Source organism: Microtus oregoni, unplaced genomic scaffold, assembly GCF_018167655.1.
Source record: "Microtus oregoni isolate MIOR12 unplaced genomic scaffold, Mior012 000012F_ref0000307, whole genome shotgun sequence".
NCBI classification, from domain to species: Eukaryota; Metazoa; Chordata; class Mammalia; order Rodentia; family Cricetidae; genus Microtus; species Microtus oregoni.
The window spans coordinates 19,700,003-19,825,192 of NW_024543071.1; the positions used below are offsets into that span (position 1 = coordinate 19,700,003).

The 125,190-nt window shown below is 46.4% G+C and overlaps 1 protein-coding gene across 1 annotated transcript; it reads left to right on the forward strand.

The window, feature by feature from the left end:
* The first annotated feature begins 5,544 nt into the window (after positions 1-5,544).
* Pik3ap1 (phosphoinositide-3-kinase adaptor protein 1) lies at positions 5,545-121,684 on the forward strand. The gene is made up of 17 exons (XM_041661832.1): positions 5,545-5,631; positions 14,911-15,330; positions 58,069-58,205; positions 62,839-62,983; positions 63,857-63,999; positions 64,116-64,248; positions 66,568-66,764; positions 69,440-69,629; positions 88,064-88,159; positions 93,540-93,734; positions 97,813-97,878; positions 99,346-99,551; positions 102,246-102,318; positions 108,399-108,554; positions 113,426-113,496; positions 114,533-114,651; positions 121,151-121,684. The coding sequence occupies exons 1-17, from the start codon at positions 5,619-5,621 to the stop codon at positions 121,206-121,208; spliced, it is 2,418 nt and encodes an 805-aa protein (XP_041517766.1). The 5' UTR covers positions 5,545-5,618; the 3' UTR covers positions 121,209-121,684.
* Positions 121,685-125,190: the final 3,506 nt, after the last annotated feature.

A 125,190-nucleotide genomic window follows, 5' to 3' on the forward strand; every position in this document is an offset into this window, starting at 1 on the left:
CATAATTCAAGAAGGCTACTTGACTTTTAACTATCCCAGACAAGAGATAAAAGAATGGCAGAAAAGAAAAAAAAACAATCTAGCAAAGTTAAAGTTCTTGTAGAGAACTTTCCTAGATCCCACTGAATGGTGTTTATTTATCTTTTCAGCTTCTGCTAGTTTGCAGGAGGTGCCAGAGAACATAATCTTTTTTTTGGTTTTGTTTTTTGGTTTTTTTTTTTGAGGTTGAATGTTTATTCAGGGGGTTATGGAGGAGGAAGGGTGAAGGGGGGGACAGAGAGAGAAAGAGAGAGAGAGAGAGAGAAGAGGAGAAAGAGACAGAGAAGGGGGGAAGCAGAGAAGTGGGGAGGGAGGCAGAAGCGAAGCTGCCTCTCCGAGAGGAAGATGGAAAAAAGAGCAGAACATAATCTTTTAATTGGGTACATTGCTACTCTCCACTGGAGCCAAGGAGCAGATTCTGTCACTAAGAACCAAAGCATGCTGGTTAGTTCTTACTGCCACAATTTGATGCAACCAAGAATTACCTGTGAAGAGGGAACTTCAGCTGAAGAACTGTCTTGGTCAGATTGGCCTGTGAGGATGCAGATGGAGATTTCCTTGATTATCAATTGATGTAGGGCGCCCAGTGCACAGTGGGCAGCACCATCTCATGGCAGGCGGGTCTGCAAAGTATAAGAAAGCAAGTTGAGCATCAGTCAGAGAATGAGACACTCAGCAGCTTTCCTCCTTTGTTCCGCCTTGAGTTTCTGCCCTGACTTCCCTTTGTGATTAATTGTGATCTGGTGGTGTAAAGTAAGTAAACCCTTTCCTCCCCAAGTTGCTTTTGGTCAGTGTTTTCTTTATCACAGCAACGGAACAGAATAAGAAGACAATGAAAGAATGGATACTGGGTGACGACCCACAGTCTCTGTGACATTCCCTTTCCACATTCCTAAAGCCAGTTTTGGTTGGAGATTGTGGCACTACCACAGGACAGCTGGTGGGCTTCTGAATCACAACATGGGGCAAGGCAAACAGCTCTTGAGCAACGAAGAGGATTCAAAACGGCAGTAGTTCAGAAAATTACCTTGCTGAAGCCAAAGAGCAGATGTCTAGAATTCTGTGTCTTTGAACGTGGGTCCCAGGCCTGCAATTAGCATTGCTGTGGTAGAGAACATTCAGGGAGAGGGGTCACAATGGTGGATAGACAAGAAGGGCCACATTATTGTGAGAAGGTAAGGCTTTTGTCTTTTGTGAAGCTGTATGTTCTTCAAGTGTCACAATAGTCCCCACTTGCCTGCTTCTCACAGGTTGCCCTGTTGGGTCAGGTTGAAACTGATTCTAATGGTCTCTATCGATCCAGCAACTTTACTAGGCAAAGCCAGGCACCTCTTCTGCAACCCCACCGTCACAGTTCAACCTACCAGTCCCTTTAATCCTGTCTTCACACTCTCCACCCTGATGGTATGTATATACAGGCTCCAGTGTCCTGGGACTCTGGGACAAGGTGGAGACCAAGCTTCCTATATGAAGTGGTGCGACCCGAGGCAGATCACTTAGCCTGCACATTAGAAGCTAAACCAAATGGCTTGTACTTGGTGATATAAAAACAGCTGTGTGCTGAGTCCCCTGGTAGGCATTGAAGGAGGGGATAAGGAATAAGAAGCTTGCCTCCAATGGGCTGCCAAGCTCAGAGCATGGATGGGGAGGAAGGCTTACTAGGTGAGCTCCCACCCCTAACTCCTTTCTTGGGAGAGTTGGCCAGTCTAGGTAGAGCAGAGGAAGCCCACATGTGACAGGACTTCTGCCATTCCCAGTTGTCATGGAAATGATGCTAGCAGAGGCTTCTGGCGACTTAAGGAGACCTTCAGGCCATAGCAGAATCTGCCATGCATTTTACTTGATCAAGTGCATTGGTTCTGGAGCCAGAGCTGGGTTCAAACAATTTTGCAATTGCTGGTGTGCGCCCTTGGGCAGCGGTTATTCACCTCTTGATCTGCAGAGGTATGCTACCAGTGCTACTCATACGGGAAAGCTAGGAGAAGGAGGATGGATTAAGATTGCCCACAGAACATGCTCCTTCACTTCTGCCTTATGTCCCAGAAAGCACCGGTCCTCAGGCCTGCACTTTCAAAATAATTTCTTGGAATTAAGAAATAGGACTTTCTTTCCCTCTCTGTTTCCTGTTCCACTTTTTGGCTCCTCCTGTTTGCCAGTATCAAACATGACTGTAATACAGCAGTCAGATCTGATTTCCCCTCCCCACTCCATCCACTTGTGGGCCTTCTAGATGCAGAGACACGCGTCTTCCAATCATCATTCTGCAGTATTGGAGATGCAAAACTGGAGACGCTATTTCCCCTAACCTGGTCCTTTCCATTGAACAGAGAATCATATGGACTGCATTTAAAATTAGTAATGCCCTTTCAGCCAAGGTGTATCAGTCTCTGGGTTCTCCCCCCCAGCCAACTTCCAAGAGTCAGAGCTGCTCTACAATGTGAGAAATAAGGCAGCAGACTCTTGCCTGCGGCGGACAGATGACCTCTAGCAGCTAGAGATGGTGCAGGAATATTTAGGTTAGAAGTTGTCCGGATCATCCCGGTTAGGAGGCAGGAGAGGGCCCTGACTTCCTAGAACCTGCAGACAGAAAAGGGAGCTTGCTTTTGAAGTGAGGATGCTGGGGACTTGGCCTCAAAGACAGGCTAATTATAAAGTAACTGTAACAGGGAACATGGATCAGCCAGGTCTGGTGACTCATGAGGCTTCAGGGAGGCTTCAGGCCAAGGAAGGATCTGGAAGGTTAGTGTCTGAACCCAGTATTTTATGACTTGGGATTCCCTCACTGCCCACACTGGGAGAGCTGAGAGTTCTCAGGGTCACAGCTTTCTGAGGATCCATAGTTGTGAGTGGAGGACTGGGATAAGAATTCAGGGTCCAGATTTCTGTCCCTGCTCCAAGCTTTGGTCCTACCACCTACCTCTCTTCTCTGTTCATATTCCACTGCTCCAGCCTGGTCTCCTGCCTATTGATAACGGTGCCCGCAGTGGCTTATTCTTATGCCTTGTGACATTCTCCCAGAGCCTCACAGTGATCCTCAAATACTGCTGACAACCTTGTCTGCAAGGCCCTCCTTCCTGGGCCTTCTAACATTGGTTTCCAGTTCTTATTCAATCTTCTCTTCAGAGATGCTGTCTGTGGTCCCTGGGCATGGGCCTTCTCCATGGTTCTGTCAATGCTCTGTCTGTGATACCTGGGCAGGGGCCTTCTCCATGGTTCTGCCCATATTCTGTCTGTGGTCCCTGGGCATGGGCCTTCTCCATGGTTCTGCCCATGTTCTGTCTGTGATACCTGGGCATGGGCCTTCTCTATGGTTCTACCTACGCTCTGTCTGTGGTCCCTGGGCATGGGCCTTCTCCATGGTTCTGCCCATGCTCTTTCTGTGGTCCCTGGGCATGGGCCTTCTCCATGGTTCTGCCCATATTCTGTCTGTGGTCCCTGGGCATGGGCCTTCTCCATGGTGATGCCCATATTCTGCCTGTGGTTCTGGGCATGGGCCTTCTCCATGGTTCTGCCCATGTTCTGTCTGTGGTCCCTAGGCATTGGCCTTCTCCATGGTTCTGCCCATATTCTGTCTGTGGTCCCTGGGCATGGGCCTTCTCCATGGTTCTGCCCATGTTCTGTCTGTGGTCCCTGGGCATGGGTCTTCTCCATGGTTCTGCCCTTGCTCTTTTTGTGGTCCCTAGGCATTGGCCTTCTCCATGGTTCTGCCCATGCTCTTTCTGTGGTCCCTGGGCATGGGCCCTTCTCCATGGTTCTGCCCTTGCTCTTTTTGTGGTCCCTTTTCCACGGTTTTCTCCATGCTCTGTCTGTGGTCCCTGGGCATGGGCCTTCTTCATGGTTCTGCCCATGCTCTGGTTCTGGCTTTTTATCTCCTCTCCTCACCCACTGGTGCTTCTTCAGCTCCAAGGGTGACATCCTTGGCAAGGCTCTAAGTACCACCCCCTTGTGCCACGACAGAACTCCCCAGGCCATTGCACAGGTACTTCAAGCTCAGTATCTGTAAACTTAGCCCCCCTCCAATTATCACTGCTTCCTGATAGCTGAGATAACACGTGGCCCAACTTTGGCAATTGATAGTTCCTTCCTCTCAGTTTAATGATTCCCAAGTTTTCAGTGTCTGAAAAGTCCCCTCTGTCCCCGGATCTCAGGTGTAAGGATTTCCTGGTCATAGGCGTTCATGCACACATTCCACAAATAGTTTCCGAGCATATTTTTCTGGCCCGAGTTGGCCCCAGCAACTCCATAGCAAAAAAGACTGGGCTAACTCTGAGGGACTTAGATGGAACATAGGACGCATCAGTTAAAGCCATTCTGAAAATAAAGAATCTATAATCTGAAAGAACTTTAATAGTGTGGGATGGCTATCACTGTGCGTCAGAACGGGGCGGAGGCCAAGGATATCCTAAACAGAGAGAACGGCAGGCAGCATGCTCATCTGTGCTTTAGGAATTCCTGTGTGTGCCTGTGTTAGGCAGAGTAACCATGCCCAAAGATGCCAGGACCCAAATCTCTAGATCTGTGAATTTGCTACTTTATAGGACAAAGAACTGAAGTTGTAGATGTATTGAGGCGACCACCATCAGGGAACCATTAGACAGGTTTTCCTGGATGGTCACTTGGGATCCTTAGAAGTGGAAGGGGTGCTGGTGAGATGGCTCTGGGTAAGGGTGCCTGCTGCCTAGCGTCAAGCCGGTTTGATTCCATAATGGAAGGAGAGAAGAGACTCCCACAAGTTATCTTCTGACCTCTCAATGTGATCTGCAACCCGTGCAAGCATACTCTCACGCAAGCAACAAAACAAATAAATAAAAATAAAACAAACAAATAAAAATGCATTTTTTTTTTTAAGTGGAGGGAGATAGAAGAAAGCCAGAGAAAGCTCTGGTAATGGAAGCAAAGCAATAGTGTGGAAGACCCTTGGCGGTGATAACGTCCATATATCAAAAATTATAGTTAACACCCGTGTGCCCTCAGAGGACCAGATCCAAGAAAATGCAGAAGGGTCACAGGAGGGCACCCAAGGGCAACGCCAAGACCCCAAGGCCAGGTGCTCCTCCTTCCTCTTCCTGCAGACCCCCCTTCTTCTTGGGGGCAGCGTCTCAAGGACAAGCCCCAAGGGACAAGGTGGTTGGGACAGCTGTGCTATGCATCCCCACCTCAGGTCCCCTAGACCAGCCAGCCCTGTCCCCTCTGCTTTCGCTCCCCCAGTTCCCAGATCTGAGGCTGTTCTTTGGCGGCCGCCGAGGTTGCTGCCTGCTTTCCTGAGGCACGGGCCACACGTGGCACGAGCAGGGGTCAGCGCCGGGAGCTGGTGGCTGGTCCTGTGGGCTTCTCACTTCCCTTCCCCAACCGCCGCGCGTGCAGGTGCCCAGCTGAGCCCAGCGGGCGGGGCGGACCCTATGGACACGCCCCCGCGTGAGTCCCTGATGCCCCGCGGGAGGAAGCGGCAGAGTCGCCACTGTCCTGAGCGCAGCCGAGCTCCACTCCCTCCCAGTGCCAGCGACATCGCCCACTGCGGCTGCGGGCACCGGATACCGTGCTCCAGGCTGGCCGGGGATGCGAGCTGCTCCCGCGACGGCATGGCAGCCTCAGGTGGGTAGCAGGCACGGTGCTCCCTGGCTCCCGGGTCCCGGCTCGCGCCCCGCCGCTGGTCCCTGAGCCTCTTTGGCGCCACCCACACGGCCTGACTAGCTTTTCTCTCACTTCTTTAGACCTTAGTGCTGGGATCTTGTGTTCTTACTGATGTTTTCTCAGGTCTTCGGTAGCAAACTTCCCCTCCCAACTTTCTCACGTTTTGCCTGTGCGCGATTCTCTCCAGTTTCTGCCCGAACTTCGCGCCATCCCAGTTTCTAAGTTTCCTTTTCTCTCTCTAGTTCTGGTCCAAGTAGCCCTAGGGTTTCTTTCTCAGTTGTAACTTTTTGAGTATTGGGACCAGTTGAAAGGAGATTAAGGGCCTGCTTCTCTAAAAGGCCAAATCTTAGAGTCTTATCTGATCAATAGGGGGCGCTCAGGCGTCCTAGGTGGTCCTGGGAGATCAGAGGTGGTCCTGGGGCAGCTTACGAGATCCCCTTCATCCACCGGGCTTATATTTTTTCCTCTGGAAATGTGCTGAAACCCGAGGCCGCTGCCATTTTAAAGCTCCTCTTACTGGTTCTCCGTGGGACTTTAAGGTCCAGGGCAAATTGGAAATTGGTGGGCAAATGTACCCGTCAGAGGGTGCCAGCGTTTCTTCTGGCTGGTCTTGGGTTCTTTTCTGGATCAAGAGTGTATATACTTGGCAAGTCCTCAGCTCACTGAGGTCTAGGACAAACCACACAAGGATAATGTTGAAAGACGATTAATGGCCCCTGCCTATGCACCTCAGTGGACATTAGACATATTATGTTCTTGGTGATGAAGGGCAGGCCTGGTCTCTCTTCACCACAGGGTTTTGGTGGTTGGTGTGAAAGAAAACAGTGAGTAAATAGGGAATTGCTAGGTGAGAAGAGAGAGTTGCCTGCTTTTGGTTTGGTTTACTTGTGTTTACCCAGCCCAAGGCTGTTGTTTTTAGCGAGGCAGTGCCTGAAAACAGGATGAAAGAAGTGTAGCGGGCTGGGGAAGTCACCGCTTTGAAAGGAAGGGAGCATCTGCTGGACAGAAGAACCAGCTCTCTCCAGATCTGCAAAGGCCTAGCCTGAGGTCATGGTACTCTGGAACCAGGGTGCAAAGGGCCGTGATGGACAGGCTCATTACTAAAGATGGTGGGAGTGGTTCTTCTCTGCCTGTCGCTCCCTAGTCAGGCTCTATGGGTTAGAAGAATCAGTGATGGAGGTAAGGGTTCTATACAGGGGTTCATTCACTGGGCAGACATTGATGTCATGATTGTGGTTTTCCAGGCATGGTGCTAGGTGTTCAGGAAACCAGAAGATAAAAGCCATGTAACCGTGAAGACAGGGAAGGCAATGACTCATTTAGTAAGACAGTACTTGGCATGGTATGGGCAATGGGAAAACAGACGGGAGTGAGGGGGTTTGAGTTAGACTTTTAAATGGAATGGTTAGGTGAAGTCGCAGAACAAGGGAAGTTAGGCAAGACCCAAAGGAGGGGGAGATAGAGGGCCCCGGGGAGGTGAGCACTCCAAGAAGGAGGGCTGTGCCATGTGTTCAAGATACAGGGAACAACTATCACGGCTGGGTGGATGGAGGGGTTAGGAAGAGAAGAAAATAACTGGCTATGCTCTACTTCCTTTCCTGGCTAGAACAGGCAAACAGCAAACTGGCGAGACTTGAGCAAAGGAGGCCAAGCAACCTGCTTTCCCTGTCTTGTGTCTAGAAGGCTGACTCCAAGGGGTGTAGCTGAAGGGGCTAACCTCGACAGGTGGACTAGGGTTCAGATGAGGACTCCAGCCCAGCAACCAAACCTGGTGCACTCTTTGGATTGGTGAATAAAGTTATTCAAACCTCTTGCTGTCATTGCCTCTGTGGTGAGACACCGTGCCAGGTGGTGGGAGTGAGACTGGGTCCCCCTGGGCTCCCTACGGTCTATAGCTACAAGTCCTTGAGAGGGCAGGTCACAGTGGAAGGAAGTCTTGTTTCACTGCTAACATGCCATAGGCTCGAGAGTCATCTAGGCCAACCTTCTGTATGGTTTTCTTATTTTTAAAATAATATTATAATATGTTTACCCCAAATGCTCTGTGTCTAACCTTTTGACATCGTGGCATGACATCATCTCAAAATGAGTTGAGTCACATTCATAGCTATGCTGGGATATGTTCGACTCATGGGCTACTGATTGGACGTGCCTGAAGAGTGCAGTGAAGGGTTTCTAGTGTCTTCACAAGCACGTGACCTTGAGAGGGATGTCATCCCCTCAAAGAGAGGTGTTGCCTCCTTTCCAGTACACCCATCTACCTCACCTCTGGAATGCTCTGCTCTGAGCTGGATAATGAATGCGATCGTGTGGTCTGTGGCTTTAGTGACTGACTTCTTGCTGCGTAATTCGTTCAAGGTCCACTCAGCTGTAGCTTAATCCTCTGGCCTGCTTAAATACCCTGCCATCGGAGGGTGAAAGTCAGTCTTTCCTGAAAGATGTGTTTGCTTCGTTTGCTTGAAATCGCGAAGAATCTTGGCCTCTTGGCCTCAGAAGAACCTTGAGTAGTGAGGTGAAATGTGAGCACAATGTGCTGGAATAATTTCCCTTATTTATGAGGGAGGGAGGGAGAGAGAGAGAGAGAGAGAGAGAGAGAGAGAGAGAGAGAGAGAGAGAAGAGCCTGGGGCTTCCCCAAAGGTACCAAGTCTGCAGCTGGTGAAGACCAGAGTCCTCCCTTCCAGGCTGTGGCCTCCAAGAACCTGAGGAAAGAGCTCAGATCTTGTCCTGCCCCCTCCTCCCAGGTTCCTCTTGAGCTCCTCCTGCCATTCCTGGATGTATAGGGTCACAGACTTGTAGTGCTTGTCACCAAACCTGATGACTTGAATTTGATCACCTAGGACTCACATGGGAGCCCCCCCCCGGGAGAGGGAGTACTGGATCCTGCAAGTTGTTCCTGGACCTGCACATGTATGCTGTGGTTTCATGAACACACGCACAGCATGCACATGCACAGACAACAATAAGTGAATGAATGAACGAAGAGTGGTGCTCTGGCTCGAACATGGCTCCAGGTCAAATAGACAGGGTCCCAGGGGCAGTGTCAGTCATTGTGTGTTGGTCCCCCCTCCCCGCCCCCGTGTCCCACCCATCCCACTACTGTGACTCTCTCCCATCCGTGGTCAGCCAGCCCCTTCCCGGACTCAGTCCATTCCTGGCGCCTGAAGCCAAACCTGTTCTTTGCGGTCCACGAGAACAAAGCCCTTTCCTCTGTTCTGCCACGGTTTGTGGGCTCCTGGTTGGCTCACGCATTGTTTCTCTTACTGAATAGGAAAAAGAAGTGGTTGAGAATGGGGAGCAATGACTTGGGGCTGAAGGAAGGGAATTGTTGTGGAAGAAAGGGGCATTCCCCCACACAGGGAGAGTTGCTGACAAAGCTGATAGCCCTGGGCTGCTCCCTCGGGGAGGAACTTGAACTTCCACTTTGGACTTTTTTACAACTTCCCCAGCTTTTTATTTCAGCAGCCCTGAAGGAGTCAGGAGGATGGTAAATTGAGTTGCAGTTATTTACAGTGAGGGCAGATTTGCCTCCGTTTATGATATTGGTTGAAGTCAAACTGCAGTAAACACAAACACACACGTGTGCACGTGTGCGCGCACACACAGATATACACAGTCACAGAGGTTGTGATATTAATTTGACCGAGGCACTAGCCACTTTCTTCTCAAATATTCTTTTAATTTATTATTAAATTATTGTTCTTATGCATTGGTATTATGGCTGCATGTATATCTAGGTGAGTATGTTGGATTCCCTGGAACTGGAGTTATAGACAGTTGTGAGCTGCCATGTGGGAGAGGGGAATTGAACCCAGGTCCTTTGGAAGAGTCACCAGTGTTCTTAACCACTGAGCCATCTTGCTAGTCCCTGGACAATCTAGGACTTTTTGTTTTGTATTATTTTGCTTTGTATTTTCAAGACAAGGTTTCTCTGTGTAATCCTGGCTGTCCTAGAACTAGCTCTGTAGACCAGGCTAGCCTTAAACTCACAGAGATCCACCTGCCTCTGCCTCTTGAGTGCTGGGATTAAGGGTGTGGGCCTTCCTAAATACTCTTGCCCAATGGAGATTGGGTTCAAACCTTGAGTCCCAGGAACAAGCCACTTTGGGCTGCTTTCCATATTCAATTGGATTTTTAATAAAGTTATTTTGGAACAGATTTAGATTTCCAGGAAAATGACAAAAACTTTGTAGAGTTCCCATGTATTCTAATCCCCTTTCTTATTGGCAATTTACATTAATGTGATACACTTACTGAAATACCTAAACCAGTATTGCGAACTATTATTTTTGGAGGGTGCCTTTTTTTTTTTTCGAGACAGGGTTTCTCTGTAGCTTTGGTGCCGGTCCCGGAACTAGCTCTTGTAGACCAGGCTGGCCTTGAACTCCCAGAGATCCGCCTGCCTCTGCCTCCCGAGTGCTGGGATTAAAGGCGTATGCCATCACTGCCTGGCTATTGGAGGGTGTCTTTTAAGATAAGATATCAGCAATAGCTTGGAACTCACTGTGTGTCCCAGGTTGGACTCTATAATTCTTGCTTCTGCTGCTTCGGCTTCCCACATTCTGGGTGGTCAGTTAGTTTTTAGCCTATGCTTTTTTTCAAGTCTCCTTAATTTGTACACAATGTCCCTGCTTTCCATTCAAGATACCACACTTCATTTCCCAGTGATATCTCCTTAGGTGCCTCTCAGCTGGGATTTTATCATATTTTCCTAGATCTTGATAACCCTTGCCAATCCTTTTTTAAAGGAAGATTTTATGAGTACCAGTGTTTTGCCCGCGTGTATGTATGTGCACCACATAAATGCCTGATGCCCAAGGAGCTCAGAAGAGGGCATCAGCTTTCTTGGAACTGGAATTACAGAAAGTGTGAGCCATCATGTAGATGCTGGGCACCGGATCCCAGACCTCTGCAAGAGCAACAAATGCTCGTAATTGCTGAGCTTAATCTCAAAACCCTTGGCAGTCCTTTAGAAGTGCAGTATTTTTACTGATCATTTGAGAATTCATATGTGTGTACAGTGTGTTTAGTTTATGCTCACCCCCCCCCACACACACACACAGCTTGTCCTGGACCCCTTACTTTTTCCTCCTGACCTCACCTCTCACTTTGAAAATCTTGAGAAGCGCTAGTCAGGGATTTTGTGGGTTTTATTCGAAGAGCACAGGCTTTTAACACATCTCCTGGTTGTTGATAGTGATCTTGGTCATTGGGTGGAGACGGTATTTGCTGAATTTGTGCACTCTGAAGTGACTGTCTCTGTCTTTCCATACTGGACTCTTTGGAAAGAAATCACTGGGCACAACCCACATTTAGGAAGAGCCGTGTTGAGTTTCCCTGAGGGTTGGGTTACCTACAGAAATTATCTGGGATTTGTATGCATAAGAAATTTGTATTTTTCTTCAGCGTTTTTTTTTGGGAGGGGGGGTTGGTTTTTTGAGACACGGTTTTTTCTGCACGGTTTTTTCTGCTTAGCCCTCGCTGTCCTGGAACTCACTCTGTAGACTAGGCTGGCCTTGAACTCCCAGAGAGTTCCTACCTGCTCCTGCTTCCTGAGTGCTGGGATTAAAGGCTTACACCACCACTGCCTGGATTTTTGTTTTGTTTTTCGAGACAGGGTCTCTCTGTAGCTTTGGAGCCTGTCCTGGAACTCGCTCTATAGACCAGGCTGGCCTCAAACTCACAGAGATCTATTTGTACAAGAGCCTTTGCCTGATCAGCCATCTAGTCGGCCTCATTATGAACATCCATCCCCCTGCCTCAACCTGTCAGGTACTAGGATGGCTAGCCTCACTTTCTTCTTCCTCTTTTTAAAAATAATTTATTTGTTTTTATTTTATGAGAATTGATAGGTGTTTTGCCTGTATACATGTCTGTGTGAGGGTGTCAGATTCTCTAGAATTGAAGTTACAGACGGTTGTAAGCTGTCATGTGGGTGCTGGGAATTGAACCCTGCTCCTCTAGAAGAGTAGCCAGTGATCTTAACCGCTGAGCTATGTCTCCAGCCCATTCCTCCTTCTCTTTCATTTTTATAATATTAATCTTAATTTTTTAAATTATATTTTCATGCATTTATATGTGCATGTCTGTGTCTGCCAGTGTCAGCAGGGGCCAGGAGAAGGCGTTGGATCCACTGAAGCTGAATCTATAGGCAGTTGTGAGCTGCCTGACGTGGATGCTGGGACTTCAGCCTTCATCCTCTGGAAGAACAAGTGCTCCTAACCACTAGCCTTACTTTCTTTTTTTTTTTCCTTTTTATTGAGCTCTACATTTTTCTCTGCTCTCCTCCCTGCCTCTCCCTTCTCCCCTTCTGCCCTCCCCCAAGGTCCCCAGGCTCCCAATTTACTCAGGAGATTTTGTCTTTTTCTACTTCCCATGTAGATTAGATCTATGTAAGTCTCTCTTAGTGTCCTCATTGTTGTCTATGTTCTCTGGGATTGTGGTTTGTAGGCTGGCTTTCTTTGCTTTATGTTTAAAAAATACCCGTGAGTGAGTACATGTAATAATTGTCTTTCTGTGTCTGGGTAACCTCACTCAAAATAATGCTTTCTAGCTCCATCCATTTTCTTGCAAAATTTAAGATGTTGTTATTTTTTCTGCTGTGTAGGACTCCATTGTGTCAATGTACCACATTTTCCTTATCCATTCTTTGATAGAGGGGAATTTAGGTTGTTTCCAGGTTCTGGCTATGACAAACAAAGCTACTATGAATATAGTTGAGCACATGTCTTTGTGGCATGATTGAGCATCCTTTGGATATATACCCAAAAGTGGTATTACTGGGTCTTGAGGAAGGTTGTTTTCTAATTTTCTGAGAAATGACCACACTGATATCCAAAGGGGCTGTACCAGCTTGCATTCCCACCAGCAATGCAGAAGTGTTCCCTTTTCCCTACAACCTCTCCAGCATAAGTTGTCACCAGTGTTTTTGATCTTGGCCATTCTTCCAGGTGTAAGATGGAGTCTCAGAGTTGTTTAGATTTGCATTTCTCTGATGACTAAGGATGTTGAACATTTCCTTAAGTGTCTCTCAACCATTTTAGATTCCTCTGTTGAGAGTTCTCTGTTTAGGTCTGTACTCCCTTTTTGTATTGGATTATGTGTTCTTTTGGTGTCCAATTTCTTGAGTTCTTTGTATATTTTGAAGATTAGACCTCTGTCTGATGTGGGGTTAGTGAAGATCTTTTCCCATTCTGTAGGCTGTCGTTTTGTCTTGTTGACCGTCTCCTTTGCTAATTTACAGAAGCTTTTCACTTTCAGGAGGTCCCATTTATTAATTGTTGCTCTCAGTATCTGTGCTACTGGAGTTATATTTAGGAAGTGGTCTCCTGTGCCAATGCATTCAAGTGTATTTCCCACTTTCTCTTCTATAAGGTTCAGTGTGGCTGGCTTTATGTTGAGGTCTTGGATCCATTTGGACTTGAGTTTTGTGCATGGTGATAGATATGGGTCTATTTTCATTCTTCTACATGTTGATATCCAGTTATGCCAGCACCACTTGTTACACTTGTTAAATATGCTTTTTTCCATTTGATATTTTTTTGCTTCTTTGTCAAAAATCAGGTGTTCAAAGATGTGTGGATTGATATCCGGGTCTTCTGTTCAGTTCCATTGGTCCTCCTGTCTGTTCTTATGTCATAGCCATACTTTCTTAGTGATGCTTCTTATGTTCACGACATCCTCTTCTCCTTTACTTTTTTGTTCACTTGTTAACCTTTCAGAAGACATTGCCATTGGCTTGGCATGGTGGCACATACCTCTAAACCCTGGCCCTTGGGAAGTGGAGCCAGGAGGGTCTAGATTCAAGTTAGCTACCCAGGTAGATGGTCAGAAAAAAGAATTTTTTTCCTATGGTCTTTTTTGATCTTAGAGTCCCAGTGACTTACTCTGATCCTGTTTCTGAGCTTACCTGGAACCGCTCAGTGATATATGGATCTGAGATGCCATTTCTTTATTTTTATCATGCGTGCATACGTGCTGTGTGTACATGTGTACCATGGCATGTGTGTGGAGGTCAGAGGACAACTTTGCGGCATTGATTCTGTCATTTTATCTTCTGGAAACTGCACTCAGGTGACCAAGCACCTTTACGTCCTGAGCTACCTCAACACTCCCAGGGCTGACATTTCATTGTGAAAACCTACGACTTAGGTCACTGTTTCAGGAAGGGTCCCCTGCCCTTCCCCCAGCCTGCTTCATCATAGGATGCTTGTAACTTTGTGTTCATCCATGCCACATTATTTCCAGACTAGGATGTCAAAGCCACGGTGTGATAGGAGGAAGTAGAGGTTGGGACAAAGGACTGGACTGAGAACCACCATGAGTGTTGGTCCTGGCTCTACTGTTAACTCACTGATTGTGAATCTGAGTAAGCCCCTTCATCTTCTCAGACAATGTGTTTCTTTCACCTGTAAGTGAAGGATAAGGACTAAGTGACTCCATCCCTGCCCTCTTGGCCTGTTTGTTTCTGCCCTTCTGTGCTTCCTTAGGAGAAGAAAGCTCCTGTCACAGACCAACGGTGGGGGAGAGAAGGTCAAAGCATCAACTCACAATGATGCACGGTCAATGAGAGGATCATGACACCAGTCTCCACCTCCCGAGGGTTCTTTTTCTACTCCAAGCTCTTTGCTGAGCACTTGACCTGAGATCCACATAAAAACTGCCATGCTGTTTCTACTTCCAGACAAGGAAACTAAGGCCCAGAAGATTTTAGTAATTTTTCCTGGAGTTGTGTGGCTAGTTGGCAGAACCAGAATTCTGACCCTCACAGTCTGATCTCACTGCTATGTTCCTGACCACTGTATTTGAAACAGAACTATGTTTCAGGGTCAGATCAGCTACTGGCTACATCTGTGAGCCCTGGCTAAGTAACTCAATGTGCTACATTGAGCACCAACGGCAAGGGTCTGTTGGCGGCCTGCTCTGATCACCCAAGAGAGCTGTGAACCTCTCCCTCAGCTTTTACTCTCTGTCTTTGGCAGACAAGACCACGCCCTAGGGCTTGCTGTCCCAAAAGTCATTGGCTAAATGTATTGAAACCCTACCACAGGCACATGTTTGGGTGATGAGTGTGGCGTATCTGGCACATTGGTGGACTGCAAGAAGGGAAAAGGGCTAGACAAATGGATTAGGTATTCCTGGGAAGTTGTAGGTACCAGGCCCTGTTGGACAGTGTGTCTCCCTAGTTTCAGATTGCCTCCAAGAAGGAGCAGGCATTAACGAGCTTCCCTGTCTCCTTGCAGGGTGGGGCCGAGGATGCGACATTCTCATCTTCTACAGCCAAGATGCGGAGGAATGGTGCCAGTACTTACAGGACCTTTTCATATCCTGCCATCAGGTCCGCAGCCAGAAGATGCGGACATACCGGCTGGGTCCGGATACCTCCTTCTCTGCCCAGGACCTGTGGGTGTTCCGGGATGCACGGTGCATGCTGGTGCTACTGTCTGCGGGGCTGGTGGAATGTTTCTGCCAGCCAGGACTGCTGCCGGTGCTGCAGCGCGCCTTCCACCCTCCGCAGCGGGTGGTGCGGCTGCTGTGCGGAGTGCAGTCAGAGGATGAGGACTTTGAGACCTTCTTTCCGGAGTGGGCGCATTGGCAGGAGCTCACCTGTGATGATGAGCCGGAGACCTACCTGGCGGCTGTGAGAAAAGTCATTTCTGAAGGTAAGGAAGAGAGGCGCGCTCAAGCGGAATCACGTAGAGCGGCATTCTAGATCCAGGCGAAGTATCTTTATCTGATACTTGTTGGTTATTTGTGTTAGAAAATGAGGAAAACTCTCCTCGGAGCCGGTGTCCCCCGAGGCTCTAGCTCAGGGAGAGAGTACTTCCTACCACGTGCAAGGCCCTGGAGTCAATCCTCCAGAGATTTAGGCAGTTCTTGGTTTAGAGCAGCCAGATTTCTAAGATGGGATAGGTTGAACCTTCTTTCTAGAATTTTCTATGCTTCGGACGACACAGAATCCAGGTTCCCTACTACAAGCAGGATAGGAAGGAGAGACTTTGATGATTATGGTGTGACTGGCTCGCCCACCAGCCCTTATCACTGCAGCCCTCCCTGCGTGCCTTCCGCTTCCACTCTCTTCTTTGCAGTGATCTTGATAGCACTGTTGAAATGTCAATTAAAAAGAACCCATTTATGGAGCAATAACCCTCTTTTTTTCTCATCGGCCCACCTTCTGTCGTTCTCACTGCTTCTCCTTTCAAACTGGTAACTTTCCAGTCCTTTCTGCAGGGCTGATGACTTCCCTGGGGCCAGGATATGACACATACTCTGATTAACAGAAGCAGAAGATGAGCCCTGGGATGGTTGCAGGTCACAGCTTTTCTTCCCCTTTTGGCTTTTCTTTTTGGCCTTCGTGCAAGCCGTGAGCAGGCTGTGCGTCTGCCTTCTGTTTCCTTGCCATTTGAGAGCTTACATACTTGGCGCCAGCCAAGAAAGCTGGACAATTACAGGCCCAATTCCCTTTGCCTCGGTAGTTCCAGGTGTAACGTGCGCATTAAGGTAGCTCATCCATCCCCTCTTCCATTTCCTGATCCAAAGCCAGAATTTACCAACTCTAAGATGGGCCTGGTGGTTCCTACAGGCTTGAAATCCCAGCTCTTTGAGAGACAGTAGCAGGAAGATCCAAAGTTCAAGGTCGGCCTGGGCTACACACAGTAAGTTCAAGGCCAGACTCTGTTTTAGGGTGGGGTGGACGAAGGTGCGGAGAGGGCTGAGAATGTAGCTCCATTCTGAAATACTTCCTCGGCCCTAGTGTGTGCAAGGATGGAGGTTCAATCCCCAGGACTGAAGCAAGAACAGCAACTCTGTGTCCTGGTTTGCGTTCTGGTGCTGTGATAACGCATGCGGACCAAAGATCATCTGGGGGAGGAAGGGATTTATCCCAGCTTCCATGTTTTAGTTTGTCACCAAGGAAAGCTAAAGCAGGGACTTCAGGCAGGAGCTCCAGTCAGAATCCAATGGATGAATGCTGCTTACTGGCTTACTCCCTAAGGCTTGCTCAGCTTGCATTCTTACACAGACTAGAACCACCAACCCACAGGAAAGCCCTTCCCAGACAATTGCTCATCAAACAAATGCTCCAAAGACATGCTCGCAGGTCAGTCTGATGATGGCAATTCTTCAGCTGAGGTTTCCTGCTTCCTGGGTGATATAACCTGTGAGTATGACCAGGTCTCAGCATAGTAGAGTCGTGTTCACTTTGTAATACAAATAACAGGTGTTTTTTGTTTTTTTGAGACACGGTTTCTCTGTAGCTTTGGAGCCTGTTCTGGAACTAGCTCTTATAGACCAGGCTGTGAACTCACAGAGATCCTCCTGCCTCTGCCTCCCGAGTGCTGGGATTAAAGCAAGTACTGGTGTTAATGCAAGAGATGACTCACTTGAAGTGCTTGGGACCCTGTTAACAATTTTCTAGAGTTCGCTCATTTTGACTTTGAAATGACAGGAAAAGCACACCATTCACATGTACATGATCATGTTTCATTGCTTTTTGGGAGCTGTGTGCCATGCAAACTTACAAAGAACCCAGACACACTAGTTGCTCCTCCCCAAGGGTGACTTCATTGCAGTGGCTCATGCAGCGTCATTGCTGGCCACCGTGATCTGCCAATCAATTATTCAGAGCTCCCTAGAAGGATTGCCATTTCACAATATGTACTCATCATTAGTCTCTTAAACAGGATTGTGCCGATATTTTAAAAATTTAAAGGGAGTAAATCGGGAGCATGGAGACCATGGGAGAGGGTAGAAGGGGAGGCGAGAGAATGGGAGGGGAGTGGAGAAAAATAAAGAGCTCAATAAAAACAATAAAAAAATATAAAAAATTAAAAAAAATCAAACAAAAATATCGGCTATAATCCTACAGCATAAAGATAACAGCTAATATTTTGGTATGCTTCAAGGTAATCTTAATGATAGATTTAAAAATATATAATGTATACTTACACAACTGAAGGAAAGTTTTACAACCTAAAAAAAAATTAAGGCAGTGGTGGTACATGCCTTTAATCCCAGTACTCAGGAGGCAGAGGCAGACAGATCTCTGTGAGTTTGGGGCCAGCCCAATTTACAAGAGCTAGTTCCAGGACAGGCTAGAAAGCTACAGAGAAACCCTGTCTCAAAATAAATAAATAAATAAATAAATAAATAAAAGTTTGAGAAGAAGTACATTGAGAAAGTGCTTGCTTAACATATGTTAGGTCCCAGATAGGGTGCTGGAGGCAAAGAACTTGTACTGCTCTAGCAGAGAACCTGAGTTTGGTTCCTAGTACCCAGGTCAGGTGGCTCTCAGCTCCTCTGGGAGCTGTGGGTTCCTAGGGTATCTATACCCACATGCACATACATGCACACAAACACACACGTGCACATATAACTAAAAGTAGGATAAAAAAAATCAACCTTAAAAAGTACAAGGGGATACTTTTAATAAGATTTGGGAACATCCAGTGGTGAGACATCTACCTACATCCATCTCCTCTGGTAGCTTATGATTTGCTCTATTTTACTCTGGACTACGACGACGCCGTGCTCTGTGAGGCTTCACCTCCCAGTGCTTCAGAAAGGTGAATTCCTTCACAGTAGTCCTTTTGTTCCAAGGACAAACAACCTATTGTCGGAACGAGGTTATTTCAATAAGCAATGAAAATAAGCTGCTTCGTGGGAAATCTGCCGTTCAGAATCAATGGGACATATAGAATTATGAAATAGTGGGGGATGGAAACTCAGAGTGCTGGTGGTCACACACAGTCAGACTCGAATTTGAGTAAATGCTTCTCAAATTTTCATGTGCAAAGAAGAACTTGTGGACATTATTAGTAGCATGTGTTGACTGAAGGCTGGGTGGAACTCAGGAGCCTGCATTTCTCTTTTTAAAAATTTATTTATTTATTCTTCTCTCATACATTACACCCCAACTGCAGTTCCCCGCTCCACTCTTTCCAGTCCCTCCCTCCCAACTTCCGACTCCCACAGATCCACTCCTCTTCCTTTCCCTTCAGAAAAGAGCAGGAATCCCAGGGATATCAAACTGGCCTAACAAGTTACAGTAAGACTAAGCACAGACCCTTATATCAAGGCTGGATGAGGCCACTCAGTAAAAGGAAAAGGGTCCCAAGAGCAGGCAAAAGAGCCAGAGACACTCCTACTCCCACTGTTAGGAGTCCCACAGGAACACCCAGCTACACAACCATAATATAGCTTTTAAGACCTAAGTCAGAGCCATAGAGGGTCCCTGATTGTCACCCTGGTGTCTGTGAGACCCTGTGAGCTCTGGTTAGTTGAAGAATCTACATTTCTAGCAAGCTCCTATGCTGTTGCCAGTGTGGCCCAGGGTCCACCACCTTCAGGTCACTGGTCACAGCGCCATTGTGCCTGAGCCATTTTCTCAAAGCCTCAGTTCTCTGGAAACCAGGGCAGCTCCTGTAAACTGGCTGGTCTAGGTATAAAGTTAGACCAGTGTTTGATGGTTAAACTGTTAGTTTTCAACATGGAGCCCCAGTGTTCTCTTCTACTTACAAAGTCTGTGTGTTCACTCTGGCAGGTTTTAATTGTTCAGTTCTCTACATAAAAATGCTTCTGACTTTCAGATGGGGTCCTACACTACTTTAATCTGTTCTTTCTTCACTTAATAATTGATAATTATTTCTATCTCATGAAAAAATATTTTGGAGGTTTTACAATATCTCTAAGTTTGGCAATCTCCTTAAAATTGAACATATGTTTTAATTAGAGTCTGCAGTGTGTTGGAGTTTATCTTCCTAGTTCTTCATCTGTAAAATGATGGGGTTGGACTAGATGATGTGGAAGGTTCTTCCAGTCTCCTGGGCTGTAGTATATCATGAAGCACTTACTGCAACTTTTCAGTGGACCCAGTTCAGTTCCCGGAAAGAATGCTTGGCAGTATAGGAGGCTGTCCCGTTGTTCTGGATTCTTTGCTGGACTTGCTGGGTGATTGTTTTCAAATAAGGAAGTGAGAAAACCCGAGGTATAGCACAGCAATTATTTCCTCTTTTTACCGAAGCTCTATTCTTTGCTGCAAGTCTCACTGGAATACAAAAATAGATTCTGTGAGACTATGTGGGAAAGAACTCGCTGGTGGGTGATACTGAGTTTGCTTCAGAGGCTCTTCTGTGTGTGTGTTTGCTCAGATGCCCATATGCATGCTTGCTCACATGCTGAGAGTGGAGAGAGGCACGAAAGCTTTTGTTTAGCATTGCAGCAGTGATAGTATCTGCTTTTGAAATTGATTGTTTATTGTCTATGTGTGTTCAGGTGTGCAGAGGCCAGAGATTGACCTTTGGTGTCTTCCTCTATTGCTGTCCACCTTGTTTTTCAAGATAGGTTCTCTCACTGAACCTGGAACTTACAGATTGGCTAGACTGACTGCTCCCCCCACCCCCACTGTCATTTCTCCAGCCCTAAGACTACAGACAAGCCCCAACATGTCTAACTTTTAGGTGGATGTTGGGGTTTGAACTCAGGTCCTTAGGCTTGTGCACAGTGTACCGTACCAACTGAGAACCCAGCCCTTGTCTGCTTTCTTCATTTGCATTATCCTCTACCTGCTTCCCCTGCCTCACCACACCTTCTATGTTTCAGGAGGTCTCATGGTATCCAAAATTATATATAATGTGTTTCCCCTTTGGTTCTTATGGGAAACTGTGAGAAGGTTATGTCTATATCTGGTTTTCTTTGTGGACATTAGCATTCCATTGGTTTTTACTTCCCAGTTTTATTGAAGTATAATTGACAAATAAAATTAAAAGTACTCTAAGTACAAAAATAAGGATTTATAATACATACATAGTGTAAAAATAATTAGCACGGTCAAATTAGTTAACATATCTCCTTTGCCCGTGGTGTTGTTGTGTGTGTGCGTGTGTGTGTGTGTGTGTGTGTGTGTGAGCGTGTGCATGTGTTGAGAACTCTTTGCAAGCTTCGAGTAAACACTATGGTATTATTAACTCTAACTTCTGTTTTGCACAAAAGACTCCCAGAGCTTACTCATTTCCAGACTGCAGTGTGAACCTTTGGATGGAGTGCCATCCCCAGCCTCCATCCCCTCCCAGCCCTGACCACCATGGGCTAACCTACTTCTGTGAGTCTGACTTCTTCAGATTCTGTGTGTAAGGGAGCTCATGCAGTATTCGTCTTTCTGAATCTGGCTGGCGACCCTTATCATAATGTCCTCTTGGCTCGTTCACAGTGCAAATGACAGGATTTTCTACTGTTTTGTGGCTGAGGAATATTCCTTTTTGCAGTTTGTCAAACAAGAAGGGATATTTTCCCCAAAAGTTACATATGCTTATCACAATGCATAAAAATGTTTTTAAAAATTATTTTCCCTTTTCACAAATAAATGATGAGAATATTCACATGCTTCATGGCTAATTTTGTGAATCTCTGTTGATTTCTTCCCTCTCGTATTCCTCTACTGCTCCCATAGACAGAGTGGAGCACCTGCACCGAGTGTCCCTGCGTCCCATGGACTTGACCCTCAGCCTTACGGTGGGTTTGGTTGTTGAACCTTATCTATCAAAGGTTTCCCTTTGTGTCCCAGTTTAGTCTGATATATGAAACAGCTAGTAATAAGTTAAAAGCTTGAATGTGCATGGGTGTGTGGTGTTTGTGTGTGTGTGTGCGCGTGCAGGTGCTTGTGTCTGTGCATTTGCTCACAGAGGCCAGAGGAGGATGTTGGGTATCCTGATTAATTGCCTTCTGCTTTGCTCATTTGCAATAGGATATCTTACTGAACCTGGAGCTAAACTGACAGCCAGCAAGCTGCCAGTCCTGGCTCCCGTCTCTGTCTCCTTTCCATAGCACTAAGATTCTGGGCACACACAGCTGCGCATGGCTTTAAAAACATTTATTTTTTTGGTATATAATAGAATGGGTGCTGGGATACTAGCTTGGGTCCTCATGCTTGTGCAGCCAGTGCTCTTACCCACTGAACATCTCTAGCCTGGGCGAGTTTCTTGGTTTTCGACAGTGACTCAGTAAAATGCATTGAACATCCTATGTGCTTTTATCCCTGCACAAGTGTAGATGGGCAGATGGTCTTACTGCCACTGTACATCTGGGGAAACTGAGGCTCAGGAGATTCAATGCCCATGTGAAGAACAAGCAGCTCACTTCAGCACCGAAGGTTTTTTGGGCTTTAGAATATCCCCCTCTTTGCCTTGCATTTTCCTGTCTCCCTTCCCCACCTTCCTCTTTCTTGTTCAGACTAGAAATGAAATAAGGGGAAAGAGCAGAGGAAACTGAGGCCTCTGTCAGCTCTCGAAACCACAGATTCCCAGACCGGGCAGAGCCCTGACAGTGCTTGTATGCAGGACTCCACCTCTGAGTCACTGAACCCAAGTCTCTGGGGTCAGCCCTGGGAATATGAATTTTAAAATGCTTCAGGGGCAGTTTACTCGGCAGCTCTGGGCTCTGTCTGGGGCCTGGTGTTCCACCATTCAATTCTTCTGGTCAGAAGAGGCAGCAAACCGAGGGCTGTTCCGGGAAGTCACGGGGCAGCAGTCCCAGGGGCTCAGAGTTTGGTTGTAACTTATTGGCACAGGCCCTCAGAGAAGTCAGACCCTCTCAGAGAAGGGGAAGTTGCTGTGCTCGCTCTGTGTGGTGGCATCGTGGATGGTAAGTTATGGATAACTTTTGGGCTTCCTTGAGGCGGAGGGGTTGGAGCTGGCTTGAGATCTGTTGGACTGGACACGTTTTGTCCTGTGTGGCTGTGGACTTTCGATCTCGATCTTTCTGGGCCGTGGTTTAGATGACTCTGCAGCCAGCTCCTTGTCATAGCCTCACACCCCACCCCCCACAGGTGCTTTCTTCATACTTTCCCCTTTGAAATGATCTGTGCTTTGGGGAAGGAGGTGCCCTGGCTGGGAGAGTGAAATCTTTCTGGGGCCATCACAAAGCTACAGTCTGTCCGAATGTCATTATGACAAGGCCCCTGACGGTCCTCTGAAACCAGGGCCACTGTTTGCTCTCCAAACTACGCGACTTACTGCCAAGCATACCTGGAACAGTTAATAAAGACTCATGCCCAAGGAAAGGCCAGTGCCCGAGGAATTTCCACGCCCCTTGGAACTACAGATTTCCCCCACAAAGTTGTGTGCTCCAGGGGCAGGGGGTGGTAAGGGTGACCTCCCCACCCCCACACATTGCTCTACAAGCTAGCTGCACAACAGACTTCACCCTTCACCTCTCCCTTCACTCAGATGTCTGTGCTCTTTCAGAGAGAGCTTCTGTGTGCCCTTCGGTTGAGAGCGATTGGTGGGCTGCTGTGAGAAGGTAGTGTGGGGTTCCTGAAGGCCTCTGGGGCAGGAATCTCAAGCTTCCACCTGTCTGTGTAAATTAATGTCGGTGGGAATGGTGTCATCAGACAGGGATTTTGTTTGTTTATTTGTTTGCTTGCTTGCGTTGTGGAGAGGGTCTCAACTATATAGACCTGGTCGGTCTACAACTCAATATCTAGACCAGGCCGGTCTCCAGTCCACAGAGATCTGCCTGCTTTTGCATCCCAAGTGCTTAGATTAAAGGTCGGCGCCACTACACTCTGCTTAGATGTAGGCATTTTACCCACCCATCTCTTCCTATGTTGTTTCAGTATGTTTTTTGATTCTTGTCTCCCCTGGGACCATTGTTCGTAGAACTCAGAAGGGGTCCACAGTCTCTTATTCCTGAGATGCTCTGCTCTAGACATTACTTCGTTTGATCCCTGTGATTTCTCTCTGAGGCAATGCTGATATCATCTTCATCTTCAAGATGGCAGAAGCAAGGTCCCAGAAACGCCATGCCTTGCTCAAGGTCACAGCTTTTTCATCTGTAGAAGATCAGGGCCAGGGATGTCTGATCTGCAGTCTGGTGTCTAGCTTCTTTCTTTCTTTCTTTCTTTCCTTCCTTCCTTCCTTCCTTCCTCCCTCCCTCCCTCCCTTTCTTTTTTTTCTTTTGGGTTTTTGAGACAGGGTTTCTCTGCAGCTTTGGAGCCTGTCCTGTCCTGGAACTCACTCTGTAGACTAAGCTGGTCTCGAACTCACAGAGATCTGCCTGCCTCTGCCTCTTGAGTTCTGTGATTAGAGGTGTGTACCGCTACTGTCCGGCATCTAGCTACTTCTTTATCCAGCTGGCAGGGTCAATCTTTCCTCTGATGGTGCTTGTTAGGCTGTTCCCAGAGCCCCACGCTGGGGTCAGGTGAGATCTGCTGCCCCGTGTCTACATCCCAGCACGGTCTAAGATACACACAGTGCATGTTGCGTGGGCAATGGGAAATTTTCTAGTAGTTGCTGTTAGAAAAAAAAATTGCTGTAAAAAGATAGGCAAAATTAATCTTCGGATTTATTTAGCTCAGTCTATTTTTATTTTAATAGACATTAAGTATAAGAGCTACTTAGGGAGCAGGAGAGATGAGTCACATGGCATGTGCTTTAAAACACGTCTACCGTAGCTCCTTCAATTATTTATCAGTGCAGTCAGTCACTGAGGAGTTTTTGATGAGTATCTGCCAGCTGCTGTCCTGTTGTATGGTTCTCCTCTTCATCCTCTTCTTCTCTCTCTGGTCTCTTTTCTTGTGTGTGTGTTCTTTCTCAGTAACCCCCCCCATTTTTGAAACTTCCTGTATTTTCAAAATAATTTTAAATGATGTGTATTATTTCTGTGTCTGTGTATGTGCATGTGAGTGTAGTGTGTGAGGAGGCCAGAAGAGGGCACTGGATCCCTGGAAGCTGTTGTGAGCGGACAGACTTGGGTGCTGGGACTGAGCTGAGGTCCTTTGGAAGAGCTCTATACACTCTTACCCATCTCTGTGCTCAAATTTTCTGTGTTTTATCACCTGCTTTGCTGTGTTCCCAAGATCTAGAAGTTCAGTGTTAACACAAATTGTGTCTGCTGAACAATAGGGCTTCTGCCTTTGCTAATGACCAGTCACCACCTGAAGTGGTGAGACGGAGCTCCTGGCAGCCTTTGTGAAGACTGAATCACACTGGGGCACTTGATTGCCCTTCAGGAAATCATGCTTGGGTCGGGTCCTGGCCGAGTAGGTTATTGTCTGTCAGTGAGGTAGACTGCCGCAGACTCCAAGACCCGGACAGCTCTCTTCATGCTGACATGGAAACCAATAAAACTGATTAAAGGGGAGAAACAAGAGACAGAAAAGTGTGCCTCTATAATCTTAGTTAGACATTTAAAAGGAGTACTTATCCACGCTGATAGGCGTATCTATGAGGATATGCTCTTAGTTTCTTTCTAGAAAGAGACACAAGAAACTGTCCCAGAAGGGTACTCTTGGGTAGATGGAAGGCATTTTGAACTATTGCTGTAGATGTTTCCCCAATGTTTTATTTTTTCTATGTTTATGATTTCCTTTCAGTTAGGGACCTTCGAGAAAACAATGATGGGGATTTTGTATATGTAGAGGAAGGTGTTGGGTTTTTGTCCTCTGTTCCAAGTAGGCTGAACTGAAGATTGAGTTCCTTGTGAAAACCCTTTGGCCTTTTCCCCCCGAGACAGGTCTTCTGGTAAGAGGAAGTGACGTAGCGTTGGTTTGCGCCATTGCTGCCAAGTCTACACAGTCGCTCACCTGGTGTGGCCCACGCCTGTGAAGAGTGAACTGCTGTTTCTAAGAGAGATTCACTCTCTTAGAATTTAGGATTTGACTCTTGTTAGGTTTGTACTGAGGACCTGTTGCTGCAGTCTGTGGGGACTCCTAAAGTGCACAGATGGACATTAGCTGCAGCTGGCAAGTCGCTTGGCCACTCTGGACCTCTTCCTGTCCTCTTTAAAATTCTAGGGTGGGGGTGGTATAGAGATATGAGTTGGCACCTCAGACGCTTATAGCCATGAAATCCCATGATTTTGGTTCCATAGCTTTTTACATACTTTCTCTTCCATTGCTGTGTCTCAAAGTGAGACTTTCCTAAACGTCATCAAGTATATTTACAGTGCATTCATTTCGGCTCAGAAGTCTTTACAGCAGGGCTTAAGCAAAGCCTGAAGTGCCTTCTCAGTGGTTGCTTTCAGTTTATGGACATTAGCGGCTCGATCTTAGACGGTAGCATCACACCTTCATCCTATGGGATGGTAGGGCTTGTGCAGCTAACATTTTTCTTTTTTTCCTATGTTCTGCAGGAAGATACACACATGTGGGTTCTTAGGATGATGATGGGGACAGGGGAAATGAGGGCAGGTGAGCATGACAGAGCAGTTCTGTTAATTTCCCCCCATTACCGGTTTTCACAGCTTCTCGATTTAGTTTCCACCAGTCAGTCACATGACCAAGAGTATGGCTGAGAGGCCCCCAAGTAGGATGGTTTAATACTGTGAATGACTCTTGACTTTCCTATTTAGAGAAAATCACTACAGCCACATTTAAGCTTGTCATATGGACTTTTGGGCCGAAAACTATCTGTTTTAACAATTTCCAAAATGTAAACTTGAACAAAAGGCAGCTTGCATACAAGACACAGAAAAATGAATATAGTCAGTAATTGAGGAAAATAGCTTCTTTTGTGTTGAGGAAGAAAGACAGACGGGGACTTTCTGGTTTTACTTTTTCATGCTTAATAAAAATTAATAATCTCCACAGATGATGTTTTATACATGTATGTGCCTGACAAGTGGTGGAAGGACCGATGGCTAGCTGGGTTGGTAAAAACCAGTATGGGGCTGTTTGTGGTACACTTGTTCTCATTTTGAGCATCCCAGTTGACGAGGAAGATTTCCCCATGTGCATCCTACCGCGGGGCCCACATTGCTGGTGGCTTTTGCATTGTTGACCATTGCTGTGGAGTGATTTGTCTTGGGACACACAATCCAGATGTTTATAACAGTTTATTCAAAGGTCTGTAGAGTACATTCATTTTATCTTGTGCATATATTTAAGCATGTAGAACTGCTTATCCCATAAAAGAACCGAGGAAAACAGCCTGAGGTCCACTGGGATGTATGCAGATCCATAAGTAGTCGAGATGAAATTGTGCCTTTTGTTTTTCAAGAAAAGGGATCATGAAAGTGAAGGTATCTGTAATTTGGAAGAAACTTCTAGAACTGGTTTAATTTTGTTTTTGGAATTTGTCATCTGAATGTGTGTGACCTTCCCATTACCTTTCCACAGTTATAGTTGTATCCAAATCTTATATAAAATAATGGGGGAGAGGCTGCACATTTTGTCCAACAAGGTGCTAGTTTCACAAGCAGCCTGTGGGCTCTTTCGTGAACATCTGATAACACAGGAAACAGAGAAGGAGGCCTATGATGAAATGAAAGTGCTCTACTTTAAATTAGACTAAAATAACTTTCCACCTACATGGAGAGCTAATGGTGGAAACTGTCTGTAGTAAAATAGGATATGCATTAACAATAACGATGCATGTATAGGATGTTGATTTTTTTTTTGAGATAAGGTTTCTCTGTGTAGTTCTGGCTGTCCTGGACTCACTCTCTAGACAAGGCTGGCCTCGAACTCAGAGATCTGCCTGCCTCTGCCTCCAAAATTCTGGGATTAAAGGCATGTGCCACCACTGATCAGCTGTTGATATGATTTTTTGATCATATAAAATGTGGTAAAACATTTATGTTCTAGGATATTTCCACCTGATATCCCCAGACTAGCCAACTTGTTACTTGTTCTGACCCACCCCCCTTTCATGTTCTGACGCATTTGTCAAAGCCTTGGTTTGTTTCCAGAGGTCTCCAGATGTGGTTTATACTTTTGTGAGATGTCTTTTAGGAAACATGCAGTACTGAAACTATTGTACCACAATCCAGCAGTCTAAAGGTTTATTTTTGTTTTGAAGTCATTTGGAATTCTGAGTCCTCGTGGATTATATAAATCCTAAATGTTACATTGCTCCAGTCCTCCCTGTGGTCAAGGTTGTTTGGGTAACTAGACATTGCCCATACTCCGGAAGCCATCAAACTTTAGAGTTTCTGGTGGGAAAACTGAGAAGTAGAGCAAGCAAGGTGGAAAGACAGAATATGAACGACAGAGAAGAAATCTTTTAGAGTCGCCTGTCCCACTTCTTTGAGCAAAGTAGATGCAGATGGCTTAGATTCCTTTACTCTTAGGATGCGGGGGCAGAAAGGAGACAGTTTGTATTTCTATCCAAAAGATATCATTGAACTTTATGGAATGACTCTCATGGGTGAGGCATCACATAAGATCCAAAAGAAACTTGCTCAAAGAGTGAGATTCAAATCCTATCCTAATGAAGTTCATGTGTCATACCAGGAGAAGGGCATTCAACAGCCACTGACACACTAACCAACCGCCAAGAGAAGCCAGAAGGCTCCCTTTAACTCATGTGTTCCAACATTCCTGGAAATCCTTTTAGAATAGTTACTTGCATCATCTTTTAAGGGAAGGATGTGTGCCTTGAGCATCCATCCTGAAAAAAGAGAATGGGCTTGCCTTATATTTACAGCAGATGTTCTGCCCGGGGTCGTTAGTGGCAACCCAGAGTTAATCACAGCTCTCAGGGTAATCATTTTCTCAGAATAGTGATTAGAACAGTATAACAGCAGAGTAGCATTCCTCAGGCACTCTGTTTTAAGCTAGTATCTTGCTTGTTTCTAGACTGCAGGGATGCTACTATGTGCATACTGACATAGTCCCACAGCTTGAAAAATCTCTAGTTTATCTACATGTGTGCTGTTTGGAAAAATGGACCAAAGATTAAGTAGAAAATTAATGCATACAAAAGGAAAATCAATTAGAGTCAATGTAAAAATCCAAGAGAAATGATGGGACCGTTAAAAATAAGGGTCTGTTTCCCGACCTGGTGGTTTTAGCTGAAGGCAAGCTAAGCAAAAGCCCAGAGGAGAAAGTTCAAAAACAAGCCCATGCAGGCTCACAACAGATATTTTCACATCAGAGAAGAGACTATTCCGCCCTTAACTGTTTTACTTAACTGAAAAACTGTTTGCCATTTTAGTGGGAGGCAAAGGAGCAAGACTAAGTATAGTTATTCATCCCGCCACCTAGTCATTCAGTCACTCAGCCAGCCTTCTAGCCTTCCTGCCACCTAGCTGTCCATCCATTCAGCCATTCACCCAACTACCTACCCATTTTGTCACCTAAACATCCACCTACCTAGACATCCATCTACCCACTCATCTGTCTACTCATACACCCATCCATTCACTCTCTATCTACCCATTCACCCATCTACCCACTCATCCATCCATCTTCCCACACCACCCAGCTGCCATCCATCAATCCACTCATCCATCCATCCATTTATCCATCCACACATCCACCAATCCATCCATCCGTCCATCGTCCATCCATCCAGCATCTATCTAACCATCCACAATCCATTCGTCATCTATCCATCCACCCATCCATCCATCCACCCACTCATCCACCCATCCATCCATCCACCCATTCATCCATCCACCCATCCATTCATCCACTCATCCATCCATCCATCCATCCATCCATCCATCCATCTATTCATTCATTCATTCATTCATTCATTCTTACGTCTATTCATTATAACGTTTGTTTTTAGTTTCTGTACTATTTATTAAGTAAATCTCAGGAGAGCCAGGGCTTAGTTCACTAACTCCAAGAGGTCAAACAGTCCTTGCCACATTGCAAGCCCCCCATACATTGTTGAGCTACTGAATGGAATGACTGGGGAATTTCAAGTTCTGTCAGACGAGACGTTACTAGTGGATATGACTTTGTCATGGCGAACGCTGTTTCTCAAACATGAGATCTATCTTGAGATTTTTGAAGGCCTGCATTGGAACAGTCAGAAGGGCAGAACCTTTTCTTTGTTTCCACAGGAGACCGGACAGGGGGTGTGGCTAAATCTACAGTGGTGGCAGCAATACCAGCTTGGGGGCACTCAATCAGAAGCCAGCTGGAGAGTGGGTAGCTAAAAGGCGTGTACTTAAATTTCACGGGAAAGGCTTGATTCCATAGAAGGAATATTTTCTGATATGTGTAAGGCCCTTGATTTAACCTTTAGAACCAGGGAAAAAAAAGATAAAATTGCAGTGTGTTTCCTGGGTATGGCACAGGCCTGTAGAAGCCCCAGGACCTAGAAGGCTGAAGTAAGAGGATTGAGAATCCGAGGTCAGCTTGGGCTATATGGTGAGTTACAGACCAGACTGAGCTATATAATGAGACCCTCTCTCAAAAATCCAATAAACAAACAAAAAGTAGTAAATTTGAAAATGTTTGATTCGGGTTGGAGCTGGTGAGACAGCTGAGAGGTAAAGGTGCCTGCTGATGGGAGGAAGGCAGATACTGAAAGTTGTCCTCTGATATCTACACATATTTGACAAACATGAGTGTACACACACACACACACACACACACACTAAAAAGAATTTGATCAAGACTTTCATTTTTAAAAGGAAACCAAAAAGTCAAAATTGACTTAATCTTAGTTGTGTAGAGCTGCACCGAGACTGAACCAGCTGTTTGCTGTGCCTCATGCAGGGGGTTTGGATATATCTTTCTGAATTTTTCTGGTACAGTTTTATGCTAGAACAATATGTTTTTCTTCAGATTAAATTTACTTTTTAGAATAACTGATGAAATATAATTCACAGCATGTTCAACTTCCTCAGTCTTTTCCAACGCCTCATCTCTATCGTTGTGCATTCTCGTCATTTGTTTATTTTGAGACAGCTTTGCTTAACAGTCCAAGCAGGTCCTGAACTCTTAACCCTCCTGCCTCAGCCTGCTAACAGTGGGAATCCAAGGCATGTACCACTGTGTTCAGTTCTGGTCACCATTAGAATGTGTTCCTATTAGTTTTGGTTTGTTCAGAAGGTACAGTCTTCAATGACAGTGCTTTAGTGTCACTTCTGTGTGTGCGTTTGTGTGTGTGTGTGCAAGAAGGTTTCTATGTAGTCCATACTGGTCTTGAACTCATTATGTAGGAAAGAATAACTTTGAACTCTTGGTCCTCTTGCCTCCATCTGTGTAGAATTGGAATGATAGGCATGCACCACCACTCCTGGTTAGATCCAGCAGTTTCCAAACACCACTTCCATCAGCTTTATACTTCCATCTGCTTCTTTTGCAACATCTGGAATTTCTTGTAAAATCAGGCTTTGCATTTATACTTTATTGTGGAAAAAATTCTTAAGTCTGATAGAGAGAAAGCATTAAAATTGTTACATGCATGTGCATTGGGAGTGACCAAGCAGAGCTGCTGGGGTTGCTCAGCACATGAAGATGCATCAGAAGTGACCAAGTAGAGCTGCTGGGGTTGTTCAGCACATGAAGATGCATCAGAAGTGACCAAGTAGAGCTACCGGGGCTGCTCAGCGCATGAAGATGCTTGCCATCAAACCTTTCATCTTGTGTTCCTTCCCTGGAACCCCCGTGGTAGAAGGAGAGAACCAACTCATTTAGGTTGTCCTCTGACCTCTTTGTGCATGCCTCAGTATGTGTGCCATACCCCACTCCCCAAATAAGGAAAGGAATGATAAATTTTTAAAAATGGGCTAATATATGAGAGGTATTTAAGTAGGGACCAATTCTGAAAATGAGTTGATTTTGTTAGTAAAATATTTTATGTTGTAAAAAGGTGGCTTCTTAATGCCATGCTGACTACAGGGCATTGGAATAGAGATATTTAAGAAATAGCAAGGTTGCCAGAGTTGAAAGCCAGAATGTTGTATGGCTCAGAACACCAAACTTCATTTCGTTAAGCAAAAGAACTAAGGGACTGAACATCCTAACACATGGGCAGTTCATTCCACTCGAGAGATTGGTTGGGAAATTCTGCCACTGTAGATGGAGTTCTGAAGAGAAACAGTTTCAACAGGTTGAAACAGTGTCCCCAGGCCAACAGTTGAGCTCCCAGGCTTCCTCAGACACTGCACGGAAAACTCCTGAACAAACCCACTGCACCACTGTGGTCTGACAAAGGGCAAGGCTGGCTTCCAGGGACTACGTGAAGAAGATCTGGAGGCCCGAAGTGACCACAAGCTCAATGTTCCTCGGCAAGGGGGTGTACTGTGTGAAGAAGTCTCCAGTCACTCTTCAGAACAGTGGCCAGATGCTAAAACCGGCCTCACTAATAATATATACAGACTCCGACTGTAATCTATCTAGAGTGGCCATTCCCAGGAGAGGAGGAGTGGGGAGATAGATGGGCAGAAGCCAGGCCCTCCACCCTGAGTTCAGCCCTACAGGCTACACTTTGCTGTCCTCATAGAGAGGAGCTCAAGAAGACAGAACTCCCAAAGCATCTGCAGGAGCTAATGGAGGAGCAGGCATCATGTTGTCGGGCCAGCCTCCCAGGGCAGGTTAGGAGTTAGAATCAGGGGTAGCTGAAGACAGCGTTCTGGGAGGGTAAAGGAAGAACACTTGTGGAGTTGTTGTTGTTGTTTTGATTTTAATAAAGCATTGGGTTTAGACCAAGATGGTATTTGGAGGAACTGTCAGCTAGAGGACTAGCCCATGGCCTTTCATTCAAGATTAACTGCAGGTAGAGAACTGAATGGTTACACATCCTACTTAAATGAGAGATGGTTAGGGTGGTACATGTGCTATTAACTTGATCTAATCCTTCCACAATACATTCATATTTCTGAACAACATATTGGGTATGATAATAAGAAGAAATTTTGTCTATTTATTTAAAAATAAATGGAATCCATATCAGATTTTATGGTGCGATAGTACAGTATTTTCCATGGGTGCATGCATGCTTTATGACAATACCATCAGCTGCTGAGTTCCTCTGACATCTTCTAGCCCTTTGATTGTTATCAGCAACCCCTCTCTGATCAGTGCTGATGAACCATGAAGGGGTGTTTACGGCCGCCTCATCTCCAGTGTGGGTGAGAAAGAGGCCAGTTAGAGGGAGCAAAAGCTCTTGACAGGCAGGGTTGGTCCTACAGTGCACAGTGTCAACGCCATGAAGTGTTCGTGGGACAGGCGGCAGCGTTGTGCGTCCCTCAACTAGCAACATCTTCCTGGCAGTAAACAAAGAGAAAACAATGTATGTGATCCTGCAAGGTTTCTTCCAGCAAATTCTTATCCCTGATCTACTCCTGTTTTCTCATAATGTCTATTCCAAACAGCTCTCACTAGCCTCCCAACCATTGCCTACCAAGATGCCTCTCCAGGCTCATGTTTCTGCATAAAGCATTGATGGGATGAAGCAAGGGATGATGGGTAGATTCAAGGTGTGGTTTAGAAAGGGAGATGGAACAGATGATGAGATGGTTTTGCTGGTAAAGGCACCAACTGCCAAGCCTGATAACTTGAGTTCCTACCATGTGGTAGAAGGAGAGAATTTACTCTTGTGAGTTGTGTACACACACACACACACACACACTCACACACACACACACACACACTTACTTTAAATAAATAAATGTAATACAAATTTTAAAAAAAAATAGGAAAGAATGGCTAAGAGGGCAAGAATGGGCCTGCCTTTCACAAAGGAATAACAGCCCTTAGCTTGACTAGATGACCATGCATCGCAAAGCAACGAATGTAAGGACTAGATTTGGCCCTGGTCAGGCAGCCAAGCTGTGCTGCGGGTGGTGGGATGAATAGTATGAAAACTGTGGGTACTTTTACAGACGATGACAAATGGTACCATGTTGCCAAGATGCTGGGGAGATCGCTCAGCACTTGAGTACTTCCTGCTCTTTAGGGGACCTGAATTCAGTACCAAGAACACGTGTGGTATGGCTCACAACTACCTGTAATTCCAAAACCAGGGGATCCTATGATCTGCACACACGCACGCACGCACGCATGCACGCACGCACGCACGCGCTTACACATGTAAAACATAAATCGGGAAAGAAAAGAGGGTGGGGAAATTTGTATCTTTTTTGTTTTAATTCTGCTCTTTACTATATATCCTAAAACCTTCTGTTTTTTTTTAAGTTACTGCTACTGCTAATATTTGTGGTTTGGGTGATCAAAGCCAGACTCTTGCACATGCTAGGCAAACATTCCACTGCCAAGCCGCCTCCCTAGCCCTACTCCACATTCTCCTACCCGTGGGTTTTCTTTTTCTGACTTCCTATAGACCTCAAGAGTGGGCATCCTCACGGAACATCCACTCACACGGAACTCCAGTTTGGTTCTCCAGCCAGACTGTATGCTCTGGAGGAGCAGGGCCGGTATGTTATCCCATGGGCTTCTCTGTTGTGCCTAGCTCAGTGTGAGCACTTGGCGCTCCTAGGAAATACAGTTTGGTTAGCATACAGATTCATAGTTACTTTCAGTCAAAGCTGCTTCCGAGCAGAATGATTAAATTACTCTCTCCTCAGGGTTACAGTCATTATCTGTCACACATTTACACCAACAGCCGACACCTCAACTTACTGAGAAAAGAAATACCCTGGGAACACTCACAATCTAAATAAAGAATCAGAAGCAGCTTCAGATGTGCTCCCGTGATCCTGCTGCCCTCTCGTTAATATATATTTATTATATAACGCCCACTCAGAGAGCCCAGTAGAGATGTGTGCAGTACGGTGCTGCAGAGGGATGGCAGATTCCTCAGCAAGCACAGCAGTTGCTGTCAGGAATCCTCAGAGCTGGGTTGGAGAGATGGATAGATAATCTTGCAGAGGACATGGGTTTGGATCACAGCACCCACATGGCTGCTCACACACAACCATCTATAACTCTAGTTCTAGGGGATCCAATGTCCCTGCATATACATGCACATACACATACATACATAAACTTAAGTAAATAAATACTTTTAAAAAAGTCTTCCTAGAGCTAAGTTAGCATTCGGGCACATTTGTGCTTTAGCACTGGTTCAGCAATGGGCACGCATCTCACATGCTACCCTGTGTTGTGTGGACTAGATATGACAGTTCTGTCTGTGATGGGGACAAAAGGAGATGCTGTCATTTTCAGTGCAGAAGACCATCATTTGCTGCCAGCTCAGCTACAGAGGTGGCACCAGGGCAACTTGGCATCAGACCCGAGGAACAGATGTGGTGGTCACCGCCCTTTCTACCTGGGTGGGCCTGACCGCAAGCCCGCCCTCAGAATTAGGGGAGGGCCGAGGAGTGCCTTCTCTTTACTCAGTTCACATCCTGTGATCGGTTTGTGTTGCTCTAATTGGATGACCACCGGAATGACCAACCAGAGAGCACGTGGGCCTTGTTTGAGATTTGACCCTGGTCATCTAAGAAACTCCGAGAAAAAGCAAGATGTAAGTAACTTGCAAGCTGGCTTTTGTGGCTTTTGTGGATATATTTATTTATGTTTTTTCAAAAGCAGTAAGCCTTCAGCTCTAAGATGCTCAATATGACATTCTTTGCTCCTTTTGACCACAAAAGCCACACATCCGCATCACTGTCAGGAGGCTACGGCAGAAGGCTGTGATCTTCCTACAACCTCTGCTAAAAGAAAAGCAAAGAGTGGAGGCGAAATCTCCAGTGTAGGCTGCAGTGTGTACATTGTTCAGACGCTGTAGCTCTTAGAAAAGGATTTTTGCCTCATCCTTGGATTGGCTTCTTCATTGGCTAAGTGGTATGTCCAGTCACATGACCATGACCATTTCCCCCCTCTTTTATGTGTCTTGGTGCGTTTTTCCCAATATGGAATGTTTTGGAATGGGTCTCACCTCTCACAGTTACTTAGAAGGCAATTGCTTTGTCTTGAATTTTTCCTGCTGTTCTCAGAGCCCTTAAGATTGTTGGCACAGGTTCTTTGAGAGCACTGGCATTTTCTCTCCAATCACTAATATGCATCCTTCTCAGTAGCTCCTTGGCACACAGGTTACCCTTGGCCCCAGCCGTGGTCTAGACTCTCTTGTATGGTGGACACACTGTATGGGACAGTCTGCTTGTGCCAGGTCAGATTTCATTAATGAATCAAGGTATCTTTTCTTACTGAGCTGAGACTTAGCCTTGGCTCTGACCCCCGACAGGTGCAGGGGATCCACTACTATGGACCCCTAAGAGGAAAGACCATACACTGCTTACACACACTGGATGTAATGAATATGCTTTCTCATGTCTAGGCATATCAGATATTTTGGCAGACATCTGGAAACAAGGCCCTTCTTGCTCACATTGTCTAACTAGTCAGCTTTTGTACGAAGAGAGTGAGCCTCTTTAATAACTGCCCTCTTGGGTTTCACAGTCTCTGACTGTCGGGTTTTTGAGGGTGGGATTCAGTTGTTTTCTCCAAAGTGGTGAAGTTTCAGTGAAGGGCGTTTTCAGAAACCTCCAGTGTCTTCTGCAAAGGTCTATTACATCTGATGAATTACCAGCTTCTAGGTTTGTTCTGGTGTCTAGGCTGAGGTCATAAAAATGAATGGCACAGCATTGTGACTGGCATTATCTCCTATGTAGACAGGAAACCTTGAATATTTATTCAGAGAAAATGTGTTAAACTTTCTGTGACATTTTAGTGCAAAACACATGCCATATGATGAGTTAGAAGAAGTCTTTACTGAAATCTCTTCTTTGCATTAGACGCAGGTCTAGAGGCCCCCAGTGCTCTTTAAATATCAAACGAATGAATATCTGGGCTGTTAGAGAACACTGCCTTCTAGTTTGTAAGTAAGATCAAGTTGCTTGGCTTCGGAAAAATGACTGAGTTTCATTGTCTTAATTTTCGGACAGCAGTAGGGAGCTAGGCGATGAGATGGGTGGGTGGCCATTCCTTTACTAGTGGTGCTAGTGTTGGTAGAAGTATGTTTTTATTGGTCATGGGGATATTTCCGAGAGGTACCTTTGCTGATCTTCTTCTACTTAGTGCATATATATTCCTAGTATCTGTAAATATCTGTGTCTTTCTTCTACTCACTGACGAGAGAGTAGGATTTCTTGGGTGGTCTTGCATGTTCCCACCAAGGCTTGCGCTGTATGAGCAGTGGAATAGCCCCTCTTCTGTGAGCAGGTGAGTCCTAGAGATTTCAAGGCATTTCCCTATTACACACTGATGGTCAAACCGAACCTTTTTTTTTTTTTTTTTTTTTTTTGGTTTTTCGAGACAGGGTTTCTCTGTGGTTTTGGAGCCTGTCCTGGAACTAGCTCTTGTAGACCAGGCTGGTCTCGAACTCACAGAGATCCGCCTGCCTCTGCCTCCCGAGTGCTGGGATTAAAGGCGCGCGCCACCACTGCCCGGCCAAACCGAATCTTTTGTTTGCTTTTGTTTCAACATGGTAAACGCAGTCGGAGTCCTGCCTTGGGGGCACCTTAGGGAGGACAGTTGTCACACTTGTGAGTCTGGCCTCCTTTGATCTCAGCAATTTCTACAGTGAGGCCAGATATTCTAAACTTTCACAGTGTACCTTCTCCAGCCCAAGGAACTAAGGACTGGTGCAGAGGGCTTAGAAACCAAATATAGCTTTTAAACCTCATTACCATCTATTTAAGTGTTTTTTTTTTCTAAATAGGTTTTTGCTATCTTTTGAATAGCTTGGATTTGTCATTAAAATGAATGCAATTTTTTTTCTTTTCAGAAATAGATTATATTAGAGGGGGAATGTTGTATCTAATTCTGTGTGATGGTTGCTATGGTGATGATTGAATGTAAATGTCAGTTTATGTATGTAAAACCGGTGCTCGGGTTTTGATTAGAGACCAGAGGCAAGGCTTGGTGTCAGCTTGTGAAATAGCTAGAGAACATGTATTAATGGAGAAAACTTTTTTAAAAGAACAAAAGGGCCATTGAGACCCCTGCCCACCTGTGTAACTCAGCGTAGAATAACTAATTAGGTGTGGCAGTAAGAAAATAGACCAACAAAAAAAGATGTGCTTCCGTCCTTCCTGGACGATTACTTCGCTGAGGAAATTAATCAGAGAGGTCTGGGAAGAACAAGGTGGTTCTTGCTAAGATGAATCTGTGTGCCAGGTTTCCTTGACTCTTGGAATGGATTTGGTGCATGAGACAGGAGCGTGGAGGATCAGATGGAGGGGATGGGCAGGGCGGTCCTAACAGAGCCTTCAGCCTCAGAGCCTTTCTCTTACCAGGATTAGGAAAACACCAGTCAGAGGCTCGTGTTGCCAGGCTACCGCAGCCCAGTTGTCAGAGTTCTAAATGCACCCAGAGAATAGGCTTCCACCTCTCACTTCCCAGTGACAGTGCAGTCAGAGATTAAAGCTAAGGCACACAAACGCCCCTCAGATCTGAACAGATGTTCATTTAAATGCCGTCAGTGCTGTCTCCTGAGTTCTTTCGTGTTTACACACGGTTGCTCTGTAGCACACCTGCATATAGACGTGTGCGTAGGTGTGTGTTTCAGACAGAGTGAGAAAGTAGACGGTAGCCATTGCTTCCGTTGACCATATCAAATCAACAGAAACCTCAAGTTCCTGGGCACAATGCCAGCCAGTCATCACTGCCCATCAGGTTAGCCACAGAGCAAGGCAGTGAAGACTCCTATGGTCCATCCATGATTGGGGACTTGAGGTGACGTTTAGTGTCTCATGAGCAGTTGCTGCTCTTGTGCCTAGGTTATATTTATGTTTTTATCTAATGTTCTCCACTATGACTCATCTGCACAGGAGCCACCAGACTTGACCACCTGGAGTCTAGAATCATACACTTGGACCATGGGAATATGCAAATACCCTAAATAGCCTCTTTGAAGTTCACTTAGCTTCCAGAATGTTGTTTCTCATCAATGCTCTCCTAAGTGTCAATATACACTGATCTCAGCATAGCCTGGGCTGATGGCCACCTCTAAAGAAGTCTCGAGGGAAATGGGAGGCTCTGGCCTTAGACCCCGTATCCAGGTTTTCTTTAAGATAAATCTGGAGGTCAGACACCACATTGCTATGGTCTGATCTGTGACCCCGCATCCCCTCTATACACACACTGGAGGCAAAACCCCCACAACTCCAGAGTGTGAAGAACAAATGGGGTAAAATAGAGTTGCAAGGATAAGTCCTTAGCCCTTGTGACTGGTGTCCTTCCAAGAAGAGGGAGTTATGACAAACACAAGCACACAGAAGAAAGACCAGCGGAGGGCACAGAAGGCAACCGTCACCTGCAAACCAAGGACAGAGACCCTGTGGGATCTGATTCCATGGATACCTTGGTTGTGGACTTGCAGCTTTAGAGTCACGAGAGACTCTGTGACTGTCATTTATCCCGCTCAAACCTGTGGCATCTCTTACGGCAGCCTGGAAACGCTAGTATGAATTTAAAGATGGCTCAGATGTATAGGTGACTGGGTAGTAACTACATGAAGGACAGAGCATTATTTAAATGATCCTGGTCTAGCTCAATTGATCCTAAGCTTTGCTTTCAAGTTCATGAAACCAGTTAAACTACTGAGGCCTGAGAGAAATCCCACATGGCACTCACCTACGAAAACAGACTGTGAGGCTAACTACTTATTTACAAATAAGAACACGATATAATAAAAATATGTTTCCAAATCCTGTAAATATTGTAGTCTTACTATAATCTATCAAGAATGGTGGTCCAGGTGCCATCGTTTTAGGAGGAAACTGACTGACTAGAGCATGTCCAGAGAGGGACAAGCAGGGAGTAAGGACTGCTTTCTGGGCAGGGCGGTGGCAGTGTTCTCTGTCTGAGGGGGGCTTCTAGCCTACTGGAGTTGTTGCAGGCAGGCGTTCCCTCTGGGTTTTATGTGCTTTGAGTATGGGGTTGATGGCTTCGTGGGATTCTCCCTCAACTGTTACTGTGCGTGACATATGAGCTGAAGCAAAGCGAGGGAGAGACTTAGTCCATGATTGCAGGGATGTTTTGCTCTGGACCTTCTCTGTCATCCTGAGGATGGGGCTCAGGCTTCCTGAATGCCGGACTCTGTTCTGAGGAGTGGATGTCTTCATGTAAGATATTTGCATTGGGATTTCTCTTACTGGCAGCAGAGCCATCTTAACAGATTCCACAGGGGTGAACTGTAGATAAGGGTGTGATCACAGGTCGTCTGAAGCGCGCCAGCTGAGTAGATGTCTTATTATAATATTCAAAGAGAAGCTGACTCTGATTCTTTAAAAATCCTTTATTGAATGTAATTTGATTCTAAATGATTGGAAAGGCTCTTTGGTGATCTAAGACTCAAAAATAATTCTTACTAACATGTGAAAGAGAACGAAATGGAACATTTCCCAAGCATTTGCATTATTTTTAAATAATAACTGAGATAAAGCTTTTATTGGCAGAGTGTGGAGGTGGGGGAGTCCGGCCAGTGTTGTGTGGGCCCAATCTCCTCTTCTTTATTCTAAGCTCTGTGTCTTGTGCCCTCACTGCTGGAAGATGCTGAGCTCTAACCACATGGGCAATAAACATTGTGACCCCTGGGTTGGCAGAAGCTGCTGCACGAAGGACCAGTATCACAGAAAGAGAGCCCAGAGGCCGCAGGCACAGGCAGACAGATGATGAGGGTGTCAAGAATCCCACAGAAACAAGTTTCTGCTTAAGTCCATCTTGAATCATTGACCCTTCCATAACTCACATGAAAAAACCCTTTTATTTTAGGATGTGAGATGCTAGCATGATGAGGGCTGTGCTGTGGGTACTGCGCATCTTCACTGTGGTTCACCATGTGGCAGGACCTCTGCAGGTACCCTCCCTCTCTCTGAGGAGACCGTTACTAGGGGAGATGTTCCCTTATCCTCATTCAGTGTTGAGCAGCTTCTGGCAGGCCCTGGATTTTATTTACAGAGTGACAGTTGAAATTCTGTTCTCGTTATTGTGACCAGAAAGCAGAACATGTGTTCTGCCATGTTGTATCATGGACCACGCATGACCTTACCAGGTTATTGGGAAGAAGTGTTTGCAGAAGGGCAAATACCTCATGTTCATGCTTACTGAGAACATGGTTGGCAAGGCCAATGGACTCAGAGTGTGGGGCTGGACACGGCCCAAGAAAGCAAATTTCATTGTCCACCTGGTCTTTTCTTTTTTCTTTCCTAATTTTGTTGGTGTTTTGCCTGTATGTACACCTTTATGAAGGTGTTGGAGCCTGGAGTCACAGACAGTTGTGAGCTGCCATGTGAGTGCTGGGAATTGAACCTGGAGCCTCTGGAAGAACAGTCAGTGCTCTTAATAGCTGAACCACCTCTCCAGCCCCTTCCACATCCTTCTTTTCTTTTCTTTTTTTTACTTTTTTTCTTTCTTTCTTTTTTTTTTTTTTTTTGAAACAGACTATCTCTGTAATATAGCTCTGACTGTCCTGGAACTTTCTATGTAGACCAGGCTGGCCTCAAACTCACAGAAATCCACCTGCCTCTGCCTCCTCTGTGCTGGTATTAAAGGTATGCACCACCACTACCTGGCCAGGATATCTTAAAAAAAATTGGATTTGCAAAGAAACAAAACACAATTGCCTTTTCCATTGGTGAAAGAGAATAATACAAACAGGAGACTGTGTGATATGACCAGGCTAATTGCTAACCTCATAAGTGTTGTGATTGTCACTGTCTCCTGAACACTGGGCATGTCAGCTGTCTGATTGCACCAGCCCCTTTCTAGCTCTCCTATGAAGGACCAGTATAGAGGAGGCCCTGTGCATAGAGACAAGCTCAGTGCTTATACTGGAGGCCATGGGCCAAGTAGGCAGCCCTTAGGGCTTCCATTCAACTTCAGAGAGTGACCTTGCTTTCCTCTGGCGGGAAGGCCCAGTTTGGCTGTTGGGAGGCTTCAGTCAACCAATTCTTTGTGCTGTGCAGTGAGCTGCCTCACCCCAGGCAGAAAGAAACAAGGCAGACTGACCAAGTGTTGAAAAAGTCCCTGCAATGGAAATACTTATTTTGGAAGAGACAGTCTGACCAAGATTATTGTTAATTATTAAACAAAATCAATGTTCTTTTCAGTTTAGTTTGGGACTTATCTGTCAGGAAAACTGAAAGTCATTCCTGCAAAGGCCAAACCCCAGGAAATCATGGTGTGTGTTTTGGTGACCCTTTGGAGACTAAAGGCTGGATCAATGAAAAGGTTTCCTGCAGTAGTGGAAGAGACAAGTACACAGTGTTCACTTTAGGGATCTTTTCTTTGTTAGGTCTTGGTCATTGCCGCCACCAACTCAGAATACGCCCATGGCCCCTTTTATAAAATTGCTCAGACATTTCCCCTTCCTCTGGCTGTTCTGGTGTGAGCATTGGCAAGGCTGGGAAGGCCTAAGATGCTCAGGGGGGGCCTTAAAACCTGTAATCACTCATGGTCCATTGAGGGGCACTGCGTGATTCTAATAAGATATAGGGATCAATGGCCGGCACTAGCCAGGCCAAGAAATAAAGTTGAAAATAATCCCCCTCCCCTCCCAAACAAGCCAGGTGTGTTTCTTCTCTTCTTTAGTTCTAGCATTTGGGAAGGAGAGGCAGGAGGACTGTTTTAAGTTCGAGGCCAGTTTGGTCCATGTAGCAAGTTCAAAGTACGCGGGGTTACATAGCAAGACTTTGCTTTAACCCCCTCACCAAAAATAAACAGATACCCCAAACCAGTAACTTTAAACAGTTAGGGTCGCCGGGCGGTGGTGGCGCACGCCTTTAATCCCAGCACTCGGGAGGCAGAGGCAGGCGGATCTGTGTGAGTTCGAGGCCAGCCTGGTTCTACAAGAGCTAGTGCCAGGACAGGACAGGCTCCAAAGCTACAGAGAAACCCTGTCTCGAAAAAACTAAAAAAAACAAACCAAAACAAAAAAACCCAAAAACCAGTTAGGGTCACAGGCACCCAGGCAAGCAGGGGTTCCCTAGCAAGAGCCCCTGATAGGAGCCTTGTCTCACATGGCCCAGGAACGATCCCTTCTAGTAAGATGATTTCTGCTAGCAAGTCTTTACAAGGACAGGCCGTGGTCTCACCACCCGTAAAGACAGAGTGAAGCTCTCCAGACTCACTGGGACAAGAAGAAGGGGAGAGGACACTGTGGCTGCAGGTAGATTCTGGTAGTCTAAGTCATCCTGGCGGCCCCTCCAGGAAATAACCAAATTGGGAAAGTCCCCTTGGCCTTTCATTTATTAGACAAACTGGTTTGGTTATTTGAGCTGTAATACTGCCAAGCCAAAGATTTTTCTGGGCTGTGATCCATTCCTCTGTGATGGCCTCACAAGACTCTAACAGTGGGGTCGAACAGTGGGGTCGAACAGTAGGGTCTAACAGTGGGGTCGAACAGTGGGGTCTAACAGTGGGGTCTAACAGTGGGGTCGAACAGTGGGCGTGTCTTCAGGTCTCAGTTGTTGGTGGAAGCTGTTCGCTTATAGTGATGATGAAAATAATGATCAAATAGACGGCAACCGTCTTTAGATTGAGCATCCAGCTTACAGTGAACAGGGATCAACAATAACGATCCTGAGAATTAGCAATTACAACCTCCATTTTAGAATTAAATAACTTTCTCAAGGTGACCAGCTGCTAAGGAAATCCCATGCTCTAAAGCACTGCCACACGAGTGATGGGTTTGAGACGGGTGCCTTGCAGGCCTCCAGCTGCCCACAGTGCAACTCTCCGAGGACCCAGACCCTCACTCCACACCCATCATGGCATTTGACCAAAGGCTGGCCCCTTTTATCCAGTGACTGACCATGGCAGGGTCCATGCTGTAGTAGGCCCCTTCCCAGAAGGTACAGCATCTCCAGTGGCCAGTGCTGGTCTGAGCTGTCGTGATAGGCTTGCAGAGCTTTCTTTAGTGCAGTGGCCGAGTGCACCACACCAGCCTTGCTTTCCCATCTCCTTCATTTGGACTCGGCCTTAAGGTTCTCCTTGCCTCCTTCCCCCTTTTCTGTTCCAGGCAGCCTTTGCTTCTCAGAAGATCTGACCTACCCTACAGTACCATGCCAAGTTTTCAGGGCTTCTTGGCTCAACCTGCTGGCGTAAATTAGGGGAACGGAATAGTTTCCTATTTCTCTCCATGTTCTGGCTTTAAAGCCTCAGGGCCTCGGGGCCCTGCAGTCACCCTCCCCTAGGTGGAGGTCGTGGTTTCCCTGCTAGTAATTTAGACGGCTCGTCTTATCTCATCCATCGATTCATCCATTCATGCAAGAAGCATTTATTGATTTCTCACTATATTCTCGGCTCCGGGGACGTGAAGACGAATGAATGCCAGGGAATCTACTCTCAAAGAAGAGCAATTTGGACACCAGATAAACAGCACTAATTCTTTAACTTAGTCAGGCACTTTCCAGGTTTCTCAGAGCTCCTGGATGTTTATCACTTCATCTATAGAAGCCTTGAGGTGGGCCAGGCAGCCATAAAAAGTCTCTGAAAGAGAAAAAGCTGGAGGTTAGGAAAATTCAGCTCGTAAATGACAGGTAGGATTTGAGTCCAGGCTTCTGTGGCGTAGGTGGACGACTTTTCCCCAAGTCCCTTGGTAACCATGTGTGCCGGGGGAAACAGTAAGTCCTTAGAACCTTGGTCTCAATAGCCCAGGTTTTATGTAGGGGACAGCTAACAGATCTTGGGTTAAAGGAGTTACAGTTTTTAACTTGAAAGTTTGAAAATTTTTAGTTGTTGTTGTTGGTGTTGTGTGTGTGCGCACACACACACACAAAGAGAGAGGGGGGTGTCAGGGTGGGGGTGGAGGGTCATGTGGTACCATGTACATATGTCAGTCCAACTCCCAGAAGTCATTTCTCTACTACTGTGTGGGTCCTAGGGATTGAACTCAGGAGCTCAGGTAGAGCTAAGCCCCTTTATCAGCCAAGTGTCTCACCAGCCCTTAAAGCAGCTGCTCTTTGGGCTGACGGGGGAGGGGGACTTTACGGGGGGGGGGGGGGGAATGGGAGGCGGTGGCGGGGAAGAGACAGAAATCTTTAATAAATAAATAAATAAAATTGTCAAACACCCCCGCCCCCCAAAATAAAGAAAACCTTTATGAAAAAAAAAAAAGCAGAATTTGAAGGCCGTCACAATTTGTGTTTCTTTAATCCCGTTACCAAGAAACATCACACTTCACCTTGACCATGTTACTAAGCGAAACCAGCTTTTCAGACAAGAAGGAATGAAGGAAAGGCTCTCCTTAGAAACGGAAAGTGAAAGCCGCCAACCAGTCCTCAGACTTCAGCTGCCCGAATGCTAGGGGTCAGCGGAGGCGGGGAGTAAATGTTGCCTGCCACTTTCCGGAAGTTTCTCCATTGGGTTGTGGAGGTGCAAAAGGAACAGGATTTTAATCTCAAGTATCTAAGCTTTATTGTATTATCAAGGCTTGCCTTTGGCCTTCACTTGGCTGGGGTGAAACTAATAAACCACACAGCCTGCTCCAAACAAAGCCCATTTGTCTGTCCTTACACCAGTAAATCCCGACATCACTGTTTGTTTAGATTAGAATTGATTCTTGTACCAGGAAGCCAAGAAGAGCCTGTTAAAAGACCAGTTATTAATGGCCTCATTACAAGCCTTCGTTGTGCCTTTTGAGCCAAATTTACATAGAGAGAGGAAGCACATTTATAAGTGTCGGAAACAGATGAAGAAAGAGGAAGCCTCTAGGGTGGGGGTTGGGGCTGGGGGCGCCTGTGGCTCCTCCAGCTTTGTGAGCAACACTGGGGTTTCCTGAACAATGAAACAGGGGCCCTAGGGCCTCCAGCCCTTGCCTCTGTGGAGGGGCTTCCTCCCAGGGCTGGTCACTGGGGTGCTTCCTCTTTCGGACCTTGGCGAGGACCTTAGTTAAGGGCAGTGGAAGCTTTCCTTGGCTCTTTGGGGTTGTCTGTGACTGATGGAAGCAACCTGCGAGATGCCAAGTCTGGGACAGAAACGGGCGCTTATGAACCTGTTTGTTTAGGAAGGGGAAGCCGATTTCTCCCCTTCCCGCCACCCAGACTCACAGTAGGGCACAGCGGCCTGTGGCTCAGCATCAGCTCCCTCAATCTGTTGAACTGTTGGGGTTACATTTTCTGAGTAGCTGCCTGCGCCTTGTCTCCTGCCTTTGTGTCAGCGGGGTCTGTAGCTGGGAGCCCTGCCTTCTGAGTGCCACCCCACTGTTACACCAGCAGCTCGTGACCCAGGGCCAGGCAGAACCTCATGCCCCTGCCTCCCTTGCTTCATCCGCTAAGTAGAAATGGTCACCTCTGTCTCAGGTGCCTAAGGACATTGAAAAGAATAAATATAAAACTTCATAGGCACTGGGTAGGGAGAGAATTCCGGATAACCCTCAACTCTTGGATGAGGAGGGAGCAACTCGACCCTACTACTCAGGAATGCTTTCTGAGAGCTGAACTTGGGAGATTGGAGGACCCTGGCCCCAACTCCGTGGGGCTGAGGGCCGGGAGAGTTGTAGGTAGATCTGTCCTCAGTGGACAGGGTGAGCATACGTTCTGGTTGTCATGGTAGCCTCCGCAGTGGTGCTATTTTTGTTCAAGCTGAAGGCAGGTAGGGCGGGGTAGAGAAGAGAAGAGCTGTCATTCTTTGCTTGAAGAAACAAAACCAAAAATGTGAAGCTATCACTTTGCACAGTTTATATAGACTGATTATTTGGGGGCACATCTGTGTAAAGGCCACAGGGACGTGAGGTTCCCTCTCCACCTGTCTGATCCCCTGATTCTGAACCTTAACTATCTTGAAGAGGACCAAATGGACTACCTGGTAAGTATAGGAAAAACAAAACAAACAAAACAAAACTGGTTACTTGCCAGTGTGACCTGAAAGAGACTTGGATTCTACCCAGAACGTTTTGTCTAGTTCTGCATATCCAGATGTGTTGTGCAGCCAGACAGTCTCGGGAATCCGCAGCTGGTGCACAGCACCCAGATGGCAAAGCAGGCTGGATACAAGAGGTGAGTCAGCCAGGTTCTGTCAGTAACTGCGGACCTAGAGACTGGAGGAAGACCGGATGTCCCCTTCCCTCCCTTCCTCTCTTCTCCTCCTCCTCCTCCTCCTCCTCCTCCTCCTCCTCCTCCTCCTCCTCCTTCTCCTCTTCTTTCTCCTTATTTCCAGGGAGCTAGAGCGGCTCCATAAATGTATTTAAAGTAGGAGTTGAGAATGTGTCCTTAGGATTCTACCCTCTACTTTTTGGCATCATGAGGATGGGAGGGGGATGATGAAGAGGAAGAATACGATGAATGATATCACCGTAGTTAACTAACACCGATACACAATCCTCGCCTCTTCCCTTGCCCAACTTTAATCCCAGAACCGTATTTAGTGGTAAGAACCTGGCAGCCCACCGGCCCTCACCAACAGTGTGGTGACCGCTGGACTGGAAGTAGCTGGTCACTTAGCCAGCTGTGCGCACACTGTTACTCTTTTTGGAGTTCTATAAGTGAAAGGGGTTAGTTGGATGGGAAATTCAACATTCATTAACCAAAGTGGGTGAGTGGGGGCTAAGAAAGCTCTGTGGGTGGTGACGAGAACGGAGAGGCATCTCAGTACTTGCCAGGAAACTGTGGGGAGCAGACCGAAACTCTACCTTGAAGTCCCACCATTGGCGCCAGTCTCCTCCTGCCCCAGCTAGCAGTAGTGAACAGCTTCATTTGAGTCTATACATCTAGGACTGGGAGTCAGAGCCAGGCTCGAGGTCTTCTTTGGTGCTTCCCAGGGACCCCATGGCCATGCAGCTGCATTTCCAAGCTACTAGCAAATATAAAGGAGATGCAGGTGGTGTGCACAGGACACATGTTTATAGCCCAGTCAAGAATCATTTCTAAGCATGTAACAGACCATGCCTGTGGTGTAGTTTTTCAGACATCAGCTAATTATAGCATCTTTATTTGTTCCTGGAAGCAGATAGGGCAGGATGTTGGCTTGGAACACTGTTGGCCACCGCTTTGTGCTGTTTCATGCATTTGAAGACAGAGTTTGCAGGGTGTGATGGGGTGGTCAGCCACCCCCCTTCTCAGTTCTGACCAGACTGCAAGCGTCTGGAGTTATTTAGAAACTAAGCGAAGACAGCATTCAAGAGGCAGAGGCAAGAGGATCTCTTTGAGTTCCAGGCCAGCCGAAGCTACATAATGAGACCTTGTTTTAGAAAACCCAAACAATAAAACCAACCAATCAGACTAAAAGAATAAAAATAAAGCAAAAGGAAGTTCTTAACTTTTTTTTTTTTTTTTTTTTTTTTTTTTTTTTTTTTTTTTTAGAACTAGCTCTTGTAGTCCAGGCTGGTCTCAAACTCACAGAGATTTGTTTCTTGAGTGCTGGGATTAAAGGCTTGTGCCACCACCACCCGGCTGAGTTTTTATCTTTTTTGGCAAAATAAAGTTGCATCTTGAATACCTCTGGCAATGTCTTCAGTACGGAGACAAACGCTTGTCCGTGGCTTTCTGGGAACTCAGGTTTTCCTTTCCCATACAGCCTTCCACGTGGAAGGTGCCCTACACTGCTTCCCGGGGCAGCCGCACATCTCTTGCTGCCTCCATCACATCTCACGTCTGCCAGAACAGTCTTTCCTGTCCATGTAGATGGAGGTCCAGTGCTAGTGAGGACACACATTTCTTGCCCTTACTTACATGTCTTGGTGGATGTGGCACAGGCTTTGAGTAATCACTGGTAAGCAATGAGAATCCATCGGTGAAATAGGAGTTATGAACTATTTTATTGACTTCATTGGGAAATGCTCTGTCTTTTCTCAGAAGGATCAGCTCAGCCTCCTGGAACTCTCTGACGTAAGCTAGCCAAGCATGTCTCTGTTAACTGATGCTTTCTTCATTTTATTGAAGCTTCTTTAAACTTTGGTTGTATTTGTCATGTGGCCACACATCTCTGAGCAGTCTGGGACATTAGCTCACCTAATTCGCTTATATTTGCAGTCTCACTGTGCAGATCACTGCTTGATAATACAGCATCACACCATGCTCAGCATTTCTCACGCGAGCCTCATCTTCCCACTCAACTTAGCTCCTTCAGGGCTAAGACAACGAAGGTATTCTAAGCCCTGGCGTTCTCCATGCGACCCAGGCCGGCACTAAACATGCTGGCATGCCACGCGTGTTCAGCGGCACCTGCTGCATATGTAGGAAACTGAGTAGCAAGCTCAGATTTTGAAACATTTTCTTCAGGACTTTGAGAAATAGCTGTTTCATGATTTAGTCATTGTCACGTAGGTAGGACAGATGAGCATGAGTAACGAACAGCTGACGGGTTTTAGCCTGAGTGGAAAACCCTCTGTAAGCTCCTCTGAGGTAGGGCAATTCTATGTTTCGGATCCAGGACTATGCCCATGAGTTGATGTCCTGTACCTTGCGTGTAAATGAAGAGGAAAGGCGGTCTTGTTCCTAAACAGCCCATACTCCCCCGAATTGCTTGGTTTCTCCATTCTTGCAAGAAATCTTTGGCTCCCTCATGCATTTTGTCTGCCACCTTTGAAGTCTTAGACACAGACTGATAAGCCTCTCTTGCCTTTTCCAGCTCACAGACACATATGGTTAACCTGGCCCCTGATCCCTATCCAGCTCACAGACACACATGTTCAGGCTGGCCCCGACCCCTTCCCACCACACAGACACATGTGTTCAGGCTGGCTCCTACCCTTTCCCACCACACAGACACATGTGTTCAGGCTGGCCCCGACCCCTTCCCACCACACAGACACACATGTTCAGCCTGGCCCCGACTTCTTTCCAGCTCACAGAACCACATGCTCAGCCTGGCCTCTGACCCATTTCTGTTTGTTCCTGTTTTGACTAGGTTGACAGAAAACCCAAATTCTGCTGAAGGTCATTATTTGGCTTCCTTCTCTGGTAACTTTCTTTTCCCCCATCATCCAGAACGTAGAACAATTCAGTGTGTGCATGCGCTAGGCCTTCCCTTGCCCTTATATCTTGAGTTTACCTCATTTCAACTTTTCAGTATTTCCAGTTTCCCTATAATTCCTGCATTCGGGAAGCTGAAGCAGGAGGAATTGAACTCGAGGCCAGCCTGGGTTACACAGCACAGGAAAACTCTAAATAAATAGATATTAACAAAATGGAAGAATCCCAACATACTACATCTTCCTTTGACCCCTCAGTAATCTGCGAATCAATTATGGGATTTTTGGCTTATTTTTGTGCCATAGTCCTGTTGTTTAAGAAAGAATTTTATTAAGATGTAATACACAGAACATCCAGTGAACTCTTTACTGTATGCAATTCAGTGTATTGGGTGTATTGTTTTGGTGAAATATGTGTACCATAGTACTTGTCATTTAAACCAATTTGGAGCATAAAACCCAGGGACGTTAATTACAGTCACAAGATTGTGTGAATTGCCCCAACTATACCTACCTCTAAATGTGCTCATTGTACTTACTTGTCTTAAGACAATTCATGTTTATAATCCGAGTAAGTTTATCTTAAACTTTGCTATTGTAGATGAAAGAAGAGCTAGTGTTTTGTTAATGTAGAGAGATGTTAACTAAAAATAATGCAACAATAAACCCAAACATCAGTATTAAATTCTTCATTTGGAAGCGTGGGAAGGCTGTGAGCTTATGGACTGGCCCCTTCATGGTGCAGAGGGAGCTAAGCGTGTCAGGGGCGTATTAAAGGGACCTCTTACCACGTTGAGGTGGCTTTCTCCTTTTTCCTTGCTTTAGATTTTATTTGTTCATATTAGTCTATTGTTGCCTAAATGTGTGTCTGTACACTGTGTGAATGCAGCCCCTGAAGAGGGCAGAGACGATCTGTGGCACTCAGTTCTCTCCCTTTCATCTGATGGGTCCCAGGCACCAGGGTCATCAGTGTGTTAACGAGCCACCTCACCAGCCCTGCTTTTAACATATGAAGGCCAGTGTCTACAGCATTAGCTTTAGAATCACACTGCCCTACCAGAGTGCAGGTTTGCAGTGCGTTGAGCCCTGGAAGGTGGATGGATGGTAGAATATGGAGTTGAGGGTTACACTTCTACATAGCATTCACTGTGTGACTTGGACAACTTACTATGTTTATCTGTAAAATGGACAGAATCACACTAATCTCTCAGCTATGGCTAAATGGAATAATCTACATTATATTTTTTATAATATAATCTATATTATATTTTATTATATAACTTATATTATAGTATGCCCTTGGCATAGCATAAATGCACAACAGTGGCACTTGTGGTTGGATTTGAGAACAATATTTATTTATTTATTTATTTATACCTCCCCAACGGGTAACTTGCCTAGTCTCAGAAAGACCCTCTGAAATTAGCAGGCACTGTTCTTCTTTGCCTCCTGCTGTGGAGATTGAAAAGCCGCAGGAGTTCAGTGAAACAGGCCATCAGAGCTGTGGTAGGAAAACATAACAGAAAGAGAGGGCACAGCTGTGGGCCAGAGGCCACGTGCATATGGAGGTCATAGTTGGTCCCGCTGGTATTTAACTGCCTCTTGAGGTAACCCTTGCCTGCGGAATGAGCCCTCCACCCTGCAGGAGGTCACAGCGCTGCAAACAGCAGTGCCCACAGTAGCACCAGGCCTCCAAGATAGTGGAGGTGCAAGTCACGTCTCACGAGCTGCGCAGTTACAACCCAGCCCCGGAAGAGCGTGTAACCCTGTATTCTACTGCCCACAGGGAAGGAAGTACAGAGCCCCTGGCCCCTGCGTGCTGCTCTGCCTCAGCTGTGCTCTTTCAAATCTTTTCCAGGCATGGGATGCTTATCTTTAAAATGAGACTGTGGCACTGATTCCCCTCTCACAGGATTGTGGGAAGGATACCTGGAGACTAGTGAGTAGTCAGTCACCTGACACCCAGCGAAAGGTCACTTTCATTGTTACCAGGATTAGTAACTGTGTGACTACGTCAGCAGCCCTCTTGCCTAAGGTGAGCTGCTGAGTGTGGTTTAGTTGTGGGTCTGACTGCATGGTATTCTAATTATGATGAAAAATAATAGCCCTACCCAAAGTCTATAATAAATAGATTCCCTCTTAAAGGAAGGAAAGCGGTGCCGTGAATTTTCCACGTGGAAGGATTGCTTGCGTCAATGCTGTCTATACACTGTGCTTCTCACTCCGTCTCACTTCTGAAAGCAAAGCAAATGGACACGTTATAAAACATAAAAGCTGAGTTGATTAGATACGTTTGGCCAAAAATGATGTGGTTTGTTGGGCAGGACCCTTGTGAATGTGGCGCAGAAGCCAGCTTCTTGCTGAGGCTGTTGGGGGACTGGTAGCACCAGAAGTCCTGGATCTCCTGTCTCCTTTCTCTACTGCAAGCCGTGTGCAGAGTCCTCTTGCATCTGCCTTAACCCAGCATAGCAGTATCTAGCCACGGAGCAGGTGCACATCCAAACACTCCCAAAATCCCGCGGTAGGACCAAATTATAGCATGGCGAATGTGCACCCCAGTGTGCTCCTGTCAAAGGCATTTTCATCAGAATGAGCAGCTCAAGCGCAAATTCACACAAGGAATAGAGCTGAGAATTTGTCAGAGAGTAGGGATTCCCACACTGAATAGCATCAAAGAGTATTCGAGGTAGCCTCCAAAATTCAACACAACACGAAGAAGAAAGAGATGAGAAAACGGAGTAAAAGAGGCAAGCCATGCGCATGCTGCATGCCTATAAGCCATCACTCAGGAGGCTGAGACAGGAGGATTGTGAATTTGAAGCTATCTTGGTCTACAGACAGATTCTGCCTCTACAAAGATCCCAGGAAAACAAAACAAAACAGCAAAACTTCCCAATAAAGAGTAAGGAAGTGCTTAAGGATCAAGTCAGTTTGCCCATGAACTTCCTGGCAGTAAGGCAGAGGGTGAAACAGGCTGTGTGCTACCTTGTCACATGTGTCCCCTACAGATGAGATTTGGGGAAACAGGCTGTGCAGAATCTTCTACAGTTTCCAAATGTGACTTCCTGAAAGCTGAGCCAATGCTGATACATTTTCAGCAACAGGCTATTGGTATCTTAAGAGAGCTCTACCCTGGTCGTGGGTGCTGGGTTTCCAGTGTCTTCACTTGGGCCTTTAATATTTGGCTCAGGCAGAAGTGGCTGCATTGCTGCATTCAGAAACAGGTAGGGATGGAAGAGAGATCTCCTTGTTAAAGAAAGGAAGCTTGAACATAGAGAGATGGCTCAGTGGTGAAGAGCACTGGCTGCTCTTCCAGAGGACCTGGGTTCATTTCCCAGCACCCACGTTGTGGTTCGCAACTGTCTGTAATTCCAGTTCCAGGGGATCTGACACCCTCACACAGACAGACACACACACACAGGCAGAACACCAACGTATATAACTAAAATAATAAAATAAAAAAAAAGAAGGGAAGCTTGGAATCATTGCACTGATGGGGTGGTTTCAGGTGGTGTTTGCGTTGGGGTCGGCTTTGCGTGGCTGGAAGCTTTGAATCTGCTGAAGTGGCCCCATCAAGACGCAGCTTCTCTTCTGTGGTGTTCTGGGACAGGAACCTCGATGGCTTGTCAGTCACCAGCAGTAGCAGCATGGTAGACGGAATGGCATCTGCCTGACTTCCCGAAACCCCTCTGCTGGCACTGCCAGTTCTCTAAGGCGGCATCAAGGGACCTGTTGAGAGGAAGTGTTTACATAGCCCAGCTGAGCTGAGGGTTGACCCTTGGGGTCAGTCTCATTGGGTCCCCATGGCCTCAAAGGCAGGATAATGAGCCAGGAGATTCATCACCTGAACTCATAATCAAAGGGGGCTTTCTCACTATGGAAAATATAAAAACACAGGCAAGGAAGGAAGGAGGGAGGGGAGGAGGAAGGAAGGAAAAAAAAAATCACATAGATTTTCTTCTGACCTTTGAAGAGAATTGAGTAAAATTGAAATCCTGTAGTGTGAAATATATGATTTGGTATGTGTCCTTGATATGCTTCTCAAAACTCTGAAAATAGCGTGGGTTTTGTTTGTTTGTCTTGAGAACAGGCTGTTCCTGTACAGCTCTGGCCGACCTGGAGCTCAATATATAGGCCAGACTGGTCTGGAACTCACAGAGATGCTCTTGTCCCTGCTTCCTGCATTCTGATATTAAAGGTGTACAGCACCATGCCCAGCCAAAATAATGTTTTTCATGTTCATACTGTTTTTGTTTTGTCCTTGAAACAAAGACATCTTGTTTCAATATTTTTATGCTCGGGACATTTATCTTCCTCCCCAAGAGAGGCCCTGGAAGCAGAATTACGTGGCCCTGAAAGCAGAATTACGTGGCCCTGGAAGCAGAATTACGTGGCCCTGGAAGCAGAATTACGTGGCCAAGTGTGCATTTCAGTGCTTTTCTCTTCTGCTCAATCTGGGCCTGTCACCGAGTGAGGGACTCTGTCACCCAGTACGTCTTAGTTTGGAAAAGAGAAACAGCAACACAGGTTGTTCTTCAGTGTCTCCCACTGGCTGATCAGAATGAGTGACACTGTGCTTTCTGAGCGGGGAGGAGTTTTATATTTCTATTTTGTCATTTATTGAGTGTGAGATGTTTGCAAGGAGATTTCTATGTCCTCTTCATATAGGAGATCACCTCTTGTCACAATTACTTTGAAATTTAAACAGTTTATGATTTCTCAGTTAGGATTTTGGATAACAGTTGTTATAAGAAATAATTCACATGGTGCATGACCCCCTCTTCAAAGAGGTCAGCTCCAATTTTTTGCTTGTCTTTTCCTCCGTTTCTTTGAGGGAATTTCTCATTTCCTCTTTAAGAGTCTCAAACATTCTTCCGAAGTTATTTTTTAGGTCATTTTCTTCTTCATCATCTATATTTTGTTGTTCAAGTCTTGCTGTTGTAGGGTCTCTAGCTTTTACTGGTGTCATGTTGCTCTTTGTGGTGTTGTATGTGTTTTTACCTTGTCTACTCATGTTTTTCCCTAAAACACTGATGACAAGTTATGCTGGAGAGGTTGTGGGGTAAAGGGAACACTCCTGCGTTGCTGGTGGGAGTGCAAGCTGGTACAACCCCTTTGGATGTCAGTGTGGCGATTTCTCAGAAAATTAGGAAACAACCTTTCTCAAGACCCAGTAATACCACTTTTTCTTATATATCCAAAGGATGCTTAATCATGCCACAAGGACATGTGCTCAACTATGTTCACAGCAGCATTGTTTGTCATAGCCGAAAAGCCCCTTGACTGAAAAATGGATAAGGAAAATGTGGTACATTTACACAATGGAGTACTACACAGCAGAAAAAATATCTACATCTTGAAATTTGCAGACACATGGATGGAGCTAGACCAGACCCCGAAAGACAATTATCACATGTACTCACTCATAGGTGGTTTTTAAACATAAAGCCAAAAAAAAAAAAAAACCCAGCCTACAAACCACAATTCCAGAGAACCTAGACAACAATGAGGCCTCTAAGAGAGACATACATGGATCTAATCTACATGGGAAGTAGAAAAAGACAAGATCTCCTGAGTGAATTGGGAGCATGGGGACCTTGGGAGAGGGTTGAAGGGTGGGGAAAGGCAGGGAGGGGAACAGAGAAAAATGTAGAGCTCAATAAAAGTCAATACAAATAAAAGAGTTCAGCTCGACAGTCTTTGCTTCATTCACGGATTATGCATTGTCTCCATATGGTCTTAGAATATTTTCATCACCTCAGAAAACTCCTGTATCCTTTGGCTACTTCCCTGCAGTCACCCCAAACTCTCCAGGCTGAAGCAAGAGCTAACCTGCTTTCATCTGCCTCGACAGGTGTGCCCATCCTGGACACAGGTGTTTGGACTCACGAGATGTATGTGGCCTTTTGCGCCTGACTTCTTTCACTTAGCACACACGTCTTCCAGGTTCATCCCTGCCATGACGCGTATCTATGACTCATCCCTTTTCATTGCTGAATTATTTCGTTCCACGGTTATGCCACATTTTATTTTTTTCCATCTTTGTTTACTAAAATGTTAAATTTGTCTTGTCAAATTTCTTGCTCACTGAGATGGCAATTTTCTCAGTGGTTATACAAATCTTTTCCCAACCCTATATTTCCATATTTTGATTTTTAAAATTCATTTTATTTTTATTTTGCGTTTCAATCTGTAATTCACCTTAATTTCATCTGGGAGTTTTGTGAATTAGGAAGAGTTTCATAGTACCCTATCCCTCCTCCCTTATTTTCCAGGACTACCTTACCAACCATTTCCTTTATTTTGTGGTGATTGACTTTTTTTTGCTGTTTTAATTATTTTTAGAAGAATGCTTTTGAGAATAGTTCTAGGTTTCCAGCAAAAATCAAGTGGAAACTTTGAAGGTTTTCTACTTACATGCAGCGTCCAACACTATTAACCAACACCATGATGGCACATAGGCTTCAGCAGAGGAGCTTACACATCCAGTGTCACGAGCCCAATACCATCGCAGTGGACCCTTGGTGTTGTCTAGTTAATGGATTTGGACAAATGTTTGATGACGTTTCGTGCTAAATACATTCACTACCCTAAAGAAACAAATCTATGCAATCCAACTGGTTATTCCTCCCTCTTCCCAAGACCTGGCTACCATGGATTTCCTTTTCCTCCTATAGTTTTGTTCTTTTCTGAATGTCATATGGTAGAAGCCACACAGTCTATCGTCTTCTTTCGCTCAGTATCCTCCTTTGCTTTCTATTACTGTGATAAACACCAGGACCAAAAAAAGAATTTATTTTGGCTTATGGTTCATTAAAAAAGCAGGGGACTGGAGAAATGGCTCAGCGGTTAAGAGCACTGACTGTTCTTCAAGAGGACCCGGGTTCAATTCCCAGCACTCACATGGCAGCTCACAACTGGCTGAAAATCTAGTTCCAGGGGATCTGACACCTTCACACCAATGCACATAAAATAAAGATAAATAAATGATAAAAAAAATTAAAAAAAAAGAAGCAGCAGAAACCTGGAGGCAAGCACCAAAGTAGCAGAGATAAGGAAGATAAGCTCACTGGCTTGCTGGCCTTGGCTTGCTCAGTTTGCTTTCTTACACCACCTAGGACTATGTTGCACTGGGGTAACCCCACCCACAGTGGGTTGGGCCTTCCCACTTCAATCATCAATGAAGAAGATACCCCCACAAACTTGCTAAGGGGCCCTGTCTGATGGGAACATTTTCTCAGTTGGGGTTCCCTCTTCCTAGATGACCCTAGTTTGTGTCAAGTTGACAAAAACTAGCCATTTTCAGTTCTCCTATGGGCTCATTTCTGTCCAGGGCTGTATTCCATGATGGCTTGCTTGTGCTCTTGTTCGTGTATCCGTTCAGCTACTAGAGGATTTCTTGGTCGCTCCCAGCTTCTGGCAGCAATGGAGAAAACTGTTATAAACATCTGTGTGCAGGTTCTCAAGCTTTGGGGGAAATACCAAAGAGAATGATTGTAAGTGTATTTAATCTGGTAAGAAATTGCCAAAGTGCCTTCTGAAGTGGCTATACTGTGTTTGCTTTCCCACTAGTAGAGGGAACCTGATATTGCATATCCTTGAAGACATTTGGTGTCATCTATATTTAGGTTTTGACCATCCTAATAGATGTGTCATGGTATGTCATTGTTTCTTTGATTTTCATTTCCTGATAACATGGAGGTGACTCATTTTTCATGTGTGGGTTTGTCATCTGTATGTAGGCACACACGCCGTCTTGGGTATAACCTCAAAGGAGGCCTGTCAGTCACTGAATGCTGCTTAGGAGCCCTGCTGAAGAGGTCTTACATGTTCTCACCATTGACTCACCATCTTTGCCATGCTCGTCACGTCTGCACACCTCTGCCTGCCTCATCAGATGTCTGTGTGCTGGCTTCATTTCTGGTACTGCGAGTAATCACCCAGACCTAAGGCAGATTAGGAAAGAAGAGATTGTTTGGTTTACTCTCCCAGGTTACAGACCGCCATTGAAGGGGAAGCCAAGGTAGGAACTCAAGCAGTTAGTCATGTCATGTCGCATCCACAGTCAAGAGCAGAGAGAAACATTTGGTTTCATGCTTCCTGCTTCCCTTATCTAGCTTTCTCCTCTTCTGTATAAAAATCTGGAGTCTGCTTAGTGGACGGTCCACCACAATGGCTGGTTCTTCCTACATCAGTTGGCAGTCAAACAGCCCCCCCCACCCCCCGCAGACATGTCCGCAGACCAAGCTGGCCTGGATAATTCCGGTCAGACCTAACTTCTCAGGTGGTTCTAGGTAGTGGCAAGTTGGCAGCAAACAGCATCCTTGTCTCCATCCCTGACCCGGCCAGCATGGGTTTGGCCGTGGCACTGGTCTGGAACCCAATGGTTGAAAATGATCCCTTCTCACTGCTGCTCACAGAAGGGCTATGTTGGGCAGGTGGGGCCCGAGTTCCTGTCACTTTCTGAAGTTTCTTGTTCTCTTATAAAGTAGGCAATTCCTTCCTGACTCCAATTTCCTCACCACCTTTGAGCCCTGCAGGGAATCCTGAGGTGAGGCTTCTAGAAGCCTGTTGGTTGAACCTAGACTTGCTTGCCTCAAACTTTGTGGCCTTACCCCCTGACGCTGTCCCCTTGCTATCATTCTGGTCTCTGTCCTACAGAGTGGTTGATTCTTCCCCATTGGGTCCTCTTTTGTGACTCAGTGAGTCACTCCCTTCAGTTTGGATTTGTGTGACACTCACAGCCGCTCTGCTTCCTGCATGGTAATGTGTGGGGCTTTGGGGGTGAATCATGTCTGCCAGTTCTCCTTTTCCTGCTCCCATTCAGTCATGTCCTGTATTCCATAGATTCTGGCTGTGATTCAGTAACTGACACGGAGCCCGAGGACGAGAGAGCTCTTCCTCTCTCAAAGCAGACAAACCTGCCTCTGGAGACGTCGCCTGGGAACCTGATGGTGGTGCAGCCGGACCGCATTCGCTGTGGGGTAGGCATCCTGGGATCCTGGTAGATCCCCATCAGAGCGCTGACTTTGCAAGTCGGTGCCTTTGTTGCAGTAAAGGGTCTGGGGGATATCGTGATGCTTCTTATTATAACCAAAACTGTCCCTTGAGGCCCACATCACCAGGGCCTTGGACGTGAATAACTCTGTTAAGTCAGAGATTACACCTGGGAGTATATGTATCATCAACGCAAGAATTCTGGGTCGTGAATGTGTAACATAGGGCAGACAGGACACCAGCAGGCACGAACATTGCTAGAGACTCCAGAGTTAGAGGCCTGATCTCTTCCTGCTGGCCCGGCACTGGGAAGAAGTGGGATATTCTTCATTAGCTGGTCACTATCCTGGCCTCTGGGAGGGCTTTAAGGTTTAATGGCTGACACTTGCTGGCCACTATTGCTTGCTAAAAAGATTGGCCAAATATCTAAGTCCTATGTGGCTAGCATGTTAGGGTGGTCATATATTCAAAAGTGAGCTGTATGTGAGACTTCATGATAGTCCTTTAAATTCTATTATAAGATTTGGTCATTTTCAGCATTCTTTCCTTCCCTGATTTAAAATGTGGGGCATTTTGAATAGGTTAGAGCAGCAAAGCTTTCTTCATGGACGCGTGCTGTTTGTTGCACTTGCCTCTGCGGCTTCCCAGGACTACAGGGCACGAGAACTTTGGCAATAAGAAGTGTGAGGTCTCTGAAACTGAGGCCACAGATACCGTACAAGGGGTCCCTGCACAGGAGTTGCCAACATTTTGTAGACTGGGTTTGACCCTTAGACATGTTTAGTTTGAACTTCAGAGTGTTTTTAAAAATTAGGCATAAAAATTGGTGTTCCTTAGCTTCTTGTGAGTCAGAAACTGTGGTTTTAGGCTTGCGATAACTGGTCGTGGGGCTCTGTGCCCTATTTTTTTTTTTTAATGCACGGGACACTCATCCTCTAGCCTGGTCCCCACCATTCTCTAATCTTCATTTTTTATTTTTATTTGGGAGACTTTGAGACAGTTTTTCTACCTAGCCCAGGTTGACCTTAACTTGTGATCGATCCTCTTGTCTTGTTCTCCCAGTGTCAGGACCATGCCTGGCCACTCCCTGTTCTTTAAACTCAGAGGGCTGCACTCTTCCCCTTCGTGCTAGGCTCTGTGGACATTTCAGGCTCGCTCTCCCAGTGCTATGTTTCCCACGACTGTGTGGTCAGACGGCAGGTGCAGTGGTAAGGCTGTGTGGGGCCTCTGCGTGCTTCATCCCGCTCGCTCTTCTTCCTGCCTCCCTCAGCTGCCCTCTCACCCAGGATCAGCCGCATTGCCTCCTCTAGGTCTATGGGCCAGGGGCGCCTGGGCTGGGGGTGGGACCTGATTGCCAACAGGACTGACACATATTCTATTAGGCTCCTCATCTTACTGAGACAAGGTGCAGGACCAGGTGTGTAGCCGGAATGCTGACAGCCAGAGTGTGTGCTTGGTTATAGCAGCCTTAGCAATCTGGACCACACACCTTCCCTTGTTACAAAGGCCAAGCCTGGAACACCCTTCTGCAGCCCTTGTAAAAGGGTTGTCATGACAACTATATCATAGTCCTGGAATGAATGATTAAAGACTAACTCTGACCAGAAATCTCTTCTCACCTTTCTGGTTTTGGGCAGGGCCCAGCCCTACTGGTTTTGTCTAAAGTGGCCATTGCCAAGTCCAGAGACAAGTTGAGTATCTCCTCCTCAAAAGGCTAAGGACCTGAAGTGTCTCAGATTTTGAATTTGGGGGGTTATAGAGATACTGGATTATTTGCATATGTATAACAGGATATGTTTTAGAACAAAGTATTTTTGTTTCATATACATGTTATACATAGCCTGACTAGAGTTTTATACAACATGTTATTGCCCTTGCATTTGGGTTTTGGACATGTTAACCAAGTGTGGAACTTTCCCCTTGTGGTGTCAGGTCAGAGCATATTTGGATTTGGGAGTTTGGAAGAGGGCTACTTTGTGAGGCTCAGTGTGGACTCTTAGAGTTAGCTGGGCGTCTGGTCGAAATGTAGACTCTGGGACCAGGGATGCGGCACAGGTGGTAGAGTACTTGCCTAGCAGGCGTGAAGCCCTGGGTTTGATTCCCAGCACCACACGAAAAACTGGGCATCGTGGAACATGCCGATCAATCAGACTAGTAATTGGGAGGTGGATATGGGGAGTCCAGTGTTCAAGGTCACCATCTGCATAGCAAGTATGAGGCTAGCCTAAGCTACATGAGAACCTGCTTAGAGGCTAGTCTAAGTTACATGAGATCCCGGTTCTAAATTGTTTTAAGTGCAGACCCTGATTCAGTGGCAGGAAGGACCTCATAGTTTGCCTGACTAACTTGCTCCAAGGGTGGCAATGGTGTTGCTAACTTGGTCACATGCAATAGCAAAGCTTGTCTAGAGAAGAGTTTCTCATATCTGGGGGAAGGACTTAAAAAATAAACAAAAGCCTCCCAGGCATGGTGGCATATGCTGTTAATTTCAGTACTTGGGAAGCAGAGGAAGATGTACCCCTAAATTCAAGGCCAGTCTGGCCTACATTGCAAGTTCAGGACAACCAGGGCTACACGATGAGACACTGTCTCAAAAAATAAAAATCCAATTATTTGATGCTATAGAGATTTTGTAAAAACAATTTTTTCTGCTTAAATTTTTTGAAACTTTCCATAAATATATTTTGTTCATATTCTTTCCCCTCCCTCAACACTTCCCAGATTCTTCCATTAAACTTCATATACTTTCTCTCGAAAAGAAAAGAAAAAAATATCCCATTGAAACTATCCAAACAAACAAGCACATAAAACCATGGAGTCAATTTTGTATTGGCCAACTACTGAGCATGAGGCCTGTCCTGGAGTGTGGTTGGTATACCTCCTTATATTTGGTTGGAGAAAACTGATTTTCCCTTTCCCAGCAGGTATCTATCTGTAGACAGAAGTTCTCACAGAAGCCACTTCCAAATTACCACACAGAGGCTTATATTACTTATAAGTGCTCAGCTGATAGGTAGATAGATAGCTCAGGTTTATTACTAACTAGCTCTTATTTACACTCTTCCATGTGGCAGGACCTTTATTAGCATGGCACATTCATCTCCTGCTCCCTCTGCGTCTGCCTGGTGACCCCTGACTCTGCCTCTCTTTCTCCCATCATTCTCCTTTTGGCTTTCCCACCTAACTTGATCCTGTTCAGCTATTGGTCAGTCAGCTTGTTTATTAAACTAATCAGAACAGCATATACTCACACAGTGTAAAGGAATATTCCACGGGAAGTATCATTGTAAATAGCTTTTTGCTGATGGTAGGACTTTGTGTTCACTTGTGTTTCTCCACATTGGGAGATCTGACTTGAATGTCTGCAGATCTTGTGCGTGCTGCCATGGTCTCTGAGTTCATATGAGCATTAGCCCTGTATCCGGAAAACACTGTTTCCTTGGCGCTGTCCATTGCTGGTTCTTACTATCATTCTGCCTCCTCTTTTACGTAGATCCCGAACCTTGAAGGGAGGGGCTTGATAAAGACATCCCATTTAGGGATGAGTGCTTCAATGCCTTGCTCACCCTCTTCATGTTCAGATGTGGGTCTCTGTGTTAGTTATCATCACTGCAAGAAGCTTCTGTAGAGAAGGTTGAGCAATATACTGGTATTGCAAAAATATAGGTATAGCAATATGTCATTAAGAGCCATTTAATTGCTATGCTCATTTAGCAGAATAATAGTGAGTTTTCCCCTGGTACCAATGACCTCTGTAGTTTTCAGTTCTTGACCTCATTAACAGCATCAGCCATGTATTCTATCTCATGGAGTGGGCCTTAAAACCCATTTTTTAAAAAAGTGTTTGGTTACTCCTTTCACATTTATGCCACTGTCTCGCCGGTATGTCTTGCAGGCCACTGTTGTCGACTGCAGTGTCTGTAACTGGGTGATACTGGTTGACGATTACATTTCTCCTCTAGTAGTGAGTAGAGCACCTTCCATCACTGTGAATACTAGTCAGTGGGGGTGAAGCTTCTAATTGTGCAGCAGCCAGATAGCTCGGTGTTTGATGACATACGTGCACGGTGTCTTCAGCAACAGGGTCTTAGCGTCAGGTTGTGGAGGGTAACCAGTAGCATCGGCAATAGCCGGCAATGGTTTTTAGGGGGTGATCTGTGGGATCACATCAGCCAAAAACTCAAAAAGACATCACCCATTTCTGGTACGGGGCTTTTACTTGGTAGCAAATGATATCTAGTTGAGGCTTGTTTTACCCATTGTATATGGTAAGTCCATTTAAGTTGCTTTTATAGATGTGTACGTTTTAAAAGCATTTTTAAATGTTATAAATGAAATGAGCATCTATAAATCCTAAGTTTAGAAGAGTTGTGTGTAATGAATAGACAGAGTTTCTCTCCAATTGCTGTAGAAGTTTATAAATGTCTAGTCTGTTTTCCCTAAGTTGCTTCACTAGGTTGGTAGCCTGTGGTTCTTGTCCAGCACTGGTCTGCCCAAACCTACTGGCCAGAACCATCCACACTAGAGAGTGAGCTGGGTCTCCAGGAGCTGGGACCCCCTTGACCTGGCTCTCTAAGGGATAGAGCAGGGAGAGACACCTGAACCTGTCTCCCACTGCAGGCAGAAACCACCGTGTACGTCATCGTGAGATGCAAGCTGGATGAGAAGGTGTCGACAGAGGCAGAGTTTTCCCCTGAGGACTCCCCCTCCGTCCGGGTGGAGGGCACGCTGGAGAATGAGTACACGGTTTCGGTGAAGGCTCCAGGTGAGTGGCCCCATGCTGACACAAGAGTGTGCGCTCTGCTGCCTTCTGAAACACTGCTCTTCTCAAGCTCACCTGCCGAACCATCTCCAGCCCCAGGCATTGCTGGCTTTTCAAAAAGCAGCGTGTGCGTTGTTTTAATTGCACGTCCTGGATTGCCAGTGAGATTTAATAATTTTCCACATTCACGACTCGTCACATTTCCTCTTTGGTGAATCGAATCTTTGTGGTTGGTGTATTTTTAATTCTTTTCTTCCCCCTCAGAACCTCTTCCGGTGGTATAGACTCCTACTCCAGGAAGAGCACGTAGTGCAGACAGCCACAGAGCAAGTCAGCTGATTCCACTGGTCCATGGTGGCAGGAATAAAGAGTTATCCTCTAGCTGCCAGGATGCCCTTGGTGACAATGGGCATTCATAAAAAGCACCTTAGACCCTAACTTTTTTTGTTGCTCTTGTTTATCAAGGCCTGAGGAATTCAGTTAAACAGGCTGGAGAACTGGCTTGGTGGTTCAGTTCCAAGTATCCCATTGAACCCTTCACAACTGCCAATAGCTCAGTCTCCAGGAGGATCCTATGCCCTGGTCTACATAGGCATCTGCAGCCATGCATGCATTCACACATGCGTGCACACACACACTACTGATAATTATGCAAAACAGATGAAAACCCTTTAAAAATGCAATTGACAACCTGATAAGGATGCTTCTGTTTAAGATCCCACAGGCTGGCCTGCTCATCCCCCCTTCACTTCCCTTGCAGCTCAGCTCAGACACTTCCTTGCAGCCCCTGTGAGCTGCCTTCCCACTCACACGTCCCACGGCTGCCCATGACCCTGTTCTCCCTGGCATTTTATCAGTATCTTTTGTTCTGTTTAGACCTCTCCTCTGGCAATGTTTGTCTGAAGGTCTATTCTGGGGACTTGGTGGTATGTGAAACCACCATCAGCTATTATACTGACATGGAGGAAATTGGGAACTTACTGTCCAGTGCTGCAAACCCTGTGGAGTTCATGTGTCAGGTAAGGCTGCTGGGAGGAAACCTGAGCTTTCTGGACACAGGGATTCTGTCTATAACCTTGATGGGCAGCGCCTAGCTGGAATCTGAAATCTGACCATCTTCGCTGTTTTATGGCAGGCCTTTAAAATTGTACCCTACAACACAGAGACTCTTGATAAACTGCTCACAGAGTCCCTGAAGAACAACATCCCTGCAAGTGGACTGCATCTCTTTGGAATCAACCAACTGGAAGAAGAAGATATGATGACAAGTAGGTCAACAGCCATTTCAGTTGTTGATGGTGTGGTCTGCTACACGCCTGGGCAGTGTGACGTGGGAAGGGCAGTTAGCTTGTTGCCTGCTAGCACCAAGGTGAACAAAAAGACAGGGGATGAAGTCTAGCAGTGTGTGTGAGGGTGCTGCTGTCCTGGCCCAGCATGCCCTCACACGGCATGTTTTCAATAATTAGCAATATAGCCTAAAATAACGATAGAAAATATGGAGAGTAGGAAGCCCGTGACATAATCACGTACCGTCATCAAGTATGGTGTGCTGTACATAATTGTGTGTGTCATACTTTTATACGACTGGCAGCCAGCCCAGTGGGGTCACTCACACCAGCACTGTCACCAGCGAGTGAGAGCTGCAGCATAAATAGGGGATAGGAGCTTGTCAGCTTTGTTCTAACCTCTCATGGATAGGGGATAGGAGCTTGTCAGCTTTGTTCTAACCTCTCATGGATAGGGGATAGGAGTTTGTCAGCTTTGTTCTAACCTGGGAAGACAGAAGTGTCAGGAATGTCATGACACAGCATACACTCCCTTCTAAAAGTGTGCATGCTTCTCATTTACCTTCTGGGTGGCATTCAAACTCCTTTGCCTGATAACAAGCACAAAGAGTGGCTGCTTGCTTCTGTCCTTGCCTCTCTATGCCACACTCTCTGCATCCCTCTCTGCAACCCTCTCTCTGCATTCCTCTTCTGCATTCCTCTCCATGCAACTCTCTCTCTCTCTCTCTCTCTCTCTCTCTCTCTCTCTGCATTCCTTTTTCTGCATCCCTCTCTCTGCAACCCCCTTAGTGGTTCTCTGTTCCCACGTGGGATAAATACACTTCTCACGTATGTGTCTTGCCATCCCACTCACAGAAACACCATTTCTCTGTCTCTGCCTTGGTTGCTGATCTCCTGGTGGCTTTCTCTTCATCTTCTCGGGAAGCATTTTCTCTGGAAGGAAGGCCTTTTCCAATCCCCGAGAGGTCTATACCACTCCCTGCTGCGTGCTCCTCTAGCATGTTGGGCCTTCTGACCTACAGCTTACCTGCTGTAATGGTCTTTTCACTAGGCTGGCATCTCAGTGAGGGGTCGGTCCTCAGGGGCTGGCTCTTTGTGGTCTTTAGGCAGACATCTGTAACTTGAGTGAGGAGCAGGCCCTATGTACGTACACTGTGGTAGCAATAGGAGCCAGGACAGTCACACCGCATGCCTGGGGACATTACCTGGAGTGCTACACAGGGTTTCCTTCCCATCACAGTGGCACTTCACAGTGGTACACAAGTCTCTGGTTACCTTTGGACTGAGTTCCACTTGCCTCCAGTGTGGTAACAGTAGGAAGAGAATTACTTGCCAGGCCTTTTCCAGGGGCTATTCTCTTTCCTGCTGCCTCTCCTCATTCTCCTCCTATAGAATGTTCTTGTCTCATTGCTATAAATGAGTCTACTCTCTTCTTATGAGGCCCAGGAGAGAGTATCTCATAGCCTGACAACATGGGGACCTGGGGGCATTTTCAGACCTTCAGTGAACAGGAAACTGAATTTATAATTTTTAAAAGGACAGGAGAGGTGGCTCAGTGGTTAAATCACTGTCCACACGAGCAAGAGTACAGGAGTTTAGATCTTCAGAATCCCTTAAATGCCAAGTGGGCACGATGATCCCATTTGTAATCCCAGTCTGAGAAGGCCAAAACAGATGATCTGGAGCAAGCAGGCTAGCTGTGTTGGGTTTCAGTGAGAGACCCTGCCTAAAAGAATAAGGTGCAAGAGTGACAGTGGAAGATTCTTGACATCATCCTAGGCCTCCACATGTGCATCCCCCTTAGAGAAGCTTACATACTTGCAAATACACATACACACATGCACTATACCTCACACACATATATGAAAAGAAGAGAAAATAAATAAACACATAAAGTGACAGGGCCTAGAAATCAACTTTTATGAAAAGGAAAAAATAAATTTTATCCCCTAAGTCCCCAGCATGAGCCTACTTGTTTTCTTGGCATATTTGCAAAATTGGTAATAAGAGATAAGCGGATAGACATCTTTTTATTTGAACATTTTTTTCCTTTATTTTTATTTTGTGTGTATGTGTGTTTTGCCTGCATGTATGTCTGTGCACCATGTGTGTGAAGTGCTCTCAGAGGCCAGAATAGGGTGCTGGATCATCTGGGACTGGAGTTAGAGATAGTTATGACCCACTATGTGGGTGTCAGGAATCAAGCCCGGGGCCTTCTGGGAAAGCAGCCTCTGGGAACAAAGGTATCCTATGCCTTCCCTCTTACCCTTCAGTTAAAGTCTCCCTGATGCCTTTCTTTAGATCAGAGGGATGAAGAGCTGCCCACCCTATTGCATTTTGCTGCAAAGTATGGATTGAAGAACCTTACGGCCCTGTTACTCACCTGTCCAGGGGCTCTCCAGGCATATAGTGTGGCCAACAGGCATGGCCACTATCCCAACACCATTGCCGAGAAACACGGCTTCAGGGACCTGCGCCAGTTCATCGACGAGTATGTGGTAAGGTCAAGGGGAGAAAGGCCCTGCGATAGGTCATGTACTGGTGTCTTTTCATCAAAGACACTGATGGGTCTTTGTCTCTAACACGTCCTTGTGTGTCTTTCTGGCCGTGGGCAGTTTTTATGGGCCTGAGTTCAAATTCCTGTACCTACTTGGTAGTCATGTGAGACTTGGGGCATATCACAAGTTCTCTCTCTTTTCTCTCTAATTTACTCTTATTCTTGTGTACGAGTGTTTCTGCTGTGTGTATCTATACATACTGTATGCATGCCTGGTGCCCCCAGAAGAGCACATCAGATGCCCTGCAACTGGAGTTGTTTCTTGTTGTGGCTGCCATGTAGGTCCTGGGAATAGAACCCAGGTCCTCTGCAGGAGCAGCAAGTGCTCATAACCATTGAGTCATCTTTCCAGCCCCCTTCTCCCATTTCTTAATATGCGGAAGGAAAGATCCTAAGAGGTCTGTTCATAGAGTTGTTTTAGACTAAAAGGAACTAGCATATGCAAAACACTGAGGCCATTTCCAAAATATCAACGGGAACGTTCATGTCTATTCAAGGCTGATGCTGAGCCCTCTCCCCACCTGCCTCCAGGTTCTGTGGTGGATGTCCCTAGCTGCCTTGCCCACCTTTGGGCCCAGGTAAACTGTGTTAGAATTGATTCCTTCCTTGGTGAAGCCCATAATAAGGCTCTATCCTGAGGAAGCATCCAAGTAGCCAACTTTGAGACCTCATCTCCTGCTAGTACCCAGTTTCTCTCTGAGCCTCTGCTTGGATCTGAACTTAAGGCAGTTGGATACACCAGACTTCTTGGCAACTCACCCTTGGTTGCCGACTTCCGAGTCCTGCTCTGAGTTCAATCCTGTGCCATGCCTGGTGTTATTTTGTCCATGATTGCCTCCATTGTCTTGGAGGAAACAGTTCTTCACTCCACTACCTTCGGGTGTTCCTCCTTCTTTTCCAACTTACCAGGGGCACCTAAGACTATCTCATCTGGCTGTGAACACCAAAATAAGCAGCCAGACTAATGTGGTCTTGCTTGCTACCTCCAGACACAAGTGAGTCTGACATCACTTCAGACACTTAACTCTATTTCTATTTGATAGAAAATCTACAAGGCAGTGATGCCAAGGAACATACAGGGGCTTCCAATGTTTTGGGGGATTTGTAGGTGTTTCAAGCAATCAGAATAGTTTAAGTCTTTGTTTGGGTCCTCATTGGCATAAATGGGCACAGAGACACTCATAACCTTCTTTAAGACTTTACTTCAGACTCTCAAATGTGCCGAACACAGTATGCCATTTTTTGTGTTCATAATTTTTGGCAAGGCCACTCTGTGTTCAGGGTAGTAACCAAGTTACTGGGCTCATTTCATCAGCAAATGCCCTGTCTCACGTAACTTTCGCCCCGCTCCCTTCAAGTTGAAGGGACTAAGACCTTCGTCTTATAAACGAGGATGGAGAAAGCCAAGGTGAATGTGCCTAGAGGCTCACACTGGAAAAGGTAGAGGTAAGATTTGAACCTAGTGCAGTGCTGCTCTGACTCGCATTTCTTGTGTCATCTTGGCTCCTAGCGAAGTCACCTTCCACCAATGCCTCTTTCGCCTCGACACCAAAGGCTGTCCCTTCATGATGCTCATGGAGTGTCAGATTTTGTTTGTTTGTTTGCTTGTTTGTTTATTTATTTGCCATATGCTATCCCTAGAGTCCCCACCACTAAGAACCTGTTTCTTAGTTCATTGGGTTCTCACCAGGAGAATAACACACTATCAGCCAAAAGTGACCTCTGTCAGCTGGTGCTGATGAGGAGGGTTTCTGTGGTTTGAGGCTGAGGTAAGGATTGTGACACACTACCATGTCTGGCCAGGAACAGTTGTTCAGAGGTTGCAGGGAAGTCAGCCTCAAACCCTCTGGAGGCAGAGGGACGGGGAAGCCTTTCTGATGTCAGCGCCCTTTATGTGAGGGCAGCTGTCTTTGGGGACATCTCGAATGTTGAAACTGGGGGAGGAAACCCTAGAAGTTGTCAGACACTTGGATAAACCTTCCCGAAGGACAGGGATGGGGACATCCCCCTGGGACCCCTGGCTGCACAAGTCTGGGAACATCTCAACTTAGCCCTACCAAACCACGGTGCGTCTGTGTGGCTCTGGGTGTCATTTGTTTCCCCCTGAGCCCTCACAGGGATATGGTAAAAGGATCAAAACGGAGATTGTAATACCTTACAGGTGTTACAAGGTGTAATATCTTATACCTTGCAGGGAAGACCAGGTTTTCTGAGCTTTGTTTTTTTCATCTGTGAACAAGGGAGAGTAGCGTGCCTTCCAAGTGACAATGGGTACAGAAGTGTGCCCGCTGTTGAGTCTGATTCTTACTAGATACTCATGAGGGTGCAGTGTTTACATGTGTATGTCCTCTCGAACCAGGATGTAAATTCTTAACTCTGTGATTAGCGTCTGAGGAAGATACAGAGATCAGAACAAGCAGGGTTAGGCAAATAGGAGAAGAGGGCCTGCTGCCTGGCTCCACAGAGCTCCCTGTCAGGTGGGGAATGCCGACACCCACAAGCAGTTGTAACCCTGACCCATGATTACTCCCTTCGCCCACCTCAAGCCCACTTGGGGCCTGAGTCTTCCAGACTATCTGGGAACGTCGTGTGCACCGAGCTCATCTTCCCTTGCAGGAGACAGTGGACATGCTGAAGAGTCACATTAAAGAGGAGCTGATGCATGGCGAGGAGGCTGACGACGTGTACGAGTCCATGGCCCACCTGTCCACAGACCTGCTCATGAAATGTTCCCTCAACCCTGGCTGTGACGAGGAGCTGTATGAGTCCATGGCTGCCTTTGCCCCAGCAGCCACAGAAGACCTCTGTAAGTAGCTCAGCCTAGTTCTGCTTCTCATCCTGTTGCTCAGAAATGGCTTTCTTCTTTCTAGTCTGAAGGGGGAAAGCCCCTGATTACCTCTGCAACCACCACCGTGAAGATCCCGTGTTGCAACAACATCAGGGCCGCAGTCATGTTTCATAACCAGCAGAGCCCTTCTCCCAGCTTCCTCTACCGCTTGCCTGGAAGTCACTAGTTTTGACAACATGGTCTTCCGATCAAGAAGCTCTTGGCCCCATTAGTCTGGATGGGCCCTTTTTATAACAAGCATTTTACAATGCCCCTACCCACTTTCCTATCTGACATGCAATTCATGTATAACATGACCTGCTCACACATGAAGCTCTCCTGCTTTGTTACACTGTCCTAATTGAGTTGTAAAAGAGGAGTGAGTGGAAAAGACACGCTTAGACATGTCTCCCTAAAAAGACATAGAAAAGACATGCTTAGGCATGCCTGCATGTAAAGACCTAGAAAAGACACGCTTAGGCATGCCTGCATGTAAAGGCATAGAAAAGACATGTTTAGGCATGTCTCCCTATAAAGAGATAGAAAAGACACGCTTAGGCATGCCTGCATGTAAAGACATAGAAAAGACACGCTTAGGCATGCCTGCATGTAAAGACATATGAAATATCCCTCCCTGTGCAGGTAGCCACACTCAGAGCCACCGCCAAGGGTCTTCAGAGCAGCCTTTAGGGGATGGTTGCCACCATTCAGAGTCACTGATCTAAATGAGATTGGATTTCAGCGCTGAGGCTGGTGGGGAGGAGGTGGGCACAGCTGCATGGCCACCCTGAGACTTCTTGAGGCGTTACTGTCGTGTACTATGGAGCGCTAAGCACTCTGAAATCTGCTCAGGACTTAGCGCTCTTTCCCTCTGGGTCTACTTAATAGATTCAAGAAAGACAAGTTAAATATCCACCAACAGGCTGGCTTCCTGATTAGCGGGATTTCTGGGAGGGCTAAGCTACCCTTTCCGGACCTGCAAGGGAGAAAGCCTGGCTTTCCCATGCATGAGCTTATGGAAAAGGCACCATGAGGAGTCCTTTGAGTAGGAGGCCCAGGCTGACTGGGAGCCAGAGGTGGTGTGAAGTCCCCTCCTAGCACCTTTGGGGAGAAGTATGCCTGCAGACTCTTCACAGATGAGCCAAGGCTATGGCAGCTTGTAAAGTCCCTTTGGGTCAGGAAGTTCTGGATGTCACAGACCCAGGGAGGCTACCAGGAGGGAGGCAGGGTGTAAGATGTGACTGCTATTTGGGTGGGGAATGAATTGATCAGAGTTTTAATTTGCCAGATCATATAATCTCTGAGGTTTTGGACTGTGGCCATGATTAGGTTTGTTTTTCTCTGTTGTCCAGTTTAACCCGAGAATGATCTCTTCCCTGCTGGTTCACAAGATGCAGCAACTCGGGCCTGGGAAGAATCATTTTACCGACAGTGACTGCCCGGGTGAGAGAGCAGTTCGGTCCCCAAAGAAACAGGATAGAGGGCAAGCAGATCCATCTCAGATGCTGGGGCAGCACTAGCATGGTGATGGCCGTGGATTCACCCTCCCTACCTGTAGACCAGCAGTTTATCTCTGTTGTCCCACCCACTCATCCTCTGCCGTGATGGATAGAACCGTTTCTACTGTATAGGGAGGGAACCAAAGGCTCTGAGAGTTGGTAACATTCTTAAGTCTATCAAGGGAAAACCGGTTCAGGAATCCAAGTCTTCTGGTTCCTAGAGCAAAGTCTGTCTGCCCACCACACTAGCAAAGGGACCTCCTCGTCTGTCCTTCTGGGGGTGCACTTACTGTCCTTGGGGTGGACTCTCCTCAGGAACAGCTTCTGTATGTCTAAATGCAGGATTTACCAGGGCTTACCTTCACTGTCATTTGTAATGGTAAATCTTAAATGCTGAAAAGCAATATTTGGGGAATTCACTCACTACTTAGGCATTTCACTGGCTCCCAGGATGGTACCACAGAGTACAAGGCTTTAGGCCAGTTACCTTGGAGAGCCCATGAGTGTGGTTGGGACAAATCTGCCCCTTTAATTGCTTAGGTTTGGGAAAGGGTGAATGAATACCTCTCCACCAAAGGGAACCCCAAATAACCACGGGGCAGTTCCAGTGTTTAATCAAGGGGAGGTGGGAGGAAGTGCCAGGGGTCTGAGCTGGAGATTATGGCTCTGTTCCACTCCCTTCTTTCACACACACACACACACACACACACACACACACACACACACACACACACAGAGTCTTCGGTTTAGATATGCTGCCACCAGGTGGTAACTTCACATCTCTGTTTACAGGCCTTCAGTTTTTCTTCTTTTTAACTGGAGTCTTAAACCATCAACTTAACTTGCACCCTTTTCTGTGTAAGAACTCCCTTTGTTAAGGATAAGCAAGATGCATCACAGGATAAAATCAAGGCACCCTTGTGTTATGTGTTTTCACTACCCCCTAATTCTCTTGCTTGGTTCTTGTGCCTCTATCCTTGCCTTTGAGGCTGAATTATGGTTCTCATGGTGCTTTGATGGGAGTCAGTCTTTCTTGTTTTCAGCTTCACCCAGTCTCTGGTCTGGAGACCTGGTGAGCTGGTGCCTGGAAGCCCTCATCCAGTCTGTTTCCAGGGTAACCTGCTGCTTATAGCTTTGTTTATTACATATTGCAGAGACTCAGCTTTCCCACAAGAGAATGGAGTAAAGCACATTACACTGCTAGGAACCACAGACTCACAGGAGGTGATGAAATCCTAGAGAACCCCCTGTTGCCTTAGAATAACTTTTAACCCCTGACCTTTCTGGGACCTGCCCCAGTCAAGGTTTGCATATGGCAGTGCACCCCTGGTTTGGCCCCAACTATCTTGCTGGAGCAACTCCCTAGTAACTGGGATCTTGTGGCAAATCATCTCCAGTCTGTAATTTCTTTTACATGAGTTTTTGAGTTTACCATCACTTCTAAGAGTCAGGTTCCTTCTGATCTGGGGACACAGCTGGGCACTGAGAAGGACCCTGCACCCAGGCCTGCAGGTCTTGCTCTAAACAAAACTGCCAAGTTATTGGTGGGCTTCTGAGACATGCCTCACACTCCACCAGCACTGTCTTCTCTCAGGAGTCTCCTGCAGCTGCAGAAGCTCTGTCTTTCCCTTGCTGACCTGTTTGAGACGATTCTGGGGAGCAGACCCTGGAACTACTACAGGAACATTAGTTCTGGGTACAAGGTCAGATGTGTACTACCTAGGGGTCAGGTCAGGACTCTCTCCTCTTCTTGATCTCCTAGTGCTTGGGGGGAAAGCACAGGGTCAAACGTTTTAAGGTTAATAAGATAAAATTCTCTCCCATCGGCAGTCGGCTTTGCTCCCCTTAAGACCCACACAGTTTACAGACTATGTTTCCCTTGGGGCGCTGCACACCGATCACCACAAGCCCTCATTGATTATGTCTCTCTGGTTATGAGGCCCTGGCTTTGATAGGAAGAGTGACTTACTGCTTTGTGTCATTCCCAGCACCCGGCGCTCAGCCAGTAGAGAGCCTGGAAAATAAGATGTGAGCCTGGACTTTGGGGCAGTTCAAATGTAGTTTAGTTTGTCCACATCCTAATGCTGTGTCCTTGGTTTTTGTCTTTTGTCTTGACAGATGTAGTGAGATATCGATCAGGTTGCTGCTGAGTGTGAGACCTCCAGGGGGTCATAACTCCCTGGCTGCTTCAGGCTGCCTTTTATTTCATGTCGACATACATTATACTAGCTCTACTGCCTAAACGGCATACCTTTTTCTCTGCTGCAGCGATGCCTAGACTCCTTCACAAAGGCCAGGCTCCATCACATCAATCACATCACATACTTATTTCTTTTTATTCATGCATTTTTCACCTACTCACCCATTCAACAAATTCTTATCAAATCTGTCCGGTGTATAAGTGACCTGGTGCCAGGTGACAAACAGCCAATGAGTAAATTGTCATGATCCCTGCCTTCCAGAGTCTACATGCCACAGACCCCACCACAAGCACATTCTATGGATCTGCTCCCATATGACAGGGCTGCTTTGATCTATTGTAGAATAATCTTTTTGTACACAGTGGAAGATGTGTCTTTGCTGAGGTGCCTTCTTATTGGTTTAATAAAAAGCTAAATAGCCATAAGCTAGGTAGGAAGTATAGGCAGGACAGCCAGACCCAGAGGATGCTGGGAAGAAGGGCAGAGTCAGGAGACATCATGAGACACAGAGGAGGCAAGATGGGAAGTCTGTACATGAGGTGAATGAGCCTTGGGGCAGCACATAGGTTAATAGAAATGTGTTCATTTAAGTCATAAGAGCTAGCTAAAAACAAGCCTGAACTATCAGCTGAGCATTTATAATTAATATCAAGTCTCTGTGTGGTTGTTTGGAGAGCAGCTGGTGGGACAGAGCTAATAGGCAGTCTAGATGGAAAACTCCGCCTATGTTGTTCACCCTGCATAAAGCCACAGATGGGACTAGTCAAACCCCTCCATCCTAGCTAGGTCCAGATGGGACCAGCTTGATTTCAGGTTATCTTCAGGTCTTATCATATGCTTCTTGCTCCGAGACTCTGTGTTTGGTCCCCAAAGATACTTGCTGCGGGTAGAGGTGGGGTCTTGTTGGCCTTTAGGGTTGGAGAGCCGTTCTAGAATAGTCTTTTGGTAGCTGGTGTTTTCTGGGCTTTATGTTGCATTTGCATTAGCGTCTAACCTGGATGGAATGAGTGTCCCCTGGACAAAGTGACCTTGACTAAAGTTCTGTTCTAAAGGGAGCATCACACAGGTTTCTTTGGGAATTTGTGCCTGCTCTTGATTCGTTCCCTGATTAAGTGACTGCTGGAATGTTTTGCCATCTTTAGTGCAAGCTTACATTCTAGAAATATATCCTTGAAGCTTGGCTCCATAGCATATGTTGTGAGCCTACAGCCGCGCTTCCAGAAGGAGACTGTGACCCAGTGTGCTGTGAGCCTACAGCCCCCTTTCCAGAAGGAGACTGCAACCCAGTGCTGCTTTCTTTTGTTTTTCTTCTGCTGAGATGAAAGAACTTTGCACTTTTCCTTTCCAAACATTTCAGTTTATTTTTAACCGGCAGGTGGTGAAGGTTAAGTGCTCAGAGTCTGAATTACAAGCCTTGAACATCCAGGCATGCAGGCCTCTTTTGTTCTTGTGCTTCACAAAATCCCCGTTGTCTGCAAACAGAGTCCCTTTGACCAAAGAATTCTCTGTGTTTTGGTCACTTCAGTCTGCCCACCTGGCTTCTGGATACAAAGTTTTCAGATTTACACTTGGGGTCTTACCACTTGTGATTGCCAAACATCTAGGTACCTTTAACAATTACAAATATAGTACCTGTCACCTGCCTAGCCTTATTGCTAATGTAGGCACAGCAAATCATGTCTTATAAACAATGTACACTAGTGTTGGTTGGTCACTGTGGGTCCCTTCCTTCCCCTCTGTCCATGAGCCACCCGACCATAAGGGCAAAGGGAGCAGAAGGGGCAAGTGAGGCCTTGTGCAGCCTGTGTGTGGCAGAAATAGCCTTCTGAGAGATTGCTTCAGTGTTACAGCTCAGCTTCAGAGTGAGGAGAGATAGAAAGGCTGGGGACCATGGCTGGGCATCACCTAATTTTCATAAACAGCATGCTGATCCTATCATAAGACTCCATATATGGCTGCAGGGTCCTGCTGCGAAGCTCCTAGTATGATGTCTGGTTACCATATGGGCAACATGGGGGAAAGCAATTTCAGCAATGGTGGTGATCTGTTGCCAGAACTGAATAAGGCAGGGGACCAGCGTCAAAATACAATGTAGCATAATCAGTGGAGCTAAAGGGTTGGAGCCAGGAAGACAAGGGGTTAATGAGCAGGTGAAGTGCTCAAAGCAGGTCTTTGTGAAGTTTTTGGAGGGTATTGACATTTGTTTCGACAACATTTGATTCCTTTACACAGAAGCAGCATTCTTTCCCCAGGACCAAGCAGGTCCCCCCATGTTCTGCAGTTATTAGATCCAGTGCTCTTCTGTTTTGGAGCCCGACCCCAGCAAGAGAGGTTATCTGTTGCTGGAGGGATTCAAGGGTGCCAGTCATGGATGTCATGGCCTGATCGAGCTTGTCTCTAATTTCTCAGGCCAGATGATGCATCTGGACAATGGCCGCTGGTGCAGCCCCGGCAGATTGGAGGGAGATGGCAAGTCCCGTTCCTACCAGTAAAGGGAGAAATATCTCCTGTCTTTGTCTGGTTCCTAGCGACAGTGCTGTCTCCTCCTCTTCATATAGACAGACCTGTGGAATAATCAGAACAGAAGGCAGTGGTGTGCAGCCTAAGCCAGTAACAGTTTGACTGACAGCGCACCAGTGATCTGTTGGGGTGGGCTTAGGAGAGTGGTCCAAGAGGGAAACGTCATGAAGGTCTGGGCAGGTGTCACCTCTCCTGAGGTATCACCCAGGTATCTGTAGGTACTACAGAGAATAAGGGGTGGGTGCCAGAGGTGCCAAAGAAGCAGTGAGAGGCATCTGGATGTGTGGCGGATGGGAGGAAATCAGCGACGCATTGAATGCATCAGCTCCAGAACACTCTTGAGAACACTGCTGACTTTATTTCTTCCTCCCATTTGTTTGTCCTGTAGAACAATGTTATAGTGTGTTAAGACAGGCTTAGATGCAGGTAAGAGCTTTGAGAAATGTGAATGTCAACAACAGGTATCTAGAAAAGGGGAGGCCACCTTGATAGTACTTGCCCACTGTCACCCCTGTCCGACAGTGGTCATGCCCAGGTCAAAAATGTGTATCACACAAATGTGGATGTGGCAGTACCCTCACTGTCATTATCAGTTAGAAAAATGGATTTTTTTTTCTTGTTTTTCGAGACAGGCTTTCTCTATAGCTTTGAAGCCTGTCCTGGAACTAGCTCTTGTAGACCAAGCTGGCCTCAAACTCACAGAGATCCACCTGCCTCTGCCTCCTGAGTGCTGGGATTAAAGGCGTGCGCCACCACTGCCTGACCTTTTATTTAATTAATTTATTTTTATTTATTTTCTCTTTTGTTGATCAAAATGACCCCGAGTAAACTCCTCTGCTAGCCAGTAAGTGTGCAGTGGCATCCTCCATAAGTATCTACACCCTTAAGACATGGGTCTGTCTGATGGAAAGGGAAGCAGACAAACTCATCTAGAGTGCTAATGCTGGCATTTGGGTATACCAGAAACTGTATGGGCTTTTGGCATCCCTCTAGTGGGCAATACCATTCTCTTTCTATTATCTGATTCCCCCCATATGTTTCCCTCACATAAAACCTCCAGAACATAGTATTAGGGAGGGTGGGGGTAGCTGAAGCATTGGTATTTGCAGGGTAAGGACAAGTCATAAGGATGACAGAAAAGGGAGGTGGGGCAGCTTTGTCGGTCCATGGCCATGAGAGCGTGGATGTCATTCTGGGTGCTCTGATTGTGAGTCCTTGGGCATCTGTGTCGGTTTTTCTTTTCTTCCATGATCGATAGGCGCACCATCTTTCTGACTACAGGGATCATGTCGGACATTGTGGACCAGTATCCAAACAGGGCAGGATTGGTCCTGTGGGAAGACACAAGCAAATCCCCTCCCAACTGTTAACAAAGGGTCGGACCCCTTCCAACACCCGTCAAGTGGATCTTTCCACAGGACCAAGTTGGGTGGTATGTGTGCTGGACTGCTCCAGCTACAGACAACAAGAAAAGTTTTAACTCTAACACAGCAAAACTATATACAACAAGAACATTTATCAAGTAAGAAATACATTCACAATGTCCAGGCCATTAGTATTTGGCAAATTTAGAGAAAATAATATCTATCTTATCTTGGTGAGTCCAAAGTTTTGTACCTATTTACTTTCTTTCTTTTTTTAATAAATATTTATTTATTATGTATACAATATTTTGTCTGTGTGTATGCCTGCAGGCCAGAAGAGGGCACCAGACTCCATTACAGATGGTTGTGAGCCACCATGTGGCTGCTGGGAATTGAACTCAGGACCTTTGGAAGACCAGGCAGTGCTCTTAACCTCTGAGTCATCTCTCCAGCCCCCCTATTTACTTTCTATCATGACTAAGGGAAACTGTAATTATAACGTTCTATCTTCAACCCCATCAAAGACCTGAGAAGGATTTAATATTACCTAAGTAAACAGGAAGTGTAGAACAAGCAACTTTTAAAACTATGAGAAATGACAGAAACAGCTGGCTGCCTGGACAGTTACCCAAGTTTACGCTGCAATGTTGGGACATCCATCTTTGGCCTACAGGCCTAGAATATCTGACAGACTTTTCTGTGAAGCAGAAATTTTGAAGGACTATCCCATCTTGTCTTAGGAAAATTCAGCAGTCTTATTTCTGTATGTCCTGTTTGTTTAATTTGTATAGTATACTATCAGAAGTTGAGGCAAGGGCAATTTCTTGTCTAAATGGCTAGCTTTTGCCACAAAGAAAGTAAACTTCATATGGAGATCCCCAATGCCCATCATCCTTTTTGAAACAGATTGGTACTGTCAGGAGAAAATATGTCTCACTGTCATGTTCTTTAAACATATATTCTACACATATTTGAAGTGTTTGATGATCACCTATCTATCTAAAATATATCTCAGTATGTCCTTGAAAACATACATAATATGGCTATAAGTTTGGTTGTTATAGATGGCTTACTATTAACCTGTATTTCTTTATTATCCTAAATAGTTTTCAACAACTAGCACTTTACATTTTTAAATGAGCTGCATAGGTATAATACCTTAAACAAGAATATAAACATATATACATAATAACAAAAATAACCTTAAATTTCTATCAGTATATAAAAACCCACACCAAGGTAAAATATGTGAGACTACTGGTTGTTCAGAAGTAGACTCAACAGTCCACTCTTTCATCCCATCATTTCTGCATTATATCCCCTTTTCCCTTCAGAAGAGATTCCTGAATCTAATCTCCTTTGTTTAGCTTTCTCCCTGACCATGACCAGTAACAATTTGTAACCAACCCCCTAAATGATGACAATCATTCATAACCCACTAAATGATCAAAAGCCACTTTTTCTACCTTTGGGGAATGTGGACATTGGGTCTTTGTCATCTGGGGCCAATGAAGGCTTGTCAGGGAAAAGAAGATAAAGGTAGGAGGAATATTGCGGCTTGGGGAGTAATTTCTGCCTTATTAGGTCAATTGCCTTTTCCAGGGTGGCTAAATCATTCACAGGGCAATCTTCAGAGCTCTCCTCCTCGGAGTCTTCCCCCTTTTCCTGTTATCCCTTTCTTTCCAATGAGGTATCCTCATTTGGGCCTTCCCCGTTGTCTCCCTGTCCTTTTCTTTTAAAGGGGCATTCTTGGATTTGGGGTTTTCTTTGTGGACATTGCCTGCTTGTGGCTATCACAGGGAGGAAGGGGAGGGACAAAAGACAACCTTTCTGCATTTCTTTTTCATGAGCCAGATAGGCGACCTGGTCCAAACATCAGGGCCCAGGGTATGAATTGAAGCACCTCTTTCCAGAATTCTTTTGGGGGATTTTAAGTCCTCTTGAGGTTAGTAAGGCTCTAAGAGAACAGTTTTGGAGATCCCCCTGGGACAATGTTGACTTTTCCATTATAGGAAAAGAGAAGTCGTGCTGCCGCCACATCCAGTGCTCCCAGGGTAATTTTCCCACCGGGGGATTGAAATGCCCTAGCAAACACAAGCCTGTCTGCAGGTTTAAGAGACCTAGAACTCTTTAACTGGTTGCTGCATTACCAGGTTTTTTCATATTGCCCACAATTGATCAGGCTGTCTTGGTCTGGAAAGAGGATAGAAAGACCTTCGGTCAATGCCAGAGAGTTGCCCTGGCCAAGAGGCTTCAGTTGTCTCTGAACCCTCTCTGGACCCTTGCTAAGTCGCCAACGGAAATAAAAGGAGAGTGCTGGTACTCTATGGGGTACTCACAGACTCTGCTGGGTCCAGAAGCCACGCTGGGCACCAGCTGTGGTCCTTTTCTTTCCCATGGTCTGTTGGCCACCAGGACATAAGGGCAAAATGAGCAGAAGTGGCAAGAGGGGTCTTGACTATCCTGTGGTACAACGAAAATAGCCTTCCGGGAGATTGCTTCAATGTTACAGCCTTATTCCAGAGTGAAGGGAGACATAAAGGCTGGACATGACCTAATTTGCATTAAACAGCATGCACCTATCATAAGGCTCTTGTATGCGGCAGCAGGGTCCTACAGCGAAGCTCCTAGCACAAGTCTGATTACCATATGGGCAGCAGGGGGGAAGCTTCGGCAGAGTTTGTGCAGGGGGAATCGGGGTTATAGGCAGAATTAAGCTTGCTAGCCTGCGGCCCTTGAAGTAAGAACCCGGCTTCTCTGTGTGACTTTATTATAACGACGCTCAGAGGCCTGAAAGTCCAGTTCCCAAGCCACTACCCAGGGTAACTCAGAGAAGACTTCTCAGGGGTGAAGACTGAAAGATTTCTCTAATAACTTTACAAATGATCTTTATTGCTCTGCATTCTAATTCCCTTGCTCTAATTCTCTTTAGTTCCAATTCTTTTGCTTCTTTTTTTCACATAGCTTAAATATACATTTTACAGGAGGCTGGAGCCAGAAAATAATAATAATAAAAAAGTCCCTGCTGATTCAAAGCACATTCTTTGGGTAGTGATAAGGAGCAAAGCCATTTACTATGGCCATGTATTTGCTTGGCACCTTCCCAAGCAGTGGCATTGAAAATGTACCAACCCAAAACTATATTCTCTTATCCTGTTTGTAATCCCAGAACACACAAAAAAGAAGGGAACCTTGTAACTTTGTAAGGCCAGACCATCCTTTTCAGCCCTGGCTAATTGTGAAACTTTACTAGTAGTAGCTGGACGTAAGACTAATTTTCTTTTGACTTGGTTAGTTGATTGTTTTTTGAGACCTAAACAATAAACAGTCAGTTAGCTGAATCTTGAGTTTTATATCATAAACTAAGATTAGAAGTTTGTGTAGAGTATTAATTGCTAAGGAATTTAGTAGGGAGTGGCTGCTGGCCTGTGTTACCAGCCAAGTTCAGCTGGAGAAACTGGCATAGTAATTTATGAAGCTTTGTGTTAATAACCTTGGTTAGACATCTGTGACTTTTTCCTTGTGCATATCTCTAAAGTTTTTGACTTATGATCCATTTACAGAAACATTCAGTCTAGTTTGAACTTGCTCTGAGGTAAAAATGAGCTAATTTTGTGTAGCTTTTTTAGGCTGGAGAGAAATTGTTTTCTTGTATTAGTCTGAGTCAAAGGAACAGAGCAGGCTTTTAAGTGTCTTATAGTCACCATGGATCCTAGTTTTATTTTCTATATATCAAAATTATACGGATTAATGAGAACTCATCTTCCTTATCATCCACAGATATATGTGCCCTTAAGATTGGGATGCAACCATGAGATTAAATATATTCATCATATGAGATGAGATTATACACTACAATGCAGGTATTGGGGAGACCCCATAGCTGCTTTTGCACGTGTGAAATTACAGACCGGAGCAACAGTTCCCAGAGTCCATGGTCCTGCAGGCCTTTCCTGAATGTGATTCTTCTCCATCAGAGAATCTTTACTCTGCTAGGTTGACATCTGAACACTAGTTGTCACCTGCTGTATACTCCCACAGCCTCCAACACTACAGATGTCCTTAAGAGTAAAAGAGGGAACCAGAGGACAGACAAGGTGAATGGCCTGTTGAGAAGAGCTTGGTTCAGCCAGGTTTTCTGCCTGGCATTGCTGGTTTTGAAGATAGAGGGAGGGGGCCTATGCCAAGGCACGTAGATAACCCCTGGGCCCTGGGGAAGGAAAGGCAATTAATCCTACTCTAGAGTTTTCATAAAGGATTGCGATTCACATAAAACCTTGGTTTTGGCCATCAGGATCCACTTTGGCTTCTGAACCACAGAACGGTGGGACAATGCATCAATGTCATGCTAGTGGAAGTGTGTTCAGCAGCCTCAGGGTAACTGTGATAGTTGTGAGTCTGGTGTCTTGCACTGCTTCTCTGCATTCATAAACCTCGTCTTTATCACCTCACACAGTCATCCTATGATGTCGGCCCTGCGGTTTGTCCCCACTTGGCAGGTGGGACACTGGAGACTGCAGATTGCAAGTGACCTGCCCAAGAACATGGAGCCTAGTAAGAGTCAGAGGCAGGGTTTGAACATAAGTCTTCAGGATACTAGAGGCCATTCCACAGTGCCAGCCTGTCTTGGTGCCTAGCAGCCAGTCTGCTGAGCTCTGTTGCTTGCTGGCTTTCAGCTGCTGCCCTTCTCCAGCCTAGCTTTCTCCCTCAGTACAGACTATTTGCCTGGCTCCTGCCCTTGTCAGGGCCTTCCTGCCTTCTCCTGACTCTGTGCTTCCTTCATCTCATTCCTAAACCCTTGCTCCATCTAGTTGACTGGTCACTCTTCCTCGTATCCCCTGCCTTCAGCCTTTGTACCTAAGGATGCCCATACCTATGGTCCTAGATGCACAGGATGGGGCTAGCATGGTCTCCAGAGTGCCACCTAGTGGGCATTACTCTGCCCACTAATACTATGGAAGGGGTTCTGGAGAATACAAGTGGTTGTGGGCCTTTGGCAAAGGAAGCAAGGAATTTGGGTGTTTTGGGGCCTAAAAAACAAAACAAAAAAACAAAACCAAACCAAAACAAACAAACAAAAAAATGTCTGGCAAGCCAAGTTAGATTTCCACACGTGATTTTATTGTAAGGTTCGGCATTTGTTGTGTTTAGATTTTACTCATGTTCTAAGTATACTTAACTGTGTCTCAACAAGGACATTTAGAACATGTTTTGAGATGTTTGAGATTATGGGTGAAAACTTAAATACTGTGATAAACACATTCTCACACTCATTTTGCAGTTATAAGACATGAATTAAAACAAACTTACTCTTTTAAAAAAAGACAAAAATAGGGGTAGGAAGTACTCAGTGGTACAGTGCTTGACTGGCAGGGAGGCCCTAGGTTCAATTCCAAGCCTCTCAGAAAAAAAGAAGGAAAGGATAAACAGATAAAATTATATCAAATTGAGGAATGTATGAATTAGCAAAGAAAATCAAGAGTGAAGAGAAAACCTGAAGAACGGGAGTGAAATTCTGATAAAAGATTAGGGTCGGGGGTGGGGGGTGGGGAGGAGACGTTTGTGCTCCTTCAGGGGACGCGAGTTTGATTCTTAACACTCACAGGTAGTTCACAACCTTCTGTGGTTCCAGCTCTGAAGGAATTCAATCACCTCTTCTGGTATCTGCACACATGTGCACCCCCTAAGGCACACATGCACATAAATAAAAATAAAATCTTTGAAGAATAGGTCTAGGTATGGTGTTGGATATGTCTAATCCAGGCATTTGGGAGGAAGAGGCAGGTGGATCTCTGTGAGTTCAGGGCCAGCCCAGTGGTCTACATAGTTCCAGGACAGCCAGGGGTACATGGAGAGACCCTGTATCAAAATAAAAAATTAGTGTCCAAAACATATGATGAACTCAACTCAGCAGAAAAAACCCAAACTAGTAAGAAATTTATCTATATAGACTTTCCTTTTAAAAAATATGAAAATTTCTGGCAAATGTATGAAAATACTCACCGTGACTCACCAGGGAAATGCAAATTAAAACCACAATGGGGTACTATTTCAGTCCAGCTAGAGTGGCTATGGTTGGCAAAAAAAAAAAAAAGGCATCGACAAAATATGTTAGCAAGGATTCCGAGAAGCAGAATCATAGATTCGTTAGGACAGTCATTATGGAAAGGGGTGTGGAAGGCTAAGCTAAACGTGATCCGGCCACCCCACTTCTGGGTTGACATCTCCCGTGGAAGTGAAGCAGTCTGTCGAGGAGATGCCCCATTTTTATTGCAACTCTTTTGATAATGATTGCGGCCTAGAGTCGACTGAGATGCCCATCGTTGCATGAGTGGATAAGGAAAGCACGGTACATGTATGCGGTGGAGAGTCATGTTTACCCTTAAAATAGAAACTCGTCACTTGTGTCTACATGATTGGGAATGAAGGACATTATACTAAATGAAACAAACAGCAGTAAGAAGATAATGGGCACCAAAAATGCAGTTACAGGGGCACAAATTCCGCTGTTCTGTCCAGTAAGGTGCCTACAGTTTATAAAACTCTATTACATATTTTATAAAGAACTAAAAGAAGTTCAGAGATTCTCAAGACAAAGAAATGATAATTATTTGAAGAGATGGAATTTCTAATTAACCTGACTTTCGCTGTAATGTGTACCGTGTATATATCAGATTATCACTGTGTGGTCTGAGGGTCGTGTTATTCCAGCACTTGGGAGAGAAAGCAGGAGGACCAGAAATTCAAAGATATACTCTGCTATATAGTAGGTTCAAGGCCAGCCCACGCTACATGAAACCCTAAAACAAGAACAATTAAATAGGAAGCAAGGTGGCTCAGCTGTTAGTAGTTCTTGTTGTTCTTCCAGAGGTCCTGAGTTCTGTTCTCAGTACCCATGTCAAGCAGCCACAGTCACCTGTAACTCCAGTTCCAGGAAATCTGATGCCCTCTTCTGGCCTCTCTGGTACCCACCATACATGGCACACACACACACACACACACACACACACACACACACACACACACAGAGAGAGAGAGAGAGAGTAGTAGTAGCAATAGTAGTAATAACAGTAATATGATAATAATTAAAAATAAATCTTAAAAATAAGCCTTAACAAATAGAAATAGACTGGAGAGACAGCTCTGCTGTTAAAGCCTAAGTCTCACAACTAAGATAATAAAAACAAGTTTTAAAAAACCAAATTATTATGTATACACCATAAAGATATATAAACCATGGTGTCAATTAATTTTTTTTTTCTTAAGTTCAATCCTTAATGCCGTGAGAATCATTTTTGTGGTTCTGAGGACCAGACCCACAGTTTTACACATGCTAGGCAGGCTCTTTGCTAGAGAGCTATGTCCCAAGCCCTGAGAAATTCTTAACATGTAAATTGAGCCTTCTGTTTTGAATTGTTCTTTGCTTAGGGCTGTAGCCTGGATATAGGATTTAATAACAAAAATAGTAGTCAGAGAGCATTCTTACATGCTGGGCACTGTGCCAGGCTCTTGGCAGGCTTCTCGGGTGACACTCACCACAAACCTTTGAGAGCCGTGCTGTTACCATCGTTTTACAGACAAGAAAAGGGAAGCTGAATAGATTGAAATGAGTGGATCCGGGATAATGATGGCCAAAGTTAATAAAAACACTTTTCATTTCCTTTTCTGCATGAGAATTTGACCTTTGTTTGACTTCCTAGCTTTGTTACCCTGGTAACCCGATAAGAGCCAAATGTCAACTGTGTTTCTAGGCAACATTACCTAGGACGAGAATGACTCCTGATTGGTCGCAGATCTGGATGTGGGAGGTGCTGTACCTAACTGCGAATACTAGTGAGGGACCTGTGTTCTGAGTCTCTGGAGGCAATAACTCTGGCACCTTTTGTGGGGACCCCGGAAGCTGCACTTCTGGAGTCTAGGGGTATAGGGTAGCCCCCCACGGTGGCTCCTACCCTTGCCTGCTGTAGTTTTGGCATCCTAAGGCCGTGATTGCTGAGTTAAGACATGTTTCTTTGCCACTGTGATGCTGACCTGGGCTTAGCAAGATTATCGTGTGGGTGCAAATGCTCTACTAGACAGGAGGTTCTCAACCTTCCTAATGCTGCGACCCTTTAATACAGTCAGTTCCTCACGTTGTGGTGACCCCCAACCAGAAAATTGTTTTGCTTCTACTTTAAAACTGTGATTCTGCTACTGTTCTGAATTATAATGTAAATATCTGATATGCAGGATATCCAATATGCAGCCCCCCAAAGGGGTCAGGACCCACAGGATGAGAGCCACCATAAAAGACTTGTTGGCACCAGGCTGGTAGGTGTGATGTCATACAAGCAAAAACAAGGGAAGAAGTAGAGGAAATAAGACAGGGATGTGGATTGTGGTCTGATACCCAACCTTGTATGTAACCACCGGCTCAACTCTGTCAGGGAGGCCAAGAAGGCTGACCTTTGGCAAAGCCTGCTTTTCCTGCTTCTGAAGTCAGACTCCTCAGGATCAGTGAAAACATGACGTTCAAGTAAAGGAAACTGGATTCTCATGGGTTGTTCATTTAGTCCTACCTCCATCATTCTACCCACATGAGCCTGTCCTCCGAAGGAACTTACTTGATGGCAGAGGGGACAGAAAGTGGCCTCCTGGTGCGTCATGAGTCCTTGCTTTTCTGCTGGTTACTCCTCTGCTCATTCATTCCTCTCCTCAGAAAGAATTTTATTTGAGAGTTGGTGTTCCAGCTTAGTGGTGAGCACTCTGCTTAGTGGTGAGCACTCAGCTTAACAGTGAGCACCCAACTTAACCGTGAACACTCAGATTAACAGTGAACACTTGGCTTAACAGTGAGCATTCAGCTTAACAGTGAGCAATCAGCTTAACAGTGAACACTCGGCTTAACAGTGAGCACTCGGCTTAGCGGTGAGCACTCAGCTTAGCGGTGAACACTCAGTTTAGCGGTGAACACTCAGCTTAGCAGTGAGCACTCAGTTTAGCGGTGAACACTCAGCTTAGCGGTGAGCATTCAGCTTAGTGGTGAGCACTCAGCTTAGCGGTGAGCACTCCGCTTAGCAATGAGCACTCAGCTATGATGTGCAAGGCACAGACTGTTTCTCCATCCCTTCCAGTTTGGGATGGTTTTCAGGCTTTCTTGGTCTCAGTACTCTTGAAGAGGACCTGTTGATTGCTTGTAAACTTTCGATTTGAATGTGACACTGTCTTTTCTGATAAGATTTGGTTTATGAAATAGTTATTATTTGAGTGATAATACGTTAACATAAACAGTGTTGAAACATTCATTTATTTTTTGAATAGGTGAAAGAAGGCCTTAAAATATAGCAAGGGATCAGGGGATAATTTCTCCTTGCTTATCTCCATATCCTCAGGTCCCAGGAAACCACCGAGTCTTAACTGCTTATATCCCCTTACAACAGGGTGTGTGTGTATGTGTGTGTGTTTATACAAAATTTATACATATTTGTGCAAACATAAAAATAAAATTTTATGTTGCCTCCTTAACGAGAACATATTAATTATCTAAAATGTCATTCTGAAGATTTAGATTCTTTGTTTATTTGTTTGTTTTGAGACAGGGTCTCTCTATGTAGCTCTGGCTGTCCTGGAACTTATTACATAGACCAGGCTAACCTGAATTCACAGAGCTCTGCTGGGATTGGAGTTCTTATTTTTTCCTTTGGTATATCAGAATCTCCAATAGTATGTATGAGGCTTAAAAAAATTAAGTGTTGTGATCCTGGATGCAATCCTCTGTTAGGTCTCCGGAGTCTGACCACCTTCATGCCTTCGTCAGAGGTAGCCACTGTCAGGAATTCAACCCCATGCCCAGCACGTCTGTGTTAGCTGTACATTTCCTAGTTTATATGCGGTTTGCGTCACTGTGTTGTAGGTCTTCAGAGTCTGTGTAGCTGTCATACTGTACTGCATGTATGCCTTGTCATACTATATTGTATGTAGACAGAGACTGCACTTTCATTTCCCAGCTGCCCAGACCCAAATAATCACACAGAAACTATTAATTACTACACTGTCTGTCCAATGGGAGCTCTTATATTTTAAATTAACCCATTTTTATTAACCTGTATATCACCACAAGACTGTGACTTACCAGTAAGGTTCTGGCATCTTCCTCCTTTGGCAGCTACATGGTGTCTCCCTGGCTCTGCTTTCTTTCTCCCTGTATTCAGTTTAGTTTTCCCGCCTACCTATATTCTGTCCTGCCATAGGCCAAAGCAGCTTCATTATTAACCAATGGTAATAAAACATATTCACAGCATACAGAAGGGAATCCCAACTCGATTATATGTACTGTAATCATCTGCATCTAACATCATCACCTGCTATATTTTGAGCTATAATTTTGTTGGTAGAAGTGGCTATAAGACATTCTTATTTTTTTAACTGCTACATAATCTTCTGTCATTTGAACAAACCATGGTCTGTCTGTTCTCCATTGTTTTGGTCCCCCCCCCTTTTTTTTTTACTGTAGTAAGCAATACTGCAGTGTGTATTTTTTTAAAATTAAACCTAGTCTTTCAAACACACATGAGTGTGTCTGTCTTTGGAGGCCTGTGATCCAAGAAAAGGCTTGGGTGTTGTGCTTATCCCTTTCCCTAATGCTCAACACTTACTAGGAAGGAAGGATGGATGGATAGATGGACGGATGGATGGATGGGTGGGTGAGAGGAAGGGAGGGAGCGAGAGAAGGAGGGAGAAGTGGGGAATGGGAGAAGGGTAAACCTTGGATAACCTTCCAAATCCACCCGAGTCTCCTCGCCTGTGTGGAAGAACAAACAGCACATTGACTCTGTCTCTTTTCCTTCCAGATGTTGAAATGCTTCAGGCCAGTGCAGGTAACCCAGGCTCTAGAGAAAGCCTCTCTCGGCCCACCAAGGACTCAATGATCCGCAAGTTCCTAGAAGGTAAGTTGTAGCTGTGAGCAGGAAAGCAGAAAGCTGATAGGAAACAAGCAGAAAGCGTTGCCTGATTCCATATGAAGCTTCAGTCTCAAGGGTTGGCACATACGTGGCATATGACGGCTAACGGCTCTCTGCCTCCCTCCACGCCTACCCCGATCTTCCCCATCCGCCTGTTAGAGACAGGCCAGAGGTCCATGACTGGGACCCTTTCATTACACTAAACTACTTACTTCCAAGAAGACTTTATTTAAACTACATGTCTGTTTTTATCTGACAAAAAAAAAAATAATCACCTACTATGTGCAGAAAGGACTGTTCTGGATATTGGGACTGGGAACCCAAAACAAAATAAGATGTGATTCCACGGAAGCCTTGCTTTCTGGTAAAGGGTGGGTACATACACCCTCTTTGCCAAGCAGAGGCAGCATGGCAGTAGTTAAGAGTGTAGCCCCATCTGTGTTCCCTTTCCTCCCGGTTATCTGGAAGGCCCCGGGCAAGGTGTTTATCTCCTCAGCGATAGAACAAGATGGATGCGGTCAGATCAGCAATGAGACAGTTCTGCCTGGTACACTGAGCAGGCAGGTTGTGGTGAGAATCAAGGAAGTTTCAGTGAAAATACAGTTCACCTAAGACCCGGCACAGAAGACGCAGTTGACAAAGCGTTCTAATCATTGCTGTTATTATTATAGGCGCTTTCAGAGTCGCATGGCGTTACACTGTGAGGGATTGCGTCTCTCTGCCCAGTCGTCTATGATTACGGCTGGCCTGCCAGTCAAGTTGCTATAGAAGCAGAGTGCTGAGGGCGTGAGACTCGGAGGTCAAATGGTTTGGGCACTGTAGGCAAATCACAGCCTGGGCCCCTGCCAAGCCCTGCCAACAGTTTGATCAGTGTTCACCATGCCCATTCATTTGCTGTTATTCATGGCTGCTTGTACACTCCTAGTGTAGGCTTGGGCGGGGTGGGGGGGTTGCATTGGGTGTTGTGCGGCAGGGCCCGGCACATTTATTATCCGCTGACTCCCACTCTTAACACTCTGAGAGAGAGGTCTGGGCGGTCGAGGATCAGCTGTTTGGTTACGTTCCTCAACTAGCACCCGGCACCGAGAGGGCCGTGGATGAGATCAGAGATGCTTTCCTGACCGACTTCATTATTCGGCCTCGGGCTTGCCCTGCTGTCTTCAGCAGTGCCCAGGCCTAGTTTAAGGGCTTCATGCACAACACCCATTGCATGATTCTTGCAACCTTGTAAATTAGGTACTGCTACTTTCATTCAGCGGGAGAAGTAACAAAGGAACGGACAGAGTGAGTTTCCAAGTTCCTAGAGGCAGTAGGCAGAGTGTGGGGACTCCAGTTCAAGCCCTTCCTGGCTTGGGGTGCCTCCTTCGACCCCTGGTTGCACGTCACCTTATGAAAGGAATAGCATGTGAGTGAGGAGCCGATGGCAACCTCCTGCCATCCCGATGTCATGTGATGCTAGATTGAAATAATCATTTCCCAGCAGTCCCTCATCAAACCTTAAGTCTGCAAATACAGACTCAGTCCTGCCCTGCAGAGGAGGTAAACACACACCCCACGTAGGTTCTCCTTTAGGAAGAAAAGCATAGTTCAGCGTATATAAAAATGTGCTGGGTGCCGTGGGAATGCAGGGGAACACTGTGCTGTTTAAGGGATCAAGAGAATCCACATAGGCAGACTGGTCCTGGTCAGATTAGGGCAAATTTCCCTCAAGTTAGGCCGCTCTCTGTAACTTGCTCAAGACTCCAGGATAATGGGATGAGGACATTGTCTCTCACTTCCTGACATACACAGGTATTTAGTGCGTGCCGGTGGAGTTGAGCTTGCCGTCCCCCCTCCCTGGCAGTGGTTCCCACATCTCAGTGTGCCCCACATCCACCTGGCATGCTTTCGAAGGCACAGGCTCACCAATGTGGGAATCAGCGGGTCTAGGGGTTCAGGAGGTCTCGATGGGACTCAGGAGTCCTCTTCCTTTCCAGTTCTAGGTGACTCTGCTACTGCTTGGCCATCGAGTCACTGTGAGAGCCTTGGCTGCAAAACAGCTCTTTCTAATTTTTGTTTTTTAAATCTTTAACAGCAGGACCCCCTTTCATTCCCTGCTGTGTCCACCTGTTGCTGTGCTATAGTTGCTTACTATTGTAAAAGTAATACATAAAGATAATAAAAATTCAAATGACACAAAAAGCATGCACACACATACACACATACATATACACACATGCACAAATAGACAAGACTATGTAGACCTGTCTGTTCTGGCATTCACAATGCAATCCAGGCTAGCCTTAAGTGAATGGCAGTTCTCCTGCCTTTGTCTCCCACCTGCAGGTGTGAGTCACCACATCTGGCCCTAAAAGTTAAAGCAATGAGAAAAGTCACTCTCTCTCACCCTAGAGTCTCCGAGTTTCTCTGGATATATTAATATTGGATACCCGTGTCTTCTTTCATGTTTAGTTCATGTCATGCCAGCACAACACTAACTTTTCCGCAGGCACCGGGACATCCGCTTATGTTAGCCAGTGTTCAGCTCTGTGCTTTCGTGAGCCTCAGTGCAGGGAACGCCTTTGTTGCACGTAACATCGCTGCACACGTTTGGGAGCACACCTACCCTGAAGCTCCAGAACAGAATCCCTGGGTCTCGGGGAGTAGGTCTTACGATCTTGGTAGTGTCATGTGACTCAATGGTCTGAGCTCACATAGGTTCCAGGAGTTATGAATGGGTCCAGAATACTGTTTTCATGCAAAATATTGCACAGATATTCACATACACCGCAGATAAAACTGGACTCATTCTCAGTCCCTCTACTCAGCCTCTCGTTTCTACCCGGTGTGATTCTGGAAGCATTTCTTAGCCTTCTGCAGCTCTGAGGAATGAGGGGTGGGGGCTACAGACTGACGCATGTGAGGGACAGAAGGAAGGTGTGGGTGTGAGGGTAAAGACAAGTGGCCCAGGCCCCGCTCTGAAGGCCTGTCCTTCATGCCACTCGTGTGGCCTCCAGCCAGTCAGCAGTAAGTTATAAAGAGTTCTAGGCAGGATTAACTCTCTGCCCCCAGTGAAATGTGGAGCCTGGCACAGGGCGATGTCTGGCACATGTCAGCTGTCTGTTTAAATCATTAGTTAATGACATTAAATGGCACAATCGGATCATGATGGGAGAGGCTGAGATACGGGTCAGAATTCATCCTCTCAGGGACCCAACAGCACAGACCGAGGTTTTCTGAGGTGTCCTTGGGCTGTGGGTAGCACGTGTCCTGTCAACTGGCTCTCTTTGGATTCTCTAGTATATTTTGTTTCTAGGGAACCTGGCAGCTTGGGTAGGACAGCACATTTTCCCTGAAAATCATATCTATTTGGGCAGCAGGAGCCAAGAGATTGGTTATGATTATCTGGAGGCGCTGTCAGATGGGGGAGGAGGTCACAAAACCTTAACAATGCACAGCTTTCCAACAACGCCTTCCTCACAAATGCCCGCCTGTGGACAGATGTTGCTAAGGGAGGAATTCTATTTATACCACTTCTGCACAAGTCTGCCCTCTCTCGCCGTCTGAAGCCATGAAGCTTTCTTCTTCTGCAGAAGACAGGGCTGCCTCTTGTTCTGATAATGTAGCAGCTCTGAGCTTTCGCTGGGGTTCCCCAGAGTCTGCCCAGCCCAGACTACTGGGAGGGAAGACAGACTCACCACAGGGAGGCTCAAATCTGAGACATGGCTCTCTGCTTGGCCCACATTTACCCAGAGTTCATCCATCGCTCTGTTCTAAGGGTGTGACTGAACACATACAGTGTGGAAACCCGGTGTTTGCTTCTAGGACAATATGGGGGGCCAGGGTTGGGGCCTCCCCTTTGCAGCAGACAGACTAGGGAGGGAGAAAGGTAGGGAGCCCAACCCACCAATATAATAAGTTCCCATCACAGCAGGGCCCTAGAGCTAAGGAATGAAACACAGAGAGAGCATAAATAGCAGTTCAGCTTAAACTGGGAGGTCAATGGGGCCTCTCTAGGAAGGTCACAGTGTGGCTGAGACTGTGCCAGCCTGGCCTGGCACAAGGTAGCATGAAGGAGATTCTGAGCAGAGGAAACTGCCTTCCCAAAGCAGGCATAAAAAACTGAGGCAAAGCCAACTGTTTAGAGTCAGTGGAAGACACGTGTTCTGAGAGCCACTGTTGCCCTGCGGGGTGGTTGGCAGCTCTCCCAGGATACTTCCCTTGGTTGCAGCCCTTCCCAGAGTTCTGTCCTCCCCTTGTGCAAAACGCTGAGATAAGCAGGCACATAGAAACCTTTTTCTTAAGGCCAGAGCCTAGGAACTTGTGTTGTCTTTTTCTTTTTCCTCTTTTTTTTTGAACTCGTGTTTTCTAATTAGTTGGGACCAACCTGGCCAGTCCCCTGGACGCAGGACACCAAGAAACAAAGGTGACCTCTCTGAAGCTCAGCAAAGATGTAATGGAAACACAGAAGTCCCAGTAAATCACCGCATTGTGACCCCCACAGGAAGGAGACCCAAACTCCAGTTTTATATCTCAAGCAGTCATTTGAGAAGGATTTGTTTTGATTGAGTGGTGTCAATCAAAGAAGCAAAACTTTATAGAGAACGTGGGATTGTGGGGTGCTAGTGGGTAGGAAGGGCAGATCTTTACAGAGAACATGGGGTTGTAGGGTGCTGGTGGTCAGGAAGGGGGAGGCAATCATCTGACCTCAGTGGTTTTGCTTAGTGGGGAACAGTGTGCAGCTGTGAGAGAAACAGATAGTGGAAAGAAGGGTCGCTCCAGGGATAGCATCCCTGGGTACCAGGCTGGCTTCTGGGCTCTTTGGACAAGTTATTTAAATACTCAAAGCTTCAGTTTTTTTTATCATATGCAAACTGTGGTTACTGGTAGCAGCAACTCCACAGCGTTTTTGTAAACCAGATGCAGTCATCACTCAGGAAATGCACCCAGAACCGTGCTCAGCAAGGAGGAACCACATTTTATAGTCGTTGTGGGGAGCACAAGGGAGTGGTCAGCGGTGAGGAGCCAGGGCATTGTCTCACTGTTGCCCCATCACCAGGAAGTGGTTCTGGGAGTGCTCAAGCCTGGGAGTGGGGGTGCTTTCTCTCCCTTAGTTATACTAAGGTGAACAACAGTATCGTAGTTGTGAAAGTAAAGCAGCCAAGCCCATGCTGCTGTCCTGGACTGAGTGGGTGGCAGATGAAGGAGACCTTGGTGCCCTCCTCATTGCTTTCATGGGTTCTGAGCAAATGGTGCAGGAGACATCTCAAGGGAAGCCTCTGCCACAGGATGTTACTTTGGTAACAAGAACACTCATTTGGTCTTAGACCTGCAGTCCTGCAATTTCCCGGACCACTGTATTGAATCACCTCTCTCTGTGTTGTAGGTAACAGCGTGAAACCAGCCAGTTTGGTGAGAGAGCAGTACCATGCCCACCAGGAGGATATTTATCACACTGTGGATGAAGATGAGACCTTTTCTGTGGACCTGGCCAACAGGCCTCCTGTCCCCGTGCCCAGGCCAGAGGCCAGTGCTCCTGGCCCTCACCCACTGCCCGACAACAAGCCATACATTTCTAAAGGCAAGTGTGTGTGGAGGCCCAAAACTGTGAGCCTATTTCCCCCTTGTCTGAAGGTCAGAGAGTTTGAGGTTGTTCAAAGTCGTTAACAATAGTGTGGCTATATACTATGTCCTAGGGTGTGGTTACTTGATGTTTTGGATATTAAGAAGATCCATACATTTTACCCTGACTGAAGGTCAGAGAATTCAAACATACTTCTGCTCCCTCTTTTAAATTAGGAGATTTGACCTAGGGAGTGGCTGCCTTCAGGATAGTTGATCTAGGGTAGGTTCACTGCAGAAACAACAGAATGCTTTTCTTATGAATTAATGACTTGATGTCTAAAGTATTGAAGCAAGTAACTTCTAGAAGTCTTCTGTATCATGTTAAGACAGTCTTTTGCCTTCCTCTCCTTTTTTTTTTTTAAAGATTTTATTTATTTATTATGTACACAGTATTCTGCCTCCATGTATCCCTGCAGGCCAGAAGAGGGCACCAGTTCTCATTACAGATGGTTGTGAGCCATCATGTGGTTGCTGGGAATTGAACTCAGGTCCTCTGGAAGAGCAAACAGTCCTCTTAACCATTGAACCAACTCTCCAGCCCCCTCTTCCTCTCCTTTTTGTATTGGGGTGTAAAAGTATATGGAAATTAAACACGGGCAAAATTTCAGTATTCACTGGAACTCCCTCCCGGTACTATCCTATATTTCTGTTTTATTTTTTTTTTTACTCGTGTCTTTGTACTCCTTACTTATTTTTCTAATCCCCATGCCCTACCCTGCTAAGTGGTATACCTGTCGAAGCAAGGTTCCCGGCAAGTGTGGCGAGGGATAGTGCTCAGTAGGAACTTCCTGGTTCCCTGGTCAGCAGCACTGCTTGTCTTCTGGATGGTCTCCAGCCAGGGTCATAGGTCATAGGTGAGGACAAACTCTGGCGTTAGGCCAGGGGCAGTTCAGTGCTGCCATCCTGGAAGCGTTTGTGTGCAATTGTAAGGACAGAGGCACATGAGAAACTAGTACATTGTTATCTCATAACTTGTTCTATAATCACTATTAATCATTTTAATGGCTGGCACTTGTTGAAATCTATTAGGGACATTCTTTGCATTTAATCTTTAAAATAACCTATTAGGTAAGGGCCCTGATTCCCATTTTATGGATGGGAAATGCAGGCGCAAGAGGTCAGGCACCACACAACAGTGCCAGGGCTTGGGCCCGGGGACCCTGACTCCACAGTGGATGCTGAGCTACTATCTCAGGCTAACTGCTTACTGATGTTAGTAAAAAGTGGAAAGAATTTAGTGTGACTTCTTCATTATTGTTCATCAGTGAGATACGGAAGGCTTTGCGGCTGCACTTCGGGACTTGATTATATTAACATGCTTTTACGTTCCGTGTGAGCAAAACTGCAAGCTCTGTGCTTGCTCCTGACCTCTCATCCATTTTTAATAGCATGTATTGTGGAAGATGAGACATGGGGAGGTCTTAAAGAGGCCAGGAATCTCCCTGAAGAGCCTTGGGTAACTTGGCTTGGGACAGCCAGATAAAATGCAGGATGCCCGGTTCACTCTGAATTGCAGACAAGCAGCAAATACATTGTTAGAATTTATTTATTTTTATTTCATGTAAATTAGCGTTTTGCCTGCATGTATGTGTGTCTGTGTGAGGGTGTCAGGTCCTCTGGAACTGGGGTTACAGACAGTTGTGAGCTGCCTCGTGGGTGCTGGGAATTGAACCCGGGTCCTCTGGAAGAGCTGTCAGTGCTCTTAACCACTGAACCATCTCCATCCCTGCGAATACATTTCTTAATGTATCTATGACCCAAGTAGTTCCCTTCTTTGGCTTTAACTTTCACTTAGTCTAGCAACCCTAAGTTAGTTGCACCACAACTGTGGACGTTCTGTGTCGCTAAGATTTGCTGTGTCCTTGGGCCTGTCTCCTTTAGCATATCCACCGGATATTACCTACTGCCTGGCTCCCCCCACACTGCTGTGTCTTTTCCTGAGGGCGTTCTCCAGCATATGGCCCTCCATTGCCGTCTTTCAGGGTAGGCTGAAAACCCTGGGGAATTATTATAGATGGCCACCGCTCAAGGCTTGAATGACCCAGTGTGCTTGCCGTCTTGTGGGACTCTGAACTGCACACTGTGCATCCACCCGGCTGTGGTACCTTGCTTGCTAGCCCACCCTGTACTGTTTCACCCGCTTCCTCTCTCACGTCGGTCACCTCCTATCATAGTTGCCTTCTCATTGCGGTGACAAAGTATCTAACAAGAAGAGGCTGCTGTTTGCTCACAGGTCAGGGGTGCCGGCACATCATGGTGGGGAAGACAGAGCAGTGAAACGGCGCTAGCTGCAGCGGCAGGCATGGGAAGTAGCTGGTCATATGCAGTCTGCGGTCAGGGAGCAGAGAGACATGGTCTACCAGCTCAGCTCTGTTTTCTCTTCTTATTCAGTATGGGACACCAGCCCGTGGGATGGTGCTGCCCACGTTTATGGTGGATCTTCCCACCTCTGCTGATGTGGGATTCTGGAAATGCCCTCATGGACACACCTAGAGGTGTGTTTCCATGGTGACTCTAAATCTAGCCAGGTGGACAGTGAAGGGTAACGACCATACTTCCCAGACAGAGTGCTAGCCGTCAAATCCTCGTCTCAGGGACAGCTTCCGAGCCCACAGATGTACTGTGGTAATTCCTAAGTGGGAGAAAAAGGTGGCAACTTATTGCAGAGAGGGAGTGGAGCTGGGACCGTAGGCCACAAGGTGACAATAGGGGCAGTGGCTTGGAGTAGGTTCACCTCTAACTTCTGGTTGCACATCATAGGACACGGGATATGTCACTTTACCCATTTTGACTTCGGTTTCCTTACCTAGAAATGGTCATGAGAAGTGACGGTACCCTGCTACAGTGGTTATGAGGGTCAGATGAAACACTGCATTAGGAAGCACTTAAAGCCAAGGCTGCATGATCGTGTGTGCCCGACGATGTTTAAGCGCTTTCTATGCGCTAGCCCTTAGTTCCCATGGCAACCCAATGGAGTTGTTGTTTCTGGTCTTCATTCTACATATAAGAAACAGAAGATGGAGAAAGTCAAGCTTCTCATCCAAGATCACGTGACACATGAGTGGCAGAGCAGGGATTTTAGCTGGGGAAGCCTCCTTCAGATCCCAGGGAGCTATGAGATGACCATACTTGTTCTTGTTCTACCAGATAGAGTTCTGCCTTATCATAGATGGGCCTGCCCGGTGGTAGGCGCTTCCTTCTGTTCTCTAGCGGCAGGTCTTCGCAGATGCTTCTGTTTGGGATCCTGGCATACACCCCATAGCATTTTACCTCCCTCCCCTTCCTTCTTCCCTTCCTTGTGTGTAGTTTATGCTGGTGCATGTGTTTGAGCCGCTGCCTTTGGCCGGAGGCCCGAGTTTGATGCTGGGTAGCACTCCCCAGTTGTTCCACCATATTTTTGTGAGAGAGCATCTCTCACTGAGCTTGGGGCTCACCAATTCAGCTATTGGCCAGCAAGCTCCAGGAATCTGCTTGTCTCCACCTCTCCAGTGCTGGGATTGACGATGTGGGATACCATACCCAGCAGGTGTGTGGGTGCTGGGGACCTCAGGCTTGGACAGCAAATACTCTACTAACCTAAGCATTTCTCCAGACCTTCCTCCTCCTCCTTTTTTTTTTTTTTTGAGACAGGGTTTCTCTGTGTAGCTCTGGCTGTACTGGAACTCACTATGTAGACCACACAGGTTTCGAACTCAGAGATCTGCCTGCCTCTGACTCCCAAATGCTGGAATTAAATGCGCGTCCACTACCACGCCTTACCCTTTCCTTTAACAATCTGAGACATAGTGCTGATGCCCTCTGGCTGGCTTTGTCTTTAATCTGGAGAACCTGTGCATCTGCCCTGTCTTTTTGACACTCTCTGCTCTCTCTCACTCTTTTCTTCCAGAAATATGTGTACAATGGTCATGACTAGATGTTTATGACTTTTTTGCACAAGGTTATTTTTCATAAATGCATACAGTTTCATAAATGTGTGACAGAGCCCCTGAGAAAGAGACATTTTGCCTTCACTTAGAATATTCTTTCTTTCACAGTTTTTGCAGAAAAAAGTCAGGAGCGACCTGGGAATTTCTATGTTTCTTCGGAGAACATCAGAGAAGGTAAACCAGAGCTTGTCCTGAACGTCCCACGTAGGAACTGAACTTGCAGGAATATTCCTGTAACAAGGTTGGCCGTGTGTGGCAGTGGCAGTCACGTCGAGAGATCTCACCGGTAGCTCAGGAATACTGCATGAGTATCTCTTACTGGAGGCCAAGGAGAAGGGGGAGAGACAACGGTACCCTAGATTACTGTACAAACTGACCCCACAGAGGGCACTAATACACAAATGCCCGTGTAGAACCGGAGAATTAAGGCTGATGCGAAGAGCCTGGCAGTGGGCCCAGCACCAAGCCTTCACCTGTGGCTCAGCCCTCTTGTCTTTTACTAGTCCCACTGTGCTTTGACTCAACTCTCATTAAAGTTACTTTCTTGTTGTTGGATGACAACCAGGACATTCAGTTTTCTCAAAGACCTGTTAAGGAAGTTTGAAAGGAGCCGAGAAGTCCCTGTAACCCTTGAGCCGTCTCCTGCTGGGCATAGGCATTCGGTACCACCCTGCATAAGAATCTTTAGAAAAGTGGCCACAGCAGTGTCTAAGCACTCAGAGGTGTTCCTGAAAGACAGTAGTCACAGGGGAGATCTGGAGCACACTACATGAACTGAGACATAAGATGTCATGTTGTCCTCCCATGTCTCAGTGCCCCCATCGTCTCTGCAAGTAGTTCATTCCCCCAAGGAACTGTGGAGTCACAGCCTAGAGAGGGGCTGGTTGGCTTCCGACCTCAGAAGTGGACAACTGTCTTTCAGTCATAATGAAATAGAGGTTGGCATGGAACAACCCAAGGACAGCCTGCTGGGACTGAGCTCCTAATTTATACCAGTGCCACTGGACCTGGGTGGCAGTTCCATTAACATTTGTGTCCATCAGTCCTCAACCATTGTTCAGAGACAGGGCTGGGAGAAGTTCCCTGCCTGGACCCTTTCTGTACACTGATCTGTTCTGGGAATGGATTTATGTCTAAAGCTCTAATTCTCAATAGAGAGCATTTTGCCCTCCCTTCCATAGAAGACATTTAGCAATATTTGGGGACATTTTGCATCTCCAAATCCAAGGAAAGTCACCCAGTAGGCGGTAGCCAGAGATGCTGCTCATTGCTCTCTAATGCACAGAACAGAACAGGCCCTCACAGTGAAGAGTTGTTTACTCCAAAATATCAGCAGTCTCTGGGTGGAGAAATGCTGGATTAGACGCCTTCACAGTCAAAGTTCAGTGTGGTCGGCAGACTTTGCCCCTCCCTCTCGTGTTATGGCTCTGTCTCCTTTACTCTAATAGCTTTGAAATTATTAGCAACTTCCCCTTCCTCATTCCATGTCCCCCCACCCCCATCTTGGTTCCACATGTCATTGTTTCTTCTGGCTGTGGCAGACTATTCCTTGGAGCCTGTGCCCACCATCATTACCGTCACCTCTCAGGTCTGCTTTTTCCAGGTGGGAGTTTTCACGCCGACTTCTGCCGTTCTTTTCAGAGGCACCTGTGAGGCCATGGAGGGACAGGCCCCCGTCGAGCATCTATGACCCATTTGCTGGGATGAAAACACCAGGCCAGCGGCAGCTCATCACCCTGCAGGAGCAGGTGAAGCTAGGCATCGTCAATGTGGATGAGGCCGTACTGCACTTTAAAGAGTGGCAACTCAACCAGAAGAAACGATCAGAGTCCTTCCGCTTCCAGCAGGTAGCCAGTTCTGTCACTGTGGGGTTCTCTCTCTCTCTCTCTCTCTCTCTCTCTCTCTCTCTCTCTCTCTCACACACACACACACACACACACACACACACACACACAGAGTTCAGCGGAAGAGACAGCTGCAGCTGCCACGTATGTCACCGTCACTGGATGGCTGGATCTGTGAACATTGTTCGAGTATTCTTGTCGGGGCTGTGCTTATGAGTCCTTGTCTGGAACTCCTGGCTAAAAGCTTTCCAGGGCTGGAGGTCAGGAACAAATGTCCCTACACACCCCAATTATGCCTCTGCATTGCTGCTGTCTACACGTGGCCTTCACCTCTGCTTGCTCTCTCTGCTCTTCAGGGTCCGTTTTTCCTCCCTCATAGTTGATCGTCACTCTTTAGGACATGAAGAAAACTTGGAAAGATCCCAAGAAATATGATGAAATGAACACCGCAAGCGTCAGAGTCTAAACCTCCTGAGTTAAAACCAATTTGTCTGTCTGTCTGTCTCTCTGTCTTTCTCTCTGTCTTTCTCTCTGTCTGTCTGTCTCCCCCTCCCCCACCCACACTCTGCATTTCTCTAGATACCCTGTAAATACAAAGGCACAGATCTGTAAAATGCCAAATACCCTGTCTCAGGGACAACCCTCAAGGGGGGAGCTCATATGAGAAGACTGGGGTGCACAGCAGACTCTTGGTTTATCTCTATGGCTTGAAGATTGCTGTTGTTTTGAGACAAGGTTTCACTATATAGTCTCGGCTGCATCCTACAGTGCTGAACACGGGACTCCAGGCCCTTTCATTCAGGGACCTTAGAACCACTGCCGCCTGAGCAAAAGCTACCCTGGCCCAACAGGTTTTTTTTTTTTAATTTATTTATTTATTAAAGATTACTGTCTTTTCCCCGCCACTGCCTCCCATTTCCCTTCCCCTCCCCCAATTAAGTTCCCCCCCCCCCCAGCCCGAAAAGCAATCAGGGTTCCCTGTCCTGTGGGAAGTCCAAGGAACCCCCACCTCCATCCAGGTCTAGTAAGTTGAGCATCCAAACTGCTTAGGATCCCACAAAGCCAGTGCGTGCAGTAGGATCAGAAACCCATTGCCATTGTTCTTGAGTTCTCAGTAGTCCTCATTGTCTGCTATGTTCAGAGAGTCCGGTTTTATCCCAGGCTTTTCCAGACCCAGGCCAGCTGGTCTTGGTGAGTTCCCAGTAGAACATCCCCATTGTCTCAGTGTGTGGGTCCAACAGGTTTTTTTTTCCGTTTGTTTGTTTTTTACCTCCTCTCTAAGTCCTATGACCATGTGTCAAAGCAGACACAAGCTCTCTTGGGAGATGGTAGCCCAGGATACATTCCTGTTCTATCACTCGCATCTGGATGACAGGCGCCTGCTGTGCCTCCATTTCCCTACCTCTGAAATGCGAAGGGAAATGGGGAGAGTGTAAGCAGGGCAAGCCCTTCACATGCCTGGTGCAGAGTAAATGCCAGCCTTCTCCCTGTCATGTTCACAACAGTAGAAAGCCCCAGCCGATGGAAGTCCGTGTAACCTCCTCTGTTTGGGATGAGTTGGCTGCTCCTGGGGCACTCAACTTTATTTCCCTTTGCTTCTGTCTGTTCCTCTGTCTCCTTCATCCCTGTCCCTTGTGAGTGGGGACACTGCCCAGGTTCTCTCTAACTCTTTCTTTGTACAGACAACACTTGAGTCTGCCTCTGGTTCTAATTACAACCATCAGCTTGGCATATTCTCCTGAGGTGTCTTTCCATTCCCCTAGCCATGTTCCTCTGTTGGCCCTGTTGCCTACCTCAGGCCAGCTACCTGGTCCATAGATGGCTTTCCTTGCCTCCACCTCTAGATCATCAGAACTTCATTGCGATGGTCATCTTACAGCTTCCTCTGTCCCCCTCATGCTTCCTGGACAAGGTTCAGTGTCTTTAGCCTACAGTTGCAGACCAACCAGCCCTCCCAGTCTGGCTTCCTGTGGATCCCTCCTATCCACCTGCTGCTCCAGTCAAAATGTTTAGACATTTCCCCAGGGTACTACTGTGTGCTCAGATTCCTAATTTCTTTGGAATGCCCAGGCACTGTTGCTGGGGGCCAACTTAAGATAGAAACAAATCTTGACCTTTGTGTATCCAGTCAACATTTATTGAACCACTACAGCAGCCCAAATGATTGAATTATAGAAAGTTACAAGACCTGGTCTTTGGAAAGTCCAGTGTCCCCGAAGAGACAGGGTACATATTGCACGCATATACATATGTTATATGCAAGGCAGTGTATCCCAAGTGCCACATGATTGATCTGGACAGGACTAGAGCCTGGGGCCACCTGGGGAAGCCTTCGCCCAGGCCTGGGACAGAGTTATAGAAATTAGGGCCCCTCAAGGACTGAGGAGAGAGCACAGTCAGAGGCGGGGATGAGTTCAAGTCTGTGAGGACCGTTGGGCGGGGTTGGCTCTGAGGTGTAGGTGAAGGAGGGCGGTGCTCGCTATGGCTGAGAGTGGAGCTGGGCCCCTGAAAGCACACTCTGCTGGAGGAAAAAAAGGCACGTTACAGGCACAAAGACTTGGGTTTCTCCGGGGGCGATCTTGAAATGTGACTGTAGCGTGCTAGCCCCTGCATAGGACATAACATAAGAACGGAATTCTAATGTTCAAAAGGCACCACTCTGCTGGATACTTAAACAACAAATAAACTATTTTCCAGGAAAATCTTAAAAGACTAAGAGACAGCATCACCCGAAGACAGAGAGAGAAGCAAAAAATGGGAAAGCATTCAGGTAGGTGGCTACCCAGTGCCTGCATCACTGGGGGTTTCCAGTGCGCTGCCTCACTGGGGGTGGCCGTTGCTGCTGTCCTTGACTATCCCTTCTTCTGTGGCCCGAGTAGACAGACTGCTTGCCCAGGAGGGAATGGATGGTTAGAGCCCCCTCCCACCCGAAGAGGACGGTCATCATTTCTACCTTGGCTCCAAGCTTGGCAATTAGGAAAGCATAGGAGTCAACAGAGTGAGAAACCGCACTCCCCTGAGAGTGGGCAACCTCAACCATGAGCGTCTGAGGACAATATGCAATGATAGGGCATGCGTGCTATTGCGTGTGCTGTGGATGGGCTCTTCTGTCCCCTTCTAACCCCCATGACACCAGCCATGTGTCACCAAGCACCCTGAGCAAGGACCTGCCTTCTGCAGGTTGGGCCTCTATGCTCTACTCTAGCCAATCTTTTATCAAGAGGAGCAGGGAAGAAAGGTTCCTGTAGGAGCCTCTTATGAGCAGAACTAAGCAAAATCAGCCCTACTTGCATGTTAGCTGTCGTCAGTTGGCCTCTCATGAGGCTGGACATTTCCCCTACAGTTTCCTTGCTCGGGCCTCTTCCTCTGCACCTGCATTGTCATAACTGGACTGGGGGTCTCCTCCCAGTAGCCCCTTCTCCTAGAAGGCTCGGGGCCACTGTAGGCTTTTGTATTGTGTCCTCACTCAGTACATCTGGAGAGCCTGTTGTCCCTGGTATGTCTCTTTTCTGTCCTAACTGCTGTTACTTTATTTATTCATTCCTAGGATTCTGGCTCCAAGGTGCAGTCTAAATTTGGCAATTTTCCCTATGCCTATGGCTGTAGCCAAGCTACCACCATCTCTTGGAGCTGGTGCCGTAGCTTCTCCACTTGTCTCCACCCTTGTCCACACTCACCCCTCTACAGTTCATCCTTCCATCTAGAGCCAGTGCCTTCTATAAATAGAGGATCATATGGCTGGGCGCAATGGCAAATAACTTTAATCCTGGTGTTTTATGGAACAGAGACAGATAGATCTCTGTGAGTTTGAGACCAGTTTGTCTATACAGTGACATCCTATCACAAAAGACTAATCAATTATTATTTTTTAAAACAATAAATCACTAAGGGCTAGAAGGATGGCCCAGCAGTTAAATTTGTGTTGCTTTTTTAGATCTAAGTTTGGTCTCTAGCATCCATATTGAGTGGTTCACAAGCACCTGTAACTCCAAATCCAAGGGATCTGTTGCCCTCTTCTGGCCGCTATGGGGAACTGTACTCATGTACACATTACCCTCACAAAGACACATAATTTAAAATAGCAGTAATAATGCCAAAAATAAAATATCAGAGGATGCCCCCCCCCTGCTCTAAGCACTCCAGGGGTTCCTGTCCCACTTAGAGGAAAAGCAGACTCTCTGTTGTGGCCTCCAAGGCCCCGTATTACATAACCTCTGTACTCTTTCTCCACAAGCTCCAGACCCCCCCCCCCACCCAGGGCCCCAGCCTGAGCATTAATAACCCCCTCGTGTTGCTCTACCAGACAAGCACAGGTCTTCCCTAGGCCTTTGCACCTGATGCTTGCTGCTATCCTCCTCGTCTCTGACTGCTGCCTCCGTTCATCCAGCAAAGAGGCTCCTCTGCCATTTTTTTCAGGTGAACCCCTACACCTTGCTTTTTGCTTTCTCGTTTTCCCTCTGCCCCTGTAGCATGGACCGGGATTTCCTTAGTCTTCTGGTCTGGTCCTGGACCAGCATCTATCCCTGCTCTTACAATAAGCTCCACAATGGCAGGAACATGCGTGTCAGTCTGCAGCACAGTCCTGATGGAGCTCAGGACGTCTGTGCTGGGATGAGAGGTTCATCCAAACGTCTGCTAACACCAGCCATTCCACACAGCCACCAGGAATCAGCACCCACCATCTACCGTGTGTGATCGGCTAGTTTGTGAGCTAGTTGTCTTTTTACTTATGCAGGCGTGGTTTTCCCATGATGCCTAGCACAGTGTTTTTCCCAAAGCAGTTGGCTTAGAGAATATTCACAATTTTGACCATGTCAGAAAGAGGGGTCAGGGAGCTTATCCGAGCACTTCTATTTGAAAGTTTGGATTTTTTACTGTATCCCCCACCTCCATCCCAGGCTCACATCTGCCCTCCTGCTGCAGAGAAGAACAGAGCTGAAAGGGTGGAAAGTCAGGCTTGGGATCTGCAGTCGCCCAGGCTCAGAAAATAGGACTCTAGGTGGCAAAGGACTGCCGTGCTTCTGAAAAGTAGAGCATGTGTGTCCAAAGACGGGTGCACCGAGGAAGTGAAACTTGTTAAGCTTTTAAACACAAGCCATACTGGCCTGCGATTGGTCGGTGGCCCCAGTGTCCCAAGGCCGGGAGGGTACAATGGTGGGGCTCACATGCGCTCAGGGGTCAGCGGATCAGCTCAAGAACGGAGACTTCTGGGTCTCCTTTTAGCTTTCTTCCCCCGGGCTCCATCTGGTGTCACTGGGGATTGGACAAGTTTGGAGTTGGAATTCTGCATAGTGCTTTGAGATTACAGGCAAAATATTTTTCCTCCCTGAGCCATAGTCTTAGTCTGGAAAGCAGGAAGTTAACAGGGCTGTTGCAATGGTCAAGAAGTATGGGTGCAGCCTGTGACCAGCACAGGCCCGGGAGTCCACAGAGGCCGCCCATGTCCTCTGGAACCAAGCCCTCCAGAGTAAGTGCTCTGGGCTGGGACTTGTCCAGCCCAAAAGTCATACGTTTTTAAATATTTTCCTGAGTTCAGTCTGAGCACAGTGGCACACACCTGTAATCCCAGCACTTGGAAGGTTTAATCAGGAAGATCACAGTTCTAGACCAGCCTGGGCTACATTCCAGGGCCCCACAAAGTTCACCCAAGGCCAATTAGGCTTCTAAATAATGGCTTCCACCCACTGCTACCTATAGTCTAAACCAGAATGATCAATGTGTGAAGAAGCATGGCCAGATTCCCCCTTTCTGGATCAAAATTCATGGAATTTTTCTTGGGGTGGGCTAATAATTTTCACTATTTCTCTGTCAGTGACTATAATTAGTGACATTACTATGAAAAGATTAAACCATGTTATCTTTGGAAACTGTGTTAGCTAACGTTCCTTTATTATAACTGAGATAATCAAGTTATAAATAAAAAAAAAAAGGCCTAGAGCCATTGAGATGACTCAGTGGCTAAAAGGCACTTATTGCTAAGTCTGGTGACCTAAGTTTGATCCTCGGGACCCACATAACGGGAGGAAAGAACTAAGTCTCTCAGGTTGTCATCTTAACTTCACTGGCATGGCACACGCACCCACCTTCTGCCCCTCATAAATAAATTAAAAAAATGGCTTTCGAGACAGGGTTTCTCTGTGTAGCCCTGGCTGTCCTAGAAGTCTCTCTGTAGACCAGGCTAGTCTCAAATTCAGAGATCTGTTTGCCTCTGTCCCCCAAAGGCATGTACCACCACTGCTCAGCAAAATCAATTTTTTTTAAAGAGCATGGCAAAACAAAATTGTCTCCCAGCTGGGAAAAGAAACAGAAAAGGGATGAGGCTGGGGTCTCATTTCCCCTTCAAGGGCAGCCTCCAATAATCTAAAGACCTCTCCCTGGCTCTGCCTTCGAAAGCTTCCACCACCTCACAGGAGCACCATTGTGGGACCAGTCCCTTAGTACGAGGGCCTTTAGGGGACATTCCAGGTCCAATCCAAACAGACGCGGAAGAACGGCTCAGGGTGGCAGGGAGTCCCTCTGGGGAGGATGTATGGCCTAGCTGTCCAAAAGTATCCTTGCTTTTAATTTTTATTGCGATGGAATATAAATAGCAGGGCTGGAGTGGTGGATCAAGGGTCAAGAACACTTGCTGTTCTTGCCTGGGACCAGGTGGTTTCCGGAACCTGCCTGATAGCTCACCATTATTCTTAACTCCAGTACAGGCTGTAACTAGTTCTAGGCGGATGAGTGGCACTTCCGTCTGCAAGACCTTTTCTAAGAATGTAACTAAGATTTGGAAACTCCAGTTACTTTAGAAAATAGCTATCATTTTTCCTTAATTGGGGTTGGAACACCAAGGACCAAGGATCCTTGAAAACAGACCCTGCATTCATATCTTCAGCCCCAGGGAGCAGCTCTGCCCTTTGTAGCACACGGAGTTGATGGCACAGGAAATCAGCTCTAAACACGCAGCTTGTCGGATGCTGTGGCCCCGCAGGAAAGCAGTCAATATTTGTGATCTGGGTGTGTCCTGGGAGGCAGAGCCAGCTGAGGCCCCGGAAACTGGGTTCTGCTCCTTGTGCTATTGCTGAATCACTTCTGTATGTGGGGCCATTGCTTTACCCAGTGTGACTCAGTTTCCTCACAGGATTATAACCGCCTACTAAACGGAAAAGTCTCAACGCACAAAGGAAGTAATAACGCAGGCGAATGTGCTTCAGAAAGCTAGCAATAATCGTGAAGACTCTTCCTGACTTTGTACCTTCAGGCAAAGAGTGCAGGTGTTCTAGAAACTTCTAGCCTGGCCTGAGTTTTTGAACCTTTGATCTCTGATTTTTTTTTCTTCCTGCGTGCCTTACTTTCCTTCTTACAGAACTGTGGGGGTGGAAAATTACCACCTTAAAATTAATTAGTCAGACTGGAAACCTTAAGAAGTCTTAAAGTGATTTTTTTTCCTGTAAATAAAAGCTGAGAAGGAAAGGAAAGCATGATATATCTATGCAGGCTCCGAGACTCACGGTTCACCCCGTGAACACAGGCCTTGGCAGTGCTCGGCGCCCAGGGCAGTGAGCATGGGAAGGGCTTCCTTTGCGGTGCAACCAGGGAGGCTGGGACTGGAAACCCTCCCAGTTCCACGAAGGAGCTGGCTGTTACTAGACCCCTGGTTTACCCCTACATCCAGTTTCTCTAGCATGAGAAAGACCAGGGCCTGTGGAGACCAGCAATCTACACTAACGATGTTCTCACAGGCTGTTCACTGTGTCCCGTCCACCCTTCCCTCACACTGCCCTTCATACTGTTCTAGCTTATTCCTTAGCTTTCTCGGTGGCGGGTCTCTGCCTTTGGCACAAGGAGTCACCTCTGAATTTCCTAGACACTTGTCCCATGGAAGAACAGAGGAGTGAACTTAAGCTGTACCTGGAGGAGAGCACAGGTCCCAAAGCTGTGTTCCTCTTCCTCCCCAGCTCCCGTGGCTTCCCTCCCACCCTGCCTCACACCCCCTGGGGTGAAAGCTGTTGATACTCCAGGCGTTTCACACTGCTCACTGGCCTGAGTTATTTATGCTCCCAGGACCCTGGGGTGGAAATCTCAGCAGGGTTAAAGACAAACCAGTAGCAGAGCCCAGGGTTGGCTCTGAGCTGGGTACAGACTGTGCCTTCACCATGAGTCAGTCTCAGAAGTCAGCCTTTCTCTGCGTGGAGGACTTTGGTCCCACACTCCTTGGGCCACTGTTGTCAGGGTCGGTTGGCCGTCCCATACCCTCTCACCTGTCATCCATAACAAATTCAGGGAGCAAGAGGCCACTGGACTCCAGAGCCAGGGTTCACATCCCAGTTTGGGCCTTCCATCCGTGTACAGGGGGTGCAGCTTCCCTCTTCTGTGCCTTCATTTCTTCTGGGAACGATAACAGTGGTGGTAGGTTCTTGGGTTTTATGAGGATTCCATTGACTAAGACCGTGGGAACTCTTTGAGCTGGTGCACAGGATGACTTCCTGCCATCAGTGGAGTTTGTGATCCCTTCCTTAGACAGGGCTCTTGTTCAGAGAGGGTGGCTGTGTACAGCTAAATGGTGGAGCTAGGAGCCCAAGCCTTTCCTAAGTGTCTCCTCTTTCTACTCTCAGAGGTGGAAGAGCTCTTCTGCCTATTTCTCACGCTCTGCCATCCTTTCCTTCTTCTGGGCCACACTGGATTCTGTGGCTTTTCAGTGCTGACGTGGGACAAGACTCCAGGATCTCTCTCCTACGCTCCTCCAGGCCCAGGCCCAGGCCCAGGCCCAGGCCCAGGCCCAGGCCCAGGCCCAGGAGACAGGTGGCCATGAAAGACATTTAGCAGTGCAGCCTGCCTGAAGCTCTTTCTTCCTTCTGACTCCAGATCTGGAGATCACAGTCCCAATTCGGCATTCACAGCACCTGCCTGGAAAAGTGGAGTTTGGAGTGTATGAGAGCGGCCCCAGGAAGAGTGTGTTTCCCCCGAGGACGGAGCTGAGACGTGGAGACTGGAAAACCGACAGCACATCAAGCACAGCAAGTAAGCGGCATGCCAGAGGCGCCTCAGTACCACCCTGCTCACTGGCACGGCAGGCTCTGGCAAACACGCTTTGTTTGTTTGGTTGCTTGGTTTTGGTTTTCCAAGACAGGATTTCTCTGTGTAGCCCTGGCTGTCCTGGAACTTGCTCTGTAGACCAGGCTGGCCTCGAACTCACAGAGATCCACCCGCCTCTGCCTCCTGAGCACCGGGATTAAAGGTGTGCACCACCACAGCCCGGCTTGGCAAACACTCTTAGGAGCCCGAGATCTCAACGGAGACCTGATTTGGTTTTGAGAGGTGTGGAGTGTGGAGACTAGTGGGCCTGTGGCATTTGCCCAGTGATGTGATAATTCTTAGAGTGCTTTCTTTCTATAAATAGCGGAACCTAGTGATGGTGGGAGATGCAGCCCACACTGCTTCTCACATCCCTTCATTTTCCGCTTTTCTCTCTTGCTTTATAATAATTCTTAATATTGATTGGGCATTTACCAAAAGTAAATTGTCTTCATTGATCATTTCATGACCACAGAACCTCTATGATGTAGATTCATGGCCTCTTCTTGCCGAGGAGGAAGTGTTCAGGCTTAGGGCCTTGTCCCAGGTTGTATCTAATAAAGCCGAGCAGGGCTGGGGTTTGAACTCCGTCTGGAGCCAAGCCAGGACTCCTCACCGCGGCTTCTGCTTCCTCCCCAGCTGTGCTAAGGGGCGGCTAAGGGCATCTCATCAGCACTGTGGACAACAATGGACTCAAATTTGAGAAGTCCAACTTCTGCGCGGGTGGTTTAGGTTCTAATTAGGACACATCTTTGTTTTGGTGAAGAAGCATGAATGGGAGTCTGATTGTGGCAGACGAGGCCTGGTGTGCAGGCTTCCGTCTGGGGACACTGTTTCTGCATCTTGGGCAGCATTTGCTGACATGTTGGCTTCCCTGTATCCAAACAACTGCAAAGATGATGAGAGAGCAGAAGTATACTTATGACTCGGGTCTCCTTGGAAGCCAGGCAGAGCATCCACCGATGAATGCAGGATAACGGACTACCCAGACCTCTTGTGGTCTTTTTTTTACAGCACAGCCTCCTTGAGAATTTACTGTGTATTCTGGGTCTGTTTCCCAGAAAAACTTATCTGTCTGTACCCCTCCACGTACAGATCACACACATGCGCACATATCCACAAATACTTATTACGCATGCACACATGCACGATTTTGCTCACCAAGGACACAGGTCAAGCAAGACTCCTTACTGTATAGATTTTTCCCAGACAGGGAATTCTTTTGCTTAAGGTTAAACAGCCAGGTGACAGGAGAAGTCAGCTTGTCCTCTTTCCTTAATATTCCTCATACCTGCGGAAACACCTCCAAAGCTTATCATGTGACGACTTGGGAATGTAGGCTGAACAAGAAGAAAATTTCCCCACACATAATGGGGGCAGGAATGTATACCCAAAGATTGCTTCTGCCAAAGGCAACTTGAGCATTCTGAGAATTCTGCTATCAGAGGCAGGAGAGAGCTCCCCAGGGATCACAGGCTGCAGAAGAAACTAGAGGCAAGTGGCACTTTTCTCGAGCACATGAGAGAGGGGGGATGTACCAGAACCTTCTCTGGTGGGGCCTCTGCTTCCCATAGGAAAGGGAACCATAGTTGAAAAATCGTAAAGACAAATATAAAGTGCATGTTTTGTCTGTTGGGGTTTTGTTTTTTTTTGGGGGGGGTGTTGTGCCTGGTGTGAAGTGTTGTAATTGGAAAGTTGTTCTCTGTGTGTTTTACTTTGGGGCAGCCTACAGTGTGGACCAGGTGGACCAAGTAAATTGTTGCCTAGAAATTGCTAGCTCGTGGGGCTAGGAAATGCTATTTAATGCCAGACCAAGGCCTTACGCTCTTCATTGTGGTTGCAGATCAGGGCTGGTTCTTGTTCTAGTTTCTGCTATGTAACAAACCATGACAAAACCTAGTTGCTTGGAATACAACCATTGATTTACACCCGATCTCACAACGTGGGTACAGCTAGAAGGTGTGACTTGTGTCTTCCCCATGTTTAGTGAGCAAGGGTCACTCAGATGATTGCACTCGGCTGGGGCATCCAGGATGGCCTCTTGTTCTCCGAGACCTTCCTCCACATGGCCTTTAACCGAACAGCCTGAACCTTTTACTTGGCGAGGGAATTTGGGAAGGGAGGACAAGAGGACTGCAAGAGCCTTTGAGAGCTTTGGGTTTTGTCATATGTGCTGATGTTGATTCTAAAGCAAGTTGGATAGCTGAGTCTGGCGTGCACACAGAGGCGTGAGTGCTCGTGGGGGTGATGGCTGTCACCAAAGACTAGTATAGTGCCTTAAAATTAAAGATGATGAGGACACCAACTTCTACCAGACAGTTGCTCTTTGCCAACCCCATGATAAGTATAGCCCTCTGTGACCTCATTCATCCAAGACAGTGAGTAAAGCTTGTAGTTTCTAGGTAACCGCTAGGGGCTGGAAAACGTGCCTTGAGTCTTCTGGCAACTAACTGAGCAGAGGGTCCAGAAATCATATCCAGAGCTAACCGTGCTAGTACCCAGGGAAGCATCACCTTCCGGTAGAGCTAGTTTGTTGGCAGGGATGGAGAGTGGGGAAAACCAGACTAGAGCCCTTTACCCTGGAGTCACACCCTGTGAGCATCATTATTTTTATGATGGCACAGCTGTTATCTCTTGGAATCTACAGAAAGACAGTTACAGGTTAAACCTAGTTATAACTAAGTAATTAAGCCCCAGTAATTAGTGCTATATTTAAAGGAACAAAAGCTTGATTGTGGAACACTCAACAGCATTCTTGTAGATTATCTGGCCCAAGGGTCGTATGGCCATTTTTTTCCCTCCAGAAAGATGAAAAGAACCAGATTGTATCTTTATGGACTTGTAATAGAGGAAAGCCCACAACTAGCACAAGGTAGATACTAGTCTGAGCCTTCTTCCCTGGTGACCAAGATGTGGCACTGTCTCCCTCCCCCTGACATGAGAGCAGAGTATGGGGCCAAGACCAGAGAATGCTACCAACTGTGTAGCCCAGGGAACTATGGGTCAGTCATGAGCCCAGAGGGGAAATAATACCAGGGGGCTAAGGTTTAGGGCCAGACATTGTGGTTTCAGGTTTAGGAATGCCAAGGGTAGTGGAGTTGACGGGTGTGAATTTCCAGTCATGGAGCCAGTGCCTGGGACATCTTTCACTTCTTGCTAACGGAGAATGTGCAGGGCACTATGAGGTTCGCTATGGGACTGTGAGAGACATAATCACTGACATGTGGACACCCAGATACAGGCATGGCGACCCAGGAGCTCAGAGATTGCTTTGGTAGGGAAATCTGGAGAGTTTTGGTAGTGCTTATTCCAAGCATGAGTTCTGAGGAGGTGTGAACCTTGGGGCAGCAGCTGGCTGAAGGGGAGGAAGAAATGATATTTTGGTGGGTAAGTTGGGTTATGAGTGTAAATCGAATAGAGAGAGGCCAGGCCATGTTTTCCCAGTGAACAAACCAAATCCCCTGGGTTAGATTTAAAAAACTGCCTTGAGGTCTAGAGAGGTGGCTCGGTGATGTTGAGTACTTGATGCTCTTCCTGAGGACCAGGGTTCAATTCCCAGCACCCGCATGGTGGTTCCTAACCATCCATAACTCCAATTCCACCCTCTTCTGACCTTGAGAGCACCAGGCACACATACACATATAATGCAGATGAAACACACATAAAATAAAATGAATAAATCTAATTTAAAATGTTTTTCAATCTGGGGCAGGAAAGATGGTTCTTCAATTAATAGCACTCAGTACTCCTGTAGAGGATGCAGGCTCAGTTCCTAGCACCCATGCGACAGTTCACAACCATCTCTAACTTCATTTTTAGGGGACCTGACACCCTCCTCTGGCCTCTGTGGACACCAGGCATGCACATGGTACACAGACATGCAAGCAGACAAACACACTCATAAAATAAAAATAAATATTTTTAAAAAAGTCTGCCTCCAATAACACACACTTGTAAGCTCAACATTTGGGAAACCAAAACAGGAGGATGGCCACAAGTTCAGGGCCAACCTGGTCTACATACATAGCAAACTCCAGACCAGCCATGGGCTAGGTAATGAGATTCTACCTCAAGACACAAATTTTAAAATTCATCTTCTTAGTTCTACCTGAGTTCACACTAGCTATCACATTGGATAACACACATTTCTAGAAAGTACTATGGACTAGTGCTATTTTAATGATGCAGGTAATAAAGTTCTAACTGATAAGGTTTTCACACAGAATTCCTACTACGAGCATGCATTATACTTTTGAGTCTGTACTGTATATTTCTGTTTTGGAGTTCTGGGGATTGGACCCAGGACCTTGTACATCCACAGCTATGGCTTTTGTTTGGTGTTGGCATGTAATCTCTTATTCGAAGGTGCATCTGTGTCCTACAACACACCCCTGCCCTGTGATTTCTAATTAAGCAGCAAGAGCATGGGAACAAAACCAGCTTGCAGATTTTGAGCAACGGAGACCCCGAGTGCCTCTGCTGCCATGCCTGTCAGATCAAAGTGCTAATATCAAATAGGATTTTCAGAGGGATTAAATGGCAATCATGCTTTCGAAAGCACTCCGTGTGCAGTAAATCCTGGGTAAATGGTAGCTATTAAGCCCAAAGTGGCCATCAGAAAGCAGACCATTTTGTGTGATGCTGACAGAAAAACTGAACTCTAATGAAACGGCTTAAGGTGACTACACTCTGAAGACTCTTGTCTTCGCAGTTTATGTACTGTTTCTATTGCTGTAAGTAATGTAGGGCCAGAGTTCCGCCTTTTGTTTCCTCTTGGGAGAATCCACAGTCCAGCTGACGCTGTTTCTGCCCTTTAGGCAGCGCGAGTAACCGATCCAGTACACGGAGTCTCCTCAGCGTGAGCAGTGGCATGGAGGGCGACAATGAGGTGAGATGGGGGCCGTTTTATCACAAGAGAAAGCTCCCATGGGGAGGGAAGCCACACACGAAAGGTCACACGTTATCTGAAACAATGCAGAATGGGCAGATCCAGAGAGATGGCGTGAGGGTTGGTGGCTGGCAGAGCCGGAGGGTGAGGGGCACAGGAAGAACTGTTCGATGACTTTGGGGTTTTCTTTGCAGCTGAGGAAAATGGTTTGAAATTAGATAGAAGGTGGTGGCTCCGTAAAGCTACAAATGCGCCAAGGTCATCTTGTTTTGTAATGGTTGACCCCATGGCTATATGAATTTTGCCTCAGTATAAAGGAAGAAAAGGGTAATGAGGAGCTTAGATAGAGATAGACAAATCTACCCAAACTACTTTAGCCGGAAGTGGGGTGTCTGCAGGAAGGAGTTGTCTGAATTGAGGGTTCCAGGGGCAGCATGGTGCTGTGCCTAGATCAGGAGCCTGTGTTGTGCTGTATGGAGCCATGGGATAGTCCTTTATGTCCCAGAGTCCAGGGTCTCTGTCTCCGATTTCATCCCTCTCTCTGTAGCCCGGCCTCTCCTGCATTTTCACATGGGTGGTGGCATGGTCTCCGGACAGACAGGCATCTCCTGAGCTGAGAGGTTCAGCTGCTCTCAGGGAGGCCACATTTCAAGTTGGTCAATTGGTGTCAGTGTCTGTCCTGACCTGATTTGAACCCAAGGGGTCATGTGAGTCACCACTCACCCTGAAGACTCAGGAGAATGGGTCTTAGGGAGAGCACTCCTGTAAACTTGCAGGTGGTTTTAGCAGACCGAGTATAAGACAGCTCTCATATTTGGAGAAGCTAGAATTTTGAGTTTAGGCAATTCGTGATAACCTGGGTAAAACGGTGTTCCTAGACTACACCAGAAGGATGTGGAAAACTGTCATTGGCACTAGGCTGGCTCCTGTTTGGGAACAACCTAACAATGGTGAGGGCTATCTCATGGTGCCTAGCTATGTATGTTCATGCGTCTTGTGTAATAGTCACCTTTGTTTCTCATCTTGCATGCTATAGGATAATGAAGTCCCTGAAATTACTCGAAGTCGTAGCCCAGGTCCTACCCAAGTGGACGGAGCACCAGTTGTGACCCTTGAGAGACCCCCCAGGGTGCCTCCTCGAGCCGCTTCACAGAGGTAATGTTGAAGTAGATGTGAACGTTTCTTCTCACTCTCTTAACTGTGAAGGAGGAGAGGATTTGGGAGCATCTAAGACCACCAAAGAATGAGGACAGAGCTGTGGAAACACACTTCAGCATGCTGTCTTCAGTAAAAAGTGATACTTTATTCTGCTGCCAATATTGATACATCATAATGTTTGGTTTGCTTCTTTTATCCTTGATTTAAAGCGGGACTTATTTATATAGCTTTAAATGGTGTGTAGGTATGTGTATCTGCTTGTGGGTATGTGCACATGGACTCTGCAGAGGCCAAAGACACTGGATCCCCTGGAGCTGGAGATACAAGAGTTGTGAACCACCCTATAGGGGTGCTGTGAACCAAGCACAGATCCTCTGGATGAGCAGCCACTCTTAATCTGCTGAGTCATCTCTCCAGCCTCTGCTCTTGATTCTTCTTCTTCTTCTTTTGAGATAAGGTCTCACTATGTAACCCAGGCTAGCCTCCAACTCTCAATCCTCCTGCCTGAGGCTCCTGGAAGTTAGGATTATGGGCATCAACCACCCTGCCCAGTTTAGTTGCTCACCCTTTAAATAACATTTAAGTTCATACGTGAAGGGCACGGATATAACTATCAGCCTTTAAAATAATTCTTTTCTATTTCTGGTTTTATTTTTTTCATTTTCTGTGTATGCATGTGTGTCTATGTGAAGCACCATGTGTGTACAGGTGCTCATGGAAGCCAGAAGATGACATTGTTCCCCTGGAGCTGGAGCTGCAGGTGGTTGTGAGCCACTCAAGTGGGTCCTCTAGAAGAGAAGCAAGTATTCTCAGCTGCTTAGCTATCTCTCCAGCTCCTAAAACAAATTTGAATTTTTTATTCACATGTGTGTGCATATGAAAATATTTGTGTGTGAATGTCTTTTTCACTGAACCTGGAGCTCAGCATTGGCTATACTGGCGGGTTAGTAAGCACTCAGGATCCTTCTGTTTGCACCCCCGCTAGGATTACAGATGCATGTGGCCATACCTAGGTTTTTATATGGGTGCTTGGGATTCAAACTCAGGTCCTAATGTTTGCATTGCTAGCACTTTAACAAATGATCAATCTCCCCAGGCTCTTTAGTAATTCATATCTGTCTGTCTAGAATTCAGTTCATAGTATTGAATTCCCCTGGCTTTATTGTGGGTTCTGGGCTTCTCAGGAACAGAACATAATATTAGAAGTGAAAATGAGAGCAAAAAATAGTCTTGTCTGGGGGTGAGCAAGGCTCTGGGCCACTCACATGGGGCCTAGTGTTCTGCTATCACTCGTGAGCTTAGGTGAGTCATTTAACTTTTGTGTGTCTCCATATTCTTGTCTATAAAACAGTTACTAATTGAACTTCCTCGTGGGATTGTAAGGGTTGAGTTGGTGAGACATGAAGAATATGAGGATTTATCATACAGGAGAGGAGCAGACATCTGGGGCTTTGACAGTGAACCCAGACAAGTGTGATTCGCTTACTGCACTCTTACTTATGACTGACTTCAGTGACTTCAGTGGACACGGGGGCCCTGCGAGGATCATTCTGTATGGTCAGTGGGATAACAGAAAACATGGTAGGGCTGCCATGCAGAAAGGCTGGCTCGTGGCCATGCCTAGGTTTTTATATGAGTACTTGGGATTCAAACTCAGGTCCCAATGTTTGCATTGCAAGCCTTTAACAAATGAACCATCTCCCTGGGCTCCCCAGAAAGGAGGGCTTGGATGTGAAACCCAGGATTTGATGGTTGAAATACAAAGCATGAGGAAAGAGGCCGTTTTTGCCTATTTAAATATAAAAAAGTTCGTCTGTGGGATGTGCGAGAAAGTGCAACATAAAGGCCTCTGTCTGGTGTCCTGTGCCTCGCCATCTCTCGCTCCATTTTGGCCTCTGCTATTTACTGCCTTTACAGCTGCTCCCAGTGACATTCCTATGGTGACACACGAACATCTGACAGCCTCGAGCTGTGCTGCAATCGCCGACATGGTTCTCCGGCACAGCCTGAGAGATACACATTCGGGTATTCCTACTCCCAGAAGGAGTGCATGTGATAACCCAGGCCTTTGTATCACGCTGTTTGAAAGCTACTCTGTATTTGGTGTGTGCATGTGGGGGCAGGGATGCTTTGCAGGAGTGATGCAAGTATGATTATGGCGATAAATGTTATTATTTAATGACAGCTTACTCTGTGGCAGTGTTTATGTCAAACACATTAAGCGCGTTACTTAATGCTCTCCAAAGCCTGTTTGGGAATTATCACATCTTGCAGGTGTAGAGGCAGGGGAAATGGAGAGATGCTGGGATTGACAGGTTTGGTTTTCTAGTCATTATGTTACACCTGGCCAAGAAAATCAAGGTGTCAGGCAGGAGGAGATCCAAGACTTTTTAATCCCTAAAGGTTGAGACCCTGAAGCCTCTTGTCTAACTAGACTAAGAGAGGAGGAGGCAAGCTTGAAACTGCATCCGTCGGCTTATGCAGGATTTTGTTGCTGTTGTTGACATTGCTGTCACTATCGTTAATAGACAAGGAAAGAAGAGGAGTCGGGAAAACAACTTCCAGGAATGCAAAGATAGAATTTGGGACACGTCTAACTGCGCGAGAAGAGACGAGAGAGGAATTGTTTGGGGAGCTGGCAAAAGTGTGGTGGTAAAGATAGATAGGATGAGCAGAGGACGGAGACACTTTCCCAGGCAGACGGTGTGGAGACCTGTAATTAACAGAACTCAAGACTTGTGTGAATTTTTGGTTTGAGTAGGATCTGTAAGTATGTGCTTGCGTTCTAAGTATGCGTGCAGGTTTCAGGATAGAAATGAGGCAGTCTGTGGACAGAGTGAGGCTGTCTCTGACCATTGTGAGTGGTTGCCAGACTGAGAGACACAAGGGAGTCTGGCTACATGCCCCAGCTCTGCTCTGGGAACCTATAACCCCATGTTCTCAACTTTCTCCTCTCTCTGGTGCTACCTCAGTCCACACGGCCTGAACTTTGGCTAATTCCTCTGCTGGTTTCACTTGCTGTTCACAGAGCCTCAGATGCTGCCAGCAGACAGCCTGGTGCCTCCATCTCTACCTTCTCCTTCCTGCTGTTGACTAGGGACCTGAACTCACATGCCCCATGGGTGTCTCAGACACAGCCTATAAAGCACTGGACTCATCAAGCCACCCCAAGTCACTTCCTCATGAGTTTCCAAGCCTGGGGCAGAGACACTATTCTCCCCTTCCCCCAGTCCCAACCCTGGACTCTATCTATCCCACCTCCCTCACAGCTCTCACGTCCAGTGGCTCTCCGGGCACCGTCCATTCTGCCGCCCTTTCAGCAATCAGACGTGCTCCCCCTTCCCTCTGGTAGTCTTCGGTTCATCCTTGAGGCCCACACTTACCTCCCTGCCCCAGGGGTCTCTTTTCCTCACTGCAATCAGGTTCACTTTCTAGAACAGAAGCAGCTGATGGTCCATTTCCTGTAAGAACCTCAGAATTGGATTCTGGGTATTTTAGTGTGCCCTGGCTCTGTCCCTGTCCAGCTGTATGTCACTTTGTTCTCCTGTTCTCATCCATGTTCCGCTATTTAGATGTTCTCAGGAATGTACTGGAGAAACACTTTCCTTGGAAAGTTCTCTTTCTATTCCCCTCCGTTTTCTGTGCATCCTTTAGTCCAAGCATCCTTCCACTAGGGATCCTTCGCTGATGGACCCGCACTGAGTGACTCCTCTAGTGTGGGTTTTCTAGTCTGTTATATCCCCACATCATAAACATTGCTTATGTTTCTCTCCTCAAGTGGATAGTGAACTCTGTGAGAGTAGAGGTGGTGTGTGCTCATCTGAAAATGACCTCAGGGGATCTTGTTTGTTCTTGTTCCTTTTTATGTTTTAGACAGGGTCTCTCTTTGGCCTAGAGCCTGCAGAGTAGGCTAGGCTGACTGTCCAGTAAGCCACAGTGGTTCCTCTGTCTCTGCCTCCCAGTCACTTTGATTGCAAACACTCCACCATGGTGTGCCCACATTTTTAGGTGGGATTCAGCTCAGATCCTTGCACTTGCACAGCACGTGCTGAATCAATTGGTTAGCTCCCCAAACACAGAAGTTACTTCTGAGTGGATATTTTTTCTGTTCTTTTCTATGTCTGGTATATTAACAGACACATTGGGTATTTGGTATTGCTTGGATTGGACTTCTTAAGCCCTTGCACAATTAGCCATCAAGCCAGGTATGGTGTCTGAGGCAGGAGGATTGCCAGGATTTTGAGGTTGGCCTGGTCTATATAATAAGAGGCTGTTTCAAAACTAAACCAAACAAAAAACCCAGTCAGCTTCTAGGGACCTGAAGGTTACATTAGATGGTATGTACAGGGCACACAAAGACATTCCAGCTAAGCCTGGCTTTCAAAGAACACTGCCATCATCAGGGTTGATGGGTTCTTGAGTCAAATTCATCGCCAGTGAAAACTCACCCTGGAGTAAGAGTGTGCAGATGTCTCCAGTTTTGGCTTCTTGGTGTCTAAGACGGCAGTCTGCACAGACCACTCCCGATTTGGACACAATATCCTTCCACTTCTCTGTTCTGTTCTACCTGTTTTCATAAATCCCGAGCTAGGGCTTCTGATCTTTTGCTGGAGCTGCCCATCAGAGTGAAACTAAATTGATGGGGAAGTGTCTAAGACTAGACCGTTCATCCTTACAGTGAGATTTCTGGCTTTCTAAGCATCTCCTCTAGGCCAGACATAAAGCTGCTGACTAATTTCCATGCCATCTCTAAGTGCCCACAAACCTTGACTGGGCAGATGAGAAAACAGGGTCATCCAAGTTGAAATTTTCGTGTACACACACACACACACACACACACGCACGCACGCATGCACGCACGCACGCACACGATAGGGGGGTGGAGAGAGAGAGAGTTGTGTATGCAAATATCCATGCTTAGATCTTCCTTAAGGTTTGAGCTGTGCCTATCAGACAGTCCAGTCTCCCGACGTTGCCCATTGTCTGTCTCATACACACATACCCAGTGTCTTGATAGCCAGATCCGTGATCATTTTACCTGTTTGCCACACACAGTGTGAATCGTGGCAAATGTTTGTAGAAAGGAAGGAATGGCCTAAACTTGCTTAAGAGGTATGACCTCTAACCCATAGTTTGTAGGGCAGGAGACTGGGAGGCAGATAGACACAATGCTGCTGTTTTCACTGCATAGATCCCAGCAGTCCAGTAGCAAAGGCACAAAGCCTTCTACTCCTGGGACCAGAGCAGGGCCTCCTGTGGACATCTGTGGTTAGTCTGGGCTCTGTCTGACTCCCTCCCTTGTTCCTGAGACAGCCCCGCCGTCCCCAGCTCTCACCGTTTCCTTGACCTGATCAGAAGCAGTGCTCAGGAGGCATTTAGCAAATATTTACTCACAGATTCATTCAATCATGGACCGTGCAGCTCCAGGGTTACACAGTTCAATTACAGCGCCCAACAAAGCTCTCTTTCTGCGTGTATTGATTTGCTTCTTGGAGATTAAATATTGGTTTTACAGCACACATGTAGAAATGCCATCTGTAATCACTGAACCCATCTGTAAATAGACCCACCCTGGTCTACCTGGAGTGTCACTTAGGACTTTACAGAAGTCCAAACAGAAGAACAGGAAGAGGGGCTTTTAGGTGGGCACACGTACCAATGGGACAACACTTAGCGATCCGATGAGGAAGCGAGAAGCAGGTACTGGAATTCTCTGTCCCTCCTTCAGATAGCTTCACTGTGATGGTGAGTCTCTACCCGGGCAGCCTATTGGAATTACTGGCATTTTACCATCTAGGCTCTAGTGATACTTAGGTACACCAAGGTCAACAGAACAGGAGACAGCTGCTCTCCAGAAGATAGTTTGCTGGATGCATGGTTCTCTGGAGCAGGGGGAGGGGAGGGCACCACACCACTGGGGTTCATACTGGCACACATGGTCAGGAGGCAGAGGGGACAAAGGTCAGACATGGGCATGAGCTTTTCATTGTGGTTCCCACGAGAAACAGTGAGTAGGACAGGGTCAAATTGACCCGGAATCACTAGTGTGGATAACTGTAAGAGGTGCCGAGGCAGTGGGACTATCTCTGTTTGTCTGAGGCTGACCCTGGAATGATAAGGGCACATTGATAGTGGTCCTAAGGAGGCGACGGGGATATTAGTTAGCTGAGAGAAATGCGGTCCCTCCAGGGTCAGCAAGACCCAAAGCGGACAAAGCAACAGAAAATAAAAGGCTTAGTTAACTAACCTACACTGTGAGCTCAAGAGATTGTGATGAACAGGGCTGGGGCTTGGGAGTAGCTCCGCTGGCGATTCTCACGTTCAGGGGTTAGAAACCATGACATCTATGGCCTTCAGACATTTGTAGTGTGTCCTGACTCCTTAACTAAAGGAGATGTCTTTTTTTAATAGCTCTTCAAAGTAGCCGCAGATTGTGGATACTCGAGAATGCTTTGATTTGGTTAATTTTTAAGAGTTGCTTTATTTTTCGTTACAGGCCTCTAACCCGGGAGCCTTTCCATCCTCCTCCACCAGTTCCCCCCAGAGGTCGCTGATTCCCTCTCCTGAATCAAGCCTACTACAGACTTTTAAGACTTGTGGTTTGCCGCCTGTTGCCGAAGTCTTCACATTGACTATTCTGCATGACTGCGGACCTTGAGATTCACCATCACTGCTGATGTTGCAGCCCCGCTGCTTTGGGTGTCCCTCAAAGACATTAAGGCGCGTTGGAATCTGAGACTAAGGACCTTGTTCAACATCGCCGAGTGTATTGTGTCACATTCTTGGTTGCCAAAAGGATGAAGACTCTATCAAAATACTTACCTCTCGTGTCCTATAGCAGGAGCCAAACAGGGTTGACGGAAAAGTACTTAACAAGCGAGTGTCCTGCAGTAAACATGGATTCATTACTACACACCTGCTAGTTTCTAGAAGTGGTGGTAGAGTTTCCAGCAGAAGTGGCCTAACTTTGAAGCAGTTCTACATTTCTATGTGTGTGCTGGGGCTGGTCACATACAAAACACTGTCAATGGTTCCCTCCCTTACATGTGTGTGTGTGCGGTGTGCATGTGTATGTGTGCGGTGTGCATGTGTATGTGTACGGTGTGCATGTGTGTGTGTGCGGTGTGCATGTGTATGTGTGCGGTGTGCATGTGTATGTGTGCGGTGTGCATGTGTATGTGTGCGGTGTGCATGTGTATGTGTGCGGTGTGCATGTGTGTGTGTGCGGTGTGCATGTGTGTGTGTGCGGTGTGCATGTGTATCTGTGTATGTCTGTGGAGACTAGGGGCAATGTTGGAAGTCTGCAGCATTCACTCTCCATCTCTTCACCGAGGCAGAGTCCCTTAACTGAGCCTAGAGATTACTGATATAGTTAGTCCAGCTTGCTCCAGGAATCCTCTGTCTCTATTCTCCTGGTGCTGAAATTACAGGCAGGTTGCTGTGCCCCCTTGACATCTGTGTGGATGTTGGGGTTCTGAACTCAGGTCCTCATGCTTGAACACCAAGCACTTTATCTACTGGCCCATCTCCCCAGTCCCCATCACTGCATTTTCTGTCTCTAAGGAGCCAATCCTCTTTTCTTTTACCCCCTCCCCAATATAAAAGTATAACCATACCTGACCATTGGCCTTCCAGAAGTGTTTACCTCTTACATATCACCCAGGCAGGGGACTACCCGCTACTGCTTTCAGTTTGGCCATTTATACCTCAGTATGTTGTCAAATTAGCCATATTGCCAGGAAAACACTGAAAACAGCCAGAACCAGAAGCCTGAGGTACGAGGTAGCCCACTTATAAATCTGTGGCCTTTATGGTTCTGGCCATAAAGAAAGAGAAGGACTTGATTTTTTTCCTCTCTTGAGGAGCCTGAAGTGGTGGGAGAAAGAAGCTAAACTATTTTCTACCAGACTTACTACTGTTACTTTATACAGTTATCATCAGGCCTTGTAAATCTATATAGAGAACTGTAACCATACTATGAATTTTGAGATCCTGTTATATAAATTTACCTTCAAATTACAGATCCTTAATCTCACATATACATACAGAAAAATTATGAGAAGTATTTTTTTTTTTTTTTTTTTTTTTTTTTTTTAGTTTTTTGAGACAGGGTTTCTCTGTGGCTTTGGAGCCTGTCCTGGAACTAGCTCTGTAGACCAGGCTGGTCTCAAACTCCCAGAGATCTGCCTGCCTCTGCCTCCCGAGTGCTGGGATTAAAGGCGTGTGCCACCATCGCCCGGCTCGAGAAGTATTTTTTTAAGTACAGACAATATGGTTGTTTCTCATGAAATCATTGTCCAATCCCACATAGAGATATTATTATGATTATTATTTATCTGTTCCAGTGTATTCTCATTGGGTCATTTTCTCATAATTAAAGGTTCTACTTCAACCTCATTCCATCCAACACTCCCTGAGTTTAACTTCGGGTGGACTCTTGAGTTGTTGTGTATAAAACACATCATTGATCAAGTCCACCCTGTGAGAATATTTTCACAAAGTATCTCACAGAGAACCTGGAACATGGTAGCCAGTCTGCAAATGGGCCTTCAGTAGTCCCTCAACCCTCCTGTCACTTATTTGGGAGAAATAAGAGACTATCACATAAAAGAACAAAAATGAAAACATTGATGTGGTTGTCCTCCTGTTGTTTATTGCCTCTGTCTTGAGGATTTTGATATAAATCGTTTTATCCTAAGCCACCTTTTGGATACCAAACTTAGGTTTGTGCATATATTCTGGTGACCAGGTTTGATAATAACATGGCAAGGCCAACCAATGGCATTAGCATCTTGTGTACACAGCACTGTTTGTGCAATGTTTGTATATATAATTGCATTTTATTCTTGCCTTAAAATAAATAGAAAACAAAACTGAGAGTACTTTTTGAGGAACCTGGCCCTGTGACTGTGGCATACTTGGGAGGGACCTGATCAGAGTCAGGAGTGGTCAGTCTCAAGTCCTGAGGAGATTGTCACTGAACCATCAGGCTGGGTAGTTGTGTGTAAAAGAGGAAGGAGGAAGAATCCAGATGAAATACCTGGATGCTGTTATCAAAGAACGTTCCTAAAAGTGAGAATGAATTCTCATTACTTAGAATCACACATCACCCTTTATTTATTTATATTTATTCATCCTTTACATGCACAACACATTTACCCACATGTTTAGGAATACATTATGTATAATAAAAACACGGAGCCGGGTGGTGGTGGCACACACCCTTAATGCCAGCACTTGGGAGGCAGAGGCAGGTAGACCTCAGTGAGTCTGAGGCCAGCCTGGTCTACAAAGCAAGTTCTAGGACAGCCAGGACTGTTACACAGATAAACTCTGTCTCAAAAAAACAAAACAAAGCAAAACACAAAAGAGAAAATAAAAGAAACAAACAAGCAAACAAACAAAAAACAACCAAAACACCCCAAACAAACACAAAGGCTACCCTAGTCAGCCCAGTACTCCCCAATAGCTGGGGGTTTCAGATTACTCTTCTATGTGCACCAGGGAAGCAAGTGGGCATTCTGAGCGCCTCCTTCAGGCAATAGTGTGCAAGTTCCACCTCCTTGGTGGAAGAAGTAATAGTAACAGATTTGTTTCTGAGAAATTAAATCCAAAATTGAAGGACTCTGCCTGTAAAATATTTGGGTGCGTATGTAAATTGTTTTTTTTGTTTCCAAGCAAGTTATTAAGAACATGAAATGGTCTTCATTCATTCCTGCTGGCCAGACACCAGGCTTCCCAGGGTAGGGAGAAGATGAGTAGGAGGGTGTATGATGGGTTTACAATTCTCAGGCACAACTTGGAATTCATTTTCTCACAGAAAAAGAAAGGTTCCTGGGCTAGCCTGCCAAAGCTCATTTAGTCCACAGAATAGAAGACAGCTTTGTCTTTCTACGCCATGGGAGTGGGCGTGGTCTAAGGATGCAAATCTTCATTTGGCAGGCAGGAAGCCTGGCTTTTATTTTAGCTGCCCGCTGGAGGAGCTCACGTCATGGCTTCGCGGCTCTGTGTTGCATCACCTCTGAAGCAGAGACCTAGGCATGCAGTAATGCTCCAGGTCACCTCAAGTCTGAAAGACCAAGGCCAAGGTAGGACCCCTTCTGAAGCATGGAGGCAGCCTAAAGGAGTCACCACCACTTACGGAGCCAGGATCTTTGTGTGTGTGTGTGGGGGGGAAAGAAGGCAAGGAGATGGGATCGAACCCAGGGCCTTCTTCCCTTGTGCTTGTCTACAACTGAGCAACCCTCCCAGGAGCTTTATTTATGTTTTGTGACAGCCACTGTTTCTTACCCTTTATCATTTTTAATACATTAATTAATTAAACAACAACAACTGAGTGAAGGCAGAATGTGATACTGAGTCTCTACAATCTCAGTATCCCAGAAGCAGAGGCAGAAGGATTGAGTTTGAGGCCAGCCTGGGCTACATAGTGAGCTCAAGGCTAGTATGCACCGCATTGAGACTCTTATCTTGAAGAACTCAAACCAAACAAAAACCAGCAACAAAACCCAAATCCTATGAGCAACACAAGGAAAC

Bases quoted from the DNA above. Each gene is read 5' to 3' on its own strand.
- Pik3ap1 (XM_041661832.1), top strand. The intron at 97,879-99,345 runs GTAAACCAGAGC...CGTTCTTTTCAG, and splicing joins TTCGGAGAACATCAGAGAAG to AGGCACCTGTGAGGCCATGG. The intron at 102,319-108,398 runs GTAGGTGGCTAC...TTCTGACTCCAG, and splicing joins AAAAATGGGAAAGCATTCAG to ATCTGGAGATCACAGTCCCA.